This window comes from Hyperolius riggenbachi, chromosome 5, assembly GCF_040937935.1.
Source record: "Hyperolius riggenbachi isolate aHypRig1 chromosome 5, aHypRig1.pri, whole genome shotgun sequence".
NCBI lineage: Eukaryota > Metazoa > Chordata > Amphibia > Anura > Hyperoliidae > Hyperolius > Hyperolius riggenbachi.
Genome location: NC_090650.1, coordinates 31,100,159 through 31,244,337, shown reverse-complemented (window position 1 = coordinate 31,244,337; position 144,179 = coordinate 31,100,159). Strand labels below are relative to the sequence as shown.

At 46.9% G+C, this 144,179-nt stretch overlaps 3 protein-coding genes across 8 annotated transcripts in view; 1 reads left to right on the top strand and 2 right to left on the bottom strand.

Moving 5' to 3' along the window:
• LOC137518082 (uncharacterized) overlaps nucleotides 1-39,199 on the bottom strand; it is a 49,810-nt gene extending 10,611 nt beyond the window's left edge. Inside the window, exons 1-3 of one of the 4 annotated variants that reach the window (XM_068235375.1) lie at nucleotides 39,105-39,199; nucleotides 6,224-6,350; nucleotides 1-80 (exon numbers count right to left, since the gene is read on the bottom strand). The exon at nucleotides 1-80 is cut by the window's left edge and continues 31 nt beyond it. In XM_068235375.1, coding sequence (XP_068091476.1) covers nucleotides 1-80; nucleotides 6,224-6,257 — 114 coding nt within the window. In that variant the 5' untranslated portion in view covers nucleotides 6,258-6,350; nucleotides 39,105-39,199. Of the gene's footprint in view, nucleotides 81-5,210; nucleotides 5,411-6,223; nucleotides 6,351-10,030; nucleotides 10,096-38,922; nucleotides 38,941-39,104 lie in introns of those variants that run through there. The other 3 variants (XM_068235376.1, XM_068235374.1, XM_068235377.1) reach the window with 3 other exon arrangements.
• On the top strand, nucleotides 39,110-41,913 carry AP5Z1 (adaptor related protein complex 5 subunit zeta 1). The gene has a single exon (XM_068235378.1). The coding sequence runs from the start codon at nucleotides 39,307-39,309 to the stop codon at nucleotides 41,803-41,805; it is 2,499 nt and encodes an 832-aa protein (XP_068091479.1). The 5' UTR covers nucleotides 39,110-39,306; the 3' UTR covers nucleotides 41,806-41,913.
• A 20,140-nt stretch (nucleotides 41,914-62,053) lies between these two features.
• LOC137518081 (uncharacterized) lies at nucleotides 62,054-142,508 on the bottom strand. 3 transcript variants are annotated; one of them, XM_068235371.1, is made up of 8 exons: nucleotides 142,386-142,508; nucleotides 105,123-105,218; nucleotides 99,698-99,801; nucleotides 92,783-92,857; nucleotides 91,481-91,582; nucleotides 83,549-84,166; nucleotides 67,828-67,896; nucleotides 62,054-66,174 (listed from the first exon to the last, which is right to left on the bottom strand). In XM_068235371.1, exons 3-8 carry the CDS (start codon nucleotides 99,777-99,779, stop codon nucleotides 65,411-65,413), a joined length of 1,710 nt encoding a protein of 569 aa, XP_068091472.1. In that variant the 5' UTR covers nucleotides 99,780-99,801; nucleotides 105,123-105,218; nucleotides 142,386-142,508; the 3' UTR covers nucleotides 62,054-65,410. The 3 variants fall into 3 exon arrangements, with proteins under 3 accessions (XP_068091472.1, XP_068091471.1, XP_068091474.1); XM_068235370.1 differs by lacking the exon at nucleotides 142,386-142,508 and having other exon boundaries at nucleotides 105,123-105,270; XM_068235373.1 differs by lacking the exon at nucleotides 142,386-142,508 and having other exon boundaries at nucleotides 91,481-91,579; nucleotides 105,123-105,270.
• Between the last annotated feature and the right edge of the window lie 1,671 nt (nucleotides 142,509-144,179).

The window sequence follows — 144,179 nt, the reverse complement described above, 5'->3', positions numbered from 1 at the left end:
CCGGCCATTCGAGTAGTCCCCGTAAGGGACGTTCCCCATCAGAAACTTCAGCATGATTTCAGGCCTCACTGCACTCGGATCTGCACAAATAAAGTGTACCTATCAGATTACAAGACCCATCTCCGTGCCAAATAACCAATGGATGGATGGATCGTACCATGCCATAAAACTACTGTGACTCTACTTTATGCCATCCTGATTGCATGTTCTCAGCACACAGGCCCCCTTCCTGGGCAACAGAGATGTGTCCATTACAGGAATACCCTTTGTAATGAAGATCTCAGCTGCTCTACATTAAAGTGAACCTCTGGACTAAAAATCGACTCAGCAGCACTGAAAAGGCTTGGTGTTTCTTTAACAGTTTCACAGCATCAGAACTTTGTTTCTCTTATACAGGCCTCATTTTTAGCTGCACAGAAGAAAACTGCCCGGGCTTTTTTCCCCTGATGCTGTGCAAAGCATGATGGGATTTCTGATTTTGTTGTTCTCGTTCTGCTGTTTTGGTGCAATTTTTTTTTTTTTTTTACATTTTGAATTTGACATTTGAAGCCTAGCGTGTGCAGCTGGGAAGGGTTATCAGGACACAGGACTGTTGGAACTGTGTCTCCTGCTCCCTGTCACCTCCTTTCAACCAAAAAGATCGCTACCCCCATGACAAAGATGGCAGCCCCCATGAATTACAAACATTTGCCTGTTCTTTTAAAACAGGGTGGGTAAGAGATTATATTACCTATCTATTCTAATTAACATAACTAATGCAACTTGATGACGGTATGTTTGTTTAGGCTGAAGTTCTCCTTTAACCAGTTAAAGGAAATCTAAAGTGAGAAGAATATGGAGGCTGCCATATTTATTTCCTTTTAAACAATACTAGTTGCCTGGCAGCCCTGCTAATCTATTTGACTGCAGTAGTATCTGAATAACACCTGAAACAAGCATGCAGCTAATCCTGTCAGATCTGATAATAATGTCAAAAACACCTGATCTGCTGTTTACTTGTTTAGGGTCTATGGCTAAAAGTATTATGCTGGGCATACACGGACAGTTTATGCTCCGGTATCGATCTAGCAGCTCTATGCCGGCGCGTCACCGCTCGTCCGCGCGTGCATCGATTCCCGCTCGTCCCCGCGGGCGCTTCCTTATCAGCCGCTCGATTCCCCGCTATTGTCCGTCCGTGGGGATCGAGCGGGGAATCTTTCCGGCGGGTCATCAGACCTGTCGGATATTATCAATCGAGCCATCAGCGGCTCGATTGATAAGGAAAAAACTTACAGTGTATTCCTAGCATTAGAGGCAGAGGATCAGCAGGATAGCCAGACAACGGTGAGGTGGTGGTGGGGGGGAAATGCTGCAGGAAATGTGTTTTGAGCTGTTTTATAATTGTGGTTCTTGCCATGGGAAGATTAGGAAGGGTGAAACATTTTTTTAAAAATGTGTGTTTTCTGCATTTATGCCTATTTTTCCCCTGTAAAATGCCTATAAAATTAAAACATTCTTGGAAAAAATATTACTCAAAGAAAACCTAGATTGTTCCAAAAAATAAAACAGAAAACCCAAAACAGTATATGTCTCACTTTGATGGCATAAGTAATACAAAAGTTATTGCTGTATTAATACTGACTGCTGAAATGCAAAAATTGTCAGGAATCTTAAAGTATAACTATAAAAAAAAAAAAAAAGTCAAGGCAAGATCTTATCCTAAAGATGTAGTCACTTCAGCTAGGAAGGACATTGAGGATGCAGGGGGTGCTCCGCCAGTCAGAAGGACCAATAAAACTAGTGCTGAATACACACGGTGCGTTCGCGCACTCGATTTCCCGCTCGATTCCCGTCGATTGGTTTATTTCCAACATGTCCGATTTGCATTTCGATGGATCGTTAGGTTGATTCGCATGCAAAGTATTCCAAATCGACCTAACGATCCATCGAAATCCAAATCGGACATGTTGGAAATAAACGAATCGACGGGAATCGAGTGGGAAATCGAGTGCGGGAACGCACCGTGTGTATCCAGCATAGGATACCGTTTGTTTCCCAGTATAGCACTTTCAGTAAAACAGTAGAGAATATTATTAAAAAAAACACTGGTCCATTCTAACCAAGTCCTTACCCTCGGTGGGCGAGTTCCAAAATGCACCACTCATGTCCTATAAAAAAACCACCAACTCTGAGAGATCGATTATGTCATGCTGAAATGAGAACTCAGGTGAGAACACCAGAGTCCTCTAGAAGAGGTACTTTCCCATGCCTCAACTGTGTCCACTGTAACTCAATAGTCAAGGGTAGATATTTTGTTCATCCACATACTGGGAACAAGTTTGACATCAGAGGCTGCTACACTTGTGACTCACAATACATAGTGTATTTATTAAAATGTCTTTGTGGACTTGTTTATGTGGGGCAGACCACTACCAAGTTTAACCACTTCACCACTGAGGGGTTTTACCCCCTGAGCACCAGAGCAATTTTCACCTTTCAGCGCTCCTTCCATTCATTCGTCTATAACTTTATTATTACTTATCGCAATGAAATGAACTATATCTTGTTTTTTTCGCCACCAATTAGGCTTTCTTTAGGTGGGACATTATGCCAAGAATTATTTTTTTCTAAATGTGTTTTAATGGGAAAATAGGAAAAATGTGGGGAAAAAAATAATTATTTTTCAATTTTCGGCCATTATAGTTTTTAAATAATGCATGCTACTGTAATTAAAACCCATGAAACGTATTTGCCCTTTTGTCCCGGTTATAAAACCATTTAAATTATGTCCCTATCACAATGTTTGGCGCCAATATTTTATTTGGAAATAAAGGTGCATTTTTTTCAGTTTTGCGTCCATCCCTAATTACAAGCCCATAGTTTATAAAGTAACAGTGTTATACCCTCTTGACATAAATATTTAAAAAGTTCAGTCCCTAAGGTAACTATTTATGTATTTTTTTTAATTGTAAATTTTTTATTTTTTTTTTAATTACAAAAAAAAAAAAAAATGGGGAGTGTGGGAGGTAATGAGTTAATTTTATGTGTAAAAGTCATTTATTTGTATGTGAAAAATGTGTAGGGTGTAGTTTACTATTTGGCCACAAGATGGCCACAGTAACTTTTTGTTTTAATGCGACCTCCAAGCTTCCTTCCGGAAGCTTGGAGGAAGTATAATGAGCATGGACACGTGAGTTTTTTCTCACAATGATCGCGCTGCCCATAGGAGAGCAGCTGATCATTGCGGGGCTTAGATCCACGAACGGGAATGGATTTTCCCGTTCATTGATCTCTGGGCGAGCGGGCGGCGGCGGTTTTACTAGCGGCGGGCGGCGTGTTTACGAGCGGGAGCGCGGGCAGCGTCGGGAACGCGGAAAGTACGTGTTTCTCCGTCCCTGGTTTTTAAAGGATGGAAAAAGGGGCGGAGAAATACGTACGCGCGGGGGTAAAGTGGTTAAGGTGCGCCTGTCCTCACATAAACATGCTATCTGTAAAAAAAACTTGTAGATCAAGCTGTGTCTTATCACTTTAAGATATGTGGTCACAGTGTTAGTCAACTCAAATGTCAAATTATTGAAGGTGTCCCTCCTCCTAAAAGGGGAGGTGACAGATATAAACAACTGCTTTTAAGAGAAGCATATTGGAGTAAGACTCTTGACTGCATGGAACCTCGTGGACTAAAGCCTCATCTACACGTGTAGATGAGGCTCCAATGTTCCTTATCAATCGAGCCGCATGATAAGATCCGACAGGTCGGATCTTGCTACCGCCGATTCTCTGCTCGTTCCCCGCGAGGGTACAATGGCAGGGAATCGAACGGAAGATAAGCGGCGCGGCGCTGGGACGAGCGGGTATCAAATCCGGCGCACACGCGGGCAAGCAGGGACGTGGCGGGTACGCACGGGGACGCGGAAGAGGCGATCCGGTGGCTAATCGAGTCGCCGGATCGGAGCCTCATCTACGCGTGTAGATGAGGCTTTTATAAAGAATATGATCTTTTGCCATTTGTTTAAATGTATATGTATTTTTGTCAGCTACCAGGCCAATGCTTGCTTGCTGCATGGTGACTGCAGTGGAATGGCCGGGACCTCTCCTCCGCTTGTTGCCTATACACAGTGCTTTCCATCTAGCACTTACTGTCCAGACTGGTGTTTCACTTCTGGACCGGCTACGACGGTGGATGGATTATCGTGAGGTGCTGGTATGTATATTCACTGCTGCCGGCCCTCGCTTGCCTTGGCTGGCTGGATTGACAGCGCAGTGTTTACACTGGGAGGCTGTTCGCCGGCTGTCATGACAACGAGCGACGCTGGAGGGTGGTGGGCAGGGTTGGCAAGTGGCAGGCTCAGAAGGTGTACGCTTGCGTACTGGACAACGTCTCACTGGCAGCTCGCCAGTGATGACGCATAAGAGTCCTGTTTCCCATCAGGTCCGCTGACCTGTGGGAGTACACAGTGACGTCGAGGGGCGGAGGAAGGGCGAAGGGCGCACCCCGCTCTGGGATACGCCTGTTTATTCTCGTCCCTCCACATGACCGGTCACATGGGATGAAGGCGCCCTTACCATTGGCTCTTATCCCTGGTAAGAAGTTCTCCATCTGGTCTGCTCTATAGTAAGAACGGTGATTGGTTGATTTGAATACAGCATTGTGACAGGCTGTCTAATTAGGAGAGGTTGTATATATAAGGATGTGATGAGAGATGTGTTTGTCAGGATGTCATTAACTTGGTAAAGGAGCTGCGCTCTGAAACGTTGTTTCTGTATGACAATACTGAATAAATAGAAGATTTGTGCAACTACAAGACGGTGCCGGCTTTCTTTACTGAATACATGGGGATTGGTCATCCCATGCCTGGCACGTCTCTACACGACTGACCGTGTGTACAACTACTATTTATGCTCCTCTGAGGGACAGTTAGTGACAAGACTATATACCCTGTACAGCACAGCAGAAGATGTCGACGCTATATAATTACATAGTAATAATATAGTAGAACATTACTATGACTATGGTAGGGATTAGGTTGTAAACTCCTCTGAGGCAGTGACATGACTATGTACTCTGTACAGCACTGTGGAAGATGTTGGTGCTATATAAATACTAGATAATAATAATAAAAAGTTCTTCAGGTAGTACTGTACCTTTAATGACTAACTGTACAGGATTTCTTTGAAAGCTTTCGAAACTTTAAAGGAAACCTAAATAGATAAAAAAGAGCATTTTAACTTACCCGGGACTTCTTCTAGCCCCCTGCAGTCCTTCTGTGTCCTCGCTGTCACTCCATGATCCTCTGGTCACCTCCAGCACCCTTCGATCAGCTGTACGCCTCCATAACGTGTTACCGTGCACAGCAGCGTTTTGCACAGAACGCTCCCAGCTATGTGAGCACGATACTGAGGCGTGCAGCACGTGCAATAGCCTGCAACTGGCCAGCTTTGAGAGGGGCGCTATGGCAGACCCAAGGGGGCTGACGACTGCAGGGGGATGGAAGAAGACCCAGATAAGTTAAACTGCTTTTTTTCTGCTCACATTTCCCTTTAACCTCCCTGGCAGTATGATTATTCTGGATTTTAGGGTCTAAAAGCCGTGCACTTTTCTTTACACGCTTTTAGACTCTAAAAACAGGGAAAAAATCATACCGCAGTGAGATATGCGGCAGCCCAGCACTTACTCACCTACCTTGGATCCAGCACTGCAGTTCTCCCTCCATTTTCTGGATGGTACTGTAGCCCTATAGTGAGAACTGCGTCTGTTGTCATGATGACAAACGGTGATCACACCCGAGGGATCCAGAGCCTCCGAAGGCCAGATAAGGAATGGCTGTCGGCGTATGGATTCCGGACTAGCCGAGTTGAAACGCCACCACTCCATACTGTCTCTGCATACTTCCCAGCGATTACCCCGAGTCAGGCTTGGGATTACCACTGCTGGCTTCTTTTTTTCCACCCCGAGTCTGAATCGGGGTTACTGCCATGAAGGTTAAGTTTCTTCTTCAGATGTGATCATCATGCCTAAAGAAGAAACTTAAAAGTTCTAAAAGTTTGCAAGTAAATCTTGTAGTTAGTCATTAAGATATTACCTGAACAGCGTTTGTTGTTATGTCTTCAGGTTCTCTCCATGACTAACACCAGACCACATAAAACTGTATTTTCTACCTACTACATAAACATAAGTTTATTGAGTCTTTTCAGTGCCTCCTTCCGTTCCATATCAGACGGAAATCTCTATGAGTTCTGGTCTCACCAAGAGAGCACAGGTTGCGGATGTTGTCCACCATGACCTCCTTGTAGAGCTCCTTCTGCCGCGCTTTCAGGCTGAGCCACTCGTCCCGTGTGAAGTACACGGCGATGTCCTCCCATGTCACCGGGTCCTGCAACACACATACCACCGTCAGTGTCACATGGAAAATCTCCTCCAGGGAATCAGGTTAGTGGCTGCCTCCCTTAGTTTTTCAATCTACACCAAATCACTATTCCAGAACCCTGTCCCATGACACCTCCTGGACCTCAATCATAGTGACTATACCAGGGCTGTAGAGCAGGGCTGCGGTGTCGGAGTCCAGGAGTCAGAGCAATTTTAGGTACCTGGAGTCGGAGGTTTCAGCAAACTGAGGAGTCGGATGATTTTTGTACTGACTCGGGTCAGTACAGAAATCATCCAACTCCAACTCCGACTCCTCAGTCTATAAAACCACTAACTTCGACTCCAGGTACCCAAAATTGCTCCGACTCCTCGACTCCACAGCCCTGGACTGTCAATGAGATAAGTTTGAGAACCTTGCGAATAACTGTGCAAGAATGGCTGCAGTTTAAATGTTCCCATTGAAAGTTGTGATTGTTGGCTCCGCCCACTTTTTGTAACCATGACACATAGTCACACAATAACCAATTGTGTGAGCTTTGGGGTCTTTGGCATCAATCATGTGAGAATGGAAGCAGTTTATCAATCAAACAAATCTGATTGGCTGTTTGTGGCCCCGCCCCTTTTCTGAATTTGACCCCCAGTAACCCAATGACCGACTATCACAGGTTTGAGGCCTTTGCCATTAACAGTGTAAGAATGGCAGCAATTTAAGTAATCCCCTTAAAAATCTGCAGGTGAATTTTGATTGGCTGTTGCAGGCTCGACCCACTTTCTGCAATATTACTTCCAGTCACCAAGTGACCAACTTGCCATTCACACTAGCCGATTTTTTCCGTGATCGTGTTTAGCGCTTCTATAGCTCTGAAACACGATCGCCGGAAAATCGCCTGAAAATGGTGCAGGCTACGCGTTTGCGTTTAGCGTTTTTGGGCGATTTGCAGCGATTAGTGCAAATCACCCAAGTAAGAACGGGCCCATAGGGTTTCATTACACTAGCGGTTTTAAAAGGCGCTAGCATTTCACCGTTTTGCCGAAATTGCGGCAAAACGCTCAAGTGTGACTGGGGCCTAAGAATGGCTGCAGTTTACATTATCCCATTTAAAAAGAATGGCTGAAATTTGATTGGCTGCTTTATGCTCCACCCACTTTCCCTACATTTTTAACTTCAGTCACCAAGTGACCAACAGTGCCAAGTGTGGGGACTCTGGCTTTATTACTGTGAGAATGTCAGCCTTCTAAATTTTCCTATCGACGTCAATCTGATTGACTGTTTGTGGTTCCGCCCAGGTGTTAATTGGGAGGGGGGGGGGGGGGGAGGTCAGACCCCCTGATTATTTCTTTCCAGGTGGTAGGGGATCTGTATACCACATTTTGATGAAGTCGGTCAAGGCATTTTTGCTTGATGGTGGGGCACACACACACCCCTACATACATATGACTGGTTTGATATACATAGATTCAGTGCATACTAAACAACAAAAAGGATGGAATTATGAAAGAGTGTGTTTATATGAATAGAATGAAAAGATGGAAAAAAGAATGTTATGTTGTGTGAAAATAATTCAGTACATATGGAATTTTGTTTGCTTTTTCTCTTGCAGAATTATCATAATATGTAACTGAATTGTACTTGGTTTGTTTATGTAATTAATAAACAAAAATCTAAACGTTTGTAGCAAAGTGGTAAATGCAGTTGTAAGTAGCAATTTTGTGTTCAGTGGTACTTGTAACAGCATATGAGGATGGCATGAGATATTGATAGATGTACAGAGATGGAAAATGGTGAAATATGTCACAGTAGAAAATGTAGTTCTATGAAAATGCTAAATGATCAAAAGTTGATTATTAAATAAAACGTTGCCATGCAACTTTTTCAACGGTGTTGATCCTTTTTTCCTAAAACTGCTGCTATCTCAAACGCGTGTGCTAAATCGAACAATTTCTTCAAAACTCTGTGTGTATATGGAGTGTCTATATATATTTAGTGTAATGTTCTTCAGCCTCATGTCAATATAATTGGAATGTGATGCTTTGCAGACTCCCGTAAATATCAAGTTGTAATGCTCTGCAGTCACCTGCATGTATATAATGCAGGAGGAGGGGTGGTGCAATGCTCTGCAGCCTCCTCTGTGTGTATATAGGGGGTTATGCATTCCTATGCATATGTATAGTTAAGTGCAATGCTCTGCAGCCTCCTCTCTGCTGTACACATGGGAGGGGCTCTGCAGGAGGTGGGGTGGTGCAAAGCTCTGCAGCCTCCTCTCTGCTGTACACATGAGAGGAGAGTGGCTCTGCAGGAGGTGGGGTGGTGCAATGCTCTACAAGGAGCGGGTGGTGCAAAGCTCTGCAGCCTCCTCTCTGCTGTACACATGGGAGGAGAGGGGCTCTGCAGGAGGTGGGGTGGTGCAAAGCTCTGCAGCCTCCTCTCTGCTGTACACATGGGAGGAGAGGGGCTCTGCAGGAGGTGGGGTGGTGCAATGCTCTGCAAGGAGCGGGGTGGTGCAAAGCTCTGCAGCCTCCGCTCTTCTGTAAACATGGGAGAGGCTCTGCAGGGATTGGGGTGGTGCAATGCTCTGCAGCCTCCTCTCTGTGTCATGCATCCTTATGCATATGTATGGTTAGTGCAATGCTCTGCAGACTCCTCTCTGCTCATACAAGGGAAGAGGCTATGCAGGGGATGGGTGGTGTAATGCTCTGCAGCCTCCTCTCTGTGTCTTGCATCCTCATGCATATGTATAGTTAGTGCAATGCTCTGCAGACTCCTCTCTGCTGCACACATGGGAGGGGAGAGGCTCTGCAGGGGATGGGTGGTGCAATTCTCTGCAGACTCCTCTCTGTGTCATGCATCCTCATGCATATGTATAGTTAGTGCAATGCTCTGCAGCCTCCTCTCTGCTGCACACATGGGAGGGGAGAGGCTCTGCAGGGGATGGGTGGTGTAATGCTCTGCAGCCTCCTCTCTGTGTCTTGTATCCTCATGCATATGTATAGTTAGTGCAATGCTCTGCAGACTCCTCTCTGCTGCACACATGGGAGGGGAGAGGCTCTGCAGGGGATGGGTGGTGCAATGCTCTGCAGCCTCCTCTCTGTGTCATGCATCCTCATGCATATGTATAGTTAGTGCAATGCTCTGCAGACTCCACTCTGCTGCACACATGGGAGGGGAGAGGCTATGCAGGGAATGGGTGGTGCAATGCTCTGCAGCCTCCTCTCTGTGTCATGCATCCTCATGCATATGTATAGTTAGTGCAATGCTCTGCAGACTCCACTCTGCTGCACACATGGGAGGGGAGAGGCTATGCAGGGAATGGGTGGTGCAATGCTCTGCAGCCTCCTCTCTGTGTCATGCATCCTCATGCATATGTATAGTTAGTGCAATGCTCTGCAGCCTCCTCTCTGCTGTAACATGGGAGAGAAGGGGCTCTGCAGGCAGTGGGGTGGTGCAATGCTCTGCAGCCTCCTCTCTGCTGTACACATAGAGGGGGAGAGGCTCTACAGGGGATAGATGGTGCAATGCTCTGCAGCCTCCTCTCTGTATATATAGTTCATGCATATGCATAGTTAGTGCAATGCTCTGCAGCCTCCTGTCTGCTGCAGACATGGGAGGGAAGGGTCTCTGTAGGGGGAGGGGTGGTGCAATGCTCTGCAGTCGGGAGGTGGGCAGGGGCCCCGCATGCTCTCACTCACCCAGGGCCCCTCCATATTGCAGACGCCTCCTGGATCCTCCGGCAGGAGTAGGAGGGGCGAGAATACACGTGACTTCCGGGAGCGGAAGGTAGCCCGTCACGTGACTGCCGGCTGACACCTTTCTGCAGCCACTGCTGGGAAGTCAGAGCAGCAGCAGGAGCGGAGGAGGGTGCTGTGACGCGCTCTCCACACGTGGCGGCATGACGTCACGTTCCTGCCCGCGTGCAGAGCTCAGCATTGCAGGAGTGGAGTGTTTTACTGTAAATCCCCCATCACTGTACATTGTGTCCCCTTCCCTGAGCCCCCAATACCTCCCCCTGTGTGCAGTGCTGGCAGTCAGAGAAGCCCTGCCTTACAACAAGATAACAATACAAGTACAAGCTTACAAAAAAAAAAAAAAAAAAGAATTCAGCTTTACATGAGCAGGATGCAGCTCCACTAATGCAGAACCCCAGGAGTGACTACAATTTCCACCTTTGTATCCCTAAAAATAATATGCTTACTGATATTTTACCATATAGTATCGTAAACTAGAGTGACCAGATTTTTGTGGGTCCAACCTGGGGAGGGGGGCGTGGGGGGGGGCGGCGCCAGCGAAAAGTGGGGAGGACTGAGGAGCGCGCAGCGCCGAAGACCGGGGGCGGGGGGGCTGCGGCACGCCGCGGCGAAAAATGGGCGTGGCCATGACATTGTATGGGCGGAGCTAACGTAATGATGTAACAGCGAGGCATAAGAAAGCAGTGTTCATGCCATGATGTGGACAAACGAGACTTTGCATCATGGGTGTGCAGAAACTGTGTGATGCTAATAGTATACCGTAACCACAAAGCAGCAAACATAGCCATCTATGACCATTAACCACCTGGGCGGTATGGACGAGCTCAGCTCGTCCATCACCGCCGGAGGCTGCCGCTCAGGCCCTGCTGGGCCGATTTGCGCCAAATAAAGAGCAGCACACGCAGCCGGCACTTTGCCAGCCGCGTGTGCTGCCCGATCGCCGCCGCTCTGCGGCGATTCGCCGCGAGCAGCGGCGAAAGAGGGTCCCCCCAGCCGCCTGAGCCCTGCGCAGCCGGAACAAAAAGTTCCGGCCAGCGCTAAGGGCTGGATCGGAGGCGTCTGACGTCAGGACGTCGGCTGACGTCCATGACGTCACTCCGCTCGTCGCTATGGCGACGGTGTAAGCAAAACAAGGAAGGCCGCTCATTGCGGCCTTCCTTGTTTATTCTGGGCGCCGGAGGCGATCGGAAGAACGCCTCCGGAGCGCCCTCTAGTGGGCTTTCATGCAGCCAACTTTCAGTTGGCTGCATGAAATAGTTTTTTTTTAATTTAAAAAAAACCCTCCCGCAGCCTCCCTGGCGATCTTATCAGAACGCCAGGGTGGTTAAATAATAAATGCAGTAACAGTTACCCCGGACACCAGAAAATAAACGCAATAGGCAACATGTCAGCACAAAATAACCGCAATGCGGGCAACATGTCAGTATAAAATAAATGCAATGCGGGCAAACATGTCAGTATAAAATAAATGCAATGCGGGCAAGCATGTCAGTACAAAATAAACGCAATGTGGGCAAACATGTCAGTACAAAATAAATGCAATGCGGGCAACATTTCAGTACAAAATAAACGCAATGCGGGCAAACATTTCACCAGAAAAGAAACGCAATGCGGGCAAACATTTCACCAGGCAAGAAACGCACTGCGGGCAAACATTTCACCAGGCAAGAAACGCACTGCGGGCAAACATTTCACCAGGCAAGAAACGCACTGCGGGCAAACATTTCACCAGGCAAGAAACGCACTGCGGGCAAACCTTTCACCAGGTAAGAAACGCAATGCGGGCAAACATTTCACCAGAAAGGAAACGCACTGCGGGCAAACATTTCACCAGGCAAGAAACGCACTGCGGGCAAACATTTCACCAGGCAAGAAACGTACTGCGGGCAAACATTTCACCAGGCAAGAAACGTAATGCAGGCAAACATTTCACCAGGCAAGAAACGCACTGCGGGCAAACATTTCACCAGGCAAGAAACGCACTGCGGGCAAACATTTCACCAGGCAAGAAACGCACTGCGGGCAAACATTTCACCAGGTAAGAAACGCAATGCGGGCAAACATTTCACCAGAAAGGAAACGCAATGCGGGCAAACATTTCACCAGGCAAGAAACGTAATGCGGGCAAACATTTCACCAGGCAAGAAACGCACTGCGGGCAAACATTTCACCAGGCAAGAAACGCAATGCGGGCAAACATTTCACCAGGCAAGAAACGTAATGCGGGCAAACATTTCACCAGGCAAGAAACGCAATGCGGGCAAACATTTCACCAGGCAAAAAACGCAATGCGGGCAAACATTTCACCAGGCAAGAAACGTAATGCGGGCAAAGTTCACCTGGAAAAGAAAGCATTTACTCACCTGGCAGAAGTCTCCTCTGGCGCGCTGCTCCGTCCCGGGACCGTCTTGTTCCTCCTGCTCTGGTCTCCCGCGCTGACAGGGCTACGGCAAGATGGCGCCCGAAGCCCTGTACTGGAGACATAGTCTCCAGTACAGGGCTTCGGCAGCCATCTTGCCGTAGCCCTGCTCGCCTGCCGGTGTCGGAGGAGCAGACACCGGAAGAGGAGGCTGGAGCGGGGCTGCAGGCAATGAACTGGCACGGCGTCTATAGACGCCGCTGCCAGTTCATGCGGAGAGAGTGGCCAGAGTCCCGAGGCCGGGACGTCCCGCTGCTGAAAGCGGGACGTTTCCCGGGACCTCATGCTGCCTGGGACAGCGGACCCCGAATCCGGGACGCGTCCCGGGCAATCCGGGACGTCTGGTCACTCTACCTAAACCCAACCCTAACCCTCCCACCTACTGCTTAATCCATACCTCCCAACTTTTTGAGATGAAAAAGATATTTACTATGGCCAAACCTAACTCTCCTCTCACACACAAACACACGCACGCACACACACGCGCGCAAACTACCTACTTAATGCCTAAAACTAACACCCCTCCCCTCCAGCACACACTACCAACCTAGTGCCTGCCTAAAACTACCAACCCCCCCCCCCCCCCTTTGCACATACTATCTACCTAATGCCCAGTGGCGTAGCTTAGGAGCTGTGGGCCCTGATGCAAGTTTTACATTGGGGCCCCCCAAGCACTCTATACATAACAATTGATGCGGCACACCAAAATCTGCCAAAATGACAGGTTTTGGACTAGTCCATCTCTTCATAGGGGATTCTCAGCAAGTCTTTTATTCTTTATAAAGATACTAGCTGATGACCTGGCGTTGCCCGGGTATGTATTTGGCTGGTGTTGGCTTCGCCCACTTTGACCAAGTTTGTGAGCTTTGGCATCAATAATTTGTATAGTCCCATAGAAATTAAACAAATCAGATTGGCAGTAGGGGACTCTGCCCCTCTCCAGCATTTGAACCCCAATTACCCAATGACCAACTGTAGCAGGTTTGAGGCATCTGCTATTAGCAGTGTAAAAATGGAAGCAATTTAAATATTCCCCTTGAAAATCAACAGGTGAATTTTGATTCGCTATTATAGACTCCACCCACTCCCCTGAATATTCATCTCAGTCACCCAGTGAACATCTGGGCAAAGTTTGAGAACCCTGCCATTAACAGTGTAAGAATGTCTGTAGTTTATATTTTCCCAGTGAAATTTGTTTTTGGCTCTGCCCACTTTTTGTAACCTGGACACACAGTCACTCAATGACCAAGTTTATGAGCTTTGGGCTCATTGGCAGCAATAATTGGTTTTTTTTCCCAGTAAAATAAAACAAATCTGACTGGCTGTTTGGGGCTCTCCCATTTTCTGAATATGAACTCCAGTGACCCAATAACTAACTGTACCAAGTAACAGAGAATGGCAGTGTAACATTCTGTGGAGATGCAGCTGCGGGCAGTCAGGATGCCCCTGCAGCTGCTTCGATTTCCCTGTCAGGCGTTTCGCCTGTCTCTGGCGTCTAGCATGCCGAGGGGATTGTCAGTGGCTCATAGGGTGGCTTTGTCGCGCGCACAGACAGGACCTTTATGCGGGGAGGAGGCGCGTCAGCTGACCTGCCGGTCGGCTGACGTCGGAGGAGACTCTCGGCAGCTCGGATTGGCTGATGGGCGTGGGCGTGGCCGAGGGGGCTCCTCCGCTTCTTAAGCCTCCGAGAATCACTTGCAAATTGTCTGCTGTTGCGAATGCTTCGTGTGAGCACTCAGACCTTAGATAGTTCCGGTGTGCTTTGATCTGGGAGGAAACCAGGGATTTCACACAAGACTAGGAATTGTTATTACTACTGTTATTATTGCTTTATTATCTGTGTATGACTCTGGCTCTCTTCTGACTACTCTTACGCTATAAGATTCTGTACTTTTGCCCATCTGATCCTGTTGCTGACTCTGCCTGAAATACCTCTATCCTTCTGCCTGCCGATTTTGTACTGTATCCTCCTGTCTGTTGCTGAACCGATCTGTCTGACCACTCTACTCACCAGTGAGCCCTTGTCACTGGTGAGGTTCCTTACTGATAGTCCGGCACTGCTTCTAGCTTTAAAAAGAGCTTTATTGCCAGCGGCTCTTTCAATATGCAAAAAGTTTTCAACAAGGTTTTCAAGAAATATATTCATGCGGTAAAAACATGCAAGGTGCACATACCTGTTGTGGTTAGTAAAGGCTGTGGGGCATGGTGGTAAGAACGGCCCGCCTAACGTCCGTTTCGTTTCAGTAGCGTCTTCAGAGGCAGTGTGGCCACCACAGTATACTGGTTCCTCAAAAGCACTAATTTATCTAAAAATCCGTGTGCACACATAGGGCTCAAAAATAATAATGGATGTTTGTAATGGTATATAAAAATTGCTAATAGAGATTCTCCATAGATTTGCACATCTGGCCGGAAGTGTACTATCGGACTACGCCAGCGGCTACCCGGTGGAGACCGGCGTTGTGCGGTTTGGTTGCTAGCGCACGGTGGGAGCGCATGCTGGAGCCAACAGCGGAACTAAAATAGAGGTCTGAGTGCGGACTTATAGGACTTGCATACTACGATCCATAGGAGGGTGAGCTTTTCTCGTGCACGCATAGCAACATCAGCAAACGGGTTGTCCATTGTGACTACTGGACTCCGTGGTCTATTAACAATAATATTAAGAATATCGTTGACAACTTGTGCAAATCTATGGAGAATCTCTATTAGCAATTTTTATATACCATTACAAACCTCCATTATTATTTTTGAGCCCTATGTGTGCACACGGATTTTTAGATAAATTAGTGCTTTTGAGGAACCAGTATACTGTGGTGTGTATGCAGACTGCAGTTGTAAGTGACGTATACCGGTAAATGTGAAATATTTTTATATCATCCTTCTCCTTTATGAAATAAATGACATATTGATTACATAATTGACTAGTTTTAGGTGGGAATCAGGGGGATATCCCACCAGAAAAGGAAGCAGCGGGGACTGGAAGTTACTTATTTATTGTGACTGGGTTAATGTGAAGTGTGTCATTAGAACCCCCCATTTTAAAAAGTATTTATTGCACGAGCAGCGCCCCTTGTTGTGTTTATCACTTCCTATAGCAAACCCCTGTTCAAGGATGGCAGCAGCTAATTCCATACATGATATATGGGACTTTAAGAATCAGCAAACTAGTAGAATTAATGCTTTTTTCAACCAACAGGAGTATGTCGAGAAAGATGGTGTATATTGGGAGGATGTGGTTTACGACCTATGACAACTAGAGAAACTTTTAATTAAAGAAACAAAAAACCAATGGGAAGTGGCCACATTGGACCAATATTTACTGTGGGATGTATCACCTGTTGGTTTAACAGTTTATAAACAGCTGGCAATGGATCTATCCAATCCAACTGTACAGGAGGAGTGGGATAGAATGTTTCATGAATTTTCTATGCAAGTGGTTTCTTTCATTAGGGATACTAGGAGAAGCCAATGTTTTGGGATTAATACTGAAATTAAGGAAAGGAGAGGTAACATGGAACCCTTCTTTAGGGTACCTGAGTACCAGAATCTAGAGAAGAATATTAAAAATCGTCTGGAAAACCTTGAAAAAGAGATAATTCAAAAAAAGAAGAAGAAATTTATCCGGGATTCAATACCCCTATACACATTGGCTTCTCCACAGGCACCTGAGATGGTTGAAGATTGTAATTGGAGTGTCCATAATGAATCATTTGAGACTATAGATGCCACAGGCATAATTTGGGAAGATACATGTAGAGAGGAGGAGGTAGAGGGAGAGAAAGGGGTAGAATTGGCGGATAATCTTGCGGAATGGGGAGAACTTTTGGGGGCAGAGGGGGGAATTGATGCTGGTGAGGTCACTACTATGGAGGAACCCTCAATGGAAGATGACTCCATAAGAGATATACAACAGGAGGGTTTGAATGGTTCAAATAGTCGTCGAACTAGCTACATGATTACAGACCAGATTGACAATACCCATAAACGTACTAATTCTTACAGCAATCTTAATATGGACGTAAGGAAGAAAGAATTCAAGAAAAGCAATAAAATAGGTCAAGGAAAGCAGGCTAGCAGAAAAACCCCCCACAATTAATACAGAAATATCCACTTATAATAGATATGCTCCTCTTGTAGATAAAGTGGATGAATTTCAGACATTAAGAAGGAGCTCACGCGCCCCAAAAATTATTTTTGATCAAAAGAAACCCCCAAAGAAGCCCCAAAAAGAGGATGTACCGAAGTCCCACAATAATGATAATAGCAACCATTCAAAAGGTATAAATCCCCGATATAATTTTAGGAAACATGAAAACAATAAAAACACACGAGCAGCAACTAAGACCAATATCAATACTATTAATCGGTATTTTTTAGACAGGGATACAATGGAAAGAGGAAGGGGAAGAGGTACAGGGGATATACGGGGAGGGGTAAGAAAAGAGAGGTGCAATCAGTAGCCAGTACGGATAGAGATAGGGGCATCTACAACCTGAGTAATGTGACACTAACAGAACCAGAAAAGAGGCTGTTGGAGAAAGGATTACAATTTGCCCCAACTAATAAACTTAACAAATTTGAGACATATGTAGATATAAAAAAATATACTAGAAAACTCTGTCTTAAAAAGTATTTTCATAAGAATCCCTCAATTCCCAAACCGACAAACTCATATTTCCAACACACAACCCTGAAAAATCCCTCAAAATTCTTTCCTACCAATGAAATGAGTAAAGAAATGCATATCTTTGAGCGACATGTAGAAAAAGATTTAAGGAAATTAAAATGTTTATCCGGATATAGGGACAATTTAACTCAAGCCGAAAGGAAAGCCCTCCAGGATCTACAACAAAATAAAGATGTTGTAATCCGCCCAGCGGATAAGGGGGGTGGAATTGTTGTTCAAAATACAGTGGATTACAAACAGGAAGCCTATCGGCTACTTACTGATGGTAATACATATAGGAAGATGAGAGGCAATCCAGGAGTATTGTATGGGAAAGAGTTGGACGAATTAGTGAAAAGAGCATATCAGGAAGGCATCCTAAGTAAAAAAGAAAAAGAATATTTGGAGGTTGCATATCCGAGAACCGCAATTTTCTACCACCTACCTAAGGTTCATAAGAGCATGGTGAGTCCTCCGGGAAGGCCAATTATATCGGGTATTGGGTCCCTTACCTCGAATTTATCGAGGTATGTGGACACATTCCTCCAAAAATATGTGAGGACAACACCGGCCTTTTTGGAGGACTCTAGACATGTATTGAACATCCTGAAAGAAATACAGTGGGAGGATGGTTGGTTTCTAGGAACATTAGATGTGAGCTCCTTGTATACTAGTATATGGCATGAGGATGGGCTAAAAGCAGTGGAACCGTTTTTGAGGGAGGATGTCACTATGAAGGAAGAACAATCCACCTTTATCCTTGACGCCATTAGGTTTATTCTGACCCACAATCACTTTCAGTATGAGGGGGAGTTTTTTCTGCAGACGAGCGGGACGGCGATGGGGACGAGGTTCGCGCCGGGATATGCCAACCTCTTCATGGCCCATTGGGAACGCTCCCATGTCTACGGGCGTGAGGGGCCTGGCGCGGACCTCGTCCTCTGGAAAAGATTCATCGACGACGTCCTGCTCGTCTGGACTCTGGAGGGGAACTGAACGCTCCCTGGTGACATTTATGAATAGTTTGAACAGCAATAATGTGAACCTACAATTTACATCTACAGTAAGCCAGGAGATTATTAACTTTTTAGATCTGAGCATCTATATAGAAGATGGTTTAATCAAAACATGTACCTACGTGAAACCAACAGATGTAAATGGGTACATCCTCGCTACCAGCTGCCATTTGCCCTCTTGGCTCAACAACATCCCCAAGGGGCAATTTATTAGATTGAAAAGAAACTGTACGGAAGATAATGAATATCAAAAAGAGGTAGTAACCTTGACTTCTAAATTCAAGGATAAAGGTTACAATGAGGAAAACATAGAGGCAGCTAGAAGAGAAGTTGATCTATTAGAGCGAGATGAGTTACTAGTGAAAAAGAACAGAAGGAAGGCTGGTGAGGAAGTTGATCACTCCCTAAAATTAAATCTGAAGTATGGAGCGCAGAGTAAGCAGATCAATAATATCATTAAGAGACACTGGCCCATACTTAGGGAGGACAAGTTCCTTAACCAGCTACTTCCGATCTATCCATCTATTATTTACAGAAAATGTGACAATATAGGCCTCAAAGTCGCAATGGCTGCTGGTGAAATAGAGAGAAAATCTATGGGAAGAGTGGAGGGGGGTTTTGTTAGATGTGGGAGGTGTCAGAATTGTAGAAAGACTAGGGGGTATGCTAAAGTTGTGACAGTACAAGGGGGAGGTGAGAGTTATAAAATTAGGGATCTTATTACCTGCGATACGAAGGGTGTGATCTACTGTTTGATATGCCCATGTGGGAAGAAATATGTGGGCCGTACAAAGAGAACCCTTAATAGCCGTATTGGGGAACATCTCAACAATATTAGTAAGGGATGGGAAGAACATCCATTATCTAAACATTTCAAACTCTTTCACAATTGTAGGATCTGGGATGTAGTCTATTATGGGATAGAGATAGTACAGAGGGATAAAAGAGGAGGTAATTATATAGCTAAGATGTCGAGAAGGGAGAGTAAATGGATTTTTGATCTAGATACTCTGTCCCCAAAGGATCTTAATGAAGACATGGAACTATTTGGGTTCTATAATTAATCAACTTTTCTGGGAGGGGTAGAGACTATGGAGTAGAAGTTCCCTGTGTTTTATATATTATATTTTATATTCTATATTTATATATTATTATGAAGGTTGTGTGTGTAGGAGTATCCTGGTTTCTCTATGGTATACTGGTTCCTATAGTGTTCTGGTAGGTGCTATGTGCACAGGATAAGACAGATTGCAATTATGTGTATATTTCTGCAGCATTAAATTATAATTCTATATATTTTTGTATTTTTATATTTTGTTTTATACTTTTTATTATGTTCTTCTAAGCTATTCCACCCTATTGGCAACAAAGAGTGAATGTGAATCGTGGAGGGTGATGGAATTGCTATAATAAATATCTAGAATGGTATTGGGATAGTATCACCTTAAGGAATCTACCCTGTGATGGATGGGAGGAGTGTGAGTTAATGGACTATATAAGACTTCCGGCCAGTGACAATTCAGTGATTCTGAGGAAGACAGACGTATATTCTGTTGAAACATGTCAATCTGATTTTTTGATCTTTGAGGTGTGGGGCGCCCCATTTATCCCTCTGGATACAAGAACATTTCCGCCTTCTAGCATCCAAATCGCTGCATAAGCATCAAACAGCGGCAGACGCATATCAGTGGAACGCAAGGAAGTGGATTGAATTGTTGGCTGGAACGCGGACGGAAGTGACGTCGCGCTCATCCACCATCTGACCGGAAGTGTACTATTGGACTACGCCAGCGGCTACCCGGTGGAGACCGGCGTTGTGCGGTTTGGTTGCGAACGCATGGTGGGAGCGCATGCTGGAGCCAACAATGGAACTACAATACAGGTCTGAGTGCGGACTTAACCACCCTGGCGTTCTGATTAAATCGCCAGGGTGGCTGCGGGAGGGTTTTTTTTAAATAAAAAAAAAACTATTTCATGCAGCCAACTGAAAGTTGGCTGCATGAAAGCCCACTAGAGGGCGCTCCGGAGGCGATCTTCCGATCGCCTCCGGCGCCCAGAATAAACAAGGAAGGCCGCAATGAGCGGCCTTCCTTGTTTTGCTTATATCGTCGCCATAGCGACGAGCGGAGTGACGTCATCGACGTCAGCCGACGTCCTGACGTCAGCCGCCTCCGATCCAGCCCTTAGCGCTGGCCGGAACTTTTTGTTCCGGCTACGCTGGGCTCAGGCGGCTGGGGGGACCCTCTTTCGCCGCTGCTCGCGGCGAATCGCCGCAGAGCGGCGGCGATCAGGCAGCACACGCGGCTGGCAAAGTGCCGGCTGCGTGTGCTGCTTTTTATTTCATTAAAATCGGCCCAGCAGGGCCTGAGCGGCAGCCGCTGGCGGTGTTGGACGAGCTGAGCTCGTCCAGACCGCTCAGCTGGTTAAAGGACTTGCATACTACGATCCATAGGAGGGTGAGCTTTTCTCGTGCACGCATAGCAACATCAGCAAACGGGTTGTCCATTGTGACTACTGGACTCCGTGGTCTATTAACAATAATATTAAGAATATCGTTGACAACTTGTGCAAATCTATGGAGAATCTCTATTAGCAATTTTTATATACCATTACAAACCTCCATTATTATGTTTGAGCCCTATGTGTGCACACGGATTTTTAGATAAATTAGTGCTTTTGAGGAACCAGTATACTGTGGTGTGTATGCAGACTGCAGTTGTAAGTGACGTATAAATGTGCAATATTTTTATATCATCCTTCTCCTTTATGAAATAAATGACATATTGATTACATACCCAGCGCTCCTATTTCATTATATATAATTGACTAGTTTTAGGTGGGATTTAGGGGGATATCCCACCAGATAAGGAAGCAGCGGGGACTGGAAGTTACTTATTTATTGTGACTGGGTTAATGTGAAGTGTGTCATTAGAACCCCCCATTTTAAAAAGTATTTATTGCACGAGCAGCGCCCCTTGTTGTGTTTATCACTAATCAGTATTACTGTTGCACCAAGAACTGTACACTTGCTATTACCCAGGGGCGTAGCAATAGGGGTTGCAGCGGTTGCGACCGCATCGGGGCCCTTGGGCCAGAGGGGCCCCAAAGGACCCTCCCTCAACTATAGTATTAGCTCATTATTGGTCCTGTGCTCATAGTGATCACTTCTATAGATACTTTGATTAGTGGTAATCATTAACAAACTGTTCCCCATCCCCTTCTTGCACCTCTGACACTGTAGTTGCCATTGGCAGGTTTTAGTGTGCCATATCAATTGTTATGTATAGAGTGCTTGGGGGGCCCCATTGTAAAACTTGCATCTGGGCCCACAGCTCCATAGCTACGCCACTGCTATTACCTTGTTAGCTATACTTGCATTATTGGTGATTCTGCAGATCACCATATAATCAGGTATAGTGTCTGATTTATTAGTGATACTGCAGATCACACAATAACCAGACTTCTGTTTGCTACACCAATCGATACAGGCAGCAAAATAAATATTCCCCTTGAAAATCAACGGGCTTTTTTAGGCTCCACACACTTTTCTGAATATTAATCCCAGTCACCCAGTGCCCAACTGCAAAGTTTGAGAACCCTGCCATTAATAGTAAAGAAGAGCAGCAGTTTACATTTTCCAAGAGAAATCTGTTTTTGACTCCACTCAGTTTTTGTAACCTTGACACACAGTAACTCAATGACCAAGTTTGTGAGCTTTCGGGTTCCTGGCATCAAAATTGTGTGAATGGAAGCAGTTTATCCAGAAAAGAAATCTGATTGGTTGTTTGTGACACTGCCCCTTTAGTGAATTTGAACCCCAGTCACTTAATGACCGACTGTAGCAGGGTTGAGGCCTCTGCCATTAACAGTGTGGTGGTGATAATAGACGGGTCGACCGGCGGCTCGATTAGCCGCCGGATCGACCCCAGCCACGTCCCCGTTCGTCCGCGCGCGCGGATCGATTGCCGCTCTTCCCCGCCGGCGCTTCCTAATCAGCACTCGATTCCCTGCCATTGTCCGCCGGCGGGGATCGAGCGGGCGGGAGTCGAGCGGCTTGATCGGGCCAGCTGAATATTATCAGTTGGCCGGATCAGCTGGTCGATACACGGTACAGAAACGTACCGTGTATCCCCAGCATAAGAATGGCAGCAGTTTCAGTATTCCCATTGAAAATCAATAGGTGAATTTTGATTGGCTGTTGTATGCTCCACCTGCTTTTCTGAATATTAATCCCAGTCACCCGGTGACCAACTGTGTCAAGTTTTGGAACCCTGCCATTAACAGTGTAAGAATGGCTGCAGTTTATATTTTTCCATGTAAAAAGTTAGTTGTTTTTGGCTCCGCCCACTGTTTGTAAATTTGACATACAGTCACTCAATTACCAAGTTTATGAGCTTTGGGGTCCTTGCCATCAATAAGTTGCATTTTTCCATTGAAATTAAACAAATCTGATTGGCTGTTTGTGGTCCGCCCCCTTTCTGAATTTGAACCCCAGTCACCCAGTGACCAACTGTACCAGGTTTGAGGCATCTGCTATTAACAGTGTAAGAAAGGCAGCAATTTAAATATTCCCCATGAAAATCAACAAGGGAATTTTGATTGGCTGTTGTAGGCTCCACCCATTTTCCTGAATATTAATCCCAGTCAACCCCGTGACCAACTGTGCAGATTTTGAGAACCCTGCGCTTAACAGCGTAAGAATGGCTGCAGTTTTTATTTTCCCAGTGCAATGTGTTTTTGGCTCCGCCCACTTTTTATAACCTGGACACACAGTCACTCAATGACCAAGTTTGTGAGCTTTCAGGTTCCTGGCATCAAAAATGTGTGAATGGAAGCTGTTTATCTAGCAAGTAAATCTGATTGGCTGTTTGTGGCTCCACTCCTTTTGGTGAATTTGAACCCCAGTCACCCAATGCCTGACTGGTGCAAGTTTGAAGCCTCTGCCATAAAGAGTGTAAGAATGGCAGCAGTTTCAATATTCCACTTGAACAGCGCCGGCCCTAGACTTTTTGCCGCCTGAGGCAAATTTTGAAAAAATTATTGCTGCCGCCCCCGCCCCCCGTGGGGGGGACGCCGCCGCCAAGCTGGAGGGGTAGCGGGCAGGACGGGGGTATTGGGCCTAGCGGCGGGGAGGGGGGTCGGACCCCCCCCCTCCCTCGCCTGGGTCCCCCGTCCTCCGCTCCCCTCCAGCCTTAAATAGATCAGAAGCGCTACTCGTAAGAGGCAGTGGGCGAGAAGGACTCACCTCTTCCTCGCTCGATCCAGCGTGCGCTCCACTGACGTCACTTCCTGCAACGCCGTCCACTTACAATACAGTGGGCGGTGTTGCAGGAAGTGCTGTCAGTGGAGCGCACGCTGGATCGAGGAAGAGGTGAGTCCTCCCCGCCCACTGCTTCTTACGAGTAGCGCTTCTGATCTATTTAAGGCTGGAGGGGAGCGGAGGACGGGGGACCCAGGCGAGGGAGGGGGGGTCCAACCCCCCTCTCCGCCGCTAGGCCCAATACCCCTGTCCTGCCCGCTACCCCTCCAGCTCGGCGGCCGGCTCCCCGCACCCACCGACGGGCGGATGCCGCCCCTAGAAATGTGCCGCCTGAGGCAAAAGTTGCACCCCATCTCATGAGCGGGCCGGCCATGCCCTTGAAAATCAATAGGTGAATTTTGATTGGCTGTTGTAAGCTCCACCTACTTTCCTGAATATTAATCTTATTCACCAGGTGACCCTTCTGGCCCAAGGGCCCCGATGCGGACGCAACCTCTGCAGCCCCTGCTAATGCCTAGAATTAAACTCCCCACACACACTACCTGCCCCCCCCCCCACACACACACACTACCTGACTAACCTAAAACCCTCCCGCACACACTACCTACCTAACAGCGAACCCCCCCCCCACACACACACACTAGCCGCAATGCAATAAGAGGAAAAAAAAAGTAAAATATTGGGTGCCACAAAACATTGTGGTGCCCGATACATAGCTATTTACTGGGCGGCCAAATTTACACTCCGACGCCCAAATACCGATATTTTCTATTGACGTCTATGGCGGCACCCAATTAGTCCACTTGCCACATGTGCCCTTTTTTACCGCTTCATCCCTAGCCACGCAGACCACTAAAAATTCATAAGCAAAAGATGTAATTTCAGAATTCAAACCACACTAGTCCTTTCTATCATTGGTTTCTTTTTAATATTAACATTTGAAGACAAGAAACATATCAATTTGAAGTATGGGAATAAAGTTTGGAGCCAATGAAAAACATTTTTCAGTAGAAAAATACATATATTTACATAATTGTGTACATTCTGTACAGCAGTCCTGAAAGAGGGACACATGAGGTAGAAAGTGGGACAGAGGGATTGGGTACCCAAAGAGGGACTGTCCCTCTGAAAAAGGGACAGTTGGGAGCTATGCCTAACAACCCTAGGTGCCTATCCCTAACCTTGGGTGCCTAAACTACCAACAGTTTTAGCAGATTGGATATAACAATGTCATGCAATGCAGTAGCCTGTCGTCTACTAGCCGTATCGGGAGCCCAAATGACTGCTTGGACGCCTAATAGCCGAAATTTAACACATTAGTCTTTTAGACGCCTGCCAATTATGGCGCCCATAGGACCTGATCCAAATTCACTAAGGCTTTCACCAGGGGTGCCTCTAGCCATTTTGTCACTCCAGGCAAGAAACACCCCCCTCCCTCCACCACCGTGGCGCCCCCCCATGAAAATAATCGTAATGCGGCAGTGTTTCACCCAAAAATAATAGTAATACGGAAGCGTTTCACCAGAAAATAATCATAATGCGGAAGCAATTCACCAGAAAATAATCGTAATGCAGCAGTGTTTCACCATAAAATATGCAATGCGGGCAGCGTTTCATCAGAAAAGACACGTAATGTGCGAACTCCCCCCTCTGCACAGCACTCCAGGTGACTCTGCAAGGGGGTCAACAGGAGGCACAAAGGGGCACACAAGGTGACACAAAGGAGGACAGAATTAGTCACAGGGGGACTAAATGAGGCACACATGGGGATGGAAGGAGGCACAGGGAGAGAGAAGAAGGCACAAAGAGGCACAGGGGACAGAGGAAGGCGCAGGGGACAGAGGTGGCACATGGGGACTGAAGAGGCACATGGAGACAGAAGGAGGCACAAAGGGAGAGAGAAGGAGGTACAGGAGATTAGAAGGAGGCAGAGTGGGACTGAAGGAGGAACGGGGGGCAGAGGTAGCACAAGGGGACAAAGAATAAGCATAAGAGGACATAAGGAGACACAGGAAGACCGAAGTAGCCACAAAGGGGCACAGAAGGAGGCAGAGGTGGCGCAAGGGGGACAGAAGGACACATATGGAGACAGGAGGCACAAAGGGAGACAGAATGAGGTATAAAGGGAGAAAGAAGGACAAACAGGGGGTCAGACATGGCACAAGGAACTGAAGGAGGCACAAGGAGACAGAAGGAGGCACAAAAGGGACAGAAAGAGGCACAAAGGGGGAAAGAAGAATGCACAAGGCACAGAGGGACACAGTGGCAGTTGCCTGCAACTTATGCTAAGCAGATGCAGCAGAAGCAAGTAATAGAACACCCAGGAGCGAGGCTTAGTCCAAGGTTGGGGGTTCATTCAGGGGCGAAGCTTAATCCAGCAACATGGCGCCCCAGGACCAATGTCACTCCAGACAATGGCCTGTACTGCCTATGCCTAAAAGCGCACCTGGCTTTCACCTCATGGAAAAGTGAAATTACTGACTTGTGAGGTAAATTACTAACTCGTGACGTAAATACAAACCCTTCCAAGAAAAGATCTATCCTTTACAAAAGGCATGACGAAGAAAAAGTCTAAAACACCATATGCAATGTTTAACCAAATGTAATTTTGTTTACTGTTTAACATGTTGAATTAAGTGAATTAAGGGTAACTTCTTGTTTATATTAACCATTTCAGCCCTCAGTCGTTTTTTACCTCATGCATCCAAGCAATTTTCACCTCCCATTCATTCGCCAATAACTTTATCACTAATTATTACAATTATTACTTATTTTTCTGCCACTAATTAGGCTTTCTTTCAGTGGTACATTTTGCCAAGAGTTTTGAATTATTTTTTTCAAAATGCATTTTAACAGGAATATTAAGAAAAAAATTGAAAAAAATGCATTATTTCTCAGTTTTCGGGCATTATAGCTTTAAAATAATACATGCTACCATAATTAAAACGTATGTATTTTATTTGCCCATTTTTTCCGATTATTACACCACTTAAATTGTGTCCCTATCACAGTGTATGGCGTTAATATTTTATTTGGAAATAAAGGTGCGTTTTTTCAGTTTTGCATCTATCACTATTTACAGTGGGTTGCAAAAGTATTCGGCCCCCTTGAAGTTTTCCACATTTTGTCATATTACTGCCACAAACATGATTCAATTTTATTGGAATTCCACATGAAAGACCAACACAAAGTGGTGTACACATGAGAAGTGGAATGCAAATCATACATGATTCCAAACATTTTTTACAAATAAATAACTGCAAAGTGGTGTGTGCATAATTATGCGGCCCCCTTTGATCTGAGTGCAGTCAGTTGCCTATAGACATTGCCTGATGAGTGCTAATGACTAAATAGAGTGCACCTGTGTGTAACCTAATGTCAGTACAAATACAGCTGCTCTGTGAGGGCCTCAGAGGTTGTCTAAGAGAATATTGGAAGCAACAACACCGTGAAGTCCAAACAACACACAAGACAGGTCAGGGATCAAGTTATTGAGAAATTTAAAGCAGGATTAGGCTACAAAAAGACTTCCAAAGCCTTGAACATCCCACGGCGCACTGTTCAAGTGATTATTCAGAAATGGAAGGAGTATGGCACAACTGTACACCTACCAAAACAAGGCCATCCACCTAAACTCACAGGCCGAACAAGGAGAGCGCTGATCAGAAATGCAGTCAAGAGGCAGATGGTGACTCTGGACGAGCTGCAAAGATCTACAGCTCAGGTGGGAGACTCTGTCCATAGGACAACTATTAGTCATGCACTGTACAAAGTTGGCCTTTATGGAAGAGTGGCAAGAAGAAAGGCATTGTTAACAGAAAGCATAAGAAGTACCGTTTGCAGTTTGCCACAAGCCATGTGACCCTAAACATAAAGCCAGGGCAACAATGGAATGGTTTAAAACAAAACATATCTATGTGTTAGAATGGCCCAGTCAAAGTCCAGATCTAAATTCAATTGAAAATCTGTGGCATGATCTGAAAACTGCTGTTCACAAACACTGTCCATCTAATCTGACTGAGCTGGAGCTGTTTTGCAAGGATTTCAGTCTCTAGATGTGCAAAGCTGGTAGAGACATACCCTAAAAGACTGGCAGCTGTAATTGCAGCAAAAGCTGGTTCTACAAAGTATTGACTCAGGGGGACGAACAATTACGCACACCCCACTTTGCAGTTATTTATTTGTAAAAATGTTTGGAATGATGTATGATTTTCGATCCACTTCTTGTGAGGAAGCGCGGAAGCACAGCCGCTCGCTCTCAGAGCAGGGCGGCTGCTTCCGCATCCAGCATGGCGGCGGCGCATGGAGGAGCCGCCGCATGCCGCGTGAGCAGCGGTGAACGCGGAAAGGCCGCCACGTGCAGTGCGGCGGCTCCCGCGGCGGACGCCAGGGACAGTGCTGGTGTGGCTGGGACTCATAGTCCACCAGCGTTAGTCGTGACGCGCGCGCACTGAGGCAGAAGCTGACTCTGGCTCCACTCCTCATTGGTCCAGCACTTAGGGAGGTGCTGGAGAGATACCTGTGTATATATACTGCTGGCTGTTCAGTTGCTGGTTGTCTGGCATTGCGAACACATACGTGGGAGCACTCAGACCTGTAGTCAGATCCTTAAGTGTGCCGGGACCAGCTGGAGCTGTAATCCTACACTTAGCTAGATTCTGTTGATAGCTAAAGTACTAGTTTGATTGTGATGATCTGTTATGAACCTTTGCCTGCCTGACTATCCTCCTGAACTCTGATCTTGTACCTTGCCATTCTGATACTCTGTTGCCGTACCCCGGCTTGTCCTTAGACTCTGTTTCTGCCTCTTGATTTTGTACCTCGATATTTCTGATACCCTGTTGCCGAACACTGCCTGTACTTTAGACTCCGCCTTTGCCTTCTGATTCTGTACTTTGTCTGTCCGTGTGGTTACGACCTGATCTGCCCGACCTCGAGAACCGACCTTACTGTTAGAGGCGGTTCCCAGTCCTGATAGTGACACTTCCTCTTGAGTGTCACTCTCATTCTGTCGATTCCTACCCTCAGCCTGACTCCTCCCTCCGGGAGAGTCCAGAAGGAATTGTACAGTACTCCTTACTGCTCTGAGGCCAGTCCTCTCATTATTACTGTTTGCACCAAAACACTCTACCCAGGTGTCCAGAGGTTAGCTGGTATATCGGATTATCGGTGATACTGCAAATCACTTATAATCTGGTATACATCTGTATTCCCAGCGATACTGCAGATCACCGGTAATCAGATCCTCTCTGTGCTTCACCGATCGTTACACTTCTCACGTGTACACCACTTTGTGTTGGTCTTTCACGTGGAATTCCAATAAAATTGATGCATGTTTGTGGCAGAGATGTGACAAAATGTGGAAAACTTCAAGGGGGCCGAATACTTTTGCAACCCACTGTACAAGCCTATAATTTAAAAAAATATTAGTACCGGTAATACACCATCTTCACATGCATATTAAAAAAGTTCAAACCCTTAGGTGCCTATTTATGTTTGTTTGTTTGTTGTTTTTTTATTGCATTTTTTTTTCATTACAAATTTTATCAAAGTCATTTTTGGTGTGCGAGGTAAACAGTTAATTTTAAATGTAATAATATGTGTTTATTTAATTAAAAAAAAAGTATGTGGATGTAGTTTTACTATTTGGCCACAGTCCTGGAAGGGAACACTCTCGCTTCCAGGAAGTATAAAGTTAAATGATACCTAAACTGAGAAAACTCACTTCAGGTTTAATACTTTCCTGTGCAGAGGAAAGGCTCTGGACAGTAATCAACCCTCCAGTTCCTCCACCTGGCCTGTCATTCCTTCACTGTCCGTTGATAAAGCTACTAATAGGCCTGCTCAGTCAAACAGCTCTTTGGAACTACTTGTGTCTCTGAGTAATTCCATGGATGAGTGCATTGCTACAGTGCATGAGTGAGTCTGTAACGATAGACTTGTCCTCAGAACTACTCGAGGACAAGAAAAGTTCCAAAGAGGTGTGTGAACAGCTATACCGGTTGACAGCGGAGGAACAACGGGTTGGGAAGAGGAACTGGAGGGCTCAATACTATCTAGAGCCTTCCCTCTACACAGGGAAGTATCAAACCTGAAGATTCACTCCAGGTTTGCTTCATGCTGAATTCTTGAAAAATTATACCTGACGACCTCCAAAAACACATACTTACCTAAGAAGAGGGAATCCTCTGGATCCTATAGAGGCTTCCCATTAGGGGCGTAACTAGGCTCTGCAACCCCTTCAGCCGCAGGGAGGCCCGGGGCCCCTCTGGGGCCCACCCAGGGATGTTTGGGGGGGGCAGAAGCACCGTGTGCGGTGGGAGCGTTGCAGCCCGATTGTGGAACCCTAAGGTGCTGAACTGGCTGCGGCGTCTAATAGACGCCGCGTCAGTTAATTCCCTGCAGCCCGCAGTCTCCCGGGAGGCAGAGCAGGGCTACGGGAAGATGGCGTCCGAAGCCCTGCACTGGAGACTATATGTGTCTCCAGTACAGGGCTTCGGGCGCCATCTTCCCGTAGCCCTGCTCTCTGCCTGTCAGCGTGGGAGTTTTGCTGCAGAAGGATCGTCTTGGGAGCTGCGCGCCAGAGGCCGGGAGAGGAGACTTCTGCCAGGTAAGTAAATTATTTTTTTTGCAGGAGCATTATTTTCTGGTGAAATGCTGCCCACATTATGATTATTTTCTGGTGAAATGCTGCCCACTTTACAATTATTTTTTGGGTGAAATGCTGCCCACTTTACAATTATTTTCTGGTGAAATGCTGCCCACATTATGATTATTTTCTGGTGAAATGCTGCCCACTTTACAATTATTTTTTGGGTGAAATGCTGCCCACTTTACAATTATTTTCTGGTGAAATGCTGCCCACTTTACAATTATTTTATGGTGAAATGCTGCCCGCATTATGATTATTTTCTGGTGAAATACTTCCCACATTATGATTATTTTCTGGTGAAATACTGCCCACTTTACAATTATTTTCTGGTGAAATGCTGCCCACATTTTGATTATTTTCTGGTGAAATGCTGCCCACATTATGAATATTTTCTGGTGAAAATTCTGCCCGCTTTACGTTTATTTTCTGGCGAAATGCTGCCCACATTACGAATTTTTTCTGGTGAAATTCTGGCCACATTATGATTTTTTTCTGGTGAAATGCTGCCCACTTTATGATTATTTTCTGGTGAAATGCTTATGCTGCCGACTTTACGATTAATTTCTGGTGAAATGCTGCTCACTTTACAATTATTTTCTGGTGAAACGCTGCCCACTTTACAATTAATTTCTGGTGAAATGCTTATGCTGCCCACTTTACGATTAATTTCTGGTGAAATGCTGCTCACTTTACAATTATTTTCTGGTGAAACGCTGCCCACTTTATATTTTCTGGTGAAATGCTTATGCTTCCCACTTTACAATTAATTTCTGGTAAAATGCTGCTCACTTTATGATTATTTTCTGGTGAAATGCTGCCCAATTTACAATTTTTTTCTGGTGAAATGCTGCCCACTTTACCATTAATTTCTAGTGAAATGCTGCCCACTTTACCATTAAGTTCTGGTGAAATGCTGCCCACTTTACCATTAATTTCTGGTGAAATGCTGCACACATTACCATTATTTTATGGTGAAACATTGCCGCATTACGATTATTTTATGGTGAAACATTTCTGCATTACGATTATTTTATGGTGAAACGCTGCCCCATTACAATTATTTTTATAGTGAAACGCTGCCCCATTACGATTATTTGGCACCTATGGGGGGCATCCAAATTTTCGCAGGGGGGCCCAGTGGTTTCTAGTTATGCCCCTGCTTCCCATGCTGAGCGTTCTGCACCTGCGTGTACTGCAGCCGTACTGTGCCTGTGCGAGTACGGCCACACCTGTGCAGTAAGCCAGGCACGGGTGCAGCACAGCCATGATTGTACCAGAAGAGGAGCACGGTCTTGATGTGCAGGAGTGTCCTGAGCACAGCGTGGGAAGCCTCTCGAGGATTGAAGTTTTTTACACCTTGGGTTCTCATTAAGTAGAGTGATTTTTCCATTCTTTTTGGCCCTCTACAGATCTAGTTCCATAAGTTATACTGCTCCAGCTCAGCCCCTCCGAGACATTACTTAACCCTAAGGACTACTTGGTGAAAGAGTAGATTTTGCCAGATTTTGCCTCACGTAATGCTCCTTCTTTGGAAAACCTATCCAGATTTTCCCACATGTATCCCCTATTACACTTGAGAAGAGGCGTAAGATGAGAAGGATCACTGCGACTAGAAGCCAGGATTAAATATCATTGGGGTTTCCCCTTTAAAGGAAACCTGAAGGGACTTATAAATAAAAAAAAGAGTTTCACTTACCTAGGGCTTCTGCCAGGCCCCTGCAGCTGCCCTGTGCCTGCGCCATCACTCAACGAGCCTCCGGTCCTAAGTTTCTGTATCACCAACTAGCAAGTGGATGGCCACTGTGCCTGCACGTCCCTGGCCGTGTGCGTCCTCGTACTTTTCTCGTACCGCGCCTGCACAGGACAGTCCCGGGAACGGGAGCGCGAACGAGGACGAGCGTATGCAGGGGGCTGGCAGAAGCCCCAGATAAGTGAAACTCTTTTTTTAAAGTCCCTTCAGGTTTCCTTTAAGCTTGTAGTCCCCCACAATGGCTAAACTTATATTGCCACTATTCTTTGTGAGGGAAATTAACTCTTGGTGAAATTAGGCCTGCATCAGCCATTGTCTCAGTTTCAGCATTTGCAACCTTGCCAAGGTTCTCAAGATGATGGTAATTTACTTTCACCCCTGAGAGGCCACAGGGTGTTGTGATAGGACCCCTGCCATCCAGAATCATAAATAATTGCGGTCACTCTTGGGTATGAAAATACAAAAATCGTTTTTTATTGAAGGAATCGTATGAAAACACAGACCAACCCATTAAAATCACTTAAAACTGGCGCACATCCTGACGAAGCTCGCAAGTGGGCGGGCGCAACGCGTCGATGGGCGGGTGCGAATCCCGTGGCCTATGAGTGCTCCTGAGTAGCGGCAGCTCTGACAGTGTGTGAGGCGGTTTGGCGTCTGCTCCCCGTTAAGGCAACGCGGATCGGGTAGAGCGTTCGGCCAACCGCCGATATTAGCCGGCGAAGAAAATCAAAGACCACTGCAGGCCTGCCACGGATGGAGAACGGATTTACCGGACCTTACCCATGGGAGAAGCAAGTGTGGTGAGATCCATGATTGCGGTTGCACACTTCTGTCATATGCTTGCAACCTGTAGACTCTCCACTTCTCATTTATACCTGCTCCCAGTTCTCTCCCCCTCTCTGAGTATTAGGACAGTTGAGGTACCGGTACCAGAAGGGGTGTATGAGTGCAGAGGAGTGCATGGTATATGTGAGTGAGCGCTAACATCTGGCCAGTTTTAAGTGATTTTAATTGGTTGGTCTGTGTTTTCATACGATTCCTGCAATAAAAAACGATTTTTGTATTTTCATACCCAAGAGTGACCGCAATTATTTATGATTCTGGATTGAAATAGTAATTTTATTGTGGTTACTCCCTCAGTATTGAGGTGAGGGTTGAATTATTAAGGTGATGGTTGAGTCAGGCAAACTATTAGTATAATAACTGATAGGACCCCTGCCATGCCTCAAACCGCGGGATTATGGCTACAGAGAATCAAGCAGCCTTCTTTTTGTTTAAGTTTGACATGCCCAGCTTGCCTGCATTTTCTGTGCTATCTTTGGATTTTTCCCCTCGTTTTTTGGCCTTCATTTGATGAGTGTGGTTAAAGAGCAACTGAAGCAAGAGTGATATGGGGGCTGCCATATTTATTACCTTTTAAGCAATACCAGTTGTCTGGCTAGCCTGGTGATCCTCTGCCTCTAATACTTTTAGCCATAGCCCCTGAACAAGCATGCAGCAGATCAGATATTTCTGACATTATTGTCAGAGCTGAAAGATTAGCTACATGCTTGTTTCTGGCATTAATCAGACACTACTGCATCCTAATAGACCAGCAGGACCGCCAGACAACTGGGATTGTATAAAAGGAAGTAAATATGGTAGCCTCCATATATTTCCATAAATTGTCACTTCAGTTGTCCTTTAAAGGGCACGTTAGGTGAAAATAAGCTAATGAGATAAACAATTGTATCTATCCTTCTTCTCCTAAAAATGACTTTTTTAAGTTACCCCGCATTTTTATTTTATACTTAAATCTACTTTTTAAGTTTTTACTGTTTAATTGTCTCTGCATAATAAAACATTTATTGAAATATGCCAGAGCTAAAATCTATGAACTCTTGACCCTTTTTTAAATCTCTTTCCTACTCTCATAAGTCGTTTTCTGCCAGGAGAGTGTTTTATGGCTGTCATTCCTGATCAGTTAGGATTACTCTATAGTCCAACTAGGTCCCAGCTAAAGTCTGACCAGATCCAAGACCAGACTGGACATAAACTGTCACTTTCAAGCAGAGAAATAAAAAAAAGGAACACAGCATAGATAGTTGGTGGATTTTTAGGCATCAGGACAGGTGACAGTATATAACAAGGAAGAAAGCTGGCACATCCAAAATCAATCTTTATTAGTTCCATGTAAAAATATGGCCAACGTTTTGGAGCCACGTAGCAGGGGCGTCTCTAGCCATTTTGTCACTCCAGGTGAGAAAACCTGTGGCGCCGCCCCCCCCCCCCCCCCCCCCTTCGTGTGGTGCCCCCTGATGAAAATAATCATAACGCGGCAATGTTTCACCATAAGATAAAAGTAATGCAGCAATCTTTCACCAGAAAATAATCATAGCGCAGCAATGATTCGCTTAGTATAATCGTTATGTGGTAATCTTTCACCAGAAAATAACCATAACGCAGCAATGATTCACCATAAAATAATTATAACACAGCAATGATTCACCATAAAATAATCGTATGTGGCCAGCGTTCACCAGGAAATAATCGTATGTGGCCAACGTTCACCAGAAAATAATCGTAATGTGGCCAGCGTTCACCAGGAAATAATCGTAATGTGGCCAGCGTTCACCAGGAAATAATCGTAATGTGGCCAGAGTTCACCAGGAAATAATCGTATGTGGCCAGCATTCACCAGGAAATAATCGTATGTGGCCAACGTTCACCAGAAAATAATCGTAATGTGGCCAGCATTCACCAGGAAATAATCGTATGTGGCCAACGTTCACCAGAAAATAATCGTAATGTGGCCAGCGTTCACCAGGAAATAATCGTAATGTGGCCAGCGTTCACCAGGAAATAATCGTATGTGGCCAACGTTCACCAGGAAATAATCCTAATGCGGACAGCATTTTACTAAAAATGTATAATTATCTGTAAAAAGAAAAGCATTTACTCACCTGCAGAAGAATCCTCTCCCTGGGCGCAGCTCCCCCGACGATCTTCCTGCAGCAGCGCAGCCAGCCTCCGAAAGTCCCGCGCTGCCGCTGACAGGCAGAGCAGGGCTACAGGAAGATGGCGCCTGAAGCCCTGTACTGGAGAAACAAATAGTCTCCAGTACAAGGTGTCGGCGCGCCATCTTGCCAAAGCCCTGCTCTGCCTGCCGGAAAACTATGCAGGCTGGAGCAGTGAGCTGCGGGGATGAACTGGCACGGCGTCCAGTGTTGCCAACCGCCCGTAAATTTACGGGCAGCCCGTAAATTTTGATACAAAATGAGCTGCCCGTGAATTTCGTAAGGAATTCAGCAGCGTCCGTAAGGGCCCTGTTGCAGGAGGACAGCAGCGCAGTGGAGGAAGAGCTGTGGGCAGCGGTGGAGAAGGGGGGCAATCTCCCCCACCCCTTCTCTCACCTTAGTGCTCTCCCTCCCTCGCTGACTGTCCCCTCCTGATCTAAGTGCTGAGTGGCGTTTGGCAGCGGGCGGGACTTACCTTCCGTCTCGCTCCTGCGCTGGAAGTTCTGCTGCTCTGGTCTGGACCAGACCAGAGTGGCGGCAAATCATCCCGCGCCGGCGACGAGACGCAGGTAAGTTCTGCTCGCTGCTGCCTGCCAGCCACTCAGCACTTAGATCAGGAGGGGACAGTCAGCAAGGGAGGGAGAGCACTAAGGTGAGAGAAGGGGGGTAGATTGCCCCCCTTCTCCACCGCTGATGCCACAGCTCTCCCTCCATTGCGCTGCTGTCCTCCTGCTGGGGGGGGGGGGGGGTCACCTGGCTACCTATTGTGGGCACATATACCTCTGGCTACATATACTGGGCACATATAACCCTGACTACATATACTGGGACATATACCCTGCCTACATATACAGGGCACATATACCCCTGGCTACGTATATTGGGCACATATAACCCTGGCTACATATACCTGTGGCTACATATACTGGGCACATATACCCTGCCTACATATACTGGGCACATATACCCTGCCTACATATACTGGGCACATATACCCCTGGCTACATATACTGGGCACATATAACCCTGACTACATATACTGGGACATATACCTGTGGCTACATATACTGGGCACATATACCCCTGCCTACATATACTGGGGACATATACCTCTGGCTGCATATACTGGGCACATATACCCCTGGCTACGTATATTGGGCACATTTAACCCTGGCTACATATACCTGTGGCTACATATACTGGGCACATATACCCTGCCTACATATACTGGGCACATATACCCTGCCTACATATACTGGGCACATATACCCCTGGCTACATATACTGGGCACATATAACCCTGACTACATATACTGGGACATATACCTGTGGCTACATATACTGGGCACATATACCCCTGGCTACATATACTGGGGACATATACCTCTGGCTACATATACTGGGCACATATACCCCTGCCTACATATACTGGGGACATATACCTCTGGTTACATATACCGCGCACATATATCCCTGGCTACATATACTGAGGATGCTGGCTGTTTGCCATTATGTGCATTTACTGGTGAAAAGCTGTCTCTTATTACGTGCATTTACTGGTGAAAATCTGTCTCTTATTATGTGCATTTACTGGTGAAAAGCTGTCTCTTATTATGTGCATTTACTGGTGAAAAGCTGTCTCTTATTATGTGCATATACTGGTGAAAAGCTGTCTCTTATTATGTGCATTTACTGGTGAAAAGCTGTCTCTTATTACGTGCATTTACTGGCGAAAAGCTGTCTCTTATTACGTGCATTTACTGGTGAAAAGCTATCTCTCGTTACGTGCATTTACAGGTGAAAAGCTGTCTCTCATTACGTGCATTTACTGGTGAAAAGCTGTCTGTCATTACGTGCATTTACTGGTGAAAGGCTGTCTCTAATGTGCATTTACTGGTGAAACGCTGTCTCTCATTATGTGCATTTACTTGCCATGCCCACTTACGTCGCCGCGGCAAATTTCCTCTAACATGTTGCCCCCTACCCATTTGACTGCCCCCTCATATGTGCCAGTCTAGAACCGGCCCTGTACCCCTGCCTACATATACCCCTGGCTACCTGTTCTGGGGACATCTATACCCCTGGCCACCTATTCTGGAGACACCTATAGACCTGGGGCTACCTATTTTTGGGGAACCACTGCTGTCAGATTAAATGTATTTTGGGGAACTGCTGCCAGATTATGTGTATGTTGGGGGAATCGCTGCTGCCAGATTACATCTATTTTTTGGGAACCACTGCCATATTGTCTGTATTTTGGAAGAACCTCTGCCAGATTACGTGGATTTTTGGTGAAATGCTGTAAGATTACATGTATTTTGGGGGAAGGGGGGAAAACACTATGGCAGAGCTCAAACTTCCCTGGCAGACCTTTTACAGCAATACTAAAATCATGTATATTTGGCCCCACCCATGACCACGACCACATTTTGTTTCGTGACCACGCCTATTTTTCAACGCGCCACGCTGCGCGCGGCACAGGAGATTTTGTCAGTAAAAACAATCTTTTCTCAGTACATTTTTAGGTATTTGTCAGTAAAAAAAAAACGTGAAAGGTTGGCAACACTGACGGCGTCTATTAGACACTGCGGCCAGTTCACCACAGGGGTCACGAAGTCTGGCTGGGGAAGGTGGGCACTTCCCTCCGCGGCGGCGCTCCTCCCCCACCCGGCGCTCCAGGCCACCGATTGTCCTTGCCTGGTATCTGGGACGCCTCTGCCACGTAGGGCCCCTTTGTCAAGGCAATATTTGCTCTGAGGCAAAGATCTGTTTGCTGCTGTGCAAAAAATTCTGCAATTCTGCATAGGAATTCGGGAGTCCTCTAAAACACTTGCTGTCAGTGATGTGTATTCATCTGGGGTCAGCAGCAGCAAAACATTGGCCATTTTTTTACATAGAAATAATAAAGATTGATTTTGGATGTGCCAGCTTTCTGCCTTGTTGTATACTGCATAGAGGGCGTCATCCCTCTTTTCAGCTGTCGCACTCCCCTTAAAGGGGTTCTTCCGCGAATAATGAAAAAAATAAAAAGTGGTTTATGCTTAAACTATTAAATATCCTTCTAAAATAGTGCAAAAAGTTTTTCAAAAAAATGAATGCTTTCCTCAATACAACATGTAATATAAACAGTGATGAATGACGGATTGGGAGGCTAATCCATTTGATAGGGGTGTTTTTGTTTTTTTACTTGCATTTCACAAACAGAAGTTCTGCCTACGTAGTTTTCAGTTGTGTAATCCATTGCTGTTAGGAGTTTCAGTTACAGGGATAACGGCTGATCTCCTTTGTATATGCTTCTTGTATTAACTCACAGAGAAAGGAGCCCCCTCCTTCTCCCTGCAGGAACGGCTAAGCGCAGATACCAGCAACTATTCAGTGACTTCGTCATGTGTTTACATAGTTGCCCAGCAACCAGACCCGGCATCTGTGCAGAATAGTTTGTATCTTCTCCCAGAGAATCATCTGCTATCAGCTGTAGTGTGTCCCCTTATTGAACTCTTCTCCTGGCAGAGATAAGATAAGGGGACTGACTCGCTGGGAGAAGATACAAACTATTCTGCACAGCGGCCGGGTCTGGTTGCTAGGCAACTGTAAACACATGACGAACTCAATAGTTGCCGGCATCTGCGCTTAGCTGTTCTTGCAGGGAGGAGAAGGAGGGGGCTCCTTTCTCTGTGAGTGAATACAAGAAGCATATACATAGCCATTATCCCTAACTGAAAACTACGTAGGCAGGACTTCTGTTTGTGAAATGCAAGTAAAAAAAAAACACCCCTATTAAATGGATTAGCCTCCCAATCCGTCATTCGTCACTGTTTATATTACATGTTGTATTGAGGAAAGCATTCATTTTTTAAAAAAAAACTTTTTGCACTATTTTAGAAGGATGTTCTTTAGTTTATGCATAAACCACTTTTTATTTTTTTCTTCATTCGCGGAAGAACCCCTTTAAAGACTATGGGTTTGATCCATTAGTGACTGCGAGACAATACTTCCAAGGTGACAGTATATGCCTGCTCCCCCCTCTTTTCACTAGCTTGTTTCACATCTGGTATCCTTTAAATTAACAGTACTTATATTACTGCTTTCTGAGGATTTCTCAGCTCTAGAAGTCACGTGTCATAACATGCATAACAAACAGCATGGTCTCCACAGAGACGCCTAGCTGTTACTATGGTAACAAAGACACGTGACGGGAACCATTGAGGAAAACTTCCGCCTTCACTGGTGAGGTCAGTTTTGTCACATGACCCACCACCTTTTCCACTCGAATAAAGGGTTATCTGTGGAGTTCTCCCCGCAAGCGCCGCGTTATCAGCAAGGGTATTTTGCAGAAAACTTGTTTCTGGCAAGAAGGGACGCTGCCGGTGTAGACGGGAAGTGACGTCACGCACAGACTGGGGAAAACGTCCCTGGTCGGAAGTGACGTTCAGGGAGGGCGGAAGTGCAGTAAGAAGATGTTCTCAGCGGCGGCGGATAGCTTGCTCCGGCAGGCCCGGGAATTGGGGGAGGATGAGTTCGTCCGGTTCTGTGGACGATGCCGGGTGCAGCTGACCTCCCCGGGGGCGGACACGGTGGACAGTCTGCGGAGGCTGCAGCTCATCCTGGCGGCCAGCAGGAGGCGCTGTTCCCTGGATTCCGCCCTGGTGGGGCAGTTAGAGCAGACTCTGTATGGGCACCAAGACCAGCTGCAAGCCCTGAGTGCTGCCATCTTGTGCCTGATTTGCCCCTCCCCACTGCTCACCCTGACCTGGGATCCTACCCCTGACCCGGGGCCCCTGCCCAGCCCACGCTTGGGTGGCCACTCTCTGCTCAGTCCCCACATGGGGGGCACCTCCATGTACTTCCCCCACCTGGAGAGCTCCTTCCTGTCTGTGCTGCTGGTTCAGGCTTCCACTGAAGATTTGATGGCCCTGGGGTCACGCCTGTGCCGCCTATTGGAGTCCAGAACACCTGAAGGCCACAGCCTAAGGCCCCTTCTGCCGGCGTTGATGAGGGCGGTGGCCGTCTGTCCAGAGAGCCTTGAAGAGGACAACATCAATCTGATGAACAAGAGGTTGGCAGACTGGCTTCGCTATGCCTCCATCCACCAGAGCAGCTCCCCTGCCCCTTCTGGCTTCTTCTCCAGTCCTCGCCTCAAGCAGCCTGGCCAGATCTGTGAGGTGGATGGCACCATTGCTACTGACTTCTTCACTGTGCTCAGCGGCAGCCAAAACCTGACAGAAGAGCAATGGATGAACATTCAAGGCTTCTCTCTGCTGCGGCGCTGGCTGCTCCAGTACTGTGCTGTGGGATTGTCCGGATCAGATGACAAGTCTGAAGTGGACGGATCGGTCATCTCCATGGTATCCGCCTCATCCACCTCTAGTCGCCTGCTTCCTCCTCGGGAGCGTTTGAGGGACAAAGCTTTTGAGTATTGCCTGAGAGTCATAGAGCAGTGTAACCGAAAGCCCCTGCGGAGGATTGACCTGGACTTACAGAGGGCTTGCCTGGTGGAAGCTGTCACACTGATTGATATACTTTGTAAGCAGGACGTGTCCTTCTTGTACCGCACACTGCCTCTCATGAAGATCTTGCACGGGCGGCTGTGTGCCGACCCTTCACTGGCGCCTGCACTGCTGCCTGTTGCACAGTTCTACTTAAACCACAGCGAAGCAGCTGCTGTGGAGTCTGAGGCTGTCTACAGACATCTCTTTACCAAGGTTCCTGCAGATTTCTACCATCAGCCACTTCTGGCCTTTCAGTTTGTCCGATTCTGTAGGGCTAATGGCAGCTTCTTGGCAGATAATGTGGAGGCATTCAAAACAAGCTTCCCTAATATCCTGAAGCTTCTGGCTTGGCAAGCACCGGCACTTGTCACAGAGTTTGTGTTGCTTCTTCCAGTTTTGATTAATCCAGATTCTGCAATTGAAATACTTCACACTCTGCTTGACTTGCCATGTCTTACTGCTGCAATGGAGGTCCAGCACGGTTTTGCTGTATCCACAGAAAAGTCCATCTTGGAGCCCTCAACGCTTCCTTTAAATTCTGCAGAAGGCTTTCGTCATCCATATTACAAGAACCTCTTCCAATATCTGTTACGCTGTGAAGCTTGGAATGGTCCTCCTCCTGAGGACTTTCATCAGCTGAGGCACCTCCTGTCAGATATGAGTGGGTCTCCTCGTGTCCTCCAGTGCACTCAGGTCATCCCAAGTCTTCTCCAGCTATATGTCCGTGTCATTACCAAGTTTGCTGATGGTCCTCTAGTCAACAAAGTCATGTTAACCTTTTTGGATCGCAGCGGTCTATTGTATGAGGCTCCTGCCTTCCAGGCTGAAGTAAACCGGGTCCTCAGTTCCCAGATTCCTCACCTGTGCCGCCTGCACCCTGCTGTGGTTGTTGAACTTTCCCGTGAGTTGTTAGACTTTATAAGCACAGTTGGCAACATTCAGAACAAGGAGCCATTTTTCACTCATGTGGTTTGGGCCATGGGAGAGTTTGTGTCGGTGTCCTACGACAAGAGGTGCACAGTGGAGCAGGTGAACAGATTTTTCGAAGTTCTAGAAGCTTTGCTGTTTGAGGTAACACAGCTTCGAGGTTCATCCAGCGCTCCGATCTCTTCTCCTCGGGTTATCACCACCCTTATGACGACCTTGACCAAACTGGCATCACGCAGCCAAGACCTCATCCCTAGAGTGTCGCTGTATCTATCCAAGATGAGGTCCTGTGTGCAGAGTTCAGCTATGATATCAGCTTATGGTGAGGAGGATAGCGAACAGATTCTTATTCGAGCCACGGAACTACTCAACCTCTTGAAATTGCCCAGCGTGGCGCAGTTTGTCTTGACTCCTCCTGCTGATGTGGGCACTCATCATTTTCATCAGGATCAATCTACCTCGCTGCCATTGGCGATCCGTACATCAAGCCATGTGCTGCAGAGGGACAGGATGCCGCTGGGGGCACAGAGCATTTCATGATGTTTACTAGTTATAAATTCGGTGCTGGACACCTTATATTTTCTACACAGCAAAATGGCTTGCAAGAGATACAATTTATTTTGTGTACATTAAATCAGTTGAGCAGTATTGGTTGGTATCATTAATTGTGTTTTGTTTATATTCAGTGGAATACAATGTTGTTCTTTCTGCCTTTATTTTTATTGCGCAGTGTGGTATTGTCATCATTATACAGATATGATGCCACATATCTAAACTTAGTCATGAGAGAATCCAGCAAGCGCTCCAATTAGATAAACTTCAGAGTAAAGTGGTATTAAACTCTAAAAAATGAAAATCTTAAAAAAAAACGAAACACTGCATTGTACATGATTCACAAAGCTTTTTCACCTGTTTTCCTCTGTTTTCACTTTGTGTGTTATATTTATAAGCTCCCAAAGAGCAAACATATAATTAAAGAGACACTGAAGCGAAAAAAAAAATGATGATATTATGATTTGTATGTGTAGCACAGCTAAGAAATAAAACATTAAGATCAGATACATCAGTCTAATTGTTTCCAGTACAGGAAGAGTTAAGAAACTCCAGTAGTTATCTCTATGCAAAAAAGCAATTAAGCTCTACGACTTTCAAAGTCGTGGAGAAGGCTGTTGTCTGACTTTTATTATTTCAAGTGTTCCTGGACTGTTTACTTTTTCTCTGCCAGAGGAGAGGTCATTAGTTCACAGACTGCTCTGAAAGAATCATTTTGAATGCTGAGTGTTGTGTAATCTGCACATATTATAGATTGGTTCAATGTTAGAAAAAACACTATATACCTGAAAATAAAAATGAGGATATTTTCTTTGCTGCTAATCTTCTAGTAATTATTCATAGTACACAACCAATTCATTATATCATATTTTTTTTTTTTCGCTTCAGTGTCTCTTTAAGGTAAGAAAAGTAATATTGAAATGAAGTTAATCAGGTGACAACTTACTTTGAGTGATTATTTTGCTTATAAATGTGCTGAAAGGTTATTTTTATCAATGAGGTGATAAATAAGTCATTTATAAGAAGTGTTGTAAATAGAGCACATTGTGTTCATGTAATATCTAGACCTTGCCTTAGGATAATTTTTTTTATTTAATTGTAGCGTTATGCAATGGACCACTGTGAATCCACACATACACTTGAGCAATTAAAAAAAGATTGTAAGGCAGGGTCTGTTTGTACGGTATTACTTTAACACAATGCTGTGGTTTTTTTTAGATTTTAATATTTTAGTGTTTAACCTCTTGCCGACTGTGTCACGCCGATGGGCGTGGAAGCGGCGGCAGCCCCAGGACCGCCTAACGCATATGGGCGGAAGGTCCTTGGGGCGGGGGTTGCAGGAAATCGCATGTGCAGATGCACACGCATCTCCGCATGAATTACGTAACGGAGCTCCGCCATCTGTCTCCCAGCGGCGATCACTGCTGGGAGGCTGTTAGGCAGCGAAACCGCCATCTAATAAACCTGTGCGGCGATCTAAGGCAGCGCTGTACTGGGGCCAGCCGTGTGACATGACTGTCCCCTCCATTGGCTCAGGGGTGATCTGCTGTCATAGGGAGGGAAGTGCAGGGGGGGGGAAATAAAAAAAGATCAAATTTATGTAACCATTTCCATTAGCAGCTTCTGCCCCATTAAAGGGAACCAGAGATGAACGTTTGTAAAGAATAAATGCTCTACCTGATAATTTTGCCGCTCTGGTGTGCCTTTTTTAGTGTTTTATTTTATCCATTATTGCTCCAGGAAAAATCAAATATGGCCGCCGGCTCATATCCCTTCTGCTTCCGGGTTATGAGTTGTTCTGGATGTGCTGTCTAGGCTATATGAGACTAGGCTGCTATCTAGGCTATATGAGAAAGGCTGCTGCAGCCTTTCATCTGTGTGCTTTCATTTTGGTATGATGTGCAGCTGCCTGTAGGAAGTGTTTCTAATAGGAATGAAACTGCAGTCATCATCAGTATCTATGCAGACAGAGTGCACACAGAGCACACAGATCATATTGCTCTGAAAACTTGTCTGTTTCAGAGCTTCTCTCTCAGCAGGAGCAGCCCCTCCTATGCCATCACAGCTCTCAGTATGCAAAGCAGGAAATCTGAACCATGAGGTGGCAGGGTTGAGCTTGAAAAGACTCCACAGAAGAGTGACTCAGCTATAATGATTCCAGGTCAAACCTAGACTGAGCCAGTCGGGGATTCTTATCACAGCTGCTAATAGACTAATTAAGCAGATAAAAATGAAACTAAAAGCAGGGTAGGTGTTTACTGTCATGTTCCCACTGATAAATGTAATAAAATACATGAGGGTACTTCGTCTCTGGTTCTCTTTGAGGACCAGAGGCTGCTGGTACAGTAAAACGACGCTTCGTTTTGCCTCAAAAATCCGCCGGTCACGCTGTTCTGTCCCCGGCGCAGGCTGCTCTCTCTGGCAGCAGAGCGCTGTGCGCCAGTCAGAAGCCACTTTCATTGGCTCCAATGAAAGTGGCTTCAATCAATGTAAGCCAATGGGATTGGCTTACAGTGATGACAGGGCCAGGAGCCAATGAAAACTGCTTCTGACCGGCTCTCAGTGCTCTGCCGTCATAGAGGCGGCAGGGAGAGCAAATTGTGGCGGTATCGGCGGCGTGGTTAATGGGACGTTGAATCTACGTCTAGTCAGGGCCACATCACCTCCTGCTGGACGTAGATTCAAACTACGTCGGTCCGGATCTGGTTAAAAATTAAAAAAAAATGAACAACATGGAGCGATCAGACCCCACCAACAGAGCGCTCTGTTGGTGGGGGAGGGTCACTTTGGTGCTGTGTTGTGTGGCCGTGTAGCGAGGCCTTAAAGCAGTGGCCCTTTTTGTGAAAAATGGCCTCGTCTATAGGGGGGGGGGGGGGGGTGTTTAACACTGCAGTCCTCTAGTGGTTAATATCACTTTAAACATTGTAATGTTTTAAAGCTACCCAGGACCCTTTTGTTAAGGAACATTCAGTCTTGGGCTCTGACACTCGTTATAGCGACGTGCTAGGTGCGTATCGGACAGATCTGGAACCCGGGATTGCTACACTTTTTCTTGAGGAGGGGGGTCCGTAGTGGCTTCAAAATATTGAAAATAAAATATTGGATTTTGTTGTTATGTAATTGGAGCGACTGCTGGATTCTTGCAATACTATTTTTCAGTAGCGCATCTACTTTGCTGTTCAGACATCTCTGAGGTTTAAACATTGACCTAGAATTATTAAACATGCCACTGGGAGGGAAAACGCTCATGGCAAATATCTAAAGTTTCTGTGCAAAATATTTTTTACTATATCAAAATGTGTATTATAGTATTATTTACAGGGAATCTGAAGTGAAAATAAACCTATGAGACAATGAAGTGTATGTGTAGTAAAGCTAAGAAACAGAACATTAGCAGCACAGATACGAGTCTCTTATTGCTTTCCAGTGCAGGAAGAAACTTCAGTTATGTATATAAAAGACTTTCTCTGATCGGAGACATTCCTATTTTCTGAGGCACTTATACATCAAAGAAACAGAGGCAGCTTCAGATAAGGTTTTACTGCAGGGTAGTTTAAAGAGTCATTAGCTCTGCTGTGTTTAATAGTTTGAAATACAGAGTGTGGTTTTTAATTGTAAATATGACAGACTGATGCAATGTGATAAAAAAAATGCTATATGTCTGAAAATATAAATAGGAGACTCTTTTCTTTGCTACTAATGTTCTATGAATTATCCATGGTACACATACAGTTCATTATATCATAAGGTTTTTTTCACTTCAGTGTCACTTTAAGCAATTGGTTGTTTGCATCAGAAACTGCGGGAGCTGCCATATTTATACTGTTTTGGGGGAAATGCTGTTTGCTGACGGTGATGCTAATGGTGTGAAACTGGGGCTCTCGATAAATAGCGGGCACCCAAATTTCACACTATTGCCGATATTTATATAGGTGCCTATGGCGGCGCCCAAACTTTTGCCTCTGAGTTGTAGGTAACCCCAGGGAAATATAAATGTTTTCCAATCACTTGTCTCAGGTTTCTGTTTCCTTTAAAGTGGACCTGAACTCTTACACAGGACAGAAGGAACACATAGAGAAAATCACCCTGTATGTATTTAGAGAGTTTTGCTTGCTTAACCTCCTTGCCGTTCTGATTCTTTCCAGATTTTAGGGTCTAAAAGAGGTGCAATTTTTTTTCTACTCTTTCAGACCTTAAAGAGAATCTGTACTCTAACATTTTTACAGCAAAAAGCATACCATTCTATTCCTTATTTTCTCCTGGGCCCCTCTGTGCTGTTTCTGCCACTCTCTGCAGCAATCCTGGCTTGTAATTAACAGGTTTAGGCAGTGTTTACAAACAAACTAACCAGCTTGTGATAGGCTCACATAAGCAGAGTGTGTGAGTCATACAGAGCCTGCAGGGGGCCTGGAGGGGGTGTGTATAGCTTCTATCCAATCACAAGCAGCCCTGCACATTCCACACATTCCAGCTTTAGCCCCACTGTGCCGACAGAAGGAAACAGATTAGATCATATAACAGAGATAACACAGTCACTGTGCAATTAGGAAAAGCTGCAGTAAGCCAGAGCACATTAGAACAGGCAAAGGAACTTATAGGATTGAAGAACTAAGGCTGAAAAGTTTGTTACAGAGTCTCTTTAAAACCTGAAAAAAAATCATTTCTGGCAGGGAGATCTGCAGCAGAATAAAAAATTTACCTTCCTGGGCTCCAGCGCTGCAGTTTTTATTTTGACCACAAGATGGCGCTAATATACATATAAACGAACTTCTCTATATTTCCCTAATATAGAGAAGTTCGTTTTAAATATTAGCCCCGCCCCCGATGACGTCACGTCGCCACTGCCGCTCTGCTGCTCCGATTGGCCGCCGGGTCCCCGGAAGAATAGCGGGGACATAGGGATCCCGGCGGCCAGGGAAAGACCCCACACTGCCGGGGAGAGAGGCTGGAGTCCCGTTGCACAGCGCGATCGCGAGCTGGACTCCAAAACTGATAGGTAAAGCGCTGCACTGCCTACCCCGACCTGAGCTCGGGATCACCGCTAACAGCTTCTTTTTTCTACCCCGAGCTCAGGTCGGGAAAACCGGCAAGGAAGTTAAAGGGAACCTTAACCCTGTGATAAAAAATAAGTTTCACTTACCTGGGGCACCTACCAGCCCCCTGTGACCTCGACGTCAGTCACCTCTCCTCCGGTGCCCCGTTGTCAGCTAGTTTTGATTTTGCCGACTGAGTCGGCGGCCACCAACCCGTACCTTTGCACGTGTTCCCGCTGGTGCAGGACGCTATCGTGGGCGGTAACATGTATCTTTATACGCGTTGCACCTCCAATTTACAGAAAAACTGCATGACAATTCACCAAGATTTGACCTCACTAGTCTGTAAATTTTAGTTTTCCCCAGATGGTAACAGCCTTAGTGAATTGACATTTCACAAAAGGCTTGGTTTCATTAGAGCGTATGGTAACTCATTAAAGGGAATCTGAAGTGATAATAAACCTATGATATAATGAATTGTAGGTGTAGTACAGCTAAGCAATAAGACAGTAGTAGCAAAGATATGAGTCTCATATTGTTTCCAGTACAGGAAGAGTTAAAGAGTTATCTATGCAAAAGATCTTCTATGAGCTCTCCAACCAAACTTGGCCGGTTACAGTGCTGTTTTCTGAAGCACTTATATATCAAACGGCGAAAGACAACTCCAGTTTATATTTTACTATAAAGAAGTTCAAAGGGCCATTAGCTCTGCTCTATTTCATAGTTTAAAATAAAATCCAGTGTGTAGTGTGTAAACTGCAAATTTGATAGAATGATGCAATGTTATAAAAAAAAGCTATATAACTGAAAATAAAAATAAGACTCTCTTCTTTACTACTGTTCTATTAAAGCTAATGGGAACCGCTTCTTAAAAAAAGAAACCAGATACTTAACTTAAGGAGAGGAAAGGCTCTGGGGCCTAATGAGCCTTCCCTCTCCTCTCCCGATGCCCGCCGTGCAGCGCTGTCCCCGGGAGCAGTATTTGACTAAATTGGTCAAATACTGCTCCTTCTGCCAGGCTAAGGTGACTTCGGAAGTGTTTGGGATCCCGAGTGCTCCTGAAGACGGGCTGCTCCACACTTCGTACGCCAACTATCGCGCATGCGCAGTATGGAGCCGCCTGTCTTCAGGAGGACTCTGCTCCCAAACACTTCCGAAGTCCCCCACAGCGGGGGATTTGAACGAAGGAGCTGCCACCTGAAAGAGAGCACCAACCAGGAGAGGAGAGGGAGGGCTCATTAGGACCCACAGCCTTCCCTCACCTTAGGTAAGTATCGCCTTTCTGTAAAAAAAAATAAAAAATCCCATTTGCTTTAATTATCTGTACTACACATACAATTCATTATATCATAATTTTTTTTGCTTCAGTGTCACTCTAAGCCACATACTTCGATGTTTGAAATTATGTGGCAGTATGGACACTTCTCCTGGTGCTGAATCTATAGGCTTAAACCTCGGTGTACAGATCTAGCTCCAGGAAGTGACGTGCAATATGCTCCGCCCACATCAGCGCCAGAGGTTTGGAACAGCTGATTTTACCAAACATTTCATGAAATGTCAATTCACTAAGGCTGTTACCATGTGGGAAAACTAAGCTTACCGACTCGTGAGGTAAATTACCAAGTTGTCAGGTAAATACCTCAAATGTCAATTCAATAAAGCTGTTACTGCATGGAAAACTAAAATGACTGATTAGTGAGGTAAGTATACCTCAATAGTGTCAATTTAGAGCGCACAGAATAAAATGTGTGGGGACATCTAGTGGTTAATGAAAAAATAATATATACAGATTTTACATTACATACATTAAAAATAAAATAACTCCTTTCCCTCTTCCCTGCCCCAAAGTTACCATAATAAAACACTTGTTTAAAAAAAAAAATACACAAATGGCTACTTTAGGGACCTAGATTTTTTTTAACCATTTAGGGACAATGTAACGCATTAAAACGTCATGTTCGCCGCTATTAATGGCAACAGGACGTTTTAATAATGCGCGCGCACGTCGGGTCCCGCGGCTTGGTGATTGGACCAGGGAATCACATGGTCCCTGGGCCAATCAAGTGCCAGTAACAAGGCAGATCATTGTTACAAGCCAGTAACAATGATCTGTCCTGTAGTATATGTAAACAAAGTTGCTTTCTCCCTCCCAGCTCATCTGTCACCTCAGACTGCTGTCAATCAGCATTCAGAGGTGACAGGAGCTGTGAGGGAGAAAGACTGTGATTGTGGTAGGATTTTTATATTTTTAAATAAAATTTTATCCCCATACTTTTTTATTAACCCCTTATCCTCCCCCTCCTTTGCCATTTACTGGTTTTCTGTTTTATTTTAGTACTTTTTAGTACTTCTTAGTACTTTTCTGTACTTTTTCACCCCTCTTTTACCCTTACTCTGATATTTCTATCTATACTTTCTATCTATATTCTTTCTTTTCATCTTCATATAAAAACAAAAAAACAAAAAAAATCTTTCTGTTATTGATCAATCGCTTGGTTGATCGATCGATCTGTCTGTCTGTCTATCCCATCCATCCCATCCATCCCATCCATCCATCCATCCATCCATCCATCCATCCATCTATCTATCTATCCCCTTTGCTTACTATGGCGAGGAGACTGTATTCTGTTGAGGAGGCAGCCGTCTACCTTCAGCAGAGCAGCAGCAGTGGGGACGATTCAGGGAGCGAATGGCACCCAACGAGCAGCAGCTCTGAGTCAGATTCTGACAGTTCAGAGAGCGTTGGGCAGCCGTCTCGCCGCTTCAGGAGGGATGATGAGTCCACTGTTCAGGGCCCTTCAGAATCCACCGCAGGGGGCTCGGTGGGTAGCACAGCTGCAGCTAGCAGCACAGGCCAGAGGGGAACCACTGTCCAGGGCCCTTCAGATGCCACCGCAGGGGGCTCAGTGGGTAGCACTGCTGCAGCTAGCAGCAGAGGCCGAAGGGGAGCCAGGCAAAGGCAGGTACGCCCACCGGTACCTGAGGACATAATTCGGGGCACCTGGTCACCCGCTAACCTTGTAGCACCCAACATCCCGCCTTTTACAGGGGCAAGCGAAATATTAGTGCCCACTGACAACTTCGGGCCTGCTGACTTCTTCCAGCTCTTTGTGGGTGATGATTTGCTGCAGCACATTGTGGAGCAAACCAATTTGTTTGCACAGCAGTATATTGCCCAGAAGCCCACCTGCTATTTGGCTGAGAAATGGGAGCCCACCACCATACCTGAGCTAAAGGTGTTTCTGGCCCTAACACTACACATGGGCATACTCCAACAGCCAGAAATAAGACTGTACTGGTCTAAGGACTTTATGCACGCAACACCCCTGTTTCCAGCTTCCATGAGCAGGCAGCGCTATGAGGCTCTTATGAAGTGCCTGCACTTTGCCGACAATTCGGACAATGTCCCCAAAGGTGATCCTGGCCATGACAAGCTTTTTAAGCTGAGGCCCATACTCACCCACCTCAGTACAAAATTTAGCGAGGTGTACACCCCAGAGAGAGAGGTTGCAGTGGATGAATCCCTCCTACCCTTCCATGGCAGATTAGGGATAAAACAATATATCCCAAGTAAGGCTGCCAAGTATGGGATAAAATTTTATAAACTTTGTGAGAGCAGCACTGGCTACACCTATTCTTTTTTTCTGTATGAGGGCAAAGATAGCCATTTGCAACCAACTGGGTGCCCACCATACATGCCAACCAGTGGGAAAATTGTGGTGGAACTAGCCAACCCACTCCTCCACCAAGGCTATCATCTGTACGTGGATAACTTCTACACCAGCATTCCCCTTTTCAAATTTTTATATTCTGCAGAGACTGGTGCCTGTGGGACAGTGAGGCCAAACCGCAAAGGCCTCCCACCACAGGTGGTTAATAAAAAATTATCGAAAGGGGAAACACACAGTCTCAGAAGTGGTGAGCTCCTGGCTATAAAATTCAGGGACAAGAGAGACGTCATGGTCCTGACTTCAATCCACACTGAAGAAGTGGTTCCTGTCACAACCTCCAGAGAGCGGATCGAGAAGCCAATGGCATTGGTCGACTACACAAAAAATATGGGTGCGGTGGATCTTGCGGACCAAATGCTCTCCTACTACTTTTTTAAAAAAAAAAAAGAGGGCCTGGTACAAAAAAGTTTTTTTTTACCTCCTGCAGATGGCCATGCACAACGCATTTGTGCTTTATAAAAAGAAATGCCACGGTGACAGCTACCTCCCGTTTATGCGACAAGCTTTAAGATCGCTGATCAATGAAAGCGTACACCTTATGGAGGAATACAATCCAATGCAACTGGATGGAGCAGTTCGCCTAAGGGGAAAACATTTTCCTGCCCTGATCCCCCCGAACCCAATTAAGGCGAAGCCACAGAAGCGATGCCGGGTGTGCACCAAGCACAAGAGGCGGAAAGACAGCAGATACCACTGCCCAAAGTGCCCCTCACAGCCGGGACTCTGCGTTTCCGGCTGCTTTGAGGCATACCATACCCTCAGCAGCTATTAGACTTTATTTTTTATTTTATTTTTTTTTCTTCGTTACCCTAAATTTTCACTGGACTTTTTCCTCTCTACTTTTATTTGCCACTTACTGTCCCTCAAAGGAACTCACAATTACCACTAGTTAACATTACCACCTTTTTTGGGGGTGTGGGAGGAAACCCAGAAGCTTAGAGGAAACCCAAGACTCCTACAACCTGCAAATAGTTTTTTCCCATTTGGACTTGCTGCTGCAAGGCGAGAGTGTTTGCCACAGGACTTTACTCTGCAGACCACCCCCCATCTTCTGACCACTGGCTTTCCTTGGCGTATGACCTCTGGCCTTTCTCCATCCTGCTAGACCTGCAATGGTGAGTTCCAATGTATCTGTCATTCATGTTATGGATAGTGATTTAGGCCTCACCTAAATTATTCTATTTGCAACTGAGTAGGCCTGAGTCTCTAGTTTTCAGAATGGTAACATTTGTGTCTTTTATTGAATGGTCTTACACTCCTGGGGCTTTGAGAAGAAAGAATTACATTGTTGCATTTGGTAAAAAAAGGGCCTTAAAAAATACATTGGCGCTGCTCATGATTAACAGTGTATTATGTGGCCAAAACACTATCTGATGATGTGTATAGGGTATCATTTTAACCGTGACAAGCAAGAGAAGAGAATTTGGGGTGTTTGAGAGATTATGCATATGTCATTTGAATTGTTTTTTCATGCCAAAGTAAAGAAAACTGTAAAAAAAAAACATTTTCAAAGTTACGGTGCAATTTCATCAAAACCGCAAAAGTGCAAATGTTACAAAATATGTATATTTGGGTAGGTCTGGTTCTCTAGTTTTCAGAATGGTATAATTTATGACCTATATCCAATGTTCTGAGACACCAGGAGTTTTGCTAGGAAAGTATGACTGTATTGTTTCTGGTGCAAAAAATGGCCTTGAAAAATACATTGGCGCTGCTCATGATTAACAGTGTATTATGTGGCCAAAACACTATCTGATGATGTGTATAGGGTATCATTTTAACCGTGACAAGCAAGAGAAGAGAATTTGGGGTGTTTGAGAGATTATGCATATGTCATTTGAATTGTTTTTTCATGCCAAAGTAAAGAAAACTGTAAAAAAAAAACATTTTCAAAGTTACGGTGCAATTTCATCAAAACCGCAAAAGTGCAAATGTTACTCAATATGTATATTTGGGTAGGTCTGGTTCTCTAGTTTTCAGAATGGTATAATTTATGACCTATATCCAATGTTCTGAGACACCAGGGGTTTTGCTAGGAAAGTATGACTGTATTGTTTCTGGTGCAAAAAATGGCCTTGAAAAATACATTGGCGCTGCTCATGATTAACAGTGTATTATGTGGCCAAAACATTATCTGATGATGTGTATAGGGTATCATTTTAACCGTGACAAGCAAGAGAAGAGAATTTGGGGTGTTTGAGAGATTATGCATATGTCATTTGAATTGTTTTTTCATGCCAAAGTAAAGAAAACTGTAAAAAAAAAACATTTTTTAAGTTACGGTGCAATTTCATCAAAACCGCAAAAGTGCAAATGTTACAAAATATGTATATTTGGGTAGGTCTGGTTCTCTAGTTTTCAGAATGGTATAATTTATGACCTATATCCAATGTTCTGAGACACCAGGGGTTTTGCTGGGAAAGTATGACTGTATTGTTTCTGGTGCAAAAAATGGCCTTGAAAAATACATTGTGCTGCTCATGATTAACAGTGTATTATGTGGCCAAAACACTATCTGATGATGTGTATAGGGTATCATTTTAACCGTGACAAGCAAGAGAAGATAATTTGGGGTGTTTGAGAGATTATGCATATGTCATTTGATTTAGATTTTTTGGCAAACTGAATGAGAAGCAATAAAACTGTTATTTCCATATACTCTGTACCAAAATAAAACACTTGTAAAAAACACCAAAAGTGACAGAATTGAAAACCGAATGCATAAATAGTTACCTTAGGGACTCAGCTTTTAAAATATGTATGCTATGAGGGTGAACTACTGTTATATTTGCAAATAAGGGCTTGAATTCATTGGTAGTATGCAATGAGAAAACAAAAAACACAACATAGGAAAAATACACCTTTATTTCCAAATAATATATTGTCACCATACTTTGCACTAGGGACATAATTTATATATTGTAATAACCAGGACAAATAGGCAGATAAAATGTGTGTGTTTTATGCACATTAGCAGTGTTTATTTTAAAACTATAGGGGATGAAAATGGAGAAATCGTGTATTTTTTCATTTTTTTCCTTGTTTTTCCCTTTAAAATGCATAAAAAGAAAAGGTATTACTGAAAATAAATATCGCCTCCAAAAAGCCTATTTAGTGGCAATAAAAACAAGGTATTGATCAATTTGCTGTGATAAGTAGTGAAAAAGTTATTGGTGAATGAAAGGGAGGAGCGCTGAAAGGTGAAAATTGCTCTGGTCCGTTAGGGTAAAAACCCTTGGGGGTGAACTGGTTAATACAGTGGTTTGCAAAAGTATTCGGCCCCCTTGAAGTTTTCCACATTTTGTCACATTACTGCCACAAACATGAATCAATTTTATTGGAATTCCATGTGAAAGACCAATACAAAGTGGTGTACATGTGAGAAGTGGAACGTATATCATACATGATTCCAAACATTTAAAAAAAAAAAATAACTGCAAAGTGGGGTGTGCGTAATTACTCGGCACCCTGAACCAATACTTTGTAGAACCACCTTTTGCTACAATTACAGCTGCCAGTCTTTTAGGGTATGTCTCTACCAGCTTTGCACATCTAGAGACTGAAATCCTTGCCCATCCTTCTTTGCAAAACAGCTCCAGCTCAGTCAGATTATCAATTGGATTTAGATCTGGACTTTGACTGGGCCATTCTAACATGGATATGTTTTTTTTTAAACCATTCCATTGTTGCCCTGGCTTTATGTTTAGGGTCATTGTCCTGCTGGAAGGTGAACCTCCGCCCCAGTCTCAAGTCTTTTGCAGTCTCCAAGAGGTTTTCTTCCAAGTTTTCCCTGTATTTAGCTCCATCCATCTTCCCATCTGACCAGCTTCCCTGTCCCTGCTGAAGAGAAGCACCCCCAGAGCATGATGCTGCCACCATCATATTTGACAGTGTGGATGGAGTGTTCAGAGTGATGTGCAGTGTTAGTTTTGCGCCACACACAGTGTTTTGCATTTTGGCCAGAAAGTTCCATTTTGGTCTCATCTGACCAGAGCACTTTTTTCCACATTTGCTGTGTCGCCCACATGGCTTGTGGCAAACTGCAAACAGGACTTCTTATGCTTTTCTGTTAACAATGGCTTTAATTTTGCCACTCTTCCATAAAGGCCAATTTTGTGCAGTGCACGACTAATAGTTGTCCTATGGACAGAGTCTCCCACCTGAGCTATAGATCTCTGCAGCTGGTCCAGAGTCACCATGGGCCTCTTGACTGCATTTCTGATCAGTGCTCTCCTTGTTCGGCCTGTGAGTTTAGGTGGACGGCCTTGTCTTGATAGGTTTACAGTTGTGCCATACTCCTTCCATTTCTGAATGATCGCATGAGCAGTGCTCTGTGGGATGTTCAAGGCTTTGGAAATCTTTTTGTAGCCGAAGCCTGCTTTAAATGTATCAATAACTTTATCACTGACCTGTCTGGTGTGTTCTTTGGACTTCATGGTGTTGTTGCTCCCAGTATTCTCTTAGGCCTCCTTTCCACGAACTGTTGAGCTGTGTGGTCAGCAAGCAGTTATCAGGCAGCAGTGAGCAGTTGAGAGAGTTTGAGAGGCATTTTACTGCCTATCAACAGTCCATGGAAAGGAGGCCTTAGACAACCTCTGAGGCCGTCACAGAGCAGCTATATTTGTACTGACATTAGATTACACACAGGTGCACTCTATTTAGTCATTAGCACTCATCAGGCAATGTCTATGGGCAAGTGACTGCACTCAGACTAAAGGGGGCTGAATAATTACGCACTCCCCAATTTGCAGTTATTTATTTGTAGAAAATGTTTGGAATCATGTATGATTTTCGTTCCACTTCTCACGTGGACACCACTTTGTATTGGTCTTTCACGTGGAATTTCAATACAATTAATTCATGTTTGTGGCAGTAATATGACAAAATGTGAAAAACTTCAAGGGGGCTGAATCCTTTTGCAAACCACTGTATATATATGTCATGAGGGTATACTACTGTTATTGTACCAAATAAGGGCTTGTAATTATTGATGGGGTACAAAAAACAGGTGAAGCGCTGACAGGTGAAAATTGTTGTTGGCGGGAAGGGTAAAACAGCCTGTGGGGTGAAGTGGTCATGTGTGTGTTTGGGGGAAACCAGTATGCAGGTGAGGTTGATCTACATATTCGTTCCAGATGTAGTAGTTTCCTAGGGTGTTCAGCTATGGCAGCCTCCAGCTTTCCCTCCACTCCTTTAAAGCAGCCCAGCATATGGCAAACTTCCTGCAGAGACAATATTTATAGGCCTGCCACTCACAGATCTTGTCCACCATGCTGCTGAGCTAAATCTCTGAAAGTTGCTGAGGTAAATCTCTCCCCGGTGATGGTGCAGCAGCAGAAGAGAGGGAGCGGAAGCCTGATAACAAAGCTCCACCCACACATCTAGCACTGAGGCTGGTTTCACACTGCTAACCAGCGTTAGTGTTGCAATGCGAGGGTCGCACCGCAACGCCAAAAACAGCCTTCAAGGATTTCTGCGTTAATATGCTGTAACCCTCACCTGGCAGCAGGCCAAGCAGGAAGTGAAACTCTCTAGCACTCGCTTCCTGTGGCCGAAAAGACGCATTGCTCAGGACCTACCACACACATTTTTTAAAATGCACACGTCCCCACAGACTTGTATGACTTTTTGTCCGCCGCAAGTCGACCAGTAACATAGGTATGTGCGCACGTCGTGTATGCGGCGAAAACGTCATTTCTATTGCATTGCGTCAGTATGAAAGGCCCCATAGACTTCCATTGGCCTGTCGTAAAAACAGGCCAACGCAACACTAGAGTATGTAAGGGGCCTCAAGCTCTTAAAAAGAAACCAGAGCTGAGATCAAATAAAAGCTTTATACATACCTGGGGCTTCCTCCAGCTTCAGCCAGTCTGTGCAAGAGAAGTGCACCCTCTACGTATCTCTGCAACGGCTGATGGAGAGATACGTAAATAGTGCACTTCACTTGCGTCAGACTGGCTGGGACTGGCTGAAGTAACGGGACCCAGTACAGAAGAGGGAGAAGACGGCGGCGTGGCAGCCATCCGTGCGCATGGGGCTGGAGGAAACCCCAGGTATGTATAAAACCCTCACCTGGGTCTCCCGTCCCTGCTCCCCCTCCAGCTATCTGCGCAAATGTTGTTAATGTAATGTATGCAGAGAGCGGGGAAGCTTACCTTCACTTCGCTGCTTGACTTCCTGCAACACTGCCCTCTGAAGTATAGAGGGCGACATTGCTCCCCCCTTCCCTGCACACTGCTTCCCCCGCCAATTCGGCGGCCCCCACATCACGGCCAGGACTGGGCATACGTTTCCACAAACTGGAAACGTATGCTGCAAAAATGCCAATTTGCGGAAAAACGGGGAAGAACATTTTTTTTTAAAAAAACGGATCTTGCAAGCGGACAAGTGTGGACCTAGCTTAAATGGAAGTTACAGCACTTTAACAAAAGCACTCACTAAAGTGCTTTTTTCCCTACCACTGTCTGCTCCCCCCACTAACAAAACAAACTGTAATGGTGGCCACTAATGATCCAATATTTTTCATCCAATCTTACCAAATCTATGTAGTATAAGGGTAAAGTGCAGTGCTGGGCCGAAATTACGCATGAGCGTAATTACGCATCGTAATTCAATGTAAATTTACGCGTAAGCGCTACGCGTAAATTACGGTCTTACGCGTAATTATTTACGCGTAAGCAGTAGAGTGGTATCGTAATTACACTGTCTACCGTAATTGCTAGGTATGCATAATTTTACGAACACTTACGCGTAATTTTACGCGTAATTACTAACGTAAAAACTCCCCTTTTCTAAGAGTAGCCAATCAGTCAACATCCTAAGCAACCAATAGTATCTTCTCCCGCCCTTCAGTATAAGCGTACGTTTTGACGCATACGAATGATATGTACGCAATAACTGTCACATTGACGGCTATTGTGTACATATCGTCCGTATGCGTAAAAAAATACGCATTAATGGGTATTACAGCACTACGCGTAACATCGTAGTGTAAGCGCCTACATTACAGTATCCTTACGCGTAACTGCGTAAGTTTACGCGTAATTACAGTGATGTACCGTAGATAATTTCCTACGCCGTAACCGTAATTGCGTAATGCGTAATAGCGTAAAATTACGCGTAATGATCCGTAAGCGTAGATTTTTCCATTACGACCAGCACTGGTAAAGTGAGTGAATATATTGAATGGATACTTCAGGCAGTTACCTTATATTATATAGAAATGGTAAGATTGGATAAAAAAAGATTGGATCATTAGTGGCCAGCTTTAACAGCTTATAAGCGATACAAAGATTTAAGCACCGCAATCATTACAACTTGTTCTCGGATGTGATGCAAAAATTTGGCTTAGTTTATTCACTGTACATTTTTCAGAATTGGTGGAGACTGAATAAGGACCCCCAAAACAAAAAGTAAAGATTTGATTCTGTTTTAATGCTTATATGAAATAGATCATAGTTTGCAAACCCCAAACAGTTTGTGAATTGCTTATTTTCTCATCATTCATTTCCAATTTTCTGTGTGAATAACAGATGCAGCTTGGATAGACTGGAGAGCTGTCCAGACTCCTCCCCTTATCCTAGGTGTGCAGACTCCTCCGCTATCCAGTGAACACCTACAGTGATGTGAAAAACTATTTGCCCCCTTCCTGATTTCTTATTCTTTTGCATGTTTGTCACACTTAAATGTTTCTGCTCATCAAAAAAAACGTTAACTATTAGTCAAAGATAACATAATTGAACACAAAATGCAGTTTTAAATGATGGCTTTTGTTATTTAGTGAGAAAAAAACCTCAAAACCTACATGGCCCTGTGTGAAAAATAAATTGCCCCCTGAACCTAATAACTGGTTGGGTTACCCTTAGCAGCAATAACTGCAATCAAGCGTTTGCGATAACTTGCAACGAGTCTTTTACAGCGCTCTGGAGGAATTTTGGCCCACTCCTCTTTGCAGAATTGTTGTAATTCAGCTTTATTTGAGGTTTTTCTAGCATGAACCACCTTTTTAAGGTCATGCCACAACATCTCAATAGGATTCAGGTCAGGACTTTGACTAGGCCACTCCAAAGTCTTCATTTTGTTTTTCTTCAGCCATTCAGAGGTGGATTCGCTGGTGTGTTTTGGGTCATTGTCCTGCTGCAGCACCCAAGATCGCTTTAGCTTGAGTTGACGAACAGATGGCCGGACATTCTCCTTCAGGATTTTTTGGTAGACAGTAGAATTCATGGTTCCATCTATCACAGCAAGCCTTCCAGGTCCTGAAGCAGCAAAACAACCCCAGACCATCACACTACCACCACCATATTTTACTGTTGGTATGATGTTCTTTTGCTGAAATGCTGTGTTACTTCTACGCCAGATGTAACGGGACACGCACCTTCCAAAAAGTTCAACTTTTGTCTCGTTGGTCCACAAGGTATTTTCCCAAAAGTCTTGGCAATCATTGAGAGGTTTTTTTTAGCAAAATTGAGATGAGCCTTAACCCCCTTGGCGGTAATCCCGAGCTGAGCTCGGGGTATGCCGCCGGAGGTCGCCGCTCAGGCCCTGCTGGGCCGATTTTCAATCTGAAAAAAGCAGCACACGCAGCCGGCACTTTGCCAGCCGCGTGTGCTGCCCGATCGCCGCCGCTCCGCGGCGATCCGCCGCGTGCAGCGGCGAAAGAGGGTCCCCCCCAGCCGCCCGAGCCCAGTGCAGCCGGAACAAACAGTTCCGGCCGGCGCTAGGGGCTGGATCGGGCGGCTCTGACGTCAGGACGTCGACTGACGTCCATGACGTCACTCCGCTCGTCACCATGGCGACGAGGAAAGCGAAACAAGATAGGCCGCTCATTGCGGCCTATCTTGTTACTTTCGATTGCCGGAGGCGATCGAAAGTACGCTTCCGGAGCGCCCTCTAGTGGGCTTTCATGCAGCCAACTTTCAGTTGGCTGCATGAAATAGTTTTTTTTTAATTTAAAAAAAACCCTCCCGCAGCCTCCCTGGCGATTTTAATAGAACGCCAGGGAGGTTAATGTTCTTTTTGCTTAAAAGTGGTTTGCGCCTTGGATATCTGCCATGTAGGCCATTTTTGTCCAGTCTCTTTCTTATGGTGGAGTCGTGAACACTGACCTTAATTGAGGCAAGTGAGGCCTGCAGTTCTTTAGATGTCCTGGGGTCTTTTGTGGCCTCTCTGATGAGTTTTCTCTGCGCTCTTGGGGTAATATTGGTCAGCCGGCCACTCCTGGTAAGGTTCATCACTGTTCCATGTTTTTGCCATTTGTGGATAATGGCTCTCACTGTGGTTCGCTGGAGTCCCAAAGCTTTAGAAATGGCTTTATAACCTTTACCAGACTGATAGATCTCAATTACTTTTGTTCTCATTTGTTCCTGAATTTCTTTGGATCTTGGCATGATGTCTAGCTTTTAAAGTGCTTTTGGTCTACTTCTGTGTCATATAGCTCCTATTTAAGTGATTTCTTGATTGAAACAGGTGTGGCAGAAGTCAGGCCTGGGGGTGACTACAGAAATTGAACTCAGGTGTGATAAACCACAGTTCAGTTATTTTTTAACAAGGGGGGCAATCACTTTTTCACACAGGGCCATGTAGATTTGGAGTTTTTTTCCTCACTAAATAATAAAAACCATCATTTAAAACTGCATTTTGTGTTCAATTATGTTATCTTTGACTAATAGTTAACGGTTTTTGATGAGCAGAAACATTTAAGTGTGACAAACATGCAAAAGAATAAGAAATCAGGAAGGGGGCAAATAGTTTTTCACACCACTGTACATGAGGTAATCAGGGAGGAGCTGTGAGGGAGCACTAGACAGTCTTTCCTGAGCACACAGCTGGTCCCACCCACCTCTTGTTTTTTTTTTGTGCTGGCAATAATGCGCATGCATGTTTGTGGTTGGTGTCTGGGCAACAGGTTTATTATACAATATACAATAACATAACTTTATTATACAATATACAATAACATTTCTATAGCGCTTTTCTCCAATATGTATGTTCAGAATTGTGCATGTTCCGTTCAAGCTGGCACCTAAAGGTGCAGATTTGGGATGTGCGGTGGGTCGTGTTTGCATGTATGCACGCATCAATTACCTTTGGCATCAAAAGTCCCATAAAAGGAAATGCTGGTGTTGTACTATTAAATGACTTACCATTATTGCCTTGAGTCTTCCTGTTCCTATTGCTGGCCCAGACTGCCTTGACTACTCCCTGCTTCCTGGGTCCCACAGATCTTGACCTGCTCCTCACTCTTCTGTTCCCTTCCTCTGACCTCGGCCTGTTCTTGACTCTTCAGTTGCCTGCCCCTGACCTTTGCCTGTTATTGGCTTTTCTGTTCCCTGCCACTGGCCTTGGCCTGTTTTTGACTCTTGCCTGCCACTGGCATCCACCTATTCCTGACCTCGTGGCTGTTGCAGTCTATTCATGTGTGATCTCATTGATCGGTTGCCAAGCGATCCGAAGTGCTGGAGTTTGGTGTTAGATTTAGAGCAGATTGAGCATAGATGTGACAGTTAGAGTGAGAGTAAATGTGACAGTTAGATTTACCGGGCACGATTGTATGGGGACACACAAGGCCGCACTGAGCTCCACACATTAAATAGCTTCAGCATTTGGTATCCAGTGTTGCATAAAATCAGCCATTTCCAGGCTCTCTCATGCTGTGTAAAGTTTCTTCATCTGTGCACTTATAAAGCTGAATCAAATAGATTTTCATCTTATCACAAACAAATATTTACACATAAATATTCAAAGCATCTCAAGTTTCTTTCTGATTGGCCTCGGCTGCATGAAAGGTGGGGAGCCTCCTGCAGGGATGCTGGCATAAACTCTGTGCTATAGAAATAACGTTTTCCAACATGCATGGTAAATGCCTTTAACATGTCAGTTACTTAATGAGCATACACACATCCAATTATGATTGACCAATTTTACCCCGTAGTATGAGCGCTTACCTACACAATATGTTGACAATCTGTGGGCCCTCATACTACATGGAGCACGGTAGCATAGCGGTTAGCAATCTCACCTGGCAGCGCTGGGACCCCAGTTTGAATCCCAGCCAGGGCACTACCTGCAAGGAGATTGCATGTTCTCCCCGTGTCTGTGTGGGTTTCCTCCAGGCGCTCCGGTTTCCTCCCACCTTGCAAAAACATATAAATAAGTTAATTGGCTTCCCTATAGCTTTCCTAAAAATTTGCCCTGGACGAATATATACATAGACATATGACCATGACAGGGATTAGATTGTGAGCCCCTCTGAGGGACAATATACTCTGTACAGTGGTGTGGAAGATGTCAGCACTATACAAATAATAATAAAATTGGTAAGTATTTGGCCAATAAAAATTGGATGTGTGTATGCACCCTGAATGCAGATTTAGAAAGTAACTGGAGTGAGGCATGAAATTATGTGTTGGAAAAACAGGCTAAGTGAATGAGGAGTCTGAGAACAGAAAAGGAAACAGCAGGAAGAGGAAATGATCTTAGGTACATGATTTACTGAAGGTTTACTAATGAAAATGATGGAACAGAAGCGCAGGGGTGCAAGTTTGGGATTGTAGGTGGAGCTACCTTCTGGCTGCTCACATCACTTTGGAGATCTAACCACCACAATTACCGGTACTATCCCCGCCCACCTTGAAGTGTAGCCCCTCTTCCTTTTAAAGAACAACTAAAGTGAGAATTCTATGAAGGCTGCCACAAGTATTTCCTTGTAAACAATACTAGTTGCCTGGCAGTCTTGCTTGTGTATTTGGCTGCAGTAGTGTCTGAATCACACCAGAAACAAGCATGCAACTAAACTTGTCAGACCTTACAATAGTGTCAGAAACCCCCGATCTGCTGCATGCTTGTTCAGGGTCTATGGATAAAAGTATCACAGGCAGAGGATCAGCAGGACAGCCAGGCAACTGGGATTGCTTAATAGGAAATAAATATGGCAGCCTCCATATCCTTCTCACTACAGTTGTCCTTTCACATAGCTCCCAACTGTCCCTCTTTTGGAGCCCTGTCCCTTTGTCCCTTTTTTCCTCCCCATGTGTCCCTCTTTCAGGACTGATGTACAGATCTATGTAAATATATGTATTTTTCTAGTGAAAAATGTGTTAAATTGACTCTAAACTTTATTCCCATCCTGTAAAATTATTTACTTCTTATTTCCATGTGTTAATATGAAGGAAACTGAACCAGAATAGAAAGGACCAGTGTGGTCTGAATTATAAAACAACATATTTTTCTTATTGAATCTGTATGGCATGTATCCTGGTAATGGGTGCACCAGTTGTATGGAGCTTGGAACTCAGGGGAGCGTTGATCTCAGGACTTGAGTTCCAGAGGGATAGAGAATGGAGTGCAGGAGCCGGTGGTGATGGGGGCAGCAGGTGGGCAGAGCTGGGAACTCAGGGGAGCAGAGATCTCAGGACTGGAGTTCCAGAGGGATAGAGAATGGAGTGCAGGAGCCGGTGGTGATGGGGGCAGCAGGTGGGCAGAGCTGGGAACTCAGGGGAGCAGAGATCTCAGGACTGGAGTTCCAGAGGGATAGAGAATGGAGTGCAGGAGGCGGTGGTGATGGGGGCAGCAGGTGGGCAGAGCTGGGAACTCAGGGGAGCAGAGATCTCAGGACTGGAGTTCCAGAGAGATAGAGAATGGAGTGCAGGAGCCGGTGGTGATGGGGGCAGCAGGTGGGCAGAGCTGGGAACTCAGGGGAGCAGAGATCTCAGGACTGGAGTTCCAGAGGGATAGAGAATGGAGTGCAGGAGGCGGTGGTGATGGGGGCAGCAGGTGGGCAGAGCTCTCAGGACTGGAGTTCCAGAGGGATAGAGAATGGAGTGCAGGAGGCGGTGGTGATGGGGGCAGCAGGTGGGCAGAGCTGGGAACTCAGGGAAGCAGAGATCTCACCAATAGGGTCCACAAGAGATTATAACAAGCATTAAAAGTGACTCGAAGATCCACCCAACACTGAAATATGGATTACGGGTAAAGCGACATTAAGAAACAAAATCAAGAATAAAAAGAACAAATATATATTGACATTGAAAAGTGCCCTGATCAGATTGTTCAGTATGAATCCAGTGTTTTCTCTGACATTTAAAGGACAACTGAAGTGAGAGGGATATGGAGGCTGCCCTATTTATTTCCTTTTAAACAATGCGAGTTGCCCGGCAGCCCTGCTGGTCTATTTGGCTGCAGTAGTGTCTGAATCACACCTGTAACAAGCATGCAGATAATCTTGTCAGATATCAGTCAGAGCACCTGATCTGCATGCTTGTTCAGGGTCTATGGCTAAAAGTATTAGAGGCAGAGGATCAGCAGGACTGCCAGGCAACTGGTATTGCTTATCAGGAAAAAATATGACAGCCTCCATATCCCTCTCACTTCCGGTGTCCTTTAAAGTGTACCTGAGACGAGAAGCGTCTCCGGTACCATATTTCCCTGGGGCTTCCTTAAGCCCGCTTGAGGCCGCTCAACCCTCGCCATCTCCCTACATTAGAGGCCGAAAGCCTGGCCAAGTCGTGCTTTGTCACACATGCTTGGCCCGGCCAGGCGCCTTTCCCCTGTGTGCTCCAATGGCTGGGAGTGCTCTGCACTTGCACAGTACTACAGCGCAGAGCACTCCCAGGGATGGGAGCGTAATGGGGGAGTGCACCGGGCTGCGCATGTGCAATGAAGCGCGACTCGGCCAGGCTTTCGTACAGCATTGCGGGTGACAGGAGCCACCCGGGGAGACAGCGAGGGACGAGCATTGCGGATGACAGGAGCCACCCGGGGAGACAGTGAGGGACGAGCATTGCGGGTGACAGGAGCCACCTGGGGGGACAGCGAGGGATGAGCATTGCGGGTGACAGGAGCCACCCGGGGAGACAGCGAGGGACGAGCATTGCGGATGACAGGAGCCACCCGGGGAGACAGTGAGGGACGAGCATTGCGGGTGACAGGAGCCACCCAGGGAGACAGCGAGGGACGAGCATTGCGGGTGACAGGAGCCACCCGGGGAGACAGCGAGGGACAAGCATTGCGGGTGACAGGAGCCACCCGGGGAGACAGCGAGGGACGAGCATTGCGGGTGACAGGAGCCACCCAGGGAGAAAGCGAGGGACCAGCATTGCGGGTGACAGGAAGCCACCTGGGGGGACAGCGAGGGACGAGCATTGCGGGTGACAGGAGCCACCTGGGGAGACAGCGAGGGACGAGCATTGCGGGTGACAGGAGCCACCCAGGGAGACATCGAGGGACGAGCATTGCGGGTGACAGGAGCCACCCAGGGAGACAGTGAGGGACGAGCATTGCAGGTGACAGGAGCCACCCGGAGAGACAGCGAGGGACGAGCATTGCGGGTGACAGGAGCCACCCAGGGAGACAGCGAGGGACAAGCATTGCGGGTGACAGGAGCCACCCAGGGAGACAGCGAGGGACGAGCATTGCGGATGACAGGAGCCACCTGGGGGACAGCGAGGGACGAGCATTGCGGGTGATAGGAGCCACCTGGGCAGACAGCGAGGGACGAGCATTGCAGGTGACAGGAGCCACCCAGGGAGACAGCGAGGGACGAGCATTGCGGGTGACAGGAGCCACCCAGGGAGACAGCGAGGGACGAGCATTGCAGGTGACAGGAGCCACCCAGGGAGACAGCGAGGGACGAGCATTGCGGGTGGCAGGAGCCACCCAGGGAGACAGCGAGGGACGAGCATTGCGGATGACAGGAGCCACCTGGGGGGACAGCGAGGGACGAGCATTGCAGGTGACTGGAGCCACCTGGGCAGACAGCGAGGGACCAGTGGCCTTACGGAAGCCTTAGGTAAGTATGAAACCTAATCCGCTTCTCGTTTCAGGTTCTCTTTAATGAGTCTGGGGTAGCAAGGGAGTGGTGGTGGGGTTCGGTGTGGAGTGCTGGGCAGGGTAGACAGGCAGTTCGGAGCCTGTGGAGGAGGCAGATGCTGGCTCAGCAGAGCCGGATGGGGACACGGTTGTGTAGTCCATCATAGTTGTCAGTAGCAGCGGATTGGCCTGGGCGGGTGCTGGGTGGGGTTTGGGTGATGGCATCGGAGAGGAGGCAGGGGACGCCATGGGACTGACTGACGGCGCTTGCTGCAGGTTCCTCATGGCTTGCACCATGGCCCCATAGAATTGTTTGGTGTCACTGAGATAGTTCTGAAACATGAGATTGAAGTGCGCTTGGTTTAGGTGGATCTGACGGACGTGGGTGTTTAACTCGCGCACCTCGGATGCCAGGCCCTCCAGGTGCTGCACGATACGGGCGTTCCCCTCCACCACGTGTTCTCGCAGCTTGTGCAGCTCCACCCCCTGAGTCCTGGTCAGCTGTTTCAGGCTGGTGTAGTCCTCCTGCTGATTCTGGTAAGGCTGCTCCATGTATGCAGATTCCGGGGCGCTGACATACTGGCTGCTGCTGTTGTCCAGGCAGGAGAAGACTTTGGACTCTTCTAGGGGTTCAGGCAGCTCCACTCCCTCAGGCTGAATCTGGGGGGCCGAAGTGCAAGTCGCATCCTCCTCCGACCATTCGCTGATGATCTGCACATCGAGTGGGGAGGTGGCCTCTTCCCCCTCTGAGAACGCCTCCGCCGCCGGGGCCTGCACTAGAAAGCCTGCAACACATCGAGAAAAACGGCCATGGAATGTCAGAAAAAATTATTTCATTGGCAACGCCCCTACTTTTTGCAATTAATTTTTTTTTTAAATACCGGGTGGCTGGCTCCTGCAGTTTTCATACCAGCAAAGTGGGAGTTTTGAGGAGCAAAGCAGGTCATTTCGATGGCTCGTGCTCAGCTGTATTTATATAATAATCTTAACATTTGTATAGCACTTTGCTCCTGCTGGACTCGGCCACTAAGGGCACACTCAAGGGGCCACCCTGCAGTGTTAGGAAGTCTTTCACAAGGTCTTCTTACTGAATAAGTACAGAGCCTAGCCAGGATTCAAACCCTGGTCTCCCATGTCAAAGGCAGAGTCCTTGACAAGTACACTATCCAGCCATCTTCTGAAGCACTTTACAGAGAACATAGTAATGTCACTGACTATCCTCAGAGGAGCTCACAGTCTAATCCCTACCATAGTAATAGTCTAATGTGTTACCACATTATTATTACATTTTTGTGTTTCCCTTAGGGCTCTTTCACATTAGGGCAGATTTTCTGCGTTTCAACGCAAAGGATAAAGTTTGCGTTACCCAAGGTGAAATGAAAGTCCATAGACTTTCATTTTAGCTTTCACATATAACGCAGCCTTTTTGTGCGTTGCGTTCCACTGCACCCAGGCGCAGTTTTTTGGCCAACGCTAGCTTTATGCGTTACAATGTTAGTCAATGTAAAACGCACACTATGCGCGTTTTTAATCCGTTAACGCAGGCAATCAGTCCCAGAATGCAACAGAGGAACAATGTAGAAAGTTGACAACTAAAAGAAAAAAAAATTACCTGCGTTTTTCTATGTGCAGTAACGCATTGAAAACGGATTAAAAACGCACACTCACTGCAGTGCAACGCATATCAAAACGCAGTAAAAGGCATACAACAAAACGTATGCTTTGAGCGTTCTCCAACGCAAGCTCTGATGTGAAAGAGCCCTTAGCAAATGGAGGACAGGAAGTGCTGGAAGGCTTGTACCATCAGTAGGAGAGGGTAACGACCCTCAAATACAGCCCCACCTGCACATCTGTATGTATGGTTCCTCTCATCTTACAGTAAGAGCAGGAACAGCAGTACATATGCTAGCACAGTGCCACTGTCACTTCTGCAGGAATGCCAGTGCTTAGTGGAACCCCCACAGGTAGCCAGGCTGCTGTGTAACAGGCCACTGTATCCGGGACAGGTGGGATCGCCTGATGCCGGATAAGAGTGCTTGCTGATTGTTTGAGCAACAGGCAGATAAGGCACAAACCTCCCCCTCTCCAGCAGAAAATACCTGCTGAGCCTCCAGGTCTTATACACTTTCTGTAGTTCGTAGTGGCTTTCCGGCATTGTGTTCATGGCTTCCATTGTGTCACCTGATTCTCATCAAGTCAGGTGACGCGTCAGAACTGGGCATGGATGCCCGAAAGCCGAAGGGAGCTGCAGTAAGTGTAGAAGACGGCACCTAGGGAATCGGCAAGTATTTTCTGCCCTGCAAACCCCCATTGCACTGTCCCTGTTATCCCCCCAGGCATGCCGGTTACTTGAGACTTCCGGTTGCCTGATTTCCCGGATAACAAGTACTTTGCTGTATTGTGCTACACATGCAGAAGCTAAATAGAAGATCTCTCACCTGCTGTCTCCACCACGGGCGCCCAGGAGGGCAACATCCCAGAGCTGGAGGTCTCAGACGGCTCAGGGCCTGAAAGAGAGGAAACTGGTGAAAGACAACCCGGCGTCATGGCAGATTATAGTGTCTGATGGTGACCCCATAATTCTTTAAAGAGGAACAATAATGTAATAAAAAAAAGTGCTTAATGTTCACAATAATTATGTATAAATGATTTAGTCATTGTTTGCCCATTGTAAAATCTTTCCTCTCACTCACTGATTTACATTCTGACATTTATCACATGGTGACAATTTTAATGCTGGCAGGTGATGGCACTGGAAGGAGATGCTGCTTGCTTTTTTTGGCAGTTGGAAACAGCTGTTATTTCCCACAATGCAACAAGGCTGCAACAGTGTGATGTCAGGACGTCGGAGCTGTGAGTCGCTGACATCACAATGTGGGCGGGGTTTCACCACAATATCAGCCCCCTGATGATCCGATTGAGAAAAGGAATAGCTTTCTCATGGGAAAGGGAGCATCAGCTACTGATTGGGATGAAGTTCAATTCTTGGTTACGGTTTCTCTTTAAATCCAATTCCTAAAAATGTTTATCTGTTTTGAATAGCGAGCAAACGATTTAGAAATTCTTAAAGTGTAACTAAACTCAGAACTTCCTCTCTGCTCGAAAAGATTAGCCACAGTTGCAGGAAAATGAAGATGGTCTTGTAATTAAGTAATTACAGTGCAAATAAAGTAGAGAAAGTTCTCTGCTCTCCCCCTGGATGCAGCACAAGATTTGCATCTGTATTGTGTACACAGCTTAGTATGTCTTAAATTAATCTGATAATTCTGGTACAGCAAGGGCACACTTATTAGTTCCTGAGTCAAGTGTAGGTTTGAGTATCAACCCTTACAAGTAGCTTCAAAACTGCTGATATCTTTTTTTTTTTTTTTTTTGCTATTAGTTTTATGCAATTGAAAAGTCTATATATTATTTAAAATCTGATTTCATTTTCTTATAAACATTAAATATTCCACGTAAACACATATTAACCGCTTTATCCACCACTGCAGTATATATACGTCCTCTGTGACTTCATCCAAGCCACTAGGACGTAGATATACGTCTTGGAGCTGAACCAGTTCTGTACAGGATTGGGCTTGCTCCTGTAAACACTTCTGGCCCTAGCTGATGCAGCACTAATTGGTGAAAGGGAATACAGTATATCAGTGGTGCTCAGCAGAGCTCGAATATTCGAGTAGCTCGAATATTCGAGCTCTTTTTCAGCTATTCGAGCTCGGTATTCGAGCTCCGAATAGCTGGAGCTATTCGAATGGGCTATCCGAGTACACTCGAATAGCCCATTCACTATTCGAGCTATTCGAGCAACTCGGCGCTATTCGAGCTCGGTACCGAGCTCGAATAGCGTCATAGCCCAGATTGATGTCCTTAGAGCCAATCAGAGGGCTCCCAGGCCCTCTGACGGCAGCCAATCACAGAGGGGGACCCTGGCCAGCCCCTACCCTATAAATAGCGGCCGCCATGTTACGTTTCTCCATGCTTGCCTGAGACTTGTACAGAGAGAGAGTTGCTCCTTTGTGCTTTGGCTTAGCAAGTGCTCTATTGTGATCATTTACCTAGCGTTTTTGCTCACCTACACCTGCCATATACACCTATATTGTTGTTAGTTAGATAGACATTGTATTTTAGTTAGTAGCTTGTGTGTTACATTAGAGACAGGCAGCTGCTGCAAGCTTACAGGTTTAGGCCTCAGGGGGGCCTTGCCTCTGTGGGCAGCTGTCCTCTGTTTATTTCTCTCATCTATACCAGTATTTCTGCTGTCCTTTACTAATAGTATTGTAGTTATACTGTACTAGGAGTAGGACACTCACTGACTGTCACTGTTTATAGGCTACTAGCTAGCTCCTGCGTGTGTGCACTCACTCACTGTCTGTGTGTACACACACTCTATTTCCTTCTGATTACTGATAGATTATTGTTAGTTAGTTGTACTTACTGTTACTACTTACTCTTACTGTACTAGGAGTCTAGGACACTCAGTCAGACAGTCACTGTGTTCATAGGCTACTAGCTCCTGCGTGCGGTCACTCACTGTCTGAGTGTACACACACCACCCACACTCCATTTCCTTCTGATCGCTGATTGATTATTGTAATTAGTTAGTTCTACTTACTGTTACTACTTACTCTTACTGTACTAGGAGTCTAGGACACTCAGTCACTGTGTTCATAGGCTACTAGCTCCTGCGTGCGGTCACTCACTGTCTGAGTGTACACACACCACCCACACTCCATTTCCTTCTGATCGCTGATTGATTATTGTAATTAGTTAGTTCTACTTACTGTTACTACTTACTCTTACTGTACTAGGAGTCTAGGACACTCAGTCACTGTGTTCATAGGCTACTAGCTCCTGCGTGCGGTCACTCACTGTCTGAGTGTACACACACCACCCACACTCCATTTCCTTCTGATCGCTGATTGATTATTGTAATTAGTTAGTTGTACTTACTGTTACTACTTACTCTTACTGTACTAGGAGTCTAGGACACTCAGTCACTGTGTTCATAGGCTACTAGCTCCTGCGTGCGGTCACTCACTGTCTGAGTGTACACACACCACCCACACTCCATTTCCTTCTGATCGCTGATTGATTATTGTAATTAGTTAGTTGTACTTACTGTTACTACTTACTCTTACTGTACTAGGAGTCTAGGACACTCAGTCACTGTGTTCATAGGCTACTAGCTCCTGCGTGCGGTCACTCACTGTCTGAGTGTACACACACCACCCACACTCCATTTCCTTCTGATCGCTGATTGATTATTGTAATTAGTTAGTTGTACTTACTGTTACTACTTACTCTTACTGTACTAGGAGTCTAGGACACTCAGTCACTGTGTTCATAGGCTACTAGCTCCTGCGTGCGGTCACTCACTGTCTGAGTGTACACACACCACCCACACTCCATTTCCTTCTGATCGCTGATTGATTATTGTAATTAGTTAGTTCTACTTACTGTTACTACTTACTCTTACTGTACTAGGAGTCTAGGACACTCAGTCACTGTGTTCATAGGCTACTAGCTCCTGCGTGCGGTCACTCACTGTCTGAGTGTACACACACCACCCACACTCCATTTCCTTCTGATCGCTGATTGATTATTGTAATTAGTTAGTTCTACTTACTGTTACTACTTACTCTTACTGTACTAGGAGTCTAGGACACTCAGTCACTGTGTTCATAGGCTACTAGCTCCTGCGTGCGGTCACTCACTGTCTGAGTGTACACACACCACCCACACTCCATTTCCTTCTGATCGCTGATTGATTATTGTAATTAGTTAGTTGTACTTACTGTTACTACTTACTCTTACTGTACTAGGAGTCTAGGACACTCAGTCACTGTGTTCATAGGCTACTAGCTCCTGCGTGCGGTCACTCACTGTCTGAGTGTACACACACCACCCACACTCCATTTCCTTCTGATCGCTGATTGATTATTGTAATTAGTTAGTTCTACTTACTGTTACTACTTACTCTTACTGTACTAGGAGTCTAGGACACTCAGTCACTGTGTTCATAGGCTACTAGCTCCTGCGTGCGGTCACTCACTGTCTGAGTGTACACACACCACCCACACTCCATTTCCTTCTGATCGCTGATTGATTATTGTAATTAGTTAGTTCTACTTACTGTTACTACTTACTCTTACTGTACTAGGAGTCTAGGACACTCAGTCACTGTGTTCATAGGCTACTAGCTCCTGCGTGCGGTCACTCACTGTCTGAGTGTACACACACCACCCACACTCCATTTCCTTCTGATCGCTGATTGATTATTGTAATTAGTTAGTTCTACTTACTGTTACTACTTACTCTTACTGTACTAGGAGTCTAGGACACTCAGTCACTGTGTTCATAGGCTACTAGCTCCTGCGTGCGGTCACTCACTGTCTGAGTGTACACACACCACCCACACTCCATTTCCTTCTGATCGCTGATTGATTATTGTAATTAGTTAGTTCTACTTACTGTTACTACTTACTCTTACTGTACTAGGAGTCTAGGACACTCAGTCACTGTGTTCATAGGCTACTAGCTCCTGCGTGCGTGCACTCACTGTCTGAGTGTACACACACCACCCACACTCCATTTCCTTCTGATCGCTGATTGATTATTGTAATTAGTTAGTTGTACTTACTGTTACTACTTACTCTTACTGTACTAGGAGTCTAGGACACTCAGTCACTGTGTTCATAGGCTACTAGCTCCTGCGTGCGGTCACTCACTGTCTGAGTGTACACACACCACCCACACTCCATTTCCTTCTGATCGCTGATTGATTATTGTAATTAGTTAGTTCTACTTACTGTTACTACTTACTCTTACTGTACTAGGAGTCTAGGACACTCAGTCACTGTGTTCATAGGCTACTAGCTCCTGCGTGCGGTCACTCACTGTCTGAGTGTACACACACCACCCACACTCCATTTCCTTCTGATCGCTGATTGATTATTGTAATTAGTTAGTTCTACTTACTGTTACTACTTACTCTTACTGTACTAGGAGTCTAGGACACTCAGTCACTGTGTTCATAGGCTACTAGCTCCTGCGTGCGGTCACTCACTGTCTGAGTGTACACACACCACCCACACTCCATTTCCTTCTGATCGCTGATTGATTATTGTAATTAGTTAGTTGTACTTACTGTTACTACTTACTCTTACTGTACTAGGAGTCTAGGACACTCAGTCACTGTGTTCATAGGCTACTAGCTCCTGCGTGCGGTCACTCACTGTCTGAGTGTACACACACCACCCACACTCCATTTCCTTCTGATCGCTGATTGATTATTGTAATTAGTTAGTTGTACTTACTGTTACTACTTACTCTTACTGTACTAGGAGTCTAGGACACTCAGTCACTGTGTTCATAGGCTACTAGCTCCTGCGTGCGGTCACTCACTGTCTGAGTGTACACACACCACCCACACTCCATTTCCTTCTGATCGCTGATTGATTATTGTAATTAGTTAGTTCTACTTACTGTTACTACTTACTCTTACTGTACTAGGAGTCTAGGACACTCAGTCACTGTGTTCATAGGCTACTAGCTCCTGCGTGCGGTCACTCACTGTCTGAGTGTACACACACCACCCACACTCCATTTCCTTCTGATCGCTGATTGATTATTGTAATTAGTTAGTTCTACTTACTGTTACTACTTACTCTTACTGTACTAGGAGTCTAGGACACTCAGTCACTGTGTTCATAGGCTACTAGCTCCTGCGTGCGGTCACTCACTGTCTGAGTGTACACACACCACCCACACTCCATTTCCTTCTGATCGCTGATTGATTATTGTAATTAGTTAGTTGTACTTACTGTTACTACTTACTCTTACTGTACTAGGAGTCTAGGACACTCAGTCACTGTGTTCATAGGCTACTAGCTCCTGCGTGCGGTCACTCACTGTCTGAGTGTACACACACCACCCACACTCCATTTCCTTCTGATCGCTGATTGATTATTGTAATTAGTTAGTTCTACTTACTGTTACTACTTACTCTTACTGTACTAGGAGTCTAGGACACTCAGTCACTGTGTTCATAGGCTACTAGCTCCTGCGTGCGGTCACTCACTGTCTGAGTGTACACACACCACCCACACTCCATTTCCTTCTGATCGCTGATTGATTATTGTAATTAGTTAGTTCTACTTACTGTTACTACTTACTCTTACTGTACTAGGAGTCTAGGACACTCAGTCACTGTGTTCATAGGCTACTAGCTCCTGCGTGCGGTCACTCACTGTCTGAGTGTACACACACCACCCACACTCCATTTCCTTCTGATCGCTGATTGATTATTGTAATTAGTTAGTTCTACTTACTGTTACTACTTACTCTTACTGTACTAGGAGTCTAGGACACTCAGTCACTGTGTTCATAGGCTACTAGCTCCTGCGTGCGTGCACTCACTGTCTGAGTGTACACACACTAAATTTACTTGTGATTACTACTGATTATTGTAACTGCTAGTTGTACTTCCTGACTGTTACTACTTACTTACTGTACTAGGGGACACTCACTCAGTCACCTCACCAACCAACCCACTCCATTAAAGTACCCCACTTTTCACCCGCCCTTTTACAAAACTTTTGTCTATACGCCCAAAACATTTAAGATGTCTGGAAGTGGCAGCCAGCGCGGTTTGGGCAAGGGGAAGGGCAGCAAGGGAATCAGGAGGAGAGGGAGCAGCATTGTGGCAAGCCGCGGCCGCGGGCGCGCCACCATGCACAGTTCCGCAGCAGCAGCAGCAGCGTCAGTGGCTAACATTCCTCCCATAGCCACTGGCCGTGGACGCCTTGGGCGCCGCCCAGCAGGAGCATCTGCAACTCACGCTGCAGAGACACAGCAGCAGCAGCGTGTAGCACCTGCTCCGATTTTCCTCCAGCCGGGTCGGAAACGTCCCATTGAGGAAAAGGATGCAGACACTGTGGTGCAACTCATGACGGAGGATGAGCAGCCCGCCATCAGCTCTGCATCCGAGGCCTCCACCCTCACCACCACCACCACCACCACCCCTGTTCGCAGCAGCCGCCCAGCAGGGTCTGGGGAGGAGGCCAGTTCACCGTCAGTCGCCGACCTCTCATTCAGCACTCTTTTGACCCCAGGCATGATGAGTCAATTGTCTGCTGTTGTTGGCGATTTTGAGGAGGAGATGCTGATGGGCACTTTGGGGGATGAGGGATTGGACAGCAAGACTGTGGCGACAGTCAAGCAGCCCATCCATGCATCAGGAGAGGAGTTTGGGGGGTCATCATCCCAGCAGGACATGTTTGAGGAGGGGGAGGATGATGTTGATGACCCGGTGACAGACAGAGACTGGGTGCCACCACCTCCAGGGGATGTCGTCCTCAGCAGCTCGGAGGAGGAGGAGGATGCGCTTGTGGGCCTTGCAAGGAGGCGCATCATTGCAAGCATTGGCAGCGACCCACAGCCTGCTGGTGTCTCAGGCTCAGCAGCAGCAGCAGCAGCATCAGCCAGTACCACCACCAGCCGCACCCAAGCCCCCCCCACAACCACCACAGGGAGACAGGCAGCAGCGCTTCCATGCCGTAGGGGGATGTTTCTGTCACCAATCTGGCGCTTTTTCACCATGCCCACTGTGTACAGCAAGTACGCCACTTGCAACCACTGTCAGCGGAAGTTGAGCAGAGGTGCAGACCCCTTAAAGTTCAGCACCAGCTCGCTGATCAACCACCTTGCGGCTAAACATTTCCACCAGCATGAGGAGTTCCAGAGGCTGAAGGCATCTGGTGCTGGCAGTGGCACCACACCCATCACTGCACAGCCTTCAGCAGCAGCAACAGCAGCCACCCGCCCTCCTGCTCCTCCAGCAGCACCAGCAGGAGTGCGGAAACGCACTGCTCCTCCCCCCTCTGCAACTCCTGCCGCCGACACTGAGGCCTGTTCTGGCAGCCAGTCCTCAGTGGCCTCCTCCGCTGTGTCTGGTGATTCCCGTGTCAGCAAAAGGCCACGCCAGAGCCTTTTGAGCGAGTCCTTCCAGGGGGTGGTTAGGGCTCTGCCTCCCAGCAGCCGTCGCGTGCGGCAGCTGAACGGCTTGCTGGCACGGGCCATGTGCTCCCAACTCCTGCCGTACACGCTCGTGCAGGAGGGGAGCGACATGCGGGCGCTGCTTGCTTGTGCAGCCCCAGACTGGCAGCTCCCCAGCAGACACTTTTTCTCCCGCAAGGCCATTCCAGCACTGCACCGCTTTGTGATGGCCAATGTGGAGCGAGGGCTGGAGCACGCGGTTGGTGAAAGGGTCCACGTCACCATGGACTCCTGGAGCAGCCGCTTCGGGACAGGCCGCTACCTGTCCTTCACTGTCCACTGGGTCAGCTTGGTGGAAGGGGGTGAGGATGGGAGAGCAGCAGCGGGCACAGCAGCAGCAGCAGCAGCAACACAGTGGGTGGTGCCACCCCGCAGGGTCAGGGGAACTGCAGCGGGTTCCTCCGATCCTCTGCCATCCTCCGCCACACCTGGCCAAACCCCCCGCCTCAGCAGCAGCGTGAAGGCCCGCCACTGCCAAGCGCTGCTGCACTTGGTCAGCCTTGGCAAGACCAAGCTGACGGCAGCCCACGTGTTGGCCAAACTCCAGGAGCAGGAGAGGATTTGGCTGACCCCCAGAGGCCTCAGAGTCGGAGAGGTGGTGTCCGACAATGGGGCCAATCTGGTTGCTGCCATAGACAGGGGAAACCTGACCCACATCCCCTGTCTTGCCCACGTGCTGAACCTGGTGGTGCAGAAGTTCCTGCGCACCTACCAGGGGATGGGCGAACTGCTGGAAACGGCAAGGAATGTTGTGCGTCACTTCCGGCGCTCGGCTGCAGCCTGTGCGAGCCTGGAAGACGTGCAAAAGGAGCTGGATCTGCCACGCCATCGGCTGATCATTGACGTTCCGACTCGCTGGAACTCCACCCTGGCGATGTTGGAGCGTATGGTTGAACAGAGGCACGCTGTCAACCAGTACCTTGCCCTGGCCACTGTTTCCGCAGCTCGGAGAAGGGACAAGACCAGCAACATCCCGTCCATCGTCCCCGATGATGACTGGAGGCACATGCAGCAGGTGTGCTTTGTGCTGGCTCCCTTCCTGCAGGCCACAAACATGGTGAGCAGGGACCATGCTATGGTCTGCGAGTGGGTGCCCCTGGTTTCTCTGCTGAACAGGGCCCTCGATGGTTTGCTGGAACAGGGAGCGGCAGCCTTGGACCAGCAGGAGCGGCAACCAGCTGCGCAGTCCACCTCTGAGGGGGAGGAGGAGGAGGACTTGGTGGAGGTCCCTGACCTGGCTGCTGATGAGGGGGATCAGCACAGCGCAGCTGAGTTGGTGCGGGGGTGGAGAGAGGATGAGGCGGCAGAGGAGGAGGATGAGGACAGCACTGACGTCGATGTGCCAGCAGACGTGGCCCGCCTCTTCCCAATGGCAGCGCACATGCTGGCGTGCCTGCGCAGGGACCCCAGGGTGATCCAGATGAAGCAGAGGGAGGACATCTGGATCAGCATGATGTTGGACCCACGCCTCAAGGGGAAGTTGAGCCAGTTCCTGCCGCCTGCAGGAGGAGACCCAGCGCAACAAATAAGGAGCTTGCAGCAGGCCCTTGTTGAGCGCTTGGAGGAAGCCTTCCCCCAGCCTTCCACCCCCACTGTCCAGCAGCCAGCACAGAGGCAGCAGCAGGTGCCTGCATCCAGCAGCAGCAAGCGCCCCACAGACCTGCTGTCTCTCAGCCACGAGCTCTACAGGACTGTAGAGGCTCCGGCAGCAGTGACTAGAGAGGAGATGCATGCAGCAGCATCCTCCTCCGGTCACAGCCAGCGCCTGACCCGCATGGTGGCTGACTACATGGGGTCGTACAGCGGGCTTGACAGCGATGCCCCTGTTGATCCCATGGAGTATTGGGTCAAGCGCATGGAGATCTGGAGCGAGCTAGCGCAGTACGCCCTGGAAGTGCTGTCCTGCCCCCCTTCCAGCGTGCTGTCCGAGCGCTGCTTCAGTGCAGCTGGTGGCGTGGTCACCGAGAAACGCTCACGTCTGTCTCACAAGTCTGTGGACAGACTGACGTTTCTCAAGATGAACCAGGCGTGGGTGGAAGGCGAGTTCCTGGCCCCTGTTGTCGGCGAGAGGGGGACATGAACTGGCTGCCGGAACCATCGTTAATGTGCCTTACCACCCTTTACCACCTCCTGGCTCCTGCTCACTAAGCCAGCCTGGTTCACTTTGACTATTACGTCGCCTGCAGCCACACATTTTACACCTACAGTGGGCTGCTGTGTACTGCCCTTCTGCTGTCTGTCTGTGTTTCCCACTGCCAGGGTACACAGAATGACCTTCTTCTGCTGCCACTCTGCCACCAGCTATTACGTCAAACAATAGCTATATTGGTTGCAAAACCGAAACCAAACAAACCATTAAAAAAAAAAAAGGTTTAATTTTTCTGAGGTGCCCGGGTTGAAAACTGTGTTGTTCCAGTTGTGTATTGGACACAATGTGGGCTGCACGACCGCTGTCTGGGACCTCCTGTTGTGTTTATTTACGGCCCTGGTATCACCGCTAGGTACCAGGGCTATTATGTCACGCTGCCTACCTGCTGCCACACTCACACTGCTCCTCCATACCTCCTCCTGCTGCTGCTGCTGCTGTCTGTCTGTGTTTCCCACTGCCAGGGTACACAGATGATTTACCTTCTGCTGCCACTCTGCCACCAGCTATTACGTCAAACAATAGCTGCTCGCCTACTCCTCCATTCCTCCTCCTGCTGCTGCTGTCTGTCTGTGTTTCCCACTGCCAGGGTACACAGAATTACCTTCTTCTGCTGCCACTCTGCCACCAGCTATTACGTCCAAAAATAGCTAAATTGGTTGTAAAACCAAAAACCAAAAAACCATTAAAAAAAAAAAAGGTTTAATTTTTCTGAGGTGCCCGGGTTGAAAACTGTGTTGTCCCAGTTGTGTATTGGACACAATGTGGGCTGCACGACCGCTGTCTGGGACCTCCTGTTGTGTTTATTTACGGCCCTGGTATCACCGCTAGGTACCAGGGCTATTATGTCACGCTGCCTACCTGCTGCCACACTCACACTACTCCTCCATTCCTCCTGCTGCTGCTGTCTGTCTGTGTTTCCCACTGCCAGGGTACACAGAATTACCTTCTGCTGCCACACTGCCACCAGCTATTACGTCAAACAATAGCTGCTCACATAATTACTCTCCTCCATTCCTCCTCCTGCTGCTGCTGCTGTCTGTCTGTGTTTCCCACCGCCAGGGTACACAGATTTACCTTCTGCTGCCACTCTGCCACCAGCTATTACGTCAAAAAATAGCTATATATCTGTGTAATTGGTTGTAAAACCAAAACTACAAAACCATTACAAAAAAAGGTTTAATTTTTCTGAGGTGCCCGGGTTGAAAACTGTGTTGTCCCAGTTGTGTATTGGACACAATGTGGGCTGCACGACCGCTGTCTGGGACCTCCTGTTGTGTTTATTTACAGCCATGGTATCACCGCTAGGTACCAGGGCTATTATGTCACGCTGCCTGCCTCATTGACTGCATGCTGCCACACACTCATCCTCCTCCTCCTGCTGCTAAATTTACCTCCTGCTGTCTGTGTGTTTCCACTGCCAGGGAGCACATACAATGGCGCTTCCAACATGCGTGCGCCACCAGCTATTTGTTGTTACGCTCAAAAATAGCTGCATTTCTTTAAAAAAAAAAAAAATGAAAAGAGAAATAAGTGACGAAGAAGACGATATAGAAGAAGATGAAGAAGATGAAGAAGAAGATGAAGATGAAGAAGATGAAGAAGAAGATGAAGAAGAAGATGAAGAAGAAGATGAAGAAGAAGATGAAGAAGAAGATGAAGAAGAAGATGAAGAAGAAGATGAAGAAGAAGATGAAGAAGAAGATGAAGAAGAAGAAGATGAAGAAGAAGAAGATGAAGAAGAAGAAGATGAAGAAGAAGAAGATGAAGAAGAAGAAGATGAAGAAGAAGAAGATGAAGAAGAAGAAGATGAAGAAGAAGAAGATGAAGAAGAAGAAGATGAAGAAGAAGAAGATGAAGAAGAAGAAGATGAAGAAGAAGAAGATGAAGAAGAAGAAGATGAAGAAGAAGAAGATGAAGAAGAAGAAGATGAAGAAGAAGAAGATGAAGAAGAAGAAGATGAAGAAGAAGAAGATGAAGAAGAAGAAGATGAAGAAGAAGAAGATGAAGAAGAAGATGAAGATGAAGAAGATGAAGATGAAGAAGATGAAGAAGATGAAGAAGATGAAGATGAAGATGAAGATGAAGAAGATGAAGAAGAAGATGAAGAAGAAGATGAAGAAGAAGATGAAGATGAAGAAGATGAAGATGAAGAAGATGAAGAAGAAGATGAAGATGAAGAAGATGAAGAAGAAGATGAAGAAGAAGATGAAGAAGAAGATGAAGATGAAGAAGATGAAGATGAAGAAGATGAAGATGAAGAAGATGAAGAAGAAGATGAAGAAGATGAAGATGAAGAAGATGAAGAAGAAGATGAAGAAGATGAAGATGAAGAAGATGAAGATGAAGAAGATGAAGAAGAAGATGAAGAAGATGAATATGAAGAAGATGAAGAAGATGAAGAAGAAGATGAAGAAGATGAAGATGAAGAAGATGAAGATGAAGAAGATGAAGAAGATGAAGATGAAGAAGATGAAGAAGAAGATGAAGAAGAAGATGAAGAAGATGAAGAAGAAGATGAAGAAGAAGAAGAAGATGAAGAAGAAGAAGAAGAAGAAGAAGATGAAGAAGAAGATGAAGAAGAAGATGAAGAAGAAGATGAAGAAGAAGATGAAGAAGAAGATGAAGAAGAAGATGAAGAAGAAGATGAAGAAGAAGAAGAAGATGAAGAAGAAGAAGAAGATGAAGATGAAGAAGATGAAGAAGAAGATGAAGAAGAAGATGAAGAAGAAGATGAAGAAGAAGATGAAGAAGAAGATGAAGAAGAAGATGAAGAAGAAGATGAAGAAGAAGATGAAGAAGAAGATGAAGAAGAAGATGAAGAAGAAGAAGATGAAGAAGAAGAAGATGAAGAAGAAGAAGATGAAGAAGAAGAAGATGAAGAAGAAGATGAAGATGAAGAAGATGAAGATGAAGAAGATGAAGAAGAAGATGAAGAAGATGAAGATGAAGAAGATGAAGAAGATGAAGAAGAAGATGAAGATGAAGAAGATGAAGAAGAAGATGAAGAAGAAGATGAAGAAGAAGATGAAGATGAAGAAGATGAAGATGAAGAAGATGAAGAAGAAGATGAAGAAGATGAAGATGAAGAAGATGAAGAAGAAGATGAAGAAGATGAAGATGAAGAAGATGAAGATGAAGAAGATGAAGAAGAAGATGAAGAAGATGAATATGAAGAAGATGAAGATGAAGAAGATGAAGAAGAAGATGAAGAAGATGAATATGAAGAAGATGAAGAAGATGAAGAAGAAGATGAAGAAGATGAAGATGAAGAAGATGAAGAAGATGAAGATGAAGAAGATGAAGATGAAGAAGATGAAGAAGATGAAGAAGAAGATGAAGAAGATGAAGAAGAAGATGAAGAAGAAGATGAAGAAGAAGAAGAAGATGAAGAAGAAGAAGAAGAAGAAGAAGAAGATGAAGAAGATGAAGATGAAGATGAAGAAGATGAAGATGAAGAAGATGAAGAAGAAGATGAAGAAGATGAAGAAGATGAAGAAGAAGATGAAGAAGATGAAGAAGAAGAAGAAGAAGAAGATGAAGAAGATGAAGAAGATGAAGAAGATGAAGAAGAAGATGAAGAAGATGAAGAAGATGAAGATGAAGAAGAAGATGAAGAAGATGAAGATGAAGAAGATGAAGAAGAAGATGAAGAAGATGAAGATGAAGAAGATGAAGATGAAGAAGATGAAGATGAAGAAGATGAAGAAGATGAAGAAGATGAAGATGAAGAAGATGAAGATGAAGAAGATGAAGAAGATGAAGAAGAAGATGAAGAAGATGAAGAAGAAGATGAAGAAGAAGATGAAGAAGAAGAAGAAGATGAAGAAGAAGAAGAAGAAGAAGAAGATGAAGAAGATGAAGATGAAGAAGATGAAGAAGATGAAGATGAAGAAGATGAAGAAGAAGATGAAGAAGATGAAGAAGATGAAGAAGAAGATGAAGAAGATGAAGAAGAAGAAGAAGAAGAAGATGAAGAAGATGAAGAAGATGAAGAAGATGAAGAAGAAGATGAAGAAGATGAAGAAGATGAAGATGAAGAAGAAGATGAAGAAGATGAAGATGAAGAAGATGAAGAAGAAGATGAAGAAGATGAAGATGAAGAAGATGAAGATGAAGAAGATGAAGATGAAGAAGATGAAGAAGATGAAGAAGATGAAGAAGAAGAAGAAGAAGATGAAGAAGATGAAGAAGATGAAGAAGAAGATGAAGAAGATGAAGAAGAAGAAGAAGAAGATGAAGAAGAAGAAGAAGATGAAGAAGAAGAAGAAGATATAGAAGAAGAAGAAGAAGATATAGAAGATAAAGAAGAAGAAGAAGAAGAAGAAGTATATACAGTACTGAACAAAATTCTGGACACAACTTCTCTTTTCACCTTTTTTTTTTTTTAAAGGAACATCCCCACATAATCACTTGCTGTTGTCACTTGGAAAAAAATATGTTTCTTGCATCATTAACCCTCAAAACAAGTGTTGGGAAGCTATTTAAGGCCAATTCGAATAGTCAGCTCGAATAGTTAGCTCGAATACCGACTCAAATAGTGAGCTCGAAGTCCGAGGTCGAATCGAAAAGTAAAAATTATTCGACTCGAATATTCGACTGACCTCGAATAATTTACTATTCGAATTCGACCAAACTCGAATTTTAAAAAGGGGTGGTTTCCTGAACCAATACGATTGATTTTTACCATTAAAAATACTTTTATTTTCTCAGTTCATAGTGAAAAATGCACACTGTAGCATTATTTCAGAATCAAATATCTTCACCATAAACTCTGATAGAAACATAATCTAAGTTTTGTGATAAGCGGTAGCAATAGCTAAACAAAATTTGTGTTTTTTTATCTACAGTAGTGCTTTTTATTTATAAACTGGAATTGATAAAACTGAGAAATAATGTGGTTTTTTTTCATAATTTTTTCCTCTTTTTCCCATTAAAATACATAGAAAACAAAATCGTTTGAGGGAAAGAATGCCATGCAATGAAAGCCTAGTTTGTCTTGAAAAAAACAATAAATATTTCATTTAGGTGTCATAAGTAGGGATAAAGTTATTGCTGATTAAAGGGAACCTTAACTCTAAAAAAAGAGTTTTACTTACCTGGGGCATCTACCAGCCCCCTGCAGCCATCCTGTGCCCTCGCAGTCACTCATGGCTCCTTTGGTCCCCCGCTGCTAGCTAGTTTCGTTTTTGACGACTGGGAGTCGGCCGGCTGCCATACGTACGTTTTTACGCATTCCTGCTGGTGCATGAAGCTATTGCAGACATCAATAAGTACATTTTACGCATTACGGGTGTAATGCGTAAAATTTTATGTACTTGTTGATGTCTGCAATAGCTTCCTGCACCAGCAGGAATGCGTAAAAACGTACGCATGGCAGCTGGCCGACACCCAGTCGGCAAAAACGAAACTAGCTGGCAGCGGGGGACCAGAGGAGCCATGAGTGACTGCGAGGGCATAGGATGGCTGCAGGGGGCTGGTAAATGCCCCAGGTAAGTAAAACTCTTTTTTTTAATTTTTTTTTTAGAGTTAAGGTTCCATTTAATTAGGGAATGCAAAATTTGCATAATTTTGGAATTATTTGCATCTTTCTGACCATTCCTATACACCATGCTGTTATCTGCAGGGCTGTGGAGTCGATACAAAAATCATCCGACTCCAACTCTGACTCCTCAGTTTATAAAACCACCAACTCGGACTCCGTCTCCAGATAGCCAAATTTGCTCTGACTGCTCGACTCCTTAGTGTAATATTTACCAGGGCTGTGGAGTTGGTATGAAAATCATCTGACTGACTCTTATGAAACTCATCTGACTCAGTTTTATGAAACCTCTGACTCCAGGTACCCAAAATTTCTCTGACTCTGACTCCAACTCCACAGCCCTGGTTATCTGTCACAGCACATATTTCGATGCAGTTGTAGCATGTTATGTCAGCACACGTGGGTGATCACTTACAGGCCACCTGCAGGGTGGTGGGCTCAGAGGAGTCCAGCACTCGCTTGCGCTGCTGGGCCCCTCCGCCTGACATCACAGCACAGATCTTCTGACGAAGTTTCTCTTCCCAGTTGTTGAATCTGATTGGCTCGTTGGCGATGCCCCTGCCCCGCATCTGCTGCTCCAAGGCGGCCAACTTGACTTTCACAACTCGCCGGCAGTCGCCATAACGCTTTTTGCACACCTCGATGGTCCTGTAGGTGGAGGCTACGCTGTTGACATGGTTGGCAACATCCTCCCACAGCTGCCTTTTCCGTGCGGCGCTGCCCCTCACGGCAGAGTAGCCACACAGGTCCTTATAATGGCTAAGGACCCCCGCCACCAGCGCCTCGTTCTCCTCCTCGTTGAAGCGCTGCCCACGCTGGCGCTCCTCCTCCATACAGATCGGGTCCACCCTCTTTATCTTCCGATGGAACTGCTGCCGGTCCCGAAAGCCAAAGTGGTGCCAGCCTCCCCTCCTCCTCTTCCCTCCTCGGCGGTACCCAGCGCCCCTCTCTGCCTCACTCAGCGATCCACTGTTGCCATATTTGTGTAACTGCCTTGCTCCCCGTCCTCTGGCCTGCTGGACGCTCCCCCGCACTGAAGAAAATGACAACACACAAAGGAAGATGTCAGTTACTAACGAATAATCAAAGGTTATAAACAGACTTTTAAATCGGATTTACATAAAGAAAACCTCAGGGCACTCTTTTTGAGCACTCAGACTTTACAGGATACCAGAGGTGAACTCTTTTGTACAAACGGAGGCTCCAGGCATGCATACCTCCCCACTTTGAAATGAGAAAGAGGGACACTTAAGCCACGCCCCTGCCACACCCCTGATCACACCCCTAGTGACCCATACCATAAAAATTTCCTAAGGGAAATATGTTGTTTAATAGTTCAAACCACACTGGTCCTTTCTATGCTCGTTCATTTTCCTTCATATTAACATTTTAAAATTAGTAATATATCAATTTAAAGGATGGGGATAAAGTTTAGAGTCAATCAAACAAATTTTTTAGTAGAGAAATATCAATATTTACATAGAAATAGGGACAAAGTCCTGATAGAGGGACAAGTGAGGAGGAAAGAGGGACAGGGCTCCTAAAGAGGGACTGTCCCTCCAAAAGAGGGACAGTTGGGAGCTATGGGCATGTATGTGCAGGGGTCCTTTTGCCCACCGGTCCCCCGTCCCACCTCCATTCCCTTGTAAAAGCCCACATAAGTGTGGCAAGTCGGCCAGGTCGTGCACTACTGTGCATGCGCGGGCCCGACGGTGTGCGTTGTTGTCAATGCTCCTACGGCCGGGAGCTCTCTGCACATGTGCACTATCTTGCCACTCATAGTGCTCATGTGCAGAGCACGACCATGGATGTAGGGCGCCGGGCCCGCGCTTGCGCAGTAGTGTAAGACCTGGCCAACTTGGCACATTCATGGGGATTTTACAAGTGAACAGAGGGGGCGGAGCGGTGGGCATGAGGACTCCTGCACACACAGTGGGTTGCAAAAGTATTCAGCCCCCTTGAAGTTTTCCACATTTTGTCACATTACTGCCACAAACATGAATCAATTTTATTGAAATTCCACATGAAAGACCAATACAAAGTGGTGTACACATGAGAAGTGGAACGAAAATCATACATGATTCCAAACATTTTTTACAAATCAATAACTGCAAAGTGGGGTGTGTGTAATTATTCAGCCCCCTGAGTCAATACTTTGTAGAACCACCTTTTGCTGCAATTACAGCTGCCAGTCTTTTAGGGTATGTCTCTACCAGCTTTGCACATCTAGAGACTGAAATCCTTGCCCATTCTTCTTTGCAAAACAGCTCCAGCTCAGTCAGATTAGATGGACAGCGTTTGTGAACAGCAGTTTTCAGATCTTGCCACAGATTCTCGATTGGATTTAGATCTGGACTTTGACTGGGCCATTCTAACACATGGATATGTTTTGTTTTAAACCATTCCATTGTTGCTCTGGCTTTATGTTTAAGGTTGTTGTCCTGCTGGAAGGTGAACCTCCGCCCCTGTCTCAAGTCTTTTGCAGACTCCAAGAGGTTTTCTTCCAAGATTGCCCTGTATTTGGCTCCATCCATCTTCCCATCAACTCTGACCAGCTTCCCTGTCCCTGCTGAAGAGATGCACCCCCCGAGCATGATGCTGCCACCACATTTGACAGTGGAGATGGTGTGTTCAGAGTGATGTGCAGTGTTAGTTTTCTGCCACACATAGAGTTTTGCATTTTGGCCAAAAAGTTAAATTTTGGTCTCATCTAACCAGAGGGCCTTAGTTCTACCACGTTTGCTGTGTCCCCCACATGGCTTGTGGCAAACTGCAAACGGGACTTCTTATGCTTTTCTGTTAACAATGGCTTTCTTCTTGCCACTCTTCCATAAAGGCCAACTTTGTGCAGTGCACGACTAATAGTTGTCTTGTGGACAGATTCCCCCACCTGAGCTGTAGATCTCTGCAGCTCGTCCAGAGTCACCATGGGCCTCTTGACTGCATTTCTGATCAGCGCTCTCCTTGTTCGGCTAGTGAGTTTAGGTGGATGGCCTTGTCTTGGGGTAGGTTTACAGTTGTGCCATACTCCTTCCATTTCTGAATGATCGCTTGAACAGTGCTCTGTGGGATGTTCAAGGCTTTGGAAGTCTTTTTGTAGCCTAAACCTGCTTTAAATTTCTCAATAACTTTATCTGACCTGTCTGGTGTGTTCTTTGGACTTCATGGTGTTGTTGCTCCCAATATTCTCTTAGACAACCTCTGAGGCCGTCACAGAGCAGCTGCATTTGTACTGACACTAGATTACACACAGGTGCACTCTATTTAGTCATTAGCACTCATCAGGCAATGTACACCACTTTGTATTGGTCTTTCACATGGAATTTCAATAAAATTGATTTATGTTTGTGGCAGTAATGTGACAAAACGTGGAAAACTTCAAGGGGGCCGAATACTTTTGCAAGCCACTGTACATGCCTGGAGCCTCTGTTTGTACAAAGGAGTTTGTCATGGGTATCCCATAAAGTTGTAGTAAGAGGTATGTAAAGGCCGCCATCTGTATTTCCTTTTAACCAATGCTAATTGCCTGGCAGTCCTGAGGATACTCTGGTTCTAATAGATTAAGCCACTGACACACAATGAGGACACAGATCAGGTGCTCTGACCACACTGAGGGCTGCAACCCACTAGAGCGATTTTGTGAGCGTTTAAGGAGCGATTCAAAACACGAACGATTTCCCTAAACGCTCAGCTAATGTTAATGGATGGGCCAAATTCCACTGGAGCGATTGCGATTATTAAATCACAAAATGCAGAACATGCAGCATTTTTAGCGTTTACCGTTTCTGCAATGTAAAGTATATAAGCGCTGGCGTAATCGCTCGTCAAAACCTACACAGAGCGATTTTGCTAGTGTTTTGAACCAATTTTTTGATTGAAGCATTACAGTTGGTACTGGAATTTAATTGTTTTGTTTTTGATGGACGTTTTTACCGCCAGACCAGGGGCACGTCGATGGGAGCATCTTGCGCTCCGGCCTACGCCTGTCTCCATCTGGGCTGGTGGGAGCGTCAGGATGTGTACCCCATGGACCTCTTTCAGAGGCATGTTGGCCTCTGGCCGAGGTTCATTGATGACGTGCTCCTGGTCTGGCGGGGGACCAAAGAGCAACTGAATATTTTCATCTGAGAATTAGCCCAGAATGGGAGGAATTTACGTTTTACGCATTAATCCAATTTAAAGGAATTATCCTTTCTGGATCTGAAGATCCGTAAAGAGGGTGAGAGGCTAATAACGTCCACATATAGAAAGATTACGGCTGGAAACACCTTGCTCCATTATAGTAGTCATCATTTAATTGCACAAAGACGCGCAGTACCTGGTGGACAATTTCATAGACTACGTAGAAATTGTACTTTGGAAATTGATTTTTTGAAAGAGGGGGAGGAGTTGAGCAAACGTTTGAGAGATAGAGGTTAACCCAGGCATGGGCAAACTTGGCCCTCCAGCTGTTAAGGAACTACAAGTCCCAAAATGCATTGCTGGAGTCTGACAGCCACAGTCTTGACTCATAAAGGCAAATGCATTGTGGGACTTGTAGTTCCGTAACAGCTGGAGGGCCGAGTTTGCCCATGCCTGGGTTAACCCAAAGATTTAGTAGATCAGGAATTTCAAAAAGCTAGAGAAAAAAGAAGGAAAGATATGTTATTGGGAAATAGAAAGCAGAAGCCAAGTGGACCAATTTGATTTATCACACATGACCAATATTGATTGTGGGTTGTCCATTTTTGCATAGGCTGGAAGCTGGGTGATCTGGACAGACCAATAACAATCTGCGGTCAGTGGTAAAAACAACATGAATCTCATTGTGCTGATCCATGATTTTAGAAATGGTTTTATGTATGAAACTTCTTGTTTGATCTTTGTTATGGTGAAATTTTTCACGCAATACAATTTGGAATTTTTTGATGCATATGTTGATGTTGATGGGTATGTTTTTGTTGTAAAGGCCGTACAAAATACGCCTTTAATATTAACTACAGAAACCCTCCAAGTTACTACCGGCCGTGCTGCCTCAAATCCTCCCTAAAAGATGCTGATCTTTTCCATTGTTTATTGGGATGTAGTAATATAGCTATATTTTGGACTAAAGTCGAAAGGTAAATACTGTACTTACTCTCTATAAATATAGGATCACCTTGACTCCTCAATTATGTCTGTTCAATTTTTCCAAATTCGCAGACATTAATACACAGGAACAGACATCAAATCAATTTTAGTGCACATAACACTTATAGTATCTCGAAAGGTTATATACAACAAGTGGATATACCCCAGTAAACCAGTCACAAATGTGCATAGGGGAAAAAAAATATATATTTTTTGATATTTGGAAACATTTTATTATTAGTACTTTTGACACTGTAGAAATGCAAAATATTATGAAATCATTTCAGGGTACTCCATGGTATTTACAGAGGGAAATAGCAGGGAATCTGGGCAAGTTGAGAGCATAGATGGTAGATTCATAACGAGCAACATCGACAAAGTATCAAATTATTTAATAGAGTGGGATAATTAGCTTTTTAAATCTTTCCAGATATATAATGTTATGTTTTGAATTATATACAAGACGGTGATAGGGATGGGAGGAGGAAGGGTTATGAAGGGGGGGGAGTGAGATAAACAATGGTGGTCAATACTCGACAACATATTGTACTCGATGAAAATTAACATTATTGTGTTAATGTGATATGTTTATTATTTCTGTCTCCTGAACTGGAAATTTTGTAAATTTGACTAACTCTCTATAAAAAAAAAAAAAAAAAAAGAAGAAGAAGTGCGCCGTGGTGAGCCTTGCAACATAACCAATAGGACGCGTGCAAGTTGTTTGGAATGCAGGGCGGACGGCAGAATTATGGGTAATTAACCCCTTGTAATCCAGCCGCTCAGCTGCAAAAATTAAGGCTCATTTGAATCACGAGTAAGCACTCATGATTTCTCGTGAGCCCACCGCTGCTCCTAGGAGTGTAAGGGGGGCTGAAAGAGACCAAAAAGCCTCCTTACTCAAATGTTAAGCAAAACAGAAATGTGCCTTCTTAAAACAGAAGGTATTTGTGATTATTCAGGTTGGAGTGAGCATATGATGTCTTCCACAATACATCACTGCTGAAGATCAAGATAAAGAGATGATTGTCTTGTTTCTCTACAGTGACTCGGGCATTATGGTGTCATGTTAGACAAAGAGAAGGATTTGCAGAAAAATAACGTTTAGCATTTATGAACTTCTCCAATCTGATAAGGGAAGTAAGTAGAAGCTGCGGCTTGGAAACAAAGCATTCTCACTGTCAGCAGATCTATACACTGCGCCAATCCTACCAGACTTCCCTGCAGATACTAATGCCTGTACACACTTCCAATCACTGACCAATTTCCCCACCTCCCTGTAGTATGAGGCACCTTCCACACAGGGGTGGTGCTTTAAATTGACACATTGCTACCGCAGCCTAATGAAAGTCTATGGGAAAGTTCATACTTCCCACATTGCAGTGCGCTGCGCCGGAAGTGCCTGATTTAACGCTAGCGCATACCTACGTTACTGTGCGACTCCTGCGGCGACCTGCATTGTCCCGGAAGTCATGTTAGTCTATGAAGATGCAGGGTTCTTTAAGCATGTTGGCGTTGCAAAGTCGTCGCGCGGAGGCGTATTTTTACAATACGCTTCCATGAACTTCTGCATACCAGAAGCAGGAAGTGATCGCAAGCACGTGTCACTTCCTGCTTGGCCGACTGTCCCGGAAGTCATGTTAGTCTATGACGATGCAGGGTTCTTTAAGCATGTTGGCGTTGCGAAGTCGTGGCGCGGAGGCGTATTTTTACAATACACTTCCATGAACTTCTGCATACCAGAAGCAGGAAGTGATCGCAAACACGTGTCACTTCCTGCTTGCCCGACTGCAAGGAAATACCGTGTACTAGCGCAGTATTCGCTGAAGACCTGTTTTTGACGGTGCAGTGCGGCAGATACATCGCACCACAAAGCTAACACCAATATGCAGTGTGAAACCAGCCTTAAGGTAGCCATACACTGGTTGATTTGCCATCAGATCGACCAACAGATAGATCCCTCTCTGATCGAATCTGATCAGAGAGGGATCGTATGGCTGCCTTTACTGCAAACAGATTGTGAATCAATTTCAGCCTGATACCGATCACAATCTGTGGAGCTGCCGCCGCCCCCCCCCCCCCCCCCCTGCATACATTACCTGATCCGGCCGGCGCGAGCCCCCGGTCTCCGCTGTCTTCTTCTCCGCACTGGGCTCCGGGTTTCGGACTGGCTGGCTTCACTTCACATCCGGGGAAGTTTAAACAATAGAGGGCACTCTTAATGTATTGCCGCTGTATTGCGTCGGTCGTCGGGCATTCGAACGCACTCCCGACCTGCCAGCGATCGAGCAAAAGCTTCCGCACGGATGGATCGACGGGAACAATTGATTTTGGACGGAAATCGATCATTATGTCAGCACTTGCGCAACGATTTCACAGCAGATTCGATCACAGTGATCGAATCTGCTGTATATCGGCGGGAAAATCGTTAGTTGTATGGGCCCCTTAAGGGTCAACAGATTTTGAATACTATGAGCAGATGTGTAGATAAAACCCTCATACTACATGAAGATGGTAAAAATGGTCAGCGATTGTGTACCAGGCTTTAGGGTATGTACACACATCCAATTTTGATTGGCCAATTTTACCACCTCCATGTAGTATGAGAGCTGACCTACAAAATCTGTTCATAGTATTCAACATCTGTTGGCCCTCATACAACATGGAGGTGACTACAGCCATTGGCCAATCAGAATTGTATGTATGTACCAGGCTTAAAGGGAAGGTTCAGGCAAAATAAAAAAATGAGTTTCACTTACCTGGGGTTTCTACCAGCCCCATGCAGCCCTCCTGTGCCCTCGTAGTCACTCACTGCTGCTCCAGTCCCCCGCTGTCAGCTTGCCGACCTCGGAGGTCGGCGGGCCACATTGCGTACATTTTTACGCATTCCCGCTAGTGCAGGAACATTAACACATACATTTTTACGCGTCACTGGTTTAATGCGTAAATTTTTACGCATTGAACCAGTAATGCGTAAAAATGTATGTGTTAATGTTCCTGCACTAGCGGGAATGCGTAAAAATGTACGCAATGTAGCCCGCCGACGTCCGAGGTCGGCAAGCTGCCAGCGGGGGACTGGAGCAGCAGTGAGTGACTACGAGGGCACAGGATGGCTGCATGGGGCTGGTAGAAGCCCCAGGTAAGTGAAACTCATTTTTTATTTTGCTTGAACCTTCCCTTTAAGATAGGCCACATCCCAGCTCAGGGTTATGGTTTGTACTGGTTTACCGGGAACACACACCACTTTTGTAGAATGAGCCGTCACGCTTCGACTGGATTTGCGTTTCCTTGCCCGGCCACTCCGACGGCTTTGTGTCCGCTGCCTCTGAGGCTTCCTCTTCTGCTGAAATAGAAAGGGTTAAAAACAAAGTTACGACCTAAGATGATTGACTCCATCACGTGTCTGCTCACTCTCTGCGGGTGAATTAGTTCCTGCTGAGGGACACGGCCGCTACTCTCTAGCTTAGCATTGATATAGACAGAGGAGGATTGCACAATAACACAACTGAACCACTTTTACGCCCTGAACTTAGAAAGCCTTCTACAACATCCGAGACATGATAACAATGCAGGGGGAGGGGCCATGCTGAGGCATCATCACCCTCTGCTTAGATGCACAAGCCTACAAGGGGCGTGTCTGAGACTTGACTTGAGGTGCTTAAAGGTAGCCATACATCAGGTAACTTGGCGGGCGGTCAACCATCCGATTCGAATATTATAAACGAATCGGGTGAAAATCGCAGCTGCCAAATGCATGCCCGACCAACAATGCAACCAATTTCGGGATGAAATCGGTCCCATAAGTGGATCGCACATGCTGCAAGATGTTGGGCTGACTTGCTCGAATGGGTGTGCATCGGTAACAGCATGTAATTTCGGGACGATCAACTAACACGACAAAACCCCCGGCGCTGTACCCATTTAACAACTGGTGACATGTGAGTGTCAATTTTTAATAAAGTGTAGTTGATTTTAAGCTGTATCACGCTATGGGAAGCTTTTGTTTGAGGTATTTGGACATATGAACTTGGACATGTGGAGTAAATAGCGACAGTAAGACCTGGACCTGAGGCACCGAGGTACCCTGGAAGTGTGCGCTACATGACCAGTCTAACAGTGGTCACATTGAATTTGCTGAGTGCGTTTCTGTTGGGTGCTACTTGGTGGTGGAACACTGAAAGATTACAGCATCAGAAACTTTGTGAACTCAGGTTCCAATTGTGCAATAATGGACTTAATATGTATTTTAAGGATGTGCGCTGGACTCTATATAAGTTTTCTGGCAGAATACAAGAATACATGTATTTTAGCTCTGGGACACTTAATATGGTGCTACTGAGCAGAGACAATGAAACATTCAATGTACTTTGTAAATGTTTAAATATAAAACCATGAGATATCTAAAATTAATTTTTAGGAGTTGGAGGATATATGCAATTGTTTATCTCATCAGTTCATTTTCACCTCAGGATCACTAGAAAGACCATGCTTCCTCTGTGCTGTACAATATAGCTGTAGCTGTATGGCCGATGGATTTACTCACCATCCGAGTTGATGGAGACAGAAGGGTCATCCTCGATCTTTATCTGGATTCGCTCTAACACCACTTCCGGAAATCCTAAACCAATAAAACAGAGCTGGCATTAGTCAGGAAAACATGGCAGTACTTCCACCAGAAAATCTCTCATTTTTCAGACACAACTCTTCCCTTCACGCCAGCTTGTCCAAGAGGCAGCTGAACGGCCACACGGGGTATGGGAGCTGAGCTGAAAATAAAAAACCCCTGGGCCCATCTGAGTTATCTCCTAGGAGATAATTTTCATCTTCTCTTTAACCCTTTGGGTCCTTGGCTGCCTAACTCCCCTTAAAGAGACTCCGTAACAAAAATTGCATCCTGTTTTTTATCATCCTACAAGTTCCAAAAGCTATTCTAATGTGTTCTGGCTAACTGCAGCACTCTATACTATCACTGTCTCTGTAATAAATCAATGTATCTTTCCCCTGTCAGACTTGTCGGCCTGTGTCTGGAAGGCTGCCAAGTTCTTCAGTGTTGTGGTTCTGCTATGAACTCACCCTTCCAGGCCCCTCTCTGCACACTGCCTGTGTGTTATTTAGATTAGAGCAGCTTCTCTCTTCTCTCATCTTTTACAAGCTGGATAAATCGTCCTCTGAGCTGGCTGGGCTTTCACATACTGAGGAATTACAAACAAGGGATAAGCTGTTTGCAGGAAGAAAAGAGCAGCCTGAAACTTCAGTGCATGGGGGAAAGAAACACACAAATGATCTCTTGAGATTCAAAAGGAATGCTGTATACAGCCTGCTTGTGTATGGATGTATTTTCTATGTGTGGACATACTGTACATCAACCTACTTCCTGTTTTGGTGGCCATTTTGTTTGTTTACAAACAAACTTTTTAAAACTGTTTTTAACCACTTTTAATGCGGCGAGGAGCGGCGAAATTGTGACAGAGGGTAATAGGAGATGTCCCCTAACGCACTGGTATGTTTACTTTTGAGCGATTTTAACAATACAGATTCTCTTTAAGGAACAGGCCATTTTACATGCGGGGGGCACATTTGGAGGGGGGGGGGATCAGGCAGCAGGATCCCTGCTGGGTCTAGCTGGGCATGGTGTCCCCAGGGCGGCCCGGTGTCCCCCTCCCAGCCTTTACTCACCTCCCAGGCTCCAGCGATGAGCAGCACTAGCCCCCTCCGCTCTGGCCGGCATCCTCTCTCGCCCTGCTGTTAAGTTCCGGGTCGCGGCTTGATGAGTGAGCGAGGATGCCGGCTAGGGCAGAGGGGAGCAACGGTCGCCGGGGAAAGTTAGAAAGGTGAGTGGATCCTCTTGTACCCCTCAGACTGCAGCTGCTATAACAGTGATCAATACAATCTGCCGGCGATCGTAGTGATCACATGATCAGGAGCCAATCGCGATGGCTCCTGATCACTGAGGGGAGATGTCAGCTGTCATATTATTATTATTTAGTATTTATATAGTGCCGACATCTTCCGCAGCGCTGTACAGAGTATATCTTGTCACTTAACTGTCCCTCAGAGGAGCTCACAATCTAATCCCTACCATGGTCCTATGTCTATGTATGTATCATGTACTGTATGTATCATAGTCTAGGGCCAATTTAGGGGGAAGCCAATTAACTTATCTGTATGTTTCTGGGAGGTGGGAGGAAACCGGAGTACCTGGAGGAAACCCACACAGACACGGGGAGAACATACAAACTCCTTGCAGATGTTGACCTGGCTGGGATACGAACCGGGGACCCAGCGCTGCAAGGCAAGAGTGCTAACCACTACGCCACTGTAATCTCCCCTCTCAGATGCGCAAAATCGCGGCAGGAGCGGAATGAGCAGGCGACGTAAATCCTACGCTGCATCAGGCTTAGACAGCCTCAAGTGTGGCGAAGGTTCTACCTATAGCGGCCCCCAAAAGGTTAAACTAACTTTTCAGCATTTTACAATTGAAAAAGCAACCAAAAGTTGGCGAAAAAGTGATATCAAATTTATTTTGAGTATTTTCTTGCTTGCTAGTGGCTTCAAAGGCATTTTATGACAAGTTGTGAAAATATCAACCGGGAGAAAACTCAGGAGAAAAGGTTAATTGCATATGGCCCCTGAGTTTTCTCCTAGGAGATATTTTTCATCTTTAATTTGAATTAACTTTTTAGCACTTTGCAAAGGAAAAAGTACCAAAAAGTAGGTGGAAAAGTACTGTCAAAATTTATTTTGAGTATTTGTTTGCATGCTGGGGGTGTAAAGGCATTTTATTTACAAGTTGTGAGAGTATCACCTAGGAGAAAACTCAGGAGAAAAAGTGAATTGCATATGGGCCCTGATTTCCCAGAATGCTCTTGGAGAAGAAGGGTGCATAGCTAATCAGCCTAGGCTAAGCATCACTGGGAGGGCGGGACTACATACGCAATATACAGAAATAGGAAGTACAGTATTTCTGATGCTGAAACCAGGAAAATCACTGTAGAAGTGGGTAACCTGAATAATTTACTGCATTCTACTATATGCCAGCACAGTGTCTCTTTAAAGGACACCTAAAGTCAGAGGATTATGGGGGCTGCCATATTTAAAGGACACCTGAAGTCAGAGGAGCGGTGCTACACACCGGAATCTGGCAGATTTTACTGACCTGCCCTTAGTGAATTGAGGCCATTTGGTGTTTTTAAATATGCATGTCTTGCTATTTGCAAAGGCATGCATCTTGCTATAGATGTGCCATGCTAACATTCTGCACAAATGCCTGTATTTTAGTGCAGTTACATCTCCATTCAGCATCACTGAATGGGATCTGCAAAGGCATAACAAAACCACACAGCAAAAGCGCAGATCAATGCATTGGCTATCATTCATAAAGCATTGCCGCATGTGGAAATGCTGAAAATAGCTGACCTTGCCGAGCACATAGCAAATTCTCCATTTCTGCATGAAAAGCTGACATTACCGAGCAGTGATAAATCACCGCCTTGTGTGGTGATTATCGTAAAAAATGTAACAAAATGTAAATTCATCACCGCAAGCGGTTTGAGGTCGGGAAGTACCGCTCCCTTGGATATGGCGATAACAATGTTAAGTTAATGGAGACACAGACCTCCCAGGCAGCTGCAATAGAGCGGAACACGGAGAAATGTATCAACTCGGCAGCTTCCGTGTCTCCGCAAGCCTACCGCCTGCCTACCGCCAGCCTAGTTCGGGAAATCTCTGCAGTGCTACCGCAACTGTATACATTTTTATGAATAAGCACACAGAAGTGTAAAATACCGACAGCAGTGTTTTCCCGCACTGATTCTCATTACCGACAACACTTTTATGAATGATAGCCATTGTGTTTTTCCTGTGTAGTTTGTAGTGGAAATTTTAAAGGATACCCGAGGTGACATGTGACATGATGAGATAGACATGTGTATGTACAGTGCCTAGCACACAAATAACTGCTGTGTTCCTTTTTTCTTTCTCTGCCTGAAATAATTAAATATCAGGTATGTAAGTGGCTGACTCAGTCCTGACCCAGACAGGAAGTGACTACAGTGTGACCCTCACTGATAAGAAATTCCCTTTTTATCTCTTTCTTGCTCTCAGAAGCCATTTTCCAAATTCCAACTATAAAACACTTTCCTAGCAGAAAATGGCACCTGAGAGCAAAAAAGAGATAAAAAGGACTGAGTAACCACTTACATACCTGATATTTAACTCTTTCAGACAGAGAAAGGAAAAACGAACAAAGCATAGTTATTTGTGCGTTTGGCACTGTACATACCCATGTCTATCTCATCATGTCACATGTCACTTCGGGTATCCTTCCACTTAAGGACCAGCTAACGCCCATAGGCGTCGGCAGGTCTTAAGTGGTTTTCCATGGAAATGGCCGCTCGATCGAGCGGCCTTTCCATGTCAGTTCACGGAGGGTGTCTCCGTGAACAGCCAGAGAGCCGCCGATCGCGGCTCGCCGGCAAAATGTAAACACGCGGGGAAGAAATCACCGCTGTTTATGTGACGTAGATCGGCGATCCCCGGCCTCTGATTGGCCGGGGATCGCCGGCATATGATAGGCTGAAGCCTATCCTTCAATGCGCAGGACGGATATCCGTCCTGTGCAGCCCATGGAGGGAGAGGGAGGGACGGGAAGGCAGGGAGCGCTGAAAACGCTGCGGAGGGGGGCTTTGAAGAGCCCCCCCGCAAAGCGCAGCAAGCTGGCGGCGATCAGACCCCCCCAGCAGGACATCCCCTAGTGGGGAAAAAAGGGGGTAAGTCTGATCGCCCTGGCTAAATCCTGATCTGTGCTGCGGGCTGGAGAGCCCACGCAGCACAGATCCTGCAAAACACCCCTGGTCCTTAAGTGGTTAAAGGTATCCATTAACAATACTATCCCATCCATATACAATCCCATCGTTTCTGCGGTTATCGATCAGAAACAATCGGTCTTGCTCATTAGAGGCCGAATTCCCACTAACTAATTTGATCAGATTAATGGAATCGATCCATTTTCCAGATCAATACCATCGTTGGTTAGTGAGAATTTAGCCGTTAATGTGCACGACCCACCATTTCTGCGGTGATAGAAAACAATTGATTGGCCACAGGATTGTTTAGTTAATGGCCTTCTTAACATCTAGTGCCCCCTGCAGGCTGACAGATGTGGAGGATCCCAGCACTGCAGTGCTCCCTGCAGGCTGACAGATGTGGAGGATCCCAGCACTGCAGTGCCCCCTGCAGGCTGACAGATGTGGAGGATCCCAGTACTGCAGTGCCCTCTGCAGGCTGACAGATGTGGAGGATCCCAGCACTGCAGTGCCCTCTGCAGGCTGACAGATGTGGAGAAGCCCAGCACTCCAGTGCCCCCTGCAGGCTGACAGATGTGGAGGATCCCAGCATTGCAGTGCCCCCTGTAGGCTGACAGATGTGGAGAAGCCCAGCACTCCAGTGCCCCCTGCAGGCTGACAGATGTGAAGGATCCCAGCATTGCAGTGCCCCCTGCAGGCTGACAGATGTGGAGGATCCCAGCACTGCAGTTCCCCCTGCAGGCTGACAGAAGTGGAGGATCCCAGCATTGCAGTGCCCCCTGCAGGCTGACAGATGTGGAGGATCTCAGCATTGCAGTTCAGTCCTTGGCCCCCTACTGTTCACCCTATACACATCCTCCATTGGCAAGGTTATCTCCTCCATGGGTTTTAACTATCATCTGTATGCAGATGACACCCAGATCTACCTCCACACCCCTGACATATCCACCACTACCATGGACAAGGTCTTCTCCTGTCTATCAGCCATCTCCTCCTGGATGTCCGTTAGGTTCCTGAAACTAAACCTAGACAAAACAGAATTTATGATCTTCCCACCCCGGACATCCATAAACCTCCCAGATGTGCATGTCACTGTTAACCACACCACCATTCACCCTACCTCTCAAGCCCGCTGTCTGGGTGTCACCCTGGACTCCGCACTCTCCTTCACTCCCCACATCCAAAACCTCACAAAGTCCTGCAACTTCCACCTTCCTAACATCTGTAAGATTCGCCCTTTCCTGACCTCTGCCACCACCAAACTCCTCATCCATACCCTCATAATTTCCCGCCTTGACTACTGCAATGCCCTGTTGTCTGGTCTCCCTATGACCCGAACAGCCCCACTGCAGTCCATCATGAATGCGGCAGCCAGAATTCTCCACTGCTCCCATCGCTCCACCACGGCGGATCCCCTCCTTGAATCCCTCCACTGGCTTCCTATCCAGTCCAGAATCATATTCAAGATACTGTGTCTGACCTACAAATCTGTCCACAAAACCTGACCAACCTACATTTCCGATCTTACTCAGAGGTACACACCTAGCCGCTCACTCCGCTCTTCCAATGAACTTCGCCTAACCGCCCCCCGCATCACCCAGTCCCATGCATGCCTCCAGGACTTCTCCAGAGCTGCTCCAACACTATGGAACTCCCTACCTTCACCCATTAGGGTAGCCCCCTCCTTCAACATCTTCAAGAAAGCCCTCAAAACTCACCTTTTCACTCTGGCCTACTACCCCTCACAAGTGCTCTAAACTCACAGCTGAACTCTGGTCCCCTACCATCCGTGTCTTTACCTCTCCCTCTAGATTGTAAGCCCCCTGCAGGCTGACAGATGTGAAGGAGCCCAGCACTGCAGTGCCCCCTGCAGGCTGACAGATGTGGAGGATCCCAGCACTGCAGTGCCCCCTGCAGGCTGACAGATGTGGAGCACCCAGCATTGCAGTGCCCCCTGCAGGCTGACAGATGTGGAGGATCCCAGCACTGCAGTGCCCCCTGCAGGCTGACAGATGTGAAGGAGCCCAGCACTGCAGTGCCCCCTGCAGGCTGACAGATGTGAAGGAGCCCAGCACTGCAATGCCCCCTGCAAGCTGACAGATGTGAAGGAGCCCAGCACTGTAGTGCCCCCTGCAGGCTGACAGATGTGGAGGATCCCAGCACTGCAGTGCCCCCTGCTGGCTGACAGATGTGGAGGAGCCCAGCACTGCAGTGCCCCCTGCAGGCTGACAGATGTGGAGGAGCCATCATTGCAGTGCCCCCTGCAGGCTGACAGATGTGGAGGATCCCAGCACTGCAGTGCCCCCTGCAGGCTGACAGATGTGAAGGAGCCCAGCACTGCAGTGCCCCCTGCAGGCTGACAGATGTGGAGGATCCCAGCACTGCAATGCCCCCTGCAGGCTGACAGATGTGGAGGATCCCAGCACTGCAGTGCCCCCTGCAGGCTGACAGGTGTGAAGGAGCCCAGCACTGCAGTGCCCCCTGCAGGCTGACAGATGTGAAGGAGCCCATCACTGTAGTGCCCCCTGCAGGCTGACAGATGTGGAGGATCCCAGCACTGTAGTGCCCCCTGTAGGCTGACGGATGTGGAGGAGCCCAGCACTGCAGTGCCCCCTGCTGGCTGACAGATGTGGAGGAGCCCAGCATGTACTCACGCAGCAGGTTGGGATCCATACTGATGAAAGGCTGGGCAGCTTTGATGCTGCTGAGGTAGGAGGTGGAATTCAGCATCGACATTCCCGGCAGATGGCAGCTTCCTCTGAAACACAAAATATCACTGTCAGTTTTTCACACATAAAGCCAAATCCGTCCAAACACCATATCTGAATCCTCTAGCCCAGTGATGGCTAACCTTGGCACTCCAGCTGTGCTGGAACTACAAGTCCCATGAGGCATTGCAATACTCTCACAGCTCTAAGCATAACTCGGGGAGGCAGAGGCATGATGGGATTTGTAGTTTTGTCACAGCTAGAGTGGCAAGTTTAACCATCACTGCTCTAGCTCCTCCCCTTAACTGCCTCATCCCTGACTACCTACCATTAAATTCCCCCCAGTTACAATCAGTGGCGTAGCTAGAGATCATGGGGCCTCATAGCAAAACGTTCTTGGGGGTCATCAGATGTAGGCTCTACAATCTACACTGCATATGGTCCATGGGCACTGAGAATGTCAAAGTGTAGAGGAGCACAAGAATGTTAAAAGGGAATACAAGTACCACATGGGCCCCCTCTACTCCAGGGCCCCATAGCAGCTACTGTGACTATTTGCTACTGCCCTGGTTACAATATGTGGCCCCACTGCCTCTCCTGCGACTACTTACCAGCAAGTGTGCCCCACAATTTACCATATATGACCCACCCACTGCCCCACCTATAACTACCTACCAACAAATACCCTCAGTTAGCAAATGACCCTCCCCTCCCACTGCCCCCTCCTGTAATTGCCTATACCTTATGTGCCCCCACCTATAAACTATACCCCATGTGCCCCCACTTACAGACCATCTCCAATGAGCTCCTACCTGTACACTATGCCCGATGTGCCCCCAAACACAAACTCTCACCAATGCAACTCCACCTGTATATTATACCCAATGGGCTCTCATTATTATTGTTATTTAAAGGGATACTGTAGGGGGGTCGGGGGAAAATGAGCTGAACTTACCCGGGGCTTCTAATGGTCCCCCGCAGACATCCTGCGCTTGCGCAGCCGCTCACCGATGCTCTGGCCCCGCCTCCAGTTCACTTCTGGAATTTCAGACTTTAAAGTCTGAAAACCACTGCCCCTGCGTTGCCGCGTCCTCGCTCCCGCTGATGTCACCCGGAGCGTTCTGCGCAGGCACAGACCATACTGGACCTGCGCAGTACGCTCCTGGTGACATCAGCGGGAATGAGTACACGGCAATGCAGGCACAGTGGTTTTCAGACTTTAAAGTCTGAAATTCCAGAAGTGAACCGGAGGCGGGGCCAGAGCATCGGTGAGTGGCTGCGCGGGCACAGAATGCCTGCAGGGGACCATTAGAAGCCCCGGATAAGTTCAGCTCATTTTCCCCCAACCCCCCTACAGTATCCCTTTAATATTTATATAGCGCTAACATCTTCCATAGCACAGTACAGAGTATACTGTCTCTTTATCTCTCTATTGTTAACTATCTCTCAGAGGGGCTCACAATCTAATCCCTACCGTTGTCATATGTCTATTGTAGTCTCGAGCCAATTTAGGGGAAGCCAATTAACTTATCTGTATGTTTTTTGAATATGGGAGGAAACCAGAGTGCCCAGAGGAAACCCAGGTAGACACGGGGAGAGAATACAAACTTCGTACGGATAGTGCCCTGGCTGGGATTCTAACCGGGACCCAGCGCTGCAAGGCGACAGTGCTAATCACTATGCCACTATGCTGCCCATCTACAGACTGTCACCAATATGCCCCCACCTGTACAGAATACATAATGTCCCCCCATGTGTACAGTATACCCGATGTGACCCCACATACAGTGACCAATGCAAACCCATCTGTACACTTTACACAATGTGCCCCCAAACACTGACTGTCACCAGTGGCGTAGCTAAAGAGCTGTGGGCCCCGATGCAAGTTTTACATGGTGCCCCCCCCAAACACTCTATACGTAACAATTGATACGTCACACCAAAACCCGCCAATGGCAACTACAGTGTCAGAGGTGCAAGAAGGGAATGGGGAGCAGTGTGTTTATGATTACTACTATTTAAAGTATCTATAGAAGTGATTATTACGAGCACAGGACCAATAGAGAGCTAATACTGCAGTTAAGGGAGGGCCCCTCTCGCCCAAGGGCCCCGATGCGGTTGCAACCTCTGCACCCCTTATTGCTACGCCCCTGACTGTCACTAATGCGTCCTCACTTGTACAATATACCCAATGCGCCCCCATGTGTATAATATATCCAAAAATCCCCCAACTACAGACTGCCACCCATGTGCCCCCATCAGTACACTATATAAGTCCAAGATAGGTTAGCATGCTGTTTTTCAAATAAAGTTGCTGTTTATTCTGTCAGTTAATCCACACTGTAAAGTTGATACTCCTTTATGGAAGCACAAAGGTAGACAATAGCAAGTGTTAGACAATAACAAGGGGACCCTGCGGGGCTGCAAAACAATTGTCAGCTTTACAGTGTGGTTAAACTGACAGAATAAATAGCAACTTTATTTGAAAAAACGGTGTGCTAACCTATCTTGGACTTATTGAGTGTACCATATGGTACTGTCCTGTCCCTGGTTATGCACCCATTAAACCTAACAGTGTGCGACTCTGGACCCCTGTACTTGTCCCATCAGTACACTACTCCAGATGTGCCCCCTAGTACAGACTGTCATCAGTGTAGCCCCATTATACACAATATCTGATGTGCCCCCACCCACAGACTGTCCCTAACTACCAGGGCCGGCCCGCCCATGAGGCGGGGTGAGGCGGGTTCCTCAGGCGGCAGGAAGTGGAGGGGCGGCACCAGATGAATGGCTGTGACTGAGCGGGGGGGGGGGAGCCAGAGCCGCGGTGAGGGCAGCCCGACCTCTCCCTCCCTCTCCCCGGGCCGCCCTCCATGCTCCCCCCTCGAACTTTAGGCAGCAGAGTTAGCGCACAGGGAAGCGCTGCTGTACACAGTCACAGCCTGTTACTCACCTCCCTGGATCCGATCGCCGCTCCCGCCCTGCTGGTCTCCTCTCTGCAATGTAGCCGCTGATACATTACACACGCGGCTGCTTCCTGTTTACACAGGAAGCAGCCGCGTGTGTATCAGCCGGCTAGGCAGAGAGGAGACCAGCAGGGCGGGAGCGGCGATCGGATCCAGGGAGGTGAGTAACAGGCTGTGACTGTGTACAGCAGCGCTTCCCTGCGCGCTAACTCTGCTGCCTAAAGTCCGAGGGGGGAGCATGGAGGGCGGCCCGGGGAGAGGGAGGGAGAGGTCGGGCTGCCCTCACCGCGGCTCCGGCTCCCCCCTCCGCCATTATGAGGGGGCACCTACCTGGGCAAGCTACCTATCTATCCTATACTGGGGGGCACCTACCTAATCTAACCTGTTTTGGGGGCAGCTACCTATCTATCCTATACTGGGGGGCACCTATCTAATCTAACCTGTACTGGGGCAGCTACCTATCTATCCTATACTGGGGGGCACCTACCTAATCTAACCTATACTGGGGGGGCAGCTACCTATCTATCCTATACTGGGGGGCACCTACCTAATCTAACCTGTACTGGGGGCCAGCTACCTATCTATCCTATACTGGGGGGCACCTACCTAATCTAACCTATACTGGGGGGCAGCTACCTATCTAACCTATACTGGGGGGCAGCTACCTATCTAACCTATACTGGGGGGCAGCTACCTATCTAACCTATACTGGGGGGCAGCTACCTATCTAACCTATACTGGGGGGCAGCTACCTATCTATCCTATACTGGGGGGCAGCTACCTATCTAACCTACACTGGGGGGCACCTACCTATCTAACCTACACTGGGGGGCACCTACCTATCTAACCTATACTGGGGGCAGCTACCTATCTATCCTATACTGGGGGGCACCTACCTAATCTAACCTGTACTGGGGGCAGCTACCTATCTATCCTATACTGGGGGGCACCTACCTAATCTAACCTGTACTGGGGGGCAGCTACCTATCTAACCTATACTGGGGGGCAGCTACCTATCTAACCTATACTGGGGGCAGCTACCTATCTATCCTATACTGGGGGGCACCTACCTAATCTAACCTGTACTGGGGGCAGCTACCTATCTATCCTATACTGGGGGGCACCTACCTAATCTAACCTGTACTGGGGGGCAGCTACCTATCTAACCTATGCTGGGGGGCAGCTACCTATCTAACCTATGCTGGGGGGCAGCTACCTGTCTAACCTATGCTGGGGGGCAGCTACCTGTCTAACCTATGCTGGGGGCAGCTACCTATCTAATCTATACTGGGGGCACCTACCTAATCTAACCTGTACTGGGGGCACCTACCTAATCTAACCTATACTGAAGGGCAGCGACCTAATCTAACCTATACTGGGGGGAAGCTACCTATCTAACCTATACTGGGGGCACTTATCTAACCTGTATTGGGGGCACCTACCTACCTAGCTAGCCTATACAGGTGGCAACTATACTGGCTACCTATACTGGGGGCACCTACCTAACTAACCTATACTGGGGGTACCTACCTATCTAACCTATGCTGGGGGCAACTATACTGGCTACCTATATTGGAGGCACCTACCTAGCTAACCTGTACTGGGGGCACCTACTTATCTAACTTATACCGGGGGGGGGGGGTGCCTGCCTATCTAACATACTGGGGGCAACTATACTGGCTACCTATACTGGAGGCAACTACCTGGCTAACCTATACTGGGGGCAACTTTACTGGCTCACCCATGCCTGGCCACCTATACTCTGGGGGGACCTATAGCTGGTTACCTATACCGGGGGGGGGGCGCAATTTTTACACCCTCGCCCTGGGTGCATTTTAGCCTAGAAACTGCACTGTTGCCGCCGGCCTCCGAGTCCGATGACTCTGAGCTCTGCGGCCTCTCCTGTCTCCTCCAAGGCTGCATGCTGGTGACGCTGCCTAGTGCCTAAGCCTGCTGATTTGATGGCGGCGGCTGCCGCCCGCTCTGCTGCCCTGGCTGCGGCTGATTGTCACGGTCAGTCACTGAGCAGCGAGCGCCGCCGACGTGTCGATAATGATGATAAGGCTGGCTGGCTGCCGCCGGCTGCCGCCGCTCATGTTTTGTAGAAATATTGGGGGGGGGGGGCGCCTTTACGATCTTTGCCTCAGGCAGCAGAAAGTCCAGGACCGGCCCTGCTAACTACCTGTCACCAATTACTGTCACTAATGTGGTCACACTATAGCCTACATACATGTGCAGTATATGTTCCCTATGCTGTCTTCTGGAAGTGTTCTCGGTGTGGTGAAATTTTTTGCAACTTTATCAGACACCGGCATGCAGTGACATACATACACATCATAGGCAGAAGGGGTTAAATGAAGTCCCAGCCTGAGGGGGAGGTGGTGGTGGGGTAACATCTCGCTCACCCAATAGCAGAGGATCCTCAGAGAATGCACCATGAGAGGAGGGGGTGGCGGCAGATTCCGCAGCCTTCTCTGGGCCCAAGAGCTTGCAGCACAGACCTGAATGAAGAAGCAGTATAAACAGTGCAGTGAGTGCAATAGTACTGTAATCCTCCCAGAGAGACAGGAAGCTCAGAGCATGGAGGAGGGGCAGAGATGGCAGGATTAGCAGAGGCAGGTCATGTGATGAGGGGGGCAGAGATAGCTGTGAGGAGAGGGGAGAGAACTGGGTGACCAGAGACATGACAAGAGGGACAGAGGAGTGCAGGTGGAGGGGACAGGCAGAGAGCTGGGTGACCAGAGACATAACAAGAGGGACAGAGGAGTGCAGGTGGAGGGGACAGGCAGAGAGCTGGGTGACCAGAGACATGACAAGAGGGACGGAGGAGTGCAGGTGGAGGGGACAGGCAGAGAGCTGGGTGACCAGAGACATGGCAGGAGGGACAGAGGAGTGCAGGTGAAGGGGACAGGCAGAGAGCTGGGTGGCTGGAGACATGACAGGAGGGACAGAGGAGTGCAGGTGGAGGGGACAGGCAGAGAGCAGGGTGACCAGAGACATGACAGGAGGGACAGAGGAGTGCAGGTGGAGAGGACAGGCAGAGAGCAGGGTGACCAGAGACATGACAAGAGGGACAGAGGAGTGCAGGTGGAGGGGACAGGCAGAGAGCAGGGTGACCAGAGATATGACAGGAGGGACAGAGGAGTGCAGGTGGAGAGGACAGGCAGAGAGCAGGGTGACCAGAGACATGACAAGAGGGACAGAGGAGTGCAGGTGGAGGGGACAGGCAGAGAGCAGGGTGACCAGAGACATGACAGGAGGGACAGAGGAGTGCAGGTGGAGGGGACAGGCAGAGAGCTGGGTTACCAGAGACATGACAGGAGGGACAGAGGAGTGCAGGTGGAGGGGACAGGCAGAGAGTTGGGTGACTGGAGACATGACAGGAGGGACAGAGGAGTGCAGGTGGAGGGGACAGGCAGAGAGCAGGGTGACCAGAGATATGACAGGAGGGACAGAGGAGTGCAGGTGGAGAGGACAGGCAGAGAGCAGGGTGACCAGAGACATGACAAGAGGGACAGAGGAGTGCAGGTGGAGGGGACAGGCAGAGAGCAGGGTGACCAGGGACATGACAGGAGGGACAGAGGAGTGCAGGTGGAGGGGACAGGCAGAGAGCTGGGTTACCAGAGACATGACAGGAGGGACAGAGGAGTGCAGGTGGAGGGGACAGGCAGAGAGTTGGGTGACTGGAGACATGACAGGAGGGACAGAGGAGTGCAGGTGGAGGGGGACAGGCAGACAGCTGGGTGACCAGAGACATGACAGGTGGGGCAGAGGAGTGCAGGTGGAGGGGACAGACAGAGAGCTGGGTGACCAGAGACATGACAGGAGGGACAGAGGAGTGCAGGTAGAGGGGCGAGGCAGAGAGCTGGGTGGCCAGAGACATGACAGGAGGGACAGAGGAGTGCAGGTAGAGGGGACACGCAGAGAGCTGGGTGGCTGGAGACATGACAGGAGGGACAGAGGAGTGCAGGTGGAGGGGACAGGCAGAGAGCAGGGTGACCAGAGACATGACAGGAGGGACAGAGGAGTGCAGGTGGAGAGGACAGGCAGAGAGCAGGGTGACCAGAGACATGACAAGAGGGACAGAGGAGTGCAGGTGGAGGGGACAGGCAGAGAGCAGGGTGACCAGAGACATGACAGGAGGGACAGAGGAGTGCAGGTGGAGGGGACAGGCAGAGAGCTGGGTTACCAGAGACATGACAGGAGGGACAGAGGAGTGCAGGTGGAGGGGACAGGCAGAGAGTTGGGTGACTGGAGACATGACAGGAGGGACAGAGGAGTGCAGGTGGAGGGGGACAGGCAGACAGCTGGGTGACCAGAGACATGACAGGTGGGGCAGAGGAGTGCAGGTGGAGGGGACAGACAGAGAGCTGGGTGACCAGAGACATGACAGGAGGGACAGAGGAGTGCAGGTAGAGGGGAGAGGCAGAGAGCTGGGTGGCCAGAGACATGACAGGAGGGACAGAGGAGTGAAGGTAGAGGGGACAGGCAGAGAGCTGGGTGACCAGAGACATGACAGGAGGACAGAGGAGTGCAGGTAGAGGGGACAGGCAAAAAGCTGGGTGGCCGGAGACATGACAGGAGGGACAGAGGAGTGCAGGTGGAGGGGAGAGGCAGAGAGCTGGGTGACCAGAGACATGACAGGTGGGCTAGAGGAGTGCAGGTGGAGGGGACAGGCAGAGAGCTGGGTGACCAGAGACATGACAGGAGGGACAGATGAGTGCAGGTAGAGGGGACAGGCAAAGAGCTGAGTGACCAGAGACATGACAGGTAGGACAGAGGAGTGCAGGTGGAGGGGGCAGGCAGAGAGCTGGGTGACCAGAGACATGACAGAAGGGACAGAGGAGTGCCGGTAGAGGGGACAGGCAGAGGACTGGGTGACCGGAGACATGACAGGAGGTGCAAGTTTTGGGGGGACAGACAGAGAGCTGGGTGACTGGAGACATGACAGGAGGTGCAGGTTTTTGGGGACAGGCAGAGAGCTGGGTGACCAGAGACCTGACAGGAGGGACAGAGGAGTGCTGGTGGAGGGGACAGGCAGAGAGCTGGGTGACCGGAGACATGACAGGAGGGGCAGAGGAGGGCAGGTGAAGGGGACAGGCTGTGTGACCAGAGACATGACTGGTGGAGGGAACAGGCAGAGAGTTGGGTGACCGGAGACATGACTGGAGGGACAGAGGAGTGCAAGTGGAGGGGACAGGCAGACAGCTAAATGACTAGAGACATGACAAGGGGGACAGAGGAGTGCAGCTGGAGGGAACAGGCAGAGAGCTGGGTGACCGGATACATGACAGGAGGGGCAGAGGAGTGCAGCTGGAGGGAACAGTCAGAGAGCTGGGTGACTGACAGGAGGGACAGAGGAGTGCAGGTGGAGGGGACAGGCAGAGAGCTGGGTGACCAGAGACATGACAGGAGGACGGAGGAGTGCAAGTGGGTGGGACTGGCAGTGAGCTGGGTGACCAGATACATTACAGGAGGGACGGAGGAGTGCAGGTGGAGGGGACAGGCAGAGAGTTGGGTGACCAGAGACATAACAGGAGGACAGAGGAGTGCAGGTGGAGGGGACAGGCAGAGAGCTGGGTGACCAGAGACATAACAGGAGGACGGAGGAGTGCAGGTGGATGGGATTGGCAGAGAGCTGGGTGACAGGAGGACGGAGGATGGAGGAGTGCAGCTGGAGGGAACAGGCAGAGAGCTGGGTGACCGGAGACATGACAGGAGGACGGAGGAGTGCAGGTGTATGGGACTGGCAGAGAGCTGGGTGACCGGATACATGACAGGAGGGACGGAGGAGTGCAGGTGGAGGGAACAGGCAGAAAGCTGGGTGACCGGAGACATGACAGGAGGGGCAGAGGAGTGCAGCTGGAGGGGGACAGGCAGAGAGCTGGGTTACCAGAGACATGACAGGAGGATGGAGGAGTGCAGGTGGATGGGACAGGCAGAGAGTTGGGTGACCAGAGACATAACAGGAGGACAGAGGAGTGCAGGTGGAGGGGACAGGCAGAGAGCTGGGTGACCGGAGACATGACAGGAGGGGCAGAGGAGTGCAGCTGGAGGGAACAGGCAGAAAGCTGGGTGACCGGAGACATGACAGGAGTACGGAGGAGTGCAAGTGGATGGGACTGACAGAGAGCTGGGTGACCAGATACTTGACAGGAGGGACGGAGGAGTGCAGCTGGAGGGAACAGGCAGAAAGCTGGGTGACCGGAGACATGACAGGAGGACGGAGGAGTGCAGGTGGAGGGGAGAGGCAGAGAGCTGGGTGACTGACAGGAGGGACAGAGGAGTGCAGGTGGAGGGGACAGGCAGAGAGCTGGGTGACCAGAGACATGACAGTAGGGACAGAGGAGTGCAGCTGGAGGGAACAGGCAGAGAGCTGGGTGACTGACAGGAGGGACAGAGGAGTGCTGGTAGCGGGAGCACACAGGTCACCACGGCAAGGTCTGCTCACACCCAGATATTGCCATCAGTCAACCATTAATCTCATTGCTGTGACCTCCAGTGTTGATATGACATCTGACGTCAGACATACATCTCGGGATCAATAATGGTGATAAATGGTTTTGTTTTGAGCCTTCTGAACCCCGATTACCAGTAATTATTAGGATTATTAGCCCTTCACCCACTGGACATTGCCACCAAACTATAATCAGCACTTTATACAAGCTCTATGAATAATTACATTAATGTACATTCCAGACTGAGCTGGATCTGAAGCCATAGCAGCACATACAGTGGAGGAAATAATTATTTGACCCCTCACTGATTTTGTAAGTTTGTCCAATGACAAAGAAATGAAAAGTCTCAGAACAGTATCATTTCAATGGTAGGTTGATTTTAACAGTGGCAGATAGCACATCAAAAGGAAAATCAAAAAAATAACCTTAAATAAAAAATAGCAACTGATTTGCATTTCATTGAGGGAAATAAGTTTTTGAACCCTCTAACAATAAAAGATTGCACACATTTTAGGAGGAATGTTGGTCCACTCCTCTTTGCAGATCATCTTTAAATCCCTAAGGTTTCGAGGTTGTCTCTGTGCAACTCTGAGCTTGAGCTCCCTCCATAGGTTTTCTATTGGATTAAGGTCCGGAGACTGACTAGGCCACTCCATGACCTTAATGTGCTTCTTCTTGAGCCACTCCTTTGTTGCCTTTGCTGTATGTTTTGGGTCATTGTCGTGCTGGAACACCCATCCACGACCCATTTTCAGTTTCCTGGCAGAGGGAAGGAGGTTGTCGTTCAGGATTTCACAATACATGGCTCCGTCCATTTTCCCGTTAATGCGATTAAGTTGTCCTGTGCCCTTAGCAGAAAAACACCCCCAAAGCAAAATGTTTTCACCCCCATGCTTGACGCTGGGGACGGTGTTTTGGGGGTCATAGGCAGCTTTTTTCTTCCTCCAAGCACAGCGAGTTGAGTTAATGCCAAAGAGCTCTATTTTGGTCTCATCAGACCACAGCACCTTCTCCCAGTCACTCACAGAATCATTCAGGTGTTCATTGGCAAACTTCAGACGGGCCTGCACATGTGCCTTCTTGAGCAGGGGGACCTTGCGAGCCCTGCAGGATTTTAATCCATTGCGGTGTAATGTGTTTCCAATGGTTTTCTTGGTGACTGTGGTCCCTGCTAATTTGAGGTCATTCACTAACTCCTCCCGTGTAGTTCTAGGATGCTTTTTCACCTTTCTCAGAACCATTGACACCCCACAAGGTGAGATCTTGCGTGGAGCCCCAGAGCGAGGTCGATTGATGGTCATTTTGTGCTCCTTCCATTTTCGAACAATCGCACCAAGAGTTGTCACCTTCTCTCCCAGCTTCTTGCTAATGGTTTTGTAGCCCTTGTGCAGGTCTACAATTTTGTCTCTGACATCCTTGGACAGCTCTTTGGTCTTTTCCATGTTGGAGAGTTTGGAGTCTGCTTGATTGATTGATTCTGTGGACAGGTGTCTTTTATACAGGTGACTAGTTAAGACAGGTGTCCTTAATGAGGGTGACTAATTGAGTAGAAGTGTCTAACCACTCTGTGGGAGCCAGAACTCGTAATGGTTGGTAGGGGTTCAAAAACTTATTTCCCTCAATGAAATGCAAATCAGTTGCTATCTTTTATTTAAGGTTATTTTTTCGATTTTCCTTTTGATGTCCTATCTGCCACTGTTAAAATAAACCTACCATTGAAATGATACTGTTCTGAGACTTTTCATTTCTTTGTCATTGGACAAACTTACAAAATCAGTGAGGGGTCAAATAATTATTTCCTCCACTGTATGTGACATAGGCCAGCCCCAGCATAGATGATGATATTGTTCAGGCCAGGTGATGTCCCTGGAGCTCCAGACACAGGAAGTAGCAGGTCAGGTCTTCCCAGCCCCACCCACTGCAATACAGCTGCCCAGGAGTCGGGACCCACCACATAAATGAACAGTACTGCACCTCTTGAATTGGAACATTCTTGGCCAGCACTGTCAGGCTTCTTTCATGAAGAACTGGTCCATCACTGCTGAACCTTCGCCTCCCTCTGTCCCCTTTCCCCTTCATGTTTCCTTAGGGGTAGCAGATTATTGCAGAGTGTGACTGGTGAATCCGTAGTGTGGCAGCCTTGGCTCTTGGTTTTCAGACATTTTCCCTCGTTACTCTCACCATCCCCCCCCCCACTCCTTTCAGAACCTGTATGAGCCAACCCCCCCCCCCCCTTTGTACTTGACAAGATAAATATATCTTATTTTTAAAATGCCAGAGGGCCTCTTTCTCTGACACCTTTCCCATCCTAGATTACCAAGCACAAGGGAAGGGTGCCACAACCACTACCTTGCCTAGGACCCCATTCCATCCTAATCCATCTCTGTTGCAATCTCACTATCTCGCCCTCACAGCACAGGGTCATGTGACCTCAGCAAGAAGTCCCAACCAAAAGCACATGAGACCATGTGACTGACTGCAATGAAATACATGAATCTAAAAGTGGCCATACACAAGGCATATTTTAATGCATGCTAAATTCTTGCATTGCGCTGGGAACTTCTAAACAATCTAAACAACATAAAAGTCGATGATGGCTTGGGTCAGCACTCCACTCTGTAAGCCTGCAATGCGCAGGCAGACAGACAGCCCAGCCCACGCCTGCAGTCACCCGGAGAGACACTCATGCACAGATCTTTTATTTGTGCTACTGTGCAGACGCAGCCACGATTGTACACAAACGGGAGCGCGGCCACTGAGACGAGGAGGCGTGCAAACTGAGGATCAGGGATCAAGGAACCCTTTGAAGCATCTACTGATGTATGTATATGAACTTTAAAAAAAAAAAAAAAAAGAGTTTCAGATTTACTTTAAGATCTATTCAAAACCTAGGCCATCAGGATCAGGGCATGATAATCAACGTTTAGTAATTTACTGTATATACTTGCGTATAAGCCTAATTTTTCAGCATAAAAAAAATGTGCTGAAAAGTTACCCCCCTCGGCTTATATGCGAGTCAGTGGAGCAGAATGGATGGTGGAGCAGGTGTTACTGGTAGAGGAGCGTAAGGATCATGCACTAGTGATCCTGCTCTTCCCAGCTGGCTCCCTGCTGTGTCCGCGCCCCCCATCCCCTGCAGCACGGTGTGCAGAGTGCGCTCCTCAAGACTACCTGTGTCCCCTGGCTTGTGGAGCGAAGTGTGCACGCAACGTGTCAGTGGTGCAATGATCGGGGATTCTTCCTGTGTGGCAATTGCTGTGTCTCATATCTATGATGCCATCTAGTGGCTTCTTGAGACACAGCTGTATGATCCTGGGGCACATCTGGCTATGGGGAGGGGGGCTGGCTTGTACTGGGGGAACATCTGGCAACTGTGGAGGGGACTATACTGGGGAGGGGGCTTATACGCAAGTCAATCACTTTTTCCTGTTTTGGAGGGAAAAGTGGGTACCTCGGATTATACACAGGTCGGCTTATATGCGAGTATATACGGTAAACACTTAAGGACCACAGGCTTACACCCCCCTAGTGACCAGGCTATTTTTTTTACAATCAGTGCTCTGCAGCTTTAACAGCTCGCTACAGAGCCATACAAGTTACCACACAAATTAATCTTGGCTCCTTTACTGCCCACCAACAGAGATTTCTGTTGGTGGGCTCTGATCGCTGCTGCAGGCTGTTTTTTTATTATTAATTTATTTCTTATTTAATTTTAAATAACTGTGTCAATTTTTTTCTTCTCTCCCCTAACTCCCTCCCCCATGGACAATCAGGGCGATCCTCTCTTATAGGCATCAGCCTATGAGTAGGGATTGCATTCGGAGCTGCTCAAGGGGACAGCCAAGTGATAGGACTGTCCCCAGTACATTGCTGCAATAGATCACAGCACTGTACAGGTGAAAGAAACGGCAATTTCTTTTTGTTACAGTCTGCCAGCGGCGGTTGCTGCTGGCAGACTGTTTACAGAGCCCCGCTCCGTCACTCAGGCCTGAAACCCACTAGGAGCGCTTTTCTGAGTGCTATGTCATTTGAAAAGCTCTTGCTAATGTAATGCTATGGGTGTGATCCCACTAGAGCGATGTGATTTTATAAAAATCTCCCATAACATTGCATTAGCGAGAGCTTTTTCAAATCACTAGCGCTTAGAAAAAGATACTAGTGGGTTTGATCCCTCAAGTGGGGATGCGCGATTTCCGCTAATCTCCTCCCTATGACTTGACGCCTTTCGGTGTTAGGCGGTCCTGGGGAGGGGAGCCACTCTGCGTTAGGCGGTTGCAGAGTAGTTAATTGATTGATCATTGATCTGATGTGTGCATTCCTTGTCTTGTTGTGAACACTGAGCATGTGTGGGGGGACGTGGTGTTTGAGGGAGGAGTCACGCATAGCAGTGGTACATGACTGTGAGTACACGCTCAGGGCCGTATTTCTACAAAGGCCACGGTCCTGGGCAGCTGCAGCCTAAGGAGGTACCTGGACATGAAGGAGGGGATGCTACAAAAGAAAGAGGAGGCTGAAAATTGGGAGCAACACATGACAAAGTGAAACTGATGCCCAAGGGAGCTGGTCATGAAAGAGAGGGGCTGCTGTACATGGATGATACACATGGGAGAGAGGACTGCACATGGAATGGGAGGGGCTGCAGTACATGGATGATACACATGGGAGAGAGGACTGCACATGGAATGGGAGGGGCTGCTGTACATGGATGGTACACATGGGAGAGGGGGCTGCACATGGAATGGGAGGGGGCTGCAGTACAGGGATAATACACATGGAAGAGGGGGCTGCTGTACATGGATTATACACATGGAAGAGGGGGCTGCACATGGAATGGGAGGGGCTACAGTAAATGGATGATACACATGGAAGAGGGGGCTGCACATGGAGTGGGAGGGGCTGCTGTACATGGATGATACACATGGAAGAGGGGGCTGCACATGGAACGGGAGGGGCTGCTGTACATGGATGATACACATGGGAAAGGGGGCTGCACATGGAAGGGGAGGGGCTGCTGTACATGGATGATACACATGGAAGAGGGGGCTGCACATGGAATGGAAGGGGTGCAACTGCACAAGAAAGGGGAGCCTCAACATACTTGACCCAGGAGCACAAAAAGTATAAATCCGTCCTTGCACACACACCTGCAGGGCTGCCTGGATTTATTGCAAACATTTTGCACAGCAGATGTTGCATGTAAAATTGCATTTCATTAACCTTTAAAGGACAACTGTAATGAGAGGGATATAGAGGCTGCGATATTTATTTCTTTTTAAGCAATACCAGTTGCCTAGCTGCCCTGCTGATCCTCTGCCTCTAATACTCTCAGCTATAGACCCTGAACAAGCATGCAGCAGATCAGATGGCTCTGACATTATTGTCATATCTGACAAGATTAGCTACATGCTTGTTTCTGGTGGTATTCAGACACTTCTGCAGCCAAAGAGATCTGCAGGACTGCCAGGCAACTGGTGTTGTTTAAAGGGAAGGTTCAGGGAGTGTAAAAAAAAAAATCCATATCCACTTACCTGGGGCTTCCTCCAGCCCGTGGCAGGCAGGAGGTGCCCTCGCCGCCGCTCCAGAGGCTCCCGGTCGTCTCCGGTGGCGCACCCGACCTGGCCAGACCCGGCTGCCAGGTCGGGCTCTTCTGCGCTCCAATCTGCGCCTCACGGGGACGTCCGCCAGGCTGTACTGCGCATGCGCAGTAGTTCTGCGCCTGCGCAGTACAGCCCGGAGGACATCCGATGACGTCAGCGCGCCATCGTGGGACGCAGAAGAGCCCGTCATTGGAGCGCAGAAGAGCCCGACCTGGCAGCCGGGTCTGGCCAGGTCGGGTGAGCCACCGGGAGCCTGCGGAGCGGCGGCGAGGGCACCTCCTGCCTGCCACGGGCTGGAGGAAGCCTCAGGTAAGTGGATATGGATTTTTATTTTTTTTTCACACTCCCTGAACCTTCCCTTTAAAAGGAAATAAATATGGCAGCCTACATATCCCTCTCATTACAATTGTCCTTTAAGGTGCCCATTAACAGTACAATTTTTTCACCAAATGCAATCCTTCGATGCGATTTTAATGATCGAATTGTATAGAAAATTCACCGTTTATGAAGGCAATTTATAAGTCGATTGCTGAATAGGATAAAATCTATCCAAAAGTTGGATTTTATGATAGAATTCGAACAAAAAAATCGTTAATTACCTTCCAAGTATTTATGATCTTAAAAATTGCATCGAAAGAACGCATTTAGTGAAAAAATTGTACTGTTAATGGGCAATTCTCACTATAAGATCTGATGTGACTCAGGATAGCTTTCAGGGGAGGACTGGCCAGGGGGGAAGGGGGGAGATTTCCCCTCAGGCTGCCTCTCATTTAATGATTTAGGGTGGTACAATGCCTGGGGCATTCAGGTTTTTGTATAAGGCAATGTGAACCGCTAGGCTGGCTGAGGGAAATAATCGCCCAATTACAGAGCAATTAGAGGGCGGGAAAACTGGTAAATATACACAGCATGATGCAGAGCAGACGCCTGCCTACAGGCTCCATGGGAAAAAAATATGTCTGGTCTCTCCCCATTGTTAACTGCATGTGCATAGCTACATAAGATATTGTCTAGGTTAAAAAGTTTTTTACAGTCCCTAGACTCCAGAAGGGCTGCTTACAAGACAGTCCCTAGACTCCAGGAGGGCTGCTGGCAGACAGTCCCTAGACTCCAGGAGGGCTGCTTACAAGACAGTCCCTAGACTCCAGGAGGGCTGCTGGCAGACAGTCCCTAGACTCCAGGAGGGCTGCTGGCAGACAGTCCCTAGACTCCAGGAGGGCTGCTGGCAGACAGTCCCTAGACTCCAGGAGGGCTGCTGGCAGACAGTCCCTAGACTCCAGGAGGGCTGCTGGCAGACAGTCCCTAGACTCCAGGAGGGCTGCTGGCAGACAGTCCCTAGACTCCAGAAGGGCTGCTTACAAGACAGTCCCTAGACTCCAGGAGGGCTGCTGGCAGACAGTCCCTAGACTCCAGAAGGGCTGCTTGCAGGACTTGTGTGAGAGATGAAAACCCTGGCCGTTGTAACTCAAAATGTATTATGTGCCCCTGGTGCAAGTGCATTTATACTTTACTTGTCACGCTGTCCCTCGAGTGTCCTTGCTGTATTTCCAACGTGACTACCAGCATATATGTGATGTCATTTGGGCTGGGGCTTCTGTGAAAATGGACCTCTAGTTTGTGTTTTCCCCCAGGCCTGTTAAGCTTGGAGGTGTAATCTCCAGTCAGCATGCAACACATAAGCTGACGTGAAGGAGGTACACACACCAGCACAAGGAATCAGGATATCCCCAGTTTAGTGGAGGAGAGGACTGACTCTAATAGGAGATTGTGGTGCACAGAGCCGGTGCAGATCCGAACAGCCACAAACAACACTTTCGTAATAACGTCTCAGCGCAAAGTAGCGCTGAGCGCATAAACCAGGACTGAGGAGATCAGGACAGGTAGACAGAATGAACGCTTGCTTAACTAGCCACTACTTAGTGACAGCAAGCGTCCACAATAAAACAGACTGGAATGAGGTAGCCAATGCGGTTGCAGCAATGGCGTGCCTCACCAAGACAGGACAGGATAGTCAGGAAATAGCAGGATCAAGATAGATGAACGTAACACAGATAAATATACAATAAGTATGATTTCCTAGCGTATTACAATTACAGCTATCAATGAAACTATTTGTAACGTCTGACTAACATATGTATATATCGGCAATGAACCAATATATGACACAAGACAAGCAGAGTAACAACTTCTAGAACAAGAGCAGAACTAGGAGGACTCGCTGACCCCTTCGCAGGAGTCAGCGCAGTCCACACGGACCAGGAACGAGGTGGGGCACGAGCAGAGTAACAGACAGAATCTGAGACTATGGTAGCCCATGAGGCATTGCAGGAAGCAGTTCTTTATACTGAGGTCATCCAATGGGAGCAGACCTGCAGATTCCCACACAAGTGAATGGTAATTAATCACAGGCTGATAGCAGGAAAAGGCAGACAATGATATGCAGCCTGCAGGAAAGGGATTGCCCCTCCATTGCAGCAGACAATGTTTGTTTACACAAAAGCATATTAAACTGTCATTAACTTCAGAGCGACTGCAGATGGAATCAGCAACTAGTTTAAGTGCAAACCAAACTATGCAAGCAAATGCATGTAATGACATTAGAACTGCTTGGTTTGCAATACCACTGCAGTCAGCAGTAAACGCTGCAGAAGCGATCATAACAGTACCCCCTCCCTTAAACGCGGCCTCTGGACGCCTATAAAAACTGACATATTTCTCCTGAACCACCCAAACCAAAAAATCAGAAGTGGGAATTCCAGCAAACTGATCTGACTGAAAATTCATGAAGATCGGATCAGCCCGACAAAACCAAATTCCCGAATCAGTCTCACCAAAACTAGACCAATTGGAACCAGAACCTACCGAACCATGCCCGTCAGCACTACAAGCCTCAGTGTGATACCCATCAGAACCACGACTTCCAGAAAACAACCCCAAGAAACTCTCTGAGCGATACCCACCGCTTTCCAGGGACTGTCCAAAAACGCCAAAGCCTTTGCAATGCCCACCGGAACTGTCCTTACCAACACAAAACCCACTGTTGAACCAGTCCAAGGTACCAGGACAAGTTTCCTCAGAGATCTCCCAGAACACTTGGAAGCTCCAAAGAGATCCCCACAGGTCAGAACGCCCCTTAGGCTCACATGGAGAACTATCAAGAACCCCTATGGAACCCAGGGCAACTCCAGAGTCAGGGTCACAAGGACAAACATCAAGATCAGGGCTTTTAGGGACCAGAACCATCTCCGGGCATGCAGGCCAACCGGCAACATCAGAACATGTCTCCACTAAGGAAGCACGTGAGCACGCTAACACAGACACATCTGGGCACTCTGGCATACGAAGCACATCTGGGCACACCGGCACAAGAGAAACCTCTGGGCATGTCAAGGAACTGCGAACCTCAAAGTCAGTCAAGACAGGACCGAAACCAGAACTGGGCAAAAAAAATTCATCATGACTAGACTTCACAGTTACTGGATTCTCACTAAAAACTGCAGGATCAGACTTATATGTCGCTGATTCCAGCAGGGTTATTAACAAATCATGTTCAGGGGCATTTACAAGACAGGGCAAATCTTCTGATGTATGCACTGAACTAGACAGGGTTCCCATAGCTTCTTCTGGACTAGACAGAGACTCATCAAATACACTGGATTGGAGCTCATGAAAGGCTGCAAAACAAGTCAATATTGCAGCAATCCCCACTGAACTAGGCAAAACTGAGAAACTCACTGGACAGGAAGGGGACTCTGGAACTACTGCCACACCGGGCAGAAAACCAGAATTTTCCAGGATACAGGGCTGGGTTTCAGAAACACTCATTAACCCGGACTGAAATTCTGAGATTTCTATTATTTTTTCCAGCGAGTCAGAATTATCCATGTTACAGGGCAAGACTTCTGAAACATTCAGAGGACAGGGCTGGAGTTCCTCGGCTGTTACAACACTGGAGAGGGACTCAACAACATTGGTTAAATCAGACTGTGTACAGGGCAAGGTATCTAACACACTTGCTGACGAGGACAATATTTCAATGGCTTCTGCTTTGCTGGGCAGAAATTCATCAAGTTTTATTAGAGCAGACTGTTATTCCAAAACAGCTGCTAGACAAGTGAATATTACTGCAACACCAACTGAGGTAAGCAGTGCCTCAGACTCCTCTGCTAGAGGGTTTGAAGTATCCAAAGTACTGGGTGAAGCATAAGACTCTGCGACCACAGCTTCACTGGACAGGATCACTGAACAGTCCATATTGCAGGGCAAAACCATGGAAGCACCTGCTGGACAGCATAATGATTCTGTGACCTGAGTTTCATTGGAGAGATCTACTGCACAATTCATGGTACAGGGCAAATTTACTGGAACATTTTCTGAACAAGGTAATAATTCTACGATTTCAGGTTCACATAGCAGATGCTCTGAGCTATTCACGAAACTAGAGCGAGGTGTAGAGACAGGAAGATCAAGACACAAAGTTTGTGCATCTGAAGCACTATTCAATTGTAAAATTGGAAAATTCAGATGCTGGGGTTCTGAGGTTTCTAGACAGGATTGCTGGGACTCAGAAACTAATGTAGTGCATCTATTGGCATCTGCTGGATCAGACAGGAGTTGAACTTTATTAACACAGGTAAATTCTACAGAAGTGTTTGCAGAGGCAGGCAAAGATTTTCTAATGTCTGTTTCACTGAACAAAGACTCATGAGTACTGGCTAGGCTGGACTCAGAAGTCAGCAGGACCTCTGGATTCTCTGCTGAGAAATTTGTGCAGGGCAAAGTTAAGAAAGTATCAGTGGCTTCTGTTTTACTGGGAAGTAATACTGAGTTATCCATGGTACAGGGTGGAGTTACAGGAACATTCACAAGACATGGCAGGGACTCAGTAACTGGAGAAGTGGGACAGTCTCCAATTGACAGTGTGTCTTCCCTGGTATCAACTGATTGAATCGCATAAAAATCGTCCAAAATCATCTTCCACACATCGATCAATGGAGCCACAAAGTCATACCCACACATACCAGTTTTTATTAGGTTATAGGCAGACTTAATGCATGCATTCAATACTAATTCACTTTTTGCACTGTAAAACTGACAAAATGAACTTGCATCTTTCTTCCATTCATAGACCAGAGCTTCCATCTCTCCTTTCTCAAATGGAGGATCCCATGCATATTTAACAGCTGAGCATTCCGGCTGATCATAGTTTGCAAATGTGTTAGTGGCAGAAACATACATTTGGGTTATTTAGCAGGTGATTGGCCGATTTCTTATTCCTAAGGATCTCCAATACCTGTAGCAAGTGTTGAACTGTAGTGTATGCAAATTTCCCTTGCTGCACGAATAAATTGATCTGTTCAATACTCTGTAATATATCTTCATAATCATATTCAGATAATTCATTTAAACAAGAACTTTTATTTTCCCTGGCTAGCAATGAAAGTTCATTAGTAGTTTCATAGGTCCATTTGACTCCCCTGAATGGTGACTGAATTTCATTATCTGCTACTGGCGGAGTCTTATTACAGATCTGATGCGCAGTCACCAAGGGCAACGACTCCGCTGATTGTAACGCTTTTCTTTTGGAGCGTTTACGTTTGGCTTTAGACCCTGCTGCCTTAGCAGAAGAAAAGTTATCAGAACAATTATCTGCTTGCTGATTATTTTTGTAGGCAGTAGAAGGAGCAACTGATTGACAAGCTGCCAAGAGCTTATCAAAAGGGCTAGGCAAATCGGTTTTGCGCAGCCAGTTATGGATCACAAACGCTAGAAATTCCAGTGGTCTCTCTTTTAAATTGGTATGATCCAAGACATCGTAGGCCCACTGAAACAATCTTCCCTTAAATAAAACATAAACTAGCTGGGGGGCCCACGTTGAAACAGGAGTAGCCTGGAGCTCGGGATTGGCCAGGAACCTGGTACATTCAGAAAAAAACTCATTTTCTGTTTCAGAATTTAGTTTCTCAAATTTCTTAAAGGAACAGGAACCATAACAAACAGTGTCATTTTTGCTGGGAACCCCCCCCCCCCCCCCCCCCCACAATGGGGATTGGTAATGGGGCTACCATAATGTTAAGCTTGGAGGTGTAATCTCCAGTCAGCATGCAACACATAAGCTGACGTGAAGGAGGTACACACACCAGCACAAGGAATCAGGATATCCCCAGTTTAGTGGAGGAGAGGACTGACTCCAATAGGAGATTGTGGTGCACAGAGCCGGTGCAGATCCGAACAGCCACAAACAACACTTTCGTAATAACGTCTCAGCGCAAAGTAGCGCTGAGCGCATAAACCAGGACTGAGGAGATCAGGACAGGTAGACAGAATGAACGCTTGCTTAACTAGCCACTACTTAGTGACAGCAAGCGTCCACAATAAAACAGACTGGAGTGAGGTAGCCAATGCGGTTGCAGCAATGGCGTGCCTCACCAAGACAGGACAGGATAGTCAGGAAATAGCAGGATCAAGATAGATGAACGTAACACAGATAAATATACAATAAGTATGATTTCCTAGCGTATTACAATTACAGCTATCAATGAAACTATTTGTAACGTCTGACTAACATGTATATATCGGCAAGGAACCGATATATGACATAAGCAGGAACTCTGACTAAGACTGGAGTAATACAGGGAACAGGACTCAGAAGGATTCGTTATCTCCTCGCAGAGATGAACGCAATCCACAAACAGGACCAGGAGCAGGATACTAGCTTAGCACGGGTGCTCACGATACGCGCAAACTACCAAAACGTGCTGGAAGGCAGACTAACTGAACACAGGAAATAAACAGTTCGTGTACGTATATATCAGCGACACTGATGTATCAACGTAACACGAATACAAGGAAAATAACAAAATGCGCAAGTATGCGTATATATTGGCGATGAACCAATATATGACACAAGACAAGCAAGTAACAACTTCTAGAACAAGAGCAGAACTAGGAGGACTCGCTGACCCCTTCGCAGGAGTCAGCGCAGTCCACACGGACCAGGAACGAGGTGGGGCACGAGCAGAGTAACAGACAGAATCTGAGACTATGGTAGCCCATGAGGCATTGCAGGAAGCAGTTCTTTATACTGAGGTCATCCAATGGGAGCAGACCTGCAGATTCCCACACAAGTGAATGGTAATTAATCACAGGCTGATAGCAGGAAAAGGCAGACAATGATATGCAGCCTGCAGGAAAAGGATTGCCCCTCCATTGCAGCAGACAATGTTTACACAAAAGCATATTAAACTGTCATTAACTTCAGAGCGACTGCAGATGGAATCAGCAACTAGTTTAAGTGCAAACCAAACTATGCAAGCAAATGCATGTAATGACATTAGAACTGCTTGGTTTGCAATACCACTGCAGTCAGCAGTAAACGCTGCAGAAGCGATCATAACAAGGCCTAAAGGTCCCAGTCCTCCCCTGATAGCATTGCACTCTTATGCAGATGATTTGTAAAAGAATCTATTTTTGTCAACATTAATGTAAAATTTCCTCTTACTATCATCTTACTTTCTGTTGACAAACATGGATTCTTTATAAATAAAAAATTGCCGCTATAGAACTTGACTAAAGGGATTGGTTTATGATTGGTTTATCGCACAGAAGCAAAGATAAGGCTATAGTGCTTGCCCCTAATCTGCTAGTTAGAAGTAGAAGCGAGGGTCAGAGATCATTTTTAGGATATAATTGCAGCACCCCGCTGACAGCTGCATGGTTCCTGCTCTATGACCGCTCATTCCCTGTAAAGCATACATGTCAAACTCCGGCCCGTGGGCCAAATCTAGTACATTTGGCTCACTTAGGACCAGAGGAGCTATATTAGAGTTGACACCTTAGTTCACCAGGGAAGCCATATGGGGAGGGTAAAAGCAGTAGGTACCAGCGAACTGTATAGATGAGGGCCACTAGACACCAGGGAACTGTATAGTGGATGGAGGGAGCTATTAGACACCAGGAAACTTAATAAGGGAGAGTGGTGGCCACTAGACATTGAGGTTGGCATGCGACCTGGTCCTAGAGCTCAATTTTAGCCCACTTTGTATTTGAGTTTGACAACCCCGCTGTAAAGGCTAAACGTGTGGTAGAAACCAGTAGCTCTGAATGTATATGTCTGGCTCACTGAGGGAAAAAGGAATGATTTACAAAGCAACTTCTGCTGTCCTCAAGTGATGCATTATGGGAGTTGTATGTTGAACTAGGGGAAGTGATCGCATGCAGCTACCTTCTAAATGATATACAATTCCAGTAAGACAGTGCTAATGCCGCAGTACCTGTATATGGCCACCAGAGGGCAAAGCCTCCATGTTTACAACCACAGCTGGAGAAATCTTTATGAGAAACACAGGAACAATTACTCAGTGGCGTATCAATAGGGGGTGTAGAGGTTGCAACCGCACCAGGCCCTCCCTCAACCACAGTATTGGCTCTTTATTGATCCTGTGCTGGCAATAATCACTTCTAAAGATGCTTTGAATAGTAGCAATCACAAACCATTCCCCATCCCCTTCTTGCACCTCAGACACTGTGGTTGTCCTTGGCAGGTTTTGGTGCACCGTATCAATTGTTATGTATAGAGTGCTTGGGGGGAGGGTCAATGTAAAACTTGCACTGGGGCCCACAGCTCTTTAGCTACGCCACTGATCACTTCCCAGCATTTCTGCCTCTTTCTGTATCTTACTTCTGACCAGAGCCAGGTTTGTACATTTCACCCCCCCCCACCATGTGCTCCCCCATGCAGTGCTGGGCTCCCTTCCTCCTTTGCTGTGCTCCCTCCACCCAGTGTATATAGCAGAGTGAATGCGCAGCGATTTGCATCTATCCTCTCACCACTTACCTCTTGCTCTAGGCTAATGCACGGCATATCCTCCTGTGTCATGTGATTACATGCAAAGTGAGGAGTTTGAGATGCCGGGCACTAGAGTGAGCGGTGAGAGGATGGACATCGCTGGAGGGCCTGGGGGGTGAGAGAAGCACAGCTATCACTGCGCCTTATACACTAGTGTGTGTGCTATGGGACAGGAGGTGGAGGGAGTGTTGTGTGTATGTGCAGACCTAAGTGTGTGCAGGGGTGCCCTGTATTCAAGGATCCCGAGCAATGCCCCTGGGAAAATGCTATAATTATTGCTACACCCCTGTCTCTTCATTCCCATGTATGGGGCAGCAGCTGAGGGGGTTAACCTTTTTATCTGAATGGAGGTTTATCGATGGATTTGCTAGCTAAGTGAACAAAGTGCTGCTCATTAATGGGATCGTTTTTCACCAATTATTAACTCATCAACTAGGTATCTAATCCAGGACTCTCAGGGGGGAAAACCACAAAGGTCTTTTTTTTTAAATCAATATATGCAGACTGACCTGGATCTGGGTTCTTAGTTCAGGTGCTGCACAAAGTTGCAGTCACGCAATTGCTGGTTCACTAACCCTAGAGCAACAACCATCCCTCTTACCAACACTGACTCATATGAGATCCTGGACTGACCTTCTCTAACCAACACTGACTCATATGAGATCCTGGACTGACCTTCTCTAACCAACACTGACTCATATGACATCCTGGACTGACCTTCTCTAACCAACACTGACTCATATGACATCCTGGACTGACCTTCTCTAATCAACAATGACTCATATGAGATCCTGGACTGACCTTCTCTAACCAACACTGACTCATTTGACATCCTGGACTGACCTTCTCTAACCAACACTGACTCATATGAGATCCTGGACTGACCTTCTCTAACCAACACTGACTCATATGAGATCCTGGACTGACGTTCTCTAACCAACACTGACTCATATGACATCCTGGACTGACCTTCTCTAACCAACACTAACTCATATGAGATCCTGGACTGACCTTCTCTAACCAACACTGACTCATATGACATCCTGGACTGACCTTCTCTAACCAACACTGACTCATATGACATCCTGGACTGACCTTCTCTAACCAACACTGACTCATATGAGATCCTGGGCTGAACTTCTCTTTTCAACCTTGACTCATATGAGATCCTGGATTGAGGTTCTCTAACCAACACTGATAAACAGATGCCACTAGGGGAGGAGAGCATTCCTGTTTGGTGCATATATTCTTTCAGATCGCAATATGAACTACTCTCGCTTAACAGATCCTGTCAAATAGTCAGGCAGGGGCGGACCTACCATCAATTGATTCAGGCAGCAAAATCAAAGGGGCGGCGTTTGGACAAACAGTTTGGGTCACCTGGAACCTGACTCCTTTCCGCTCTCCCGCCTATGTTCCTGGCACACACACTACCCTCCTCATCCACACATAGGTAGTGAAGTCCGCTCAACTGTCCAGCAAGCAGGGTCAGAGCAGGAACGAGGCAACTTTACCTCAATTGTGAAATGTCCAAAAAGAAAGTGATGTTCCGCTCAATGATCCAGCAAAACGACACCACATATCTGCAGACATGTCGTGTCGTGGTTTACTGCTACAATAAAGATTTCTATTTTGCTGGATCATTGAGCGGAACATCACTTTCTTTTTGGACCTCATCCACACATCCCGAATCCCTGACCTCATTCGGCTGGCGGCACCCGCCACCCTTCTCTATGACATCATAAGCAGGTGAGGTGTTGATATACAGCATGCCTCTTATCGATAATTGCTACAGCAAAACCCCATCACTGGCGAGAGATCACCATGGCCAGTCATAAGGGAAGCATTAGCATGGCATCCAATCAGGTGGGGTGCTGGCACTGAACTGGCCAATCACAGCGGCCTGCTGCTTCTTTTCCTAACTGGTGCCAATGGTCTCATGGGCGGGAGAAGAGACAAGGTCCTCCAGCACCCAAGGCTGAGACACCAAAGTGCGCCCCTCCATCCCTCCCACCCCAGCTGTCACACACTGATTGCTATTAGACTAAGAAGGCCACAGGGCCCACAACCTCCCCAACACCTTAATATCTAGTTATCTGGCTTGCAGTCACTGCTATGTATCCCCTTTTCTTATTTCTTTCTGCTTCATACACAATTAGGAATGACAGCTGAATGAATTGTGCTCCCTCTCCTATACTGCGCCCTGAGGCTGGAGCCTCTCCAGCCTATGCCTCGGCCCGGCCCTGGGCGGGACCACATCACCGTCATTGGGCCAATCATTGCACTCGATCAGTAGCAGTAACATCCTTTCCCCCCCCCCCCCCCCCCCAGGTACTTCTCTGATCTGTGGGCGCACCAATGTTTTCAGGAGGTGGGCATGGAGCACAGAAGCCAGTTTTGTGGTCACAAAGTTTGGCGGCCCACCCGGGACATTTCCTGGGACATATTTGTGCCTGGTAAGGGAGACCCTAATTCTGGGACGTCTGGTCACCGTATGTGTATATAAAGTATAATAATCGTGATATTCTTTAAATCCAGAAGTCTTGGCATCATCTGCTGATACAACAGAGTATAAACACAGTGGGTTTGGAGAATTCCAATCAAATTACTGTATAATGTTTTATTCTCTTTCTAATGGAATGATGCAGTAAACAGATCAATGGCAATCTTACTTTTGTACTTTCACACGCATGTAATTACTCCACTGTAACCTGCGGCACTAATGCGTTTACAATCTGGATTGTGTTATCAGTGTAGGTAAACGGAAAGTGATTATTGTGTGATTTATGGTACACATATTGCCTCTGTCACTTTCCTGCGCTCTGTTGCACAACTAAATAGAGGTAGAGAGAATTTCAGATGCCTTTAAAGGGAACCGAGCATCATTTTTAACTCCCAGGGCAGCTCAATTGCACATTAAAAATGCATGCTAAGAATGAGGCTCATTAATAAAAAAAAACAACTTTCATTTCACCTCATCTTTTTACATTTAAAGTGGACCTAAACTTTTGCACAGGACAGAAGGAAAGCAAAGAGAAATGCACCCTGTATGTAGTTAGAGAGTTTAGCCTGTGTATTTCCCCCTCATTTGTGTCTAATCACAAGTTGTAATTTCATCTCCTCCCTGTGTCACATGCCACAATAGATAATGCAGATAAGCTTATTTGAAAGCACAGGCTGTTAACAATATGCCTGCTTCCATGAGTGAGGAAGTAGAAACAGTTCAGATTTATTGTAGGATTTGTATCAGCTGTCACAAAGAAATGTTTTTGTTTAAAAGGTTATTATGCTGTTGTATATCTTTTAGAGCAGAGAGGACATTCTGAGTTCAGGTCCGCTTTCAGTGCTAATTACAGTGAGTATTCTACTACTTCCTCCATCCTCAAGCCTTTTACAATCAGCAGAAAATGGAAGGCAGATTAGGACTCATCTAATTATACTTAATTGCCCAGACGCTGAGATCAAACAAACCCATTCAGCATTTGGAAGCGGGGAGGACGGTGCACACTGTGCTTCAAGCAGAGAAGATAAGTCACACTTGATGATCTTCACACCAATCCTGGATAATGGCAGTGAAAAGGAAGCAGGGGGTTAGCATCTCAAACATGGCAGGCCTTTCAGCTATTTGAAACCACAAGCTACTAAGATCCCTTTAAGATACAAACTGCACATTTGCTAATCATGCGAGATTTCTCCACTGTTATTAGTACTAGCAAATAGGTGCTTGTTGAGCACAGCACAGGCTGTATGAAGCCAGTAAATGGGGAGTGAGGCTGTAAGGATGTGAGCTTGAGGGTAACGTTAGCCACCGCGACCCCTGCTATTGCAGGGGCCCGGGGGTTTGGGGGGCCCCACCTCCTGCCATCTGCATGCAGAGTAGAGCAGGGAGCATTATAATTACCTGCTTCCAGCACCGGGAATCTCCATGCATCACAGCAGCAGCACTCCCTGCTGCCATTACGGTCTACAAATCTTTGTCCACAAAACTGTGAATGATCCCTTATCAGTGGCTGAGCAGATGCAGTCATTAGAACAATTGTGCAGAGAGCAGAAAGTTTTTTTTCTCTCCATGCCCTTATAGTTGTCAGTCTCTCAGGACAAGGAAAATAAACTTCTCCCACCACAGGGTCCCCTACTGCTTCTGGGCCCCCCTGCAGCTGCATCCCTTGCAGGGTCTATTGTTACACCCCTGGATGAGAAGATCAAGGGGTTGAGGGCAATGATTGTTCTCCTGGCAGGTACAGTACAGAAGTGTATCAGTGTTCTCCCCAGGCTCATTTTGCCGGATGCTCCACCCGGCTAGTTTTGGTGAGCACCCGGCTGTCATCGACTCACCTCCTCCTCTGCTGTAAGCAGAGTTGCGCACAGAAGCATCGGCCCTGCATTCTCTCATCTAACCCCACCTGGCTACGTTTTCATGCCACCCGGCTACTTTTTCATGCCACCCGGCTACTTTTTCATGCCACCCGGCTACTTTTTCATGGCACTCGGCATGAATTTCATCCATCAGGTCACTGCTGCTTCCCTACACTCAGGGCTGGATTTACCATAAGGCAATGTAGGCACGTACCTACAGGCTCCTGGTGATGGAAAGGCGTCTCTCTCTCCTCCCCTAGTGCTTTGCTCTTTTCCTATGCAGAGCCCCTATGTAGAGTTCCACTGATGAGAGCTCCCTTCAGTTGAGAGCACCATTAGCTACAGTACTTAATACTGAGGGTACCTCTTGCTATCTAATGGTAATTAGCTACCTATGATGGGCAAGTGAAATAAGAGAGAAGTGAAAGCTGGGCCAGCCAGCATATCTAAGTGGCCAGGGGTCTACACCACAGCACCCCCACAAGGTGTGATGGACCACTACCCCTACCGGGCGACGGACTACTTTGCTGCCTGATGGCCACCATGTCACGACACCTGGGATTGCCACAATGGTGACCATATAGAACAGGTGACGCCGCAATGTGTAGTAATTCAAGTTAGAGCGGGTGGTGACGGAAGGAATGAGGTCGTTGAGGACACAGAGCCAAAGGTCACGGCAGGCAGAGATCAACGTACTCAAGGTCACAGAACCAAGGTACGGGGCAGGCAGTAATCAGCATAGTCGATATCGCAGAAACCAAAACTCAGGGCAGGCAGCAAACAGAGTAGTCAGGGTCAAAGAGCCAAAGGTCAAAATCAGGAAAGACAAGCACAGGTTAAGGAGCAACAGGCATGAATTACACATCACTGGCTTGACCCAAGCTCTCAGAATGAACAGTGCTGCCAGTGAGATAAAGGGGCACTTTTATAGCGATAGTGCTTGAATTTGGTGCTGGAAACACCTCCCATGCACATACACACTGCGATCTGCGCGTGCCACCATCTGCGCAATCACGCATCGCATGCGCCCGGCCAACGTGATAAATCCACAGGTCCTGCGTTTGCATACAAGGACGCGGGTGTCAGTAAGTGTGACACTCGTTTTTTTTAAACACTCAGGACAAGTGTTCTGTTGTTAAAGGATACCCGAAGTGACATGTGACATGATGAGATAGACATGTGTATGTACAGTGCCTAGCACACAAATAACTAGGCTGTGTTCCTTTTTTTCCTTTCTCTGCCTGAAAGAGTTAAATATCAGGTATGTAAGTGGCTGACTCAGTCCAGATTCAGACAGGAAGTGACTGCAGTGTGACCCTCACTGAAAAGAAATTCCCCTTTTTATCTCTTTACTGCTATCAGACGCCATGTTCTGCTAGGAAAGTGTTTTATGGTTGGAATTTCTTATCAGTGAGGGTCACACTGTAGTCACTTCCTGTCTAAATCAGTACTGAGTCAGCCACTTACATATCTGATATTTAACTCTTTGAGGCAGAGAAAGAAAAAAAAGGAACACAGCAGTTATTTGTGTGCCTGGCACTGTACATACACATGTCTATTTCATCATGTCACATGTCACTTCGGGTATCCAATGTCCATAAGCAGAGTCATCCAGAGCTGCCAATTGTTTATGCCCTGCTGTTTAGTAGTAATATCCTGTGGTGAATTATGAAATAGAGGAGTTTGTAATGTAGATTGAGTGATAAACATGAGACCAATAAAATCCTTCACAGCTGTATCATAATAGATATCAGTTTATGCTAATATTATAATTATTGATAGCTGGTGATAGTATGCCCTATGTAGAAATTATGTTTTGTACCTTTTGTTTAGGTCAGGTTAAAGGACATGCTTGGTCAGGGGCTATGGCTAAAAGTATTAGAGGCAGAGGATCAGGAGGACAGCCAGGCAACTGGTATTGCTTAAAAGGAAATAAATATGGCAGCCTCCATATCACTCTCACCGCAGGTTGCTTTTAAATAGATTATTTAAGAATTTCTTTACCCTCTGAAGTATTTGCAACTTTGTTATTCTGTCAGGATTATGGTATTAAGGGCCATATTCTATTCCAGGTGATAAGCAGCTTGCAGATGCGAGCTATTTATCACCTTGCAATCACGCGAGGATTAACGGCAAATTCAGCACCACGGCCTCGCTCCCCACACATGCACACAACCGCCAAACATCCGCCACCATCTTCCGCCGCTGCATCTGGGGGTCTCCTTTAATAAGGAGACCCCCCAGAGCTCCCCGTAGGATCACTGCACATCTCTAAAGCCCCCCATGTAGCTGTGGTGTCACTCCTATCATTATACATACCGCCACTAATCACCCACAGCCTCTCGCAGCAAGTTCCGTTGCGTAATTACACTGTAATTACTGTGTGCATCGGAGCCTGGGCAAAGCATCTTTGAATCTGTAGCTGGGGCTCCCCATTGGTCCACTGTCTGAGCCAATGAAATTATATAATCACCCAGCGAGTTATTTTCCGCCTGGGGGGTCTTAACCTTCTTGCCGGTTATCCCGAGCTCAGCTCGGGGTAACCTGCGCAGAAGGATTTCTCCGGCCCCGCTGGGCCGATTTTCACATTTTTTTTTTCTGCACGCAGCTAGCACTTTGCTAGCTGCGTGCATATTCCGATCGCCGCCGCTCGCGGCCGAGCTACCCGCCGTGCCGCCCCCGCCCCTCCAGACCCCTTGCGCAGCCTGGCCAATCAGTGCCAGGCAGCGGTGAGGGGTGGATCGGGATTCCCTCTGACGTCCATGACGTCGGTGACATCATCCCGTCCCGTCGCCATGGTGACCGGGGAAGCCCAGCAGGAAATCCCGTTCTGAATGGGATTTCCTGCTTACTCTGATCGCCGAAGTCGATCGGAGTGGGTAGGGGGATGCCGCTTGTCAGCGGCTATCATGTAGCTCGCTACATGATTTAAATTTTTTTTTTTTTTTAAAGTGCTGCGCTGCCCCCTTGCCGTCAGAATTGGAACGGCAAGGGGGTTAAGTTAAACAGGATTAGACGATGCCCCCATCGCCTAAATTGAGAACTCGCCAGTGATAAGCGCTGGCGAGTTCAGCAATAGGATATGGCCCCAAGTGTTAAAGACTTTGTCTAAAAGGGGTTGAAGGGAACCCACTGCGAGCGATATGGAGGCTGCCATTCTGATTTAAAATGCGATTTTGCTGGGATTTTCACTGGATGCTAGGAACACTAGGAGAAAACGCGGAATAAAATGCAGCATGCAGAACTTTTGCGACCAGGCAAAATTGCATCACAATCTCACTGCACTGGTATAAATGGGTTCCTGGGATTTCTATTATTTTGCTGATGTCCTTGCATTTTACAATTTTCACGTGATTGGAAAAACGCAGTAAAGTAGATTTCCTGATCGCTGGAAAATGTAAGTACGGTACTGGATGGGACTGTGAGATTTATTGTCCCCATCGTTGGTACCCACTGCGTTCTGCTAATTTTTGTGTGGAGGGACTTTATTAACAATTCTGGTAGAACCTGTCCAAGCTAGTAGCTACCTCACCTAACCCGAGTCATTGTCCTGACCAGTGGTTGGGACACATAATTGGTCAATAAACTTGTATTGTTTCAGTAAGGTCAGTGTACCAAATATCTTTCTGTGAAAAAGGAGGAAGAACTTGCAATTCTGTAAATGGCCCCCTTGTAATGCTGCTGAAGGTCATCCTAATGGACATTTGGCCCTGAGGGAGAAGATGAACATCTCTGGCCTCTCCACAGAAGCCCAGGGCATATTTTCAGCTAGATAATGTTAATTAGAAGCTGAGAAAAGCTCCAGTGTCAGCTGCCTCTAGGGCAGGGGTCTCAAACTCAATTTACCTGGGGGCCGCAGGAGGCAAAGTCAGGATGAGGCTGGGCCGCATAAGGAATTTCACAATCGCGGCGCATCGCCGCCTCTGCCCACCCCTCTCACTCTTCCTTCACAGAGAGGGGCGGGGAGAGGCGGCGATTGACGTCAGGAGGGGCAGAGCTGAAGCTTAAAGATCTGCCCCTTTCAGGAAATGCCGGCGGAGATCCCCCCGGGCGATTTGGGGGCTCTGCAGCCCTCGTTTAGCGGCAGGGATGCGGCGGATTACTTGGGAGCACTGAAGCGAACTATAAGGAAGCTTTTGCCGTCGAGGGCCACAAAATATTGTATCGAGGGCCGCGAGTTTGAGACCCCTGCTCTAGGGGGTTGGTAACCCTTCGGTTTGCATCACACATACACAATGCTGGCACGCAGAGGGCTACCTGCGGGGTGGCAATGGATGGAATTCAGCAGAAGTTACCTCATGTTACTTATCCACTTACAATACTTGGCACAGCTCCAGGCAACAGGTGTCCTGAAATGCCGCAGACTTGTGCCAAGGAACTGAGGAGCGGCTGCAAAGTTGGCAAAGCCTTACAGGTCGATCCACACTCCGTTATATGCCAAAATAATCAATCAGTAATAGCTATGGAGGGTTTTCTTAAAGAGCACCATTAACAAAAAAAAAAAACCCAAAACAAAAGAAAAAAATAGATACTAACCTCAGTAGAGGGGAGTCTCTGGGTAGGCCAGAGGCTTTCACTATTCCCGGCCTCGACCTCGCTGTTCCTGTGCCGGAACCCTCTGAATATGTTCTCATGACTGTGTTTCCTGTATGAGCGCAGCCACAAGTATGGCCTGCGCAGTAGCATGGAGTTGCTAGTGCATGGAGGAAAAAGCCATACTTATGTGTGTCACAGGAGGGTGGCTCTAAAGAAGGAGAGGGAGGCGCACAGACCTATTGCTTGACCCACTGAGTTGTGCACCCATTTTTGCCTGAGGAAGCAGGGTCACGCCCGCGAAACGCGTTGCATTTGTGGAGTTGAATAAATTATTTGTCAATTCTGTTTTATCGAGACTCAAGTGAGTTTTCTTTTTTGTAAGAGGGAGGTGAGTCCACCTTAACATCCCCCTCTGCTTTTAAGTGGTTTTTAAAACGTTTTAGTCTACTCTGGCGCCTCTGTATACTGGGTTTTTGCTGATCTAAAGAAGGAGAGGGTCCTGGGGAGCAGCCGTGGGTTCACAGGTTTGCTTTCAAAGATGCATGAAGAAAGTGGTTGGATAGTGTACTGGTTAAGGGCTCTGCCTTTGACATGGGAGACCAGGGTTTGAATCCTGGCTAGGGGCAGTACCTATTCAGCAGGGGCGTTGCTAGGATCCTAGGAGATCTGGGGCACCCATGGGCAGGGCCGGCGCTACCATTAAGGCAAAGGAGGCAGCTGCCCCAGGGCCCCAGAGCTTGTAGGGGCCCCCAGTGGCTACAAGAGGAAAAAAACATTTTTCAAATCGGCCTTATAGTTTTTGAGAAAATTGATTTTATAATTTCAAAGGAAAAAAAAACACATTTAAAAACCTGTCGACTTTAATGGTTAATAGCAAATCCACCTTAAATGCTAGAAACCCTAATTTTGCAGGATATGTTAAGGAGATCATTAGGAATAAGAGGAAAAAACAATTTTTCAAAAAGACCTTATAGTTTTTGAGAAAATCGATTTTAAAGTTAAGAAGGAAAAAAGTATACTTTTAAATGCGGTAAATGTCACTTTTAGTAGCAAACCTAACGGTAGTGTAATTTTATATGCATCAAACGAAAGCGCAATAAATTTCCTGACGGGGTTTCCAGGGGGTCTATACGCAGCCGCAGCGCTTTGGCCAGGGATCGCTATACAGCCGCAATATGGCTGTATGAAGATCCCTGGCATTTTTTCCTATTTTCCCAATTTTTTTTTATGTTTAGAGTGTGGGAATTAAAAAAAAAAATTATGTGGGGTCCCCCCTCCTGAATCTTTTTAACCCCTTGTCCCCCATGCAGGCTGGGATAGCCAGAATGTGGAGCTCTGACCGATTGGGACTTCACACCCTGACTATACCAGCTGCAAAAAAGGTCCCCTAATGCCGATTTTTGTTCCGGGGTATATGTTGGGGGGGCCCCCAGGTTTATTTTGCCCTGGGGCCCCATTGTTGCTTAAACCGGCCCTGCCCATGGGCACCCGGGGTTCACAACCTGCGCAGCGGCAAAAATGGGCGTGGCCATGTATGTAGTGGGTGTGGTAGTGGGTGGGACCAAATTACATCAAATTAACAGTGGTGTAACAAGAGAGGGGGGGAGGGAAACGGGGGAAGAGAGGAGAGAGAGAGAGAGAGAGAGAGAGAGAGTGTAGAAGGACACAGCCTCTCTGGGGGGAGAGAGAGACATAGAGAGGCACAAAACACACACACACACCTGGGCACAGAGTGGGGCACTGCAAGAGGCACTGAGAGAGGAGATGAGAGAGAGGGGGCAGAGAGAAAGAGAGGCAGAGAGATAGAGGAGAGAAGGGATCTCCCCAGAGACAGAGAGAAAGAGGGGGCAGAAAGAGAGAGAGGGTAGGGGGCGGGGGAGAGGGACACAGAGAGAGAGGGGAGAGTGTAGTCTAGTGTTTAGCTTTTGTTTGAGGTTGCAGAGTTCACCACAAGTTGCCTACACTCTCTGCAACTTCAAACAAAGATTCAAACTACACTGACTGCAGGGAAATGCTACAGAGTGGGATCTCATTCATATGCTAGTAATCATCCGTCTGCAGCAACGCTGGGACAGGAGCTGTGATCTTTCTGACAGGCAGGCTAGGCATGATCGTGAAAGTGCAGATGTCAGCATGCAACGCTGAATGTGTGCCCAGCTGTCAGAAAGATCACAGCTCTCGGGCATTGCTGCAGTGGGATGATTCAATGTAATACAGGTAGGAATTAATAAATGTAGAGGTCCCCTTAAATTTGGCTCGGAGGCTGAGAGGTCCAGCAGCAGCAGCGCATACATTTGAAATCGGTGCCGGTAGATTTGGGTGCAGGATGCAGTCGGTATATGGCTGATCTTGCTGCTGCCGGATGTGTTAATTACTATTCCCCCTCCAGGCCGCCATGGATAGTGGGGGAATGATATAATTCGGCTTCCAGCGATTGCTGGTGGCCGAATTTTTGTGTTTTTTTAAGCAACCTCGGCTCCGTCTTCTGACAGCGCCGACGTTACTCACTGAGCGCTGCTCAGTTGTAATTCCTATTATAGTCTATGGTGGCGCCGGCTGCGCCCAAATATTCCAGCGCTAAAAAGCTTGGTGGGCGGGAGCTCGATCACAGACAGGAGTCATGTGTCTGCATCATGTGAGCCCCTCACATGACAGCAGCAGAGAGAGATAGGGGGAAAGGCTCCACAAAAATGGCGGCCGCATATACATTATAGCGCCGCCAGTGTTTGGGCACGCTGTGCAGTCGGGGACTTTGGGGAGTGAAGAATTGGGGCACCACAGCAACAGGTCCCGGTGAGTGCCCCGGTTCTACCCCCTAGCGATGCCGCTGCTATTCAGTAAGGAGTTCAAGGCAAGACTTCCTAACACTGCAGGGTGGTCCCTTGTGTGCGCACTTAGTGGCTGCAGCTCTTGCGCACTTTAAGTGAGCGCTATACAAATGTTAGGATTATTATTATTAAAGTGAACTTAAGCCGAAGTTCAAAATCTCCTACTTACTATTTAGATGAGGCTTCCCTCAGTTGTATCGTGCCCCCGTTGCTGAGCGTGGCCCTCCTTCACATCGGGGCCGCGCTCTGGTTTCTGTACCGTGTATCGACCAGCTGATCCGGCCAGCTGATAATATTCAGCTGGTCCGATCAAGCCGCTCGACTCCCGCCCGCTCGATCCTCGCCGGCGGACAATGGCAGGGAATCGAGCGCTGATAACGAAGCGCCGGCGGGGACGAGCGGCAATCGATCCGCGCGCATGCGGGGACGCGGCTGGGGTCGATCCGGCGGCTAATCGAGCCGCCGGTCGACCCGTGTATTTTAGGCATTAGAAGCACAGACACATCTATTGAGTGCTACTATCAGAAAAGTTATCTTAGTGCAATTTTATTTTTTTTAAAGCAAGGGTGTAACTACAAGTCATAGGCTGCCCAGCCCCACAATGGTCACAACCTTTCCCCTGCCTACCCCTGGTGACCCTCACAGCCTGGGGCGCATCTCACAAGGGTTATAAAACAAGTGTAGCCACAAAAACACCTGATCTGAAGGATGGGTCCCTTTACTAGAGGAAGGGAAGGTTAGTATGGGCCCCCTCTCAGCTCTGGTCCCCCTGCGGTTGGTTGCAGTGGCTGCTCCCCTGCAGTTACGCCGCTTTCTTAACCACTTGAGGACTGCGGTGTTAACCCCCCCTAGTGACCAGGCTATTTTTACTTAATTGGGCCACTGCAGCTTTAAAGGAGAACTGTAGTGAGAGGTATATGGAGGCTGCCATATTTATTTCCTTTTAAGCAATACCATTGGCGTAGCTAAGGAGCTGTGGGCCCCGATGCGAGTTTTACTATGGGCCCCCAAGCACTCTATACATAACAATTGATACGGCGCACCAAAACCTGCCAAGGACAACCGCAGTGTTAGAGGAGCAAGAAAGGGGTGGGGAACAGTTTGTTAGTGATCACTACTATTCAAACTCTCTATAGAAGTGATTATTACCAGCACAGGACCAATAGAGAGCTAATACTGTAGTTGAGGGAGGGCCCTTCGGGGCACCTCTGTCCCAAGCGGTGGCTACCTCTGCACCCCCTATTGCTACGCCCCTGAGCAATACCAGTTGCCTGGCTATGCAGCTAATCCTCTGCCTCGAATACTTTCAGCCATAGGCCCTGAACAAGCATGCAGGAGATCAGGTGTTTCTGGCAAATTAGACAGATATGACAAGATTAGCTGCATGCTTGTTCCCGATGTGATTCAGACACTTCTTCAGCCAAATAGACCAGCAGGATAGCCAGGCAACTGGTATTGCTTAAAAGGAAATAAATATGACAGCCTCCATATCCCTCTCACTACAGGTCTCCTTTAAGGCAAAGCTGCAGGCCCATACAACTCAGCTCACAAGTGATTCCCCCCTCCTCCCCCCCCCCCCCCCACCAACAGAGCTCTCTGTTGGTGGGGTCTGATCGTCCCCACATTGTTTGTTTATTTTTTAATACATATTTATGTTTGTTATTTTTTAATAAACTTTAGTATTTTTTTTTTTTTTACTTTCCCTCCCTCCCTCCCTCTCCCCTGCTGGCCAATCACGCGATCGGCTGTCATAGGCTTCTGCCTATGAGAGCCGATCGCTCTCTTGTCCTCCAGGGGGACAGCCGTGTCACACGGTTGTCCCCAGTACAGCGCTGCTGCTGATCGCAGCGCTGTACAAACCAGTTAGACGGCGAATCCGCCGTCTAACAGTCTCCCGAGCGGCGATCGCCGCACGGAGACTGAAGGCGGGGTGGAGCTCCGCCCCCCGGGCAGGAGATGCGCGCGCAGCCTGCACTTGATCTCCTGCTAGCCCCATAGAGGACAGTTCACGCCAATGGGCGTGGAGTGGTCCTGGGGCTGCCGCACTGCTCACGCCAATTGGCATGGAGCAGTCGGCAAGTGGTTAAAGGACACCTGACTCAAGAAGAAACTTCCTAAGATAAGCCTCATACCTCTGTGGATTCAGCATGAACATAAGGGCTTGTCCACACTATGGGGCTTTATTCACTAAACCATACCTCCCAACTTTTTAAGATAAGAAAGAGGGACACTTAAGTCATGGCCCTGCCACACCCCTGATCACGCCCCCGTCACGCCCCTAGTCACACATACCATAAAGATTTCATAAGAAAAATATGTTGTTTTATAATTCAAACCACACCGGTCCTTTCTATCCTGATTCAGTTTCCTTCATATTAACATTTTACAATTAGCTTTATATCAATTTAAGAGATGGGAATAAAGTTTAGAGTTAATCAAACTAATTTTTTAGTAGATAAATATATATATTTACAAAGAAAGAGGGACAAATTCCTGAAAGAGGGACAAATGAGGAGGAAAGAGGGACAGAGGGACAGTTGGGAGCTATGAGTATAAACCGTGATAACTTATATCACGGTCGTTTTCGTGATCACAAATTTGCACGTGCAATCACAAATTTTCACATGGAAACACGCGGTTTTACGTGCAAATTCGCGATTGTGAGTGCAAATTCGTGATCACTTAACGGCTGTGATATGAGTTATCACGGTTTAGTGAATCAAGCCCCATAGTGTGATATTTGAGTTATCACGGTTTAGTGAATCAAGCCCCATAGTGTGATATTTGAGTTATCACGGTTTAGTTAACTTATCAAAGATATCACACCTTATCAAAGATATCACACCTTATCAAAGATAACACACCTTATCAAAGATAACACACCTTATCAAAGATAACACACCTTATCAAAGATAACACACCTTATCAAAGATATCACACCTTATCAAAATTAACACGCCTTATCATAGTAGCATAGCGAGTACTACGAACTTCTGCCTGCTAATTGGCAATGGCACTCGTCCTGTCCTGAGTTCCTGCGGGTTTGTAGCGTTCACTATGCTACTCTGACAAGGTGTGTTAACGCTGATAAGCCGTGTTAATGTTGATAAGGTGTGATATCCTTGATAAGGTGTGATATTTGAGTTATCACGGTATAGTGAATCAAGCCCTATGAGCGTTTGTGGATTTTTCTTAAGCGCTGGCGATTTTAGAAATCGCCCTAAAAGCGATTGTGCAATGATTTCCTATGAGAGCGTTCACATATCAGCGTTTCAATTGCTTTCCGATAACAAAAACGCTGTCTGTACCACTTTCTGAGCACTTTGGCTCAATGGCAGGTAGAGGGAAATCGCAAAGAGCTCGAAAAAGTGCTTTGTATAACGATTTCCCGAGCGCTTTTAAGAATAAATACATTGTATTTATTCATTTCTGAGTCAAAGAGTTCACTTTCTGACTGATGTCAGGAAGTGAAAATCTCAATCGCTCAAAAGCGCTTTTCTGAGCTCAAAGCACAGGGAAAAGCGCTTTGAAAAAAGCTCAAAAAAATTGCTCAGCGCTTGCGATAGCGCTGCCGATTTATAATGTGAGCAAGGCCTAACTCTGTGCTTATCTTTAATACTTTGCTTGGGGTCAGGTGTCCTTTAACCTCCTTAGCGGTATGGACGAGCTCAGCTCGTCCATTACCGCCGGAGGGTGCCGCTCAGGCCCTGCTGGGCCGATTTGCGCCAAGTAAAAAGGAGCACACGCAGCCGGCACTCTGCCAGCCTCGTGTGCTACCTGATCGCCGCCGCTCTGCGGAGATCCGCCGCGAGTAGCGGCGATCGAGGGTCCCCCCAGCCGCCCGAGCCCTGCGCAGCCGGACCAATCAGTTCCGGCCAGCGCTAAGGGCTGGATCGGAGGCGGCTGACGTCAGGACGTCGGCTGACGTCCATGACGTCACTCCGCTCGTCGCCGGAGGCGATCAGAAGTACGCGGCAGGAGCGCCCTCTAGTGGGTTTTCATGCAGCCAACTAAAAGTTGGCTGCATGAAATAGATTTTTTTTTATAAAAAAAAAACCTCCCGCAGCCGCCCTGGCGATCTTGATAGAACGCCAGGGAGGTTAAAGCAAAAGGTATGTGCAAGTATCACCTCCACCTAAATGATAAGGCACTCCCACAATGCACCATTTCAGGACAGGGACTGGCACATCTCGTTCCTCTTTATGAGGTTGCTAATTACCGGTATGAAAGATACTGTCTTATGTGTTATCAAGGACAGCGGCTGTGTCAGACGAGTGAATGACCGTCGTGTCTATAAAGTAAAGAAAAGAACTTTGAGATGTGATGATTACCTCTCATCTGCAAACTGTAATCTGTGAGATGGAATATTACAGTTATAAGCTTATTTCCCCATAGTACAGAGGAGAAGACAGTACATGTCCTCGTATCCTTCTAACCTTATCTTACCCATCTTAAGGTGGCCACACATTAGGCAACTTTGCGGACGATCTACCATCTGATTTAAAGGACATTCAAGGTGAAAATAAACTGAGAAAAACAATTGTATCTATCCTCCTTCTCCTAAAAATGACTTTTTTTTAGATATCCCACAGTTTTATTTTATATTTAAAGCTAGTTATTAAGTTTTTACTGTTTCATCATCTCTGCTGAATGACACCTTCCTTGAAGTAGGCCAGAGCTTAAATCTATGAATTATTGACCCTATGTATCTCTTTCCTGCTCCAGGAAGACAGTTACTGACAGGGAAGTGTTTTATGGCTGTAATTACTTATCAGTGAGGGTTATGCTATAGTCTGAGGCATAGTCCGACCCACTCCCGACCCAAATAGAGACTGTCACTTGCATTCTTGATGTTTAACTCTTTCAGACAGATAAAGAATAAAAGGAACACAGCCGAGTTATTTGTGTGTTTGGCACTGTATACATGTCTATCTAATCATGTCACTTCGGGTATCCTTTAATTATTATAATTGAATCTGATGAGAATCTGTGCCGCCAAAAGCTTGTACGATCACCGGTGCAACCAATTTCAAGCCGATATTGGTTGCATGTATCGATCAGACCAGCTACAAGATGTCGAGCCGCCATGGACGATCAAGTGCTCGGTGGTAACAGCCTGCGACAAAATGCAAGGAAACCCCCCAGTGCCTTCCCCCCTAGTGTAAAATGTGCCCCGTGTACGAACACTTTATCTGTTGGAGCCATATTGCATGTGGGGGGGGGGGGGACATTTTACACTTGGGGGGACAGTGCCGGGAGCAGCCAGGCAACGAGGCGGCATCACTAGGCTGATTCCAGAAAGATTTCTGGCTGAAATCGACCAGGAATCGGCCTGTGGTTTATGGCACCCAACAGATCTCTCTCCGATCATCTATATATATAAAATCGGATGTGTGTGTATGTGTGTGTGTGTGTGTATGTGCCGCGATCACTCGAAAACGGCTTGACCGATTTGAACGAAACTTCATATACAGATCCCTCACTACCTGGGATGATATGTTCTGGGGGTCTCGGTTCCCCCTGCACACGTGGGCGGAGCTACAAACAGCAAATCAGATTTCACCCATTCAAGTCAATGGAAAAAAATGTAAAAGGCTGCCATTCTCATAGTAATCAAGCCAGAGTCCCCACACTTGGCTCAGTTGGTCACTTGGTGACCGAGGTTACAAATCCAGGAAAAGTGGGCGGAGCATAAAACAGCCAATCAAATTTCAGCCATTCATTTTACATGGGAAAATGTAAACTGCAGCCATTCTTAGACTGTTAATCGCAGGGTTCTCAAGCTTGGCACACTTGGTCACTGAGTGAATGTGATTAAGATTCAAGAAAATGGGTGGAGCCTACAACAGCCAATCAAAATTCACCTATTGATTTTCAAGGGGAATATTTAAACTGCTGCTATTCTTACACTTTTAATGGCAGAGGCTTCAAACTTGCTACAGTCTGTCATTGGTTGATTGGGGTCCAAATTCACTAAAGGGGCGGGGCCACATACAGCCAATCAGATTTCCTTGGTGGATAAACTGCTTCCATTCACACATTTTTTTATGCCAGGAACCTGAAAGCTCACAAACTTGGTCATTGAGTGACTGTGTGTCAAGGTTACACAAAGTGGGTGGAGCCAAAACAACTTACTGGGAAAATATAAACTGCAGCCATTCTTACACCGTTAATGGCAGGGTTCTCAAACTTTGCACAGTTGGTCATTGGGTGACTGAGATTAAGATTTTGGAAGGTGGGTGGAGCCTACAACAGCCAATAAAAATGCACCTTTTGATTTTCAAAGAGACTATTTCATCTGCTACCATTCTCTTATACTGTTAAAAGCAGATGCCTCAAACCTGGTACAGTTGGTCACTGGGTGACTAGGATCCAAGTTCAGAAAGGGGGTGGAGCCACAAACAGCCAGATTTGTTTATTTTTCAATGGGAATATACAAAGTATTGATACCAAGGACCCCAAAGCTGATAAACTTGATAATTGAGTGACTGTATGTCAAGGTTAGAAAAAGTGGGCGGTGCCAACAACTAAATTTTTAACATGGCAGGGTTCCCAAACTTGATACAATTGGCCACTGGGTGACTGGGATGAATATTCAGAAATGTGGGTTGAGCCTACAACTGCCAATCGAAATACCTATTGATTTTCAAGGGGAATATTCACATTGCTACCATTCTTACACTGTTAGTGGCAGAGGCCTCGAACCTGATACAGTCAGTCATTGGGTGACTGGGGTCCAAATTCACTAAACGGGTGGAGCCACAAACAGCCAATCAGATTTGTTAGATTGATTTCAGCCATTCTGTTATTGGCAGGGTTTTCAAATGTGACACAGTTGGCCACTGGGTGACTGGGACTAATATTCAGAAAAGTGGGTGGAGCCTACAGCAGCTAATCAAAATTCACCTTTTGATTTTCAACTGGAATATTTACATTGCTGCCATTCATGCACTCTTAATGGCAGAGACCTAAAATCTGCTACAGTCAGTCACTGGGAGACTGGGGTTCAAATTCTGAAGGGAGCTGTAACGATCTTAAACGTTACCTCTGTGGTGGAAAGCAGCGCAGCTGCTTTCACACCTGATGTCACCTTTCTGGCCAAGCCATCCCGGGTGTCGCTTCCCGACTCAGCTGGGACAGGGATCTCTGTTGCAGCAGCTTGGGTCCACACGCCTGCACATGGAGCAAAAGGACCTTTACATAGAGTTATAGGACCTTTATGGGCAGAGGAGACAGATCAGCTGACTTGGTGGTCAGCTGACTTCCACCTGTCAATCTTCCTTGCAGGTTGGTTCAGCCCCTCGGGCGGGGCTGCTTGAATCTGCTGTCAGTATTTAAACCTGGACTTGTCACTCTGTCTTTGTCTGTCGTTGTGTACACTTGTGTCAGTACTCAGACCATAGTTAGATCCCAAAGTGTGCTAGAACCGGCCGGAGCCGGGGATCCACACTTAGCCAGATTCTGTTGATAGTTTAAAGTACTTATTGCTTTGTATCTGCGAGCACCCAGATCCGTTAGTCAGATCCGTTAGTGTGCCGGGACCAGCTGGAGCTGTAATCCTACACTAAGCTAGATTCCGTTGATAGCTTAAAGTACTAGTTTGATTGTGATTATCTGTTATGACTTCTTGCCTGCCTTGACTCTCTTCTGAACTTTGATCTTGTACCTCGTTATTTCTGATACTCCGTTGCCGAACCCCGGCTCGCTCCTAGACTCTGTTTCTGCCTCCTGATTCTGTACCTCGATATATCTGATACCCCGTTGCCGAACCCTGCCTGTACTTTGACTCTGCCTTTTGTCTGCTGATCTTGTACCTGATCTGTCTGTGTGTTTTCGACTTGGCTTGCCTGACCTCGAGAACCGACCTCACGATTGGAGGCGGTTCCTTGTCCCGTTAGTGACACTTGCGCCTGAGTGTCACTTTCGGACTTTCCTTCCCACTGTCAGTCTGACTCCTCCCGTTTTGGAGAGCTCAGACCTGTGGAAGGAATCTGTGCAGTACTCCTTGCTGCCCTGTACCTGCTCTTGAGGTGCAGCCCTCAAAACATTACAGTTGCACCAGACACTCGTTACTCAGGTGACCAGAGGTTAGCTTATATATCTGATTATCGGTGAGACTGCAGATCACCAATAATCGGGTATATTCTGCATTCTCGGTGATACTGCAGTTCACCGGTAATCAGACCCTCTCTGTGTTACACCGATCGTTAAAGAACGCCAGACCTGTTAGTGACACCCTCTCTCTGGTGTCACTCACGTTCTGTCCTTCCCTCTCCCTGTCTGACTCCTCCCCGTGGAGAGTCCAGACTACGGAAGGAACTTGTTGCTAAGACTGCAGTAAGGTCTGAATCACCTGCTCCACAGGTGACCATTAGAGCCGTGCTATTTGTATCTCTGAGACTGCAGTAAGGTCTGAATCACCTGCTCCACAGATGACCATTAGAGCTGTGTCTTTTGTATCTCTGAGACTGCAGTAAGGTCTGAATCACCTGCTCCACAGATGACCATTAGAGCTGTGTCTTTTGTATCTCTGAGACTGCAGTAAGGTCTGAATCACCTGCTCCTCAGGTGACCGTTAGAACCGTATTTATCTGTCTGTGTCTTCCAGCCCCACTGGGGGCCCTGTGTCTGGTCTGTTCTGTTGGTGTCCTGAGTGTTCCTTGCCAACTCCTGTGGTAAGGTCCTGTAAAACCATTATTCCGCAGATCACCAACGCTCAGTCATCTGAGTAGTGGCGTTAATCGTCACAGGAGCGGGCCAAATACAGCCATTCAGATTTGTTTAATTTCAATGGTAAAACTGCAGCCCTTCTTACACTGTTTATGGCAAACTTTGCCCA

What these genes read in the sequence shown, in the direction of transcription:
- AP5Z1 (XM_068235378.1), top strand. Translation starts at nt 39,307, where the DNA reads ATGTTCTCAGCGGCGGCGGATAGCTTGCTCCGGCAGGCCCGGGAATTG.
- LOC137518081 (XM_068235371.1), bottom strand. Translation starts at nt 99,779, where the DNA reads ATGTCGATGCTGAATTCCACCTCCTACCTCAGCAGCATCAAAGCTGCC. An exon ending in CACCACCCTGCAGGTGGCCT is followed by an intron (nt 67,897 to 83,548) that starts GTAAGTGATCAC and finishes CCTCTCTTTCAG; the next exon opens with GCCCTGAGCCGTCTGAGACC. An exon ending in GCCCGTGGTGGAGACAGCAG is followed by an intron (nt 66,175 to 67,827) that starts GTGAGAGATCTT and finishes GATGTGTTGCAG; the next exon opens with GCTTTCTAGTGCAGGCCCCG.